We start from the raw sequence: 144,179 nt of genomic DNA on the forward strand, positions 1-144,179 counted from the left end.
GACAACATCCTCTGCCTTGCCTTAGTCAATTTTCCTGGTAAGTTCCTTGGAAACCTCTATAAGATTAGTTAGACACAAATTATCACACACAAAACCATGTTGACTATCCCTAATAAGTCCCTGTCTATCCAAGTACTTGTATATCCGGTACTTTAGACTAGCTTCCAACAACTTTCCTATGACTGATGTCAGGCTCACCAGCCTATAATTTCCAAACTTATTCTTAGAGCCTTGCTTAAACAACAAAACAACATTAGCAGTTTCTGCGCAAGCCTCCCACAGGGTCCGAGGGAACACATTGTCAGACCCTGGGGATTTATACACCCTAACTTAACTCAAGACAGCAAGCACCTCCTCCTCTGTAATTTGTATAGGGTTCTTGTCCTTTCTGCTTCTGAGTCTCATATCTATAGTCTGTGCCTGTTTTCCGAGTAAAAATCAGATGCATCAGATCTATTAAGACCTTCCCCATCTCTTTCAGCTCCACATATAGATTACCACTCCACTCTTCCGGAGGACCAATTTTTTTCCCTTGGTATACTTTTGCTTTTAATATATCTATAGAGATCCTTAGAGCTCTCCTTCACTTTGCCTGTTAGAACAACTTCATGTCTTCTTTTAGCCCTCCTGATTTCTGTTAAGCATTCTCTGAATTTCTTGTACTCCCTAAGTACATCATTTGTTCCTGCCTGCCTATACCTGCTGTGCAACTCAGTTTTTCTTCACAAACAAGATAAAATCTGCAGATGCTGGAAATCTGGGAAACGCACAGTAAATCCTAGAGCAACTCAGCAGGCCAGGCAGCATCTTTGGAAAAAAGCGGAATCGACATTTTGGGCCGAAACCATACAGCAGGACTGAAGAGAAAAAAGCTGAGAAGTAGATTTGAAAAGTGGGTGAGGGAGAGTGAAATGCCGGGCAATCGGTGAAACTTGGAGGGGGAGGGATGAAGCAAAGAGCTAGGAAGTTGATTGGTGAAAGAGACAGAATGCCATGGAAGAAAGAGAAAAGGAGGGGTGTGGGGGAAGGAGCACCAGAAGGAGGCGATGGGCAGGCAAGGAGATAACATGAGAGAGGGACAAGGGGATGGGAAATGGTGAAAGTTGGGGGGGTGGGGGAGGCATTACTGGAAGTTAGAGAAATCAATGTTTATGCCATCAGGTTGGAAGCATTTTTTTTCTTAACCACAGCTTCAATATCCCTTGAAAACCAAGGTTCCTAAACCTGTTATCCTTGTCTTTTATTCTAGCTGGAACATACAAACCCTATGCGTTCAAAATTTCACTCTTGAAGGCCTCCCAATTTTGCCAAAAAATAACCTGCCCCAATTCACACCTGGCAGATCCTTTCTGACACCATCAAAATCAGCCTTTCTCCAATTTAGGATCTCAACCCGAGGACCAGACCTACCTTTTTCCATAATTAGCTTGAAACTAATGGCTTTACGATCTCTAGATGCAAAATGTTCCCTTACACAATCTTCTGTCACCTGTCCTGTCACATTCCTTAATAGGAGATCTGGTATTTGACTCTCTCTAGTCGGGATTTTTATATCCTATTTAAGGAGACTTTCCTGAACACATTCGACTTACTTGTTCCTTCCTTCAATTGGCAGATCAGGAGGTGGGGGACAATGTGGTGTTGGCTGACTTTTAACATGTTTAACATTTATATTAAAGAACCTGATTCTGATTCTGTTTCTCGTCACTGAAAACTTACACAGATAATTAACAATAGCACTTAAGATCATTGTATATTTTTAAATTGGTCAGTCACAATAACAACATAATCACTTGAATCACTTTGCAATACTTCCCTAAGTGAATCACCCGATCCTCTGTTGCATTCTCAATAAGCTCAAACCTTTCTCATTCCTCAGTTCTGCTCATGAAGCCTCACTAGTCAAGCTCTCTAGTCTGTCCTCACTGAGCACTGTTGTGAAAAATTCCATAATGACTAATGCCACCATTCTCTTTAATTCTTCCTCGTCTACCTCATCTTAAGAGCGTCATAATGATCCATGCTCTAAGCTTGTCTGCCTTTCCTACAATACTCCTTGTATTGAAATATGCAGAACTCAGAACAGTACTCCCATTAAGCTCAATCTTTCAATTTCTGACCTTGTATATAGGTACCACCTTCCCTGGAAGAGAACCGAATGATCCAAAAATCTGAAGCTCTCACGCCCGCCTTTGCCATGTCTTAAACTGTATGATCTTCCTATTAGTGGCCTCACTACCACATGGCATGTATAGCAATCCTGAGATCACAACTCTGGAGGTCCTGTCCTTTAATTTAGCACCTAACTCCCTTAACTCACTTTCATACATGGATGAGAGTGGTTTATAAGGCTATAGACCAGGTGCGGGTTGATGGAACTAGGCAGAGCATCATTTTGGGATGGACTTGATGGGCTGCAGACCCTGTTTCTGTGCCATAGTGTTCTATGATAAAATTATACCAAATAAAATGATAACACATGAGATTAGAAGTGAAGTTTTGGCAGAAGACTTAGAGAGAAAATAATCTTCTTCTGGTTGAAAAGTTTTTGTCCAGTGGGTGCTGTAGGGATTAGTGGCAGGGCTCTAATTGCTCAAAATCTAATCATGATTTGATGGAATGGGCCCAGTGTAATACACAACACGTTTGCTGACAACGTAGAGTTGAATGGCACTGTACATTTTGAGGAGGTTGTAGAAAGTCTATAGGAAAAGGTGGACAAGGTAAATGAACAAGTGAAGACAAGGCAGGTGGAATGCAATACAGAAAACCTTGAAATCATTCATTTTTGGTAAAATGGTAAGAGAATTTCTAAATATTGAGAGAATTAAGTATCTGAGGTCAATGTAAACAAATAACTGTTGGTAAAAATGCATGTATATCAACCAATCAGAAAGGAAATCAGTGTGTTGACTCACTCTTATTTTACAAAATAATTAGGTATAATATGTTATGTGTGACGCCAAGCAGAGCTACCGGACGGATGATGCTAATGAGAAAGATAGTGGAAGACAATGGAGAAGCATTCAAAATGCTAATAAGAGAGAAGAGAGAGATTAATGAGAAAGAAACACAATTCAGATATTGACAGACTGGTTACTTTGAACCTGAACTGTTTGAAGTTTGATGGACAGATGATACCCCAGCAGGAGGATAAAAAGAGCAGGTTTGCTAAGGCACGAGACGCCACGAGACCCTGGAAAGAGCAGTGTGCCCCCACAAGTTGGTGAAGGTTTGGAGGACCGGTTCGCGGGAACTGATCAGAGGCTCACAGGGTGTAAAGGTACGATCGGTGGGAACCTGGGGTGTGTGTCCGCCCTTGCCTGGGTGCCGGGTTCACCGCAGAAGAACGATCGTATCCGGAACGGAGGGGTCACAGTTGGTGACCACAGCGGGATTAGAAGACATCAAAAGGTCTGCCCGAAACCAACTGCGAAGATATCAAAAGGTCTGCCTGAAACCAACTGCATCTCTCTCTCCCTCTCTCTTTCTCCCCCAAACGGTACAACAACAGCGACTACTTCGAACTGCACTAAACTGAACTGAACTCTGCTTCACTTAAGACTGATCATTTTACTCCTAGACTGCGATAGAGCTTGGTTGATTCCTATTACCCTAGTTCTGTGTATATGTGTGCATTATCATTGCTAGCCTGTTACATTTATATCCTTACGATTAGAATACTGTATTACTTATTTCTTTAATAAAACTTTATTAGTTACTAATAATCACAGACTCCAATGAACGTTCCACTTCTGCTGGTTTGGCAACCCAGTTATGGGGTACGTAACAAATAATAAAGACATCTTACTGAGATTATATAATGTGCTAGGAAGACTACATCCTGGAATATTGTCCATGTGCCTGGCCTTTATACCGAAAGAAGAATTTATTTGCAATGAAGGAATTGATCAGATTGATTCCTGGGATAAATGGGTTTCTCCTAGCTGAGGAATTTAAACAGATGGTAACTATCAGGATAATATTTGCTTCTGCTACTGTGTCTAGCACTGAAGGTTTCATTCTCCAATTAAGGCATCAACCAGTGAGCCCTGAGATGAGGAGAAATTTCTTCAGCAGAAAATAGTGAATTTTTGAAATTCTTGACCTAACAGGAGTGCGGAGGCTGAGTCCATTGATAGGTTTTAGGATATCAGAGGAATCAAGACATCAGGAAAGATATAAGAGCACAATGATTTTATTGAATAGGAGAATAGACACGGGGGTTGAATAGCCTCCTCCTACTTTTATGAATATATTGCAAGTTGATTCTGTGACAACAGGAGAGACTAGTAATGACTGAATAGACACTAGCGATCAGATTTAGGCTGTTAAAGGCTCAGAAGCTTTGTTACTATTTAATAGAAACTTGAGATAAATAAAGACTTATTTCATTTTAGTTTCTTACTATAGCAGTAAAGCGCATACTCTGTCAATGACTAAGTGAAATATCCAACATACTTTAACACAGTCAGAAAAACCTTTATTACAGCTGCATAATAGATGTGAGTTTATCTGTTCTAATAGATTTTGTTGATTTGTAGGGGAATTTGGCAGCAAAATCACATAGGCCATCATCTTGATTTACATCTGCTATTTCCTGCAGTGCAAAAATATAAGGAACTAACTAAACAATGTCATTTACATTCTTATAATGTTGCAAAGCACTTTACAGTTATTGAAATACTTTTGAAGTGCACTTACCATTTGGAACAAAGGCAGAACGAGGTTGAATAAGCTTTGCAAAAAATTACCAGGAGTCAAAGTGTCACTGTACTGACCGTTAATTCCTCTTATTCGCCTAATTCCCTTTTCTCCGTGTCCGCCTGGGCTCCTTGATTGCGACACCGGATTCTCGTCTACACCTGCAGCATAAAAACCCCAGCTTTGCATCCACTCATTACCAGATCATTGCTTCAGCCAGTGTGGTAATTCACACTCCCAGCCGCTTCGAATGGTGTATTCTAAGTTTTACTTCAGTACCGAGGTTTACCTGTGTAACCTTTGTCTCTCCGTGTCAAGATATGTATTGCCTGCCGTTTGCCTTTCCATTTGCCGTTCCGTGTCAAGATAAGGATTGCCTGCCGTTTGCCCTTCCATTTAATGCTCCGTGTCAAGATAAGTATTGCCTGCTGCCTGTCTCCTGTTTCCTGTTCAGCTCCAGCAACGCCCTGTGTCAAGAAAAGGATTGTCTGCCATTTGCCTTTCCACTTAACGCTCCGTATCAAGATAAGTGTTACCTGCCGACTGTCTTCTGTTTGCAGTTCAGCTCCAGCAATGCCCTATGTCAAGAAAAGTTTTGCCTGCCTCCTGTTCTTCCGTTCATCCACGCTGTTTGCTTGTGTTAACTCTGTCTCTCGGCCACTTAGTTCTGTTTCCATGCTGTTGTTTCCCTGTGTTAACTCTGTCTCTCTGTGTTAACAGGAGCATGGCATGCCACCCACCCTTCTCCCCCAGCCACGCTCATCCCCTTGTCTGCATCCCTGCTCTGCCTCATCCCGCCATCTGTCTACACTCTCCGCTGCCTCAGTGGGTAAACCCAGCGTTCTCACCGTAGTGACCAGGGTTCGATCCCCAGTCCAGCCTCACTCACTCCTCGGCTTTCCTCTGCCTAATCCTTGCTCCCTGGCCTTCCCTGCAACCATTAATAAACACTCTTCTGATTACGCTACCTCTGTGTCAGTGTCCTGCGTTTGGGTTCACCTGTTCTTCTTTCTGCAACACAAAATGGGTTTGATGGGGTTAAAGAGATGTTTCCACATGAGAGGAGTCCGAAATTAGTGGCCACAGATGTAAAATAGTCACTTGCTGTATGAAGCCTGCGATAATTCACGGGAAGCTCTTTTTCATGGGAATGGTTAGAAAACAGGACTCACTATCATGGTGAGTTGTTAGTGAATTTAAGGGGAAGTTAGGTGAACTCATGGCAGAGAGAGTATGCTGATGGTGATAAAGGTAAATCAGCAAAATGAAACTTAAGAATTGGGATGTCTATTGGCCCATTTCTTTGATGTAAATGTGATGTTAAGGAATTCATTTTAGTGAAATTGACTTGCAAGGACACTTGAGAGAGCAGTAATAATCAATGACATTCTTGTGTGTGATTGATTCATTTACAACCACTTGTGCAGTTAAAGATAGTTAACTTTCTTCTCAGCAGAAAAGAAAGGTAATAAATACAATCTCAGAATTTAAGGGAAGCCATTTGGTTTCTCTGTAACATACAAAACGCTGGAGCAGGTCAGGCTGTAGCTATGAAAATGAATAAACGGTCAACGTTTTGGGCCGAGATCCTTCATCAGGAGCGAAAAAGAAAGGGGAAGACACAAGAATGAAAAGGTTGTGGGGAGTGAAAGGATGACTAGCTGGAAAGTGATAGGTAAGGCCACATGGGTGGGAAAAGGGGAGAAGAAGGAATCTGATTGGAAAGGAGAGTGGACCCTGGGTTAAATGGAAGAAGAAGGGGCACCAGGGGGAGGTGATAGGCAGGTGAGGAGAAGAGGCAAGACCCAGGAAGGTAAGGAGAGAAGAGGGAAGGGGGAGGGGAACAAAAAAAAAGTGAAAAAAAATTCCCGGAAGAAGAAATCAATATTCATGCCATCAGAATGGAATGTGAGGTGTTACTCCCCCACCTTGAGAGTGGCTTCATTATGACAGAAGAGGGGGCCATGAACTGACTTGTCATAAGGGGAATGGGGATAGGAATTAAAATGGTTGACCATCAGGAATTTCTGCTTTTGACAGAAGCAGTCCCCCAATTTTCATCAGCTCTCACCAATGTAGAGGATGCCAGATCACAAGCATCGGATACAATAGATGACCCCAAAAGGTTCTCAGCTGAAGTGTTGCCTCACCTGGAAGGACTGTTTGGAGGTGAGGAAGGACATGAATGGGCAGATATAGCATTTCCTTCGCTTGCAGGGATATGTGCCAGGAGGGAGATTAGTGGGGAGGGACAAATAGACAAGGGAATCATGGAGGGAGTTCCTGTGGAAAATAGAGAGTGGGGGGGGGGAATAGTAAGGATGTGTTTGGTGGTAGGATCCTGTTGAAGATGACAGAATTTACGGAGGAAGATGTGTGGATGCAAAAGCTCATGTGATGGTAGGTGAAGACAAGCGGAGTTGTGTCCCTGTCAAGGCAGTGGGAAAATGGAATGAGCATGGATATCCAGGAAATGGAAGAGATGGGGGCGAGGACAGCATCAATAGTGGAGGAAGGGAAACCCTTAGAAGTATGTTTTAATAATGTCTGTTGGACTCTTCAGAGAGACAACAGAGACATGCAAATTTGTTGCAATTAACTGGATTTATTTTGGGAAATCTAACTGCTGAACCTGTGCTTTGTTAGACCAGGAAAAGAAACAGTGTTTGTTCACTTGAATTAACCAGAATGGTTGTTTTGAAAAAAAGGACATGTCAGTTTCTTTATATTGTGTTGAATTTTTGATTGCTTACATGTTGTTGTTGTTGTTTGTCCTTCGTAGTCGAAGATGACCATGGCTTCAAAGTCAAATGGGAGATTGGTGCCTGTGGGTCCGGAGGTGACTGATGAGGCCAATCCGGGCCCTGAAGGTTCGCCCACATGTGGGACACAAATGGGTGGGTGCTGTCGTGGCAGTGGATGCTGCTGGGGCCTTGCACACAGCACGCTTTCATTGCGCCTCGATGATGCGCCTGACTTCAGCTGCATGGGCTCCTGTGGTGGTCTTGCTGCGCCAAGCTGGACAGTCGCGGGCAAGCGTCTCCCGCGTGTTGATGTCGACACTCAGGCCTTTGAGGGACGCTTTAAGGCAGTCTTTGTAACGTTTCTTCTGCCCCCCGACTGAGCCCTTGCCCTGACACAGTTCTCCGTACAGCAGCTGCTTAGGCAATCGACTGTCTGGCATTCTGACCACATGTCCAGCCCACCTGGCTTGGGCTTTCAGCAGGAGGGTGTAGATGCTGCAGAGCCCAGCTCGTTCCAGGATTTCCGTGTCGGGGACTTTGTCCTGCCACCTGATGTGGAGGAGTCTGTGGAGACAGCTCAGGTGAAAGTGGTTGAGCTGTTTGGCGTGTCTGCTGTAGACAGTCCAGGTCTCGCTGGCGTAAAGGAGGGTGGTAAGGAACACTGCACAGTAGACCTTCAGCTTGGTGGTAAGGCTGAGTCCTATCCGCTCCCAGACGTTCTCACGGAGTCTCCCAAAGGCGGCGCTGGCTTTGGCAATCCTGTTGTTGACCTCAGCGTCTATGTTCACTGTGCGAGAGAGTATGCTGCCCAGGTAGGTGAAGTTGTCGGCTGCCTGGAGGTTCTGGCCCTTCACCGTGATGCGCGGCTCCTGGTATGGCTTTCCTGGGGCAGGCTGGTACATATCTTTGGTCTTTTTGGTGCTGATAGTGAGACCAAAGTTGTCGCAGGCTTGTGAGAAGCAGTCGATTTCACGCTGCATCTCCTGCTCTGTGCTGGCGTTGAGTGCGCAGTCATCAGCAAACAACAAGTCTCTGATGACAGTCTCTCGCACCTTTGTAACTGCCTGCAGGTGCCTAAGGTTGAACAACCTGCCGTCAGTCCTGTACCTGACGTGGATTCCTTCTTCGTAGTTACGGAAGGCATTTGTCAGCATGGCAGAGAAAACCATACTGAACAGAGTCGGGGCAAGAACGCAGCCTTGTTTGACGCCATTTGTCACTGGGAAGGCCTCCGACTCGTCGCCGTCATCCAGAACTTTCACCATCATACTGTCGTGGAACTGCCGGACGATTGTGATGAAATTGCTGGGGCAGCCAAACTTCTCCATGATCTTCCACAAGCCTTCTCTGCTGACCGTATCGAAAGCCTTGGTTAGATCGACAAGGGTCATGAAGAGGTCGCTGTGTTGCTCCTGGCATTTTTCCTGGAGTTGTGGTTTTAACTATTTGCATTATTGTCTAAATTTAATAGTTTTCTCACATTCTTGAATGTATTTGAATATAGAAGACATTCAGAAACATTCAGTTGCAGATAATTTGACAGCTGGCTAAACCAGGCTGCAGAACTTCACAGATGTCAGTGTTTCAATGTTTCATTGGCTAGTGTTTAATATGAGTCATCCACACATGCAAGGTCCAGCTGCTGTACAGGGCCATGCCATATATAATGTTATTTCGCAAGAGCAGCAGGTCCAGAAAAGACAAATCCATAGTTATCAGGCAGGAGAGCAGCGGACACTGGTGGATTACCATCATCAACAAGTTTTGCTCCAGTGCTTTACTAAACTAATTTAGCTGAACAGATTAGATATGGCAAAGTTATTTCTCATGGTAGGGGAGTCTAGAACAAGAGGGCATGACTTTAGGATTGAAGGATGTTCATTTAGAGTAGAGATGCAGAGAAATCCCTTTAGTCAGAGGGTGGTAAATCTGTGGAATTTTTTGCCACAAGAGGCTGTGGAGGCCAAGTCATTGGGTGCATTTAAGGTAGAGATAGATAGGTTCTTTATTAGCCAGAGCATCAAAGGGTATGGGGAGAAGGCAGGGGAGTTGGGATGACTGGAAGAATTGGATCAGCCATGATGGAATGGGGGAGCAGACTTGATGGGCTGAATGGTCTACTTCTGCTCCTATATCTTATGGTCTTATGGCTGGTTGGCATCTGTCTGTTTCAAAGGACAATGGGTGAAGATCATCATCATCACAAGGCTGAGCAAAAGGTATAGAGATCCTGAGACGTCCAGTCATCAAGATCCCCCTCTCGGCCTCACCAGTGTAGTTCAAAGGAAAACTTATGAAGCAATATGTCTGGCACCAGCTTGGCTGCAGGAACTGCCAGAAGGATATTCAATAATGCCCAGCTGCCTTAGGGGCTCCACTGTGAATTTGCTGTCTGGGTTTAGTCCCATAGCCTTTCTCTCCTGACGCTGCCCACAAGGTAGTGGGTCTTATTTACCCATAGCTGGTGATCTGGTTCATGAGCACCAGAGCATGTCCACACACTGGTGGGCCTGCGTGCTGTGTGCGCAGGGGCCAGACCTCATCACCATCCTCTGTAGTTCAGCCTGAGTCCGAAAGGAGTTCAGTTTCCACGTGTCGCCAGTGAGAGGTACTATATGAGGCTTGCTGTTGGAAAGCCTATGTACTGGCAGGGAGAAACCTACAAATACAGCTCTCCTTTTTGTAAGACTGCTAGCCAGCAGTGGAAGCTGAAAGCGAGAGCGACTAGCACTACCCACCACACTATCAAACTGGAAGAATCACAACAACCATTTTGACACCACTAAATTATAAATAAATGTGTACGCAAGTCCCTGCTTTCTTTCATTGCATTAAAACTGCAGGTGATGGATTTAGCAAATGTGATTGGTGTGAAAATTTGTCAAATAAATCATATTGAAAAGATTTATTTGAAAAAGAAAAGACCCCAGAGGCCCAAAATGTCCTTGGCTGCTCAAAGGATATACATTTTAATAACAGGCACATTATAAAAATATTAGTATTGTTAAGCTCATTCACTTCAGGCTAATTATATCCAGAGCAGACGTCCAAAAGAATGATACATGGCACTGTGAATCTTCAACATTCAATTATTTATTCAGAGCTGAATGTAGTTGCTGATCATGATGTGCAGGTTAGGTGAAAGAGCTAAAAACTCAACAATGTATAAAACTTTCACCTAAGAAGGCTTTGTAGCATGCTTTTTAAATGGCCAAATCAAATCAACTTCTCTCACCTTCCACTCCCACATCTCTCGTTCCCAACTTCAAAAGGGTTATTTATAAACGTAGGCATTGATGGTGATACAAATATATTAATTATATCAGCTTTTCAATGCTAATGAAATTTTGGAACCATTTAGAGTTAATAGTTCAATTTATCCCTTACATGTTCAGCTCAAATAAATCATTTCACAGTTAATTGTTATGAAAAATACATTAGCAATTAGCCCGTCATTCATATTTTTGGTGGTAAGATTTTTAGATATGCAGCTATGACTTCCAGAGAATAAAAATTTCCCAGGTTATATCCACAGTAAGTTCTCAATTAAAGTAATCTTTTGGACAACCATGACCAGACTGAAAATCTATGCCATGGAACAGAGGACAATCAGTCTTTCTGCTCATGACTTCAGTACATGGATGATCCTGGAACACAGAGCTGAAAACTTCACCCTCAGCAAGTAATGCTAAGAAAAATTTAGGGCAGTCTTAGTCCTATTATGGTCTAATTCCAAAATTAATTCTAATGACTTTAATGTGATGAATTTTGTAAAGAGAGTACGATACATGGATGCACTTATATTTAGTGGCAAAAACAGGATTGATTTTCTCGGCATGTGTCTGTAAAATAGGATTTTTTTAAATCTCACGATTACATTGACCACATATTATCCACCAGGCAAAAGAAATAAAAGCAAAGAAAAGCATCAACAATAATTCAAGAATTACTATTAGTGCCTAAAAAAATTCATCTCCTTTGATTAATACTACAGATAGAGAGCCAGGAAGTTACAAGCGGGTGAGCCTGACATCAGTAATGGGTAAGCTATTGGAAGGTATTCTAAGGGACCAAATATATAAGTCTTTGGACTGACAGGGATTGATTTGGGATAGTCAACTTGGCTTTGTGCGTGGTAGGTCATTTTATAGCATTTTTTGAGGAAGTTACCAGGGAAAGTGATGAAGTTAGGGCAGTGGTTGTTGTCTATATGGACTTTAGCAAGGCCTTTGACAAGGTCCCTTAAGGGATACTGGTCAAAAAGTTTGCATCAGGAATAGGTAGTAAATTGGATTAGATGATGGCTTTGTGGGAGAAGCCAGAGAGTGGATGGTAGATGGTTGCCTCACTGACTAGAGGCCTGATTCTAGTGGTATGCCTTAGGGATGTGTGCTAGATCCATTGTTTATTGTCGTCTATATCAGCAATCTGGATGATAATGTGGTAAACTGCATCAGCAAATCTGTGGATGAGATCAAGATGGGTGTGTAGTCGACAGCAAAGAAGACAATCAAAGCTTGCAATGTGATCTGGACCAGCTGGAAAAATAAGCTGATAAATAGCAGATGAAATTTAATATAGATGTAACTCTTGCTTAGGCTCAAACAACAGGAATTCTGCAGATGCTGGAAATTCAAGCAACACACATCAAAGTTGCTGGTGAACGCAGCAGGCCAGGCAACATCTCTAGGAAGAGGTGCAGTCGACATTTCAGGCCAAGACCCTTTGTCAGGACTAACTGAAGGAAGAGTGAGTAAGGGATTTGTAAGTTGGAGGGGGAGGGGGAGATCCAAAATGATAGGAGAAGACAGGAGGGGGAGGGATGGAGCCAAGAGCTGGACAGGTGATTGGCAAAAGGGGATACGAGAGGATCATGGGACAGGAGGTCCGGGAAGAAAGACAAGGAGGGGGGGTTCCCAGAGGATGGGTAAGAGGTATATTCAGAGGGACAGAGGGAGAAAAAGGAGAGTGAGAGAAAGAATGTGTGCATAAAAATAAGTAACAGATGGGGTACGAGGGGGAGGTGGGGCCTAGCGGAAGTTAGAGAAGTCGATGTTCATGCCATCAGGTTGGAGGCTACCCAGACGGAATATAAGGTGTTGTTCCTCCAACCTGAGTATGGCTTCATCTTTACAGTAGAGGAGGCCGTGGATAGACATGACAGAATGGGAATGGGATGCGGAATTAAAATGTGTGTTTCTCTTGCTTAGGCTAGCGGCTTAATATAGGAGGTGATAGCCATCGGCCTGGCCAAACTTAAGAAATTTCGTTTGGGTGGATGCTGCGTGATGTGTCGCCTGTTACAAACCAGTACCCCGAAATAACAAACAGCACACAATATACAATTAAATGATTGAGCTTTATAATTCTTAATTTGACTATATGGTTAATAAAGAAAACAAAAAAAAAAGAAAAAGGGCCCATTCTCATGAAACAGTCTAATGCGCAAACATTGGAGCTCACTGATCAGTCAGTCGTCCACCATCGACCTCCTCCGATCGTTGCTGACCTTCGAACCCTCACTCCAAGTCCACTCCGTCCAGCGGTCTACAAACTCCCGCCTTTCGCGTCTTCTCTCCTCATCTCTCCCCAGCAAAAGACCGTGAAAAACTCTCTTCCAGACTCACAAGAAAGAATATTTCTCTCATTGGATAGCTCCTGCATTCCAAAGCCCCATTATCTCTAGTAATAACCCAAACATTGCTGCTACAGAGAAACCATTACATTAGCAGTGAAACCTTACAGCATGTTACATAGACAATGCAAGGTGTTGTATATTGGGTGGACAAACTAGAGTAGGACTTACACAGTTAGCATGAGGAGTATGACAGAGCAGAGGAATCTGTGAAGACAGATCTGTAATTCATTGAAAGTGGCATCACTGATAGACAGGGCCATAAAGAAAGCTTTTGGCACTTTGGCCCCCTTAAATCAAAGTACTGAGTACAAGAATTGGGATACTACATTGAAGTTGTATAAGATACTGGTGAGGCCTAATTTAGAGAATTGTGTGCCGTTTGATCACCTACCTACAGACAAGATGTTTCAATAGGTTTCAATAAATGCATTTAATGTCAGAGAAATGTATACAATACACACCCTGAAATTCTTTTTCTTCGCAAACATCTACAAAGACAGAGGAGTGCCCTAAAGAATAAAAGACAGTTAAACATTAGAACCCCAAAGACACCCCCAGCTTCCCCCTTCCACACACAAGCAGTAGCAAGGCAATGACTCCCCCCCACCAGCAAAAAAGCATCAGCCCCCTCCACCATGCACTCGTGTGCAACAAAGCACCAATAAAGACACAGATTTGCTGTACCCGAAAGACTACTCATTCAGCCCGTAATTCGACATACTACAGGCTCTCCCTCTCCCCCTAATAAGGGAAAAAGAGGTGTTCCCATTTCACAGCGAGAGGGGAGATAGAGCAAACAATCTGTTGATTTATGATGTTAAAGGTCTGTTGTGTCGCCGGATGTGAGGCCCTGAGTGCAGGTCCCATTCCCACAAAGAACCGAAGTCAGTGTGTAACCAGGCCAACCTCAGAAAGGCGCTGCCAAAGTTATACCAACATGTCTCCTGCCCCACTAGAGGCCCAAATATACTTGACCACTGCTACACAGCAGTCAAGGATGCCTACCAATCCATCCCACAACCTCACTTTGGAAAATCGCACCATCAGGCCGTACTCCTCCTCCCGGCTTACAAACAGAAACTGAAGCGGGAGGTCACGGTGTCAAAGGTAGTGTCGCGTTGGACGGAGGAAACGGATGAGGTCCTCTATGACTGCTTTGAATCGGTGGACTGGTTACTATTCAAGGACTCGGCAGATAACCTCGAGGAACATGCCTCAGCTGTCACGGACTTTATTTGGAAATGCACGGAGGACTGTGTGTCTCGCAAGACGATCCGGGTATTCCCTAACTGGAAACCTTGGATGAATTATAAGGTCAAGTCCCTTTTAAAGGCTGGAGCTGCGGCTTTTAGGTCCGAGGATATCAGTCGCTACACGGAATCCAGGCGTGAACTCCGGAAAGCCATTAAGGGTGCCAAGAGGCAATATTGAGCCAAGTTGGAAGCCCAGGCTAACCAAAGGGATGCCAGTAGACTATGGCAGGGTCTAAATGAGATCATTGGGTGCAAAGAAAAGGCTGGGAATATCAATAACTGTGGCGCTTCTCCACTGACGAATTTAACGTATTCTATGCAAGATTTGAACAGAAGAGGAGCATCCCGCTCCCTCCGGATGAACCGGACCTGGTGGCATCGAGATTCATCATCACCGAGGAGGACGTTAGAAGGACCTTCCTGAAGATAAATCCAAGGAAGGCGATGGGCCCAGTTGGCGTCCCAGGACAGGTTCTCCGGGCCTGTGCAAGCGAGCTAGCTGGAGTGTTTGCTGACATCTTCAGCTGCTTCTTGCTTCAGTCTAAAATCCCCTCATGTTTTGAGAAGGCAATGATAATCCCAGTGCCGAAGAAGAGCAAGATGGCATGCCTGAATGACTATCGACCTGTGGCCCTGACATCAATTGCTATGAAATGCTTCGAGAGATTGGTTATGGCACACATCAACCACAGCCTACCGGTCAACCTCGACGTTTTACAATTCGCCTACCGGAGCAACAGGTCAACGGCAGATGCCATCTCTCTGGCCCTACATTCCTCCTTAGGACACCGGGAGAATAAAGATGCATACGTAAGGCTCCTTTTCATTGGCTACAGCTCTGCCTTTAATGCCATCATTCCAAATAAACTGATTCCTAAGCTCCAGAACCTGGGCCTTAGCACTCAGATCTGCAGCTGGATGTTCAACTTCCTCACAGACAGGACCCAGACTGTAAAAATAGGGGACAAGTTCACCTGTACAATTACTCTTGCACCGGTGCCCCACAAAGCTGTGTACTCAGCCCCCTGCTGTACTCACTGTACACTCATGATTGTGTAGCCAAGTTTCCATCAAACTCAATATATAAGTTTGCTGATGACACAACAATTGTAGGCCGTATCTCAGGTAATGATGAGTTTGAGTACAGAGAAGAAATTAAGAACCTGGTGGCATGGTGCAAAGACAATAACCTATCTCTCAATGTCAGCAAGACGAAGGAATTGATTGTTGACTTCAGAAGGAGTAGCGGACCGCACGACCCAATTTACATTGGTGGTGCACAAGTGGAACAGGTCAAAAGCTTTAAGTTCCTTGGGGTCAATATCACAAATGACCTGACTTGGTCCAACCAAGCAGAGTTCACTACCAAGAAGGCCCACCAGCGCCTTTACTTCCTGAGAAAACTAAAGAAATTTGGCCTGTCCCCTAAAACCCTCACTAATTTTTATAGATGCACTGTAGAAAACATTCTTCTATGGTGCATCACAACCTGGTATGGAAGTTGTCCTGTCCAAGACCAAAAGAAGCTGCAGAAGATCGTGAACACGGCGCAGCACATCACACAAACCAATCTACCGTCCGTGGACTCACTTTACATCGCACGCTGTCGGAGCAGTGCTGCCAGGATAATCAAGGACATGACTCACCCAACCAACACACTTTTCGTCCCTCTTCCCTCCAGGAGAAGTCTCAGGAGCTTGAAGACTCGTACGGCCAGATTTGGAAACAGCTTCTTTCCAACTGTGATAATACTACTGAACGGATCCTGACCTGGATCTGGGCCGTACTCTCCAAGTATACGGACCTGCCTCTCGGTTTTTTTGCACTACTTTATTTCCATTTTTCTATTTTCTGTTTATGATTTATAATTTAAATTTTTAATATTTACTAATTTAAACTATTTTAAATATTTTTAATATTTAATATTTGTAATCCAGAGAGTGGGAAGTGCAGAATCAAATATCACTGTGATGATTGTACGTTCTAGTACCAATTGTTTGGCGACAATAAAGTATAAAGTATGAAGGAACTTCAGGTCAGGTTCTTCAAAAGATCCTTGAAAAGGAAAAAAATACATATCAAAGATAGAAATAGAGCTGTTTCCAAAGATGCAAGCAAAGTAGTCGCCATTTAGCGCCATCTTAACTTTGCTCCACCCCTCCAATATTGGGAAAGATCAAATAGTTTAGGACTTTACTCCCTAGAATGTAGGAGAATGAGGGGAGATTTGATAGAGATATACAAAATTATGAGGGATATAGATAGGTTAAATGCAAGCAGGCTTCTTCCACTGAGGTTGGGTGAGATTACAACTGGAAGTCAGGGATTAAAGTGCAACGTGAAATGTTTAAGGGGAATATGAGAGGGCCTTCTTCATTTAAAAGATGGTGAGAGTGGGGAATGAACTGCCGGCACAGGTGCTGGATATGGGTTTGATTTCAACATTTAAGAGAAATTTGGATAGGTACACGGACGGGTGGGATATGGAGAGTGCAGGTCGATGAGACTAGTCAGATTAATAGTTTGGCACAGGCTAGATAGGATGAAGGGTCTTTTTCTGTGCTGTAGTGTTCCATTACTCTATAACTTCATTCTACCAGGTTATGGCTACATTTGCAAATTCCAAACCGTTTGTTAATAGTAAAAATCTGCACTTCCAACTTATAAACAGATCGTAGGCTGGAAATGCAGCTACCGACTGAGTTCCCAGGTGGCAGAAGGAGCCTGCAGCCCCACAGCAGCCAACAAATCTATTCTGCTGATCTCCCAAATGCTCATTCATACGTACAGGCTGCACATAAGCTGGACATTCGTGAACTGGAGAGGACATATAAATGCACCCATAATGGATGATTGTATTCTGCATTGTACTTTGTTACAGAAACTTATTCCTTTAAATTGTTCATGAATTTTGCACATAAGGCAATATGCACTGATGGTTATAAAACACATTTAGTGATAGCAGTCATGGAAATAGGTTTATTAGTTTGTGCAGTGATTTCCAGACCCATTTTCTATATTCCTTTATATTCTGCTTCTGATCTCATTACTCTCCACTCTAATTATCAACATCGAATAAAAACTATTGTTCATCTCTACCCTAGTTTAAAACCTATTCAATATCTTAATTTTCAGAAGACTTTTAAATGCTATTCTATTTCATTTTATTTGAATATTTGTCATTAGTTGCAGGAAGAAATGAATGATAAGAAATTCATCCAGATTTGTAAACGTGTTAGCAAAAAGGTAAATGTATTTCAGCATTATCCAGGCAACGTCCTAGTAATATACATTGTGGTGTCACTTTATACCAACTTGTTAATACACTAATATAATCAGCCAATCATTTAGCAGCAACTCAATGCATAAAGGCTTACAGACATTGTCAAAAGGTTCAGTTGTCGTTCAGTCCAAACATCAGAAGAAATGCAAAATGGCACTGGTGAGACATGTTGACCATTTGCAGGCAGCAATCAAAACTATCAGCTATTCTATTAATTATACTTTTTCTGGACCATGGTCACTGTTATCCACAGCTTGTTATTTCCATTTGGGAGTTGTGCAGTTGAAACATAGAAACATAGAAAAACCTACAGCACAATACAGGCCCTTTAGCCCACAATGCTGTGCCGAACATGTACTTACTTTAGAAATTACCTACCGGTACCCATAGCCCTCTATTTTTCTAAGCTCCATATAACTATCCAGGAGTCTCTTAAATGACCCTATCGTATCTGCGTCCACCACCATCACTGGCAGCCCATTCCACGCACTCACCACTTTCTGTGTAAAAATTTACCCCTGACATCTTCTCTGTACCTGCTTCCAAGCACTTTAAAGCTGTGCCCTCTCATCTCAGCCATTTCAGCCCTGGAAAAAGCCTCTAACTATCCACACCATCAATGCCTCTCATCATTTTATACACCTCTATCAGGTCACCTCTCATCCTCTGCTGCTCCAAGGACAAAAGACTGAGTTCACTCAACCTATTCTCATAAGGCATGCCTCCCAATCCAAGCAACATCCTTGTAAATCTCCTCTGCACCCTTTCTATAGTTCTCACATCCTTCCTGTAGTGAGGTGACCAGAACTGAGCACAGTACTCCAACTAGGGTCTGACCAGGGTCCTATATAGCTGTAACATTACGTCTCGGCTCTTAAACTCAATCCCACACCTATACGACCTGGCGTTTTGCAGTATCCTGAAAGATTCAGCCAACTAGACTCTTGAGAATGCAGGTACAGCTGCTATGACAATTGTTGGAGTGGACTTGGGGTCAGATTGAAACTTTGGGCTCGATCAAAGCAGTGGGGCTCAGGCCCACGGGCAGAAAACTAACTGACGTTTAGCCAATGTAAGCACTGAGCCAGCTTAAAAAGATCAAGATGTTGAGGCTGAGGGTGAAGGACGAACCAGTGTTCAGCTCACTACTTCAAGAGGCTTTACTTGCCTCTGTGCTAAACTGGTTCCATGGCTATGGCCTGTAACCATTGGGCTACTGGACCAACTGCAGAGCTGAACCAGTTTCATGGCTGTGTCCTACAGCCGTTGGGCTCCTGGAATGAGTGTAGTGCTGAACTGACTCCGTGGCTGTGGCCTGCAGCCATTGGGCTCTTGAACCAACTGCAGAGCTGAACTGGCTCCATGGTTGTGGTCTGTAACCATCGGGCTACTGGACCAACTGCAGAGCTGAACTGGTTTCATGGGTATGGATTCACTTTCAGGGAGACTGCAGTTCATGATCTGTGTGTTATTTGTTTACTTTTTATTGTTTGCATGACTTGTTCTTTTTTTTCATAGTGTCTTTGTGGTGTGGGTTTTTTTAGTGTGTTCTATTGTGCTTCTTCGTTTTGTGGCTGCTACAAGAAGACAAATCTCACAGTTGAATATGATAAACATATTTCGATAATAAATGTACTTTGAATTTTCAAATATAGTCTCAGTGACTTCGACTGTGGAATGATTGTTGGTGCCAGACAGGGTGGTTTGAGTATATCAGAAACTGCTGATCTGCTGGGATTTTCAAACTCAACATTCTCTAGAGTTTACAGAAAATGGTGCAAGAAACAAAAAAAAAGTCGTGTGAGAGGTGGTTCTGTGGGTGAAAATGCCTTGTTAATGATAGAGCTCGGTGAAGGACAGCCAGACTGGGTCAAGCTGACAGGAAGGCAACAGTAACTCAAATAAACGTGTGTTAAAACTGTGGTGTATAGAAGAGCATACAGGCGGTGCCTAATAGTGTCTATTAGGGCCATTGAGTGTCTATCTCTATACCTCAGTATTCCTTCATAGCTGGACAAGATCTTGGAATACTTTACCCAATAGTACTCTAAGTACAGCACTATATCTCCAGCAGAAAGAAAGCTGGACTTCACAAAGGCATGTCCACAGTACTTTGCAAGAGCAGTTAGGAATGGAAAATTGTAAAATCTGTGTACCTTAATGAATAAGTGAATCTGACTGATCTTTAAAAACAAATTTAACATAACATTATACTTAACAGCCTTCCAGATTATAGAATTCAATAAGACATTTGGAAACAAGATCTGAGTCATCTCCAAGTATAACTTAAAGCTTTTTACAGGTCTATTTAATGGGAATGCAAGATCAGTTTAAATATTACAGATAATCACTGATAAGCATGCGATTGATCAATCAATCAATCAATAAATAAATAAATAAATGTGCAATAAAATAAGACAGACTGTAGGATTCTGGTGTTTTGATCCAAAATCCTTTTACAAGTTGAGCAAAAGGTGAGTAAAAGTCAACCCATAAAACAGGTGAAAAAAAAACTTCTACCTCCGGTTTAGTCCCCAAGCTGAGCTCTCAAACCAATTGATGAATTTGATTGGTTCTGAACTTTCAGATACATACAATAATACTTGAAATAATCAAGGCAACAGTTAGAGAAAGAAAAAACAAGATCTGAGAAGGGGTCTCATATCCCTGTGGGAAGGTTTGTTGGTGCTCCATGGTGGGCTTTAAACTAGAGTTGCAGGGGGATGGGAACCAGAGTGCCAGAACAGTTAGTGGGGAAGTTATAGAAACAGATGTTGACAAGACCTTAGACAAAGTCAGGAATCAAGAGGTTGAGCATGTGTCCTAAGCTGCATTTATTGCAATGCAAGAAGTATCGTAGGAAAGGCGGATGAGCTCAGGGCATGGATCAAAGCCTACGATTATGAATATTGTAGCCATTAGTGAGACTAAGTTGCAGGAGAGGCAGGACTGGCAGCTCAATATTCTGGGTTCTGTTGTTCCAGACGTGACACAGTAGGAAGGATTAAAGGAGGAAAGGTGTCATTACTAGTCAGGGAAAATGACACGGCAGTTCTCTCTCAGGACAGACTGGAGAACTCGTCTAGTGAGGAGTTTTGGATGGAAATGAGAAATAAGAAATGCATGACCACATTAGTGGGGCTATACTATATAGACCACCCAACCATCTAGGGATTTAGAGGAACAAATTTAAGAGACTCCTGAATAGGGAAATAGAGCCTAGAAAAATAGAGGGCTATGGGTAACCCGAGGTAATTTCTAAAGTAAATGCATGTTCAGCACAGCATTGTGGGCCGAAGGGTCTGTATTGTGTTGTAGGTTTTTCTATGTTTCTATGTTTCTGTGTTTCTTTTCTAGATTTATAGAGAGATTGTAGACTGTTGCAAGAAATATAAGGTTGTTATAGTACAGGAGGTGAGATGTTATGTTGAAATTGTATAAGACATTGGTGAAGCCCAACTTGGAGTATTGTGTGCAGTTTTGGTCACCTGCCCAAATGAAAAATGTAAGTAAGATTGAAACGGTACAGAGAAGGTTTACAAAGATGTTGCTGGGTCTGGAGGAGCTGAGTTATAAGGAAAGATTGAATAGATTCGGACCTTATTTCTTAGAACCTAGAATATTAAGAGGAAATTTGATAGGGGTGTACAAAATTATGAGGGGTATACATAGGGTAAATGCAAGCAGGCTTTTTCCACTGAGATTGGGTGGGACTACAACCAGAGTTCATGGGTTACAGGTGAAAGGTGAAAAGTTTAAGGATAACATGAGAGATAACTTCTTCACTCAAAGGATCATGGGATTGTGGAATGAGCTGCCAGTACAAGTGGTGAATGCAAGTTTGATTTCAATGTTTCAGTGAAGCTTGGATAGGTACATGGATGGTAGTGGTATGGAAAACTGTGGTACCAGTTCAGTTGGATGGGAGTAGGCAGTATAAACTAGAATGGTTGGGGGGGGGGAGTGGGAATCAAATTGAAGAGACTAGAAGAGAGGAGGTTAATTCACAAATAGAGAAAGCTAGTAGACAGTGTGTGAGGGAGAATAGGCAGGTGACAGAGAAGGGGAGCGCTCAGACCGAAGATGTAGGGGAGAAGGAAGAAAAAGATGATAAAGTTGTTTGCACCATAAGGGAAAAACAGAGAGTAAGAGGAGGAGAGTTTCTTAAATGCATCTATTTTAATGCTAGGAGCATTGTAAGAAAGGTGGATGAGCTTAGAGCATGGATTGATATCTTGAAATATGATGTTGTAGCTATTAGTGAAACATGGTTGCAGGAAGGGTGTGATTGGCAACTAAATATTCCTGGATTTCATTGCTTCAGGTGTGATAGAATCGGAGGGGCAAGAGGGGGAGGTGATACATTGCTTGTCAGAGAAAATATTACAGCGGTGCTTTGGCAGGATAGATTAGAGGGCTCATCTAGGGAGACTATTTGGGTGGAATTGAGGAATGGGAAAGGTGTAGTAACACTTATAGGGGTGTATTATTGACCACCTAATGGGGAGCAAAAATTGGAGGAGCAAATTTTTAAGGAGATAGCAGATATCTGTAGTAAGTACAAGGTTGTGATTGTGGGAGATTTTAATTTTCTACACATAGGCTGGGAAGCCCATTCTGTAAAAGAGCTGGATGGTTTAGAGTTTGTAAAATGGGTGCAGTATAGTTTTTTGCAGCAATGCATAGGGATACCAACTATAGAATGGGCATTGTTGGATCTCCTGTTAGGGAATAAGATAGGTCAGGTGACGGAGGTATGTGTTGGGGAGCAGTTCGGGTCCAGTGATCACAATGCCATTAGTTTCAATATAATTATGAAGAAGGATAGGACTGGACCCAGGGTTGAGATTTTTGGTTAGAGAAAGGATAACTTTGAGGAGATGTGAAAGAATTTGAAAGGAATGGATTGGGACAATTTGTTTTATGGGAAGGATGTAATAGAGAAATGGAGGTCATTTGAAGGTGAAATTTTGAGGGTACAGAATCTTTATGACCCTGTTAGGTTGAAAGGAAAGGTTAAAAGTTTGAGAGAGCCACGGTTTTCAAGGGATATTGGAAACTTGGTTCAGAAAAAGCGAGAGGTCTACAATAAATATAGGCAGCATGGAGTAAATGAGGTGCTCAAGGAATATAAAGAATGTAAAAAGAATCTTAAGAAAGAGATTAGAAAAGCTAAAAGAAGATATGAGGTTGCTTTGGCAAGTAAGGTGAAAATAAATCCAAAGGGTTTCTACAGTTATATAAATGGCAAAAGGATAGTGAGGGATAAAATTGGTCCCTTAGAGAATCAGAGTGGACGGCTATGTGTGGAGCCAAAAGAGATGGGGGAGATTTTGAACAATTTCTTTTCTTCGGTACAGGTTTCCCCTGCCATCCGAAGGTAGAGCGCTCCTATGAAACGGTTCGTAAGCTGAAATGTCGTAAAGCGAAGAAGCAATTACCATTTATTTATACGGGAAAATTTTGTGAGCGTTCACAGACCCAGAAATAACCTACCAAATTATGCCAAACAACACATAAAACCTAAAATAACAGTAACATATAGTAAAAGCAGGAACGATATGATAAATACACAGCCTATATAAAGTAGAAATACTTTTCCACAATCATTACTGCACTGTTCTCCGTAGCGAAAATCTCACGCAAGCGCCGTCGGCAGAAAATCTCACGCAAGCGCTGTCAGCAGAAACACGCACAAGCGCTCTCCAGTAACCTTTAAGCTATGAAGCTGCCAAATCATACCAAATAACACGTAAAAATACACAGCCCATATAAAGTAGAAATAATGTATGTACAGTGTAGTATCACTTACAGGAATTGGGAAGGCAGCTTGCCGAGCACACTGATGATGGTGTGTTAGACTTGTCGGAGTTTGGATGGTGCAGTGGCCCCCACCCTCCGGGCCGCTGAGTGATACATTGCCGCGAAGAACGCAGGGGTCCAGCGGTAGACGGGAGGTACACAGCACATCTTTAAGAAAAAAGCCAAAACAAACATGCTAGTTAATTAGGTGCTGCCCGTAATTGTCGGCCCAGATCAGTGCTGATTTCCGATTGCATCGTCTCTGATCTGGGCTGACAATTACTTGACGGCGGCACCTAATTAATTAGCATGTTTATTTAGGCTTTTTTTCTTAAAGATGTGCTGTGTGCCTCCCGGCTACCTTTGCATTCTCCGTGAATCGGTATCTGTCCATGCCCTAGGGGTTGGGGTGGTGGGACACTGGGGTGTCATCTTGTCGCCTGTTTCCATTAGAGCAGGCAGCTCATCTTCTTCTATCTCTGCCCCCCCTCGATGTCGAAGATTGAGGTTTGTCGTCTGCTGTGGCTGATGTGGAAGGCTTGCTTGACTGCTGAGCCTCGCGCATTTTTCTATCACACAGTTCTTTAATAAGGACTCAAACCATCCTGCAAATATCCCCTAAGCCGATGTACCCTTTCAAAATTAAAGTCGTACTTTATCATTACTCATTCGGTTTTGATTGTTATCCTTTTTTCTTCCAATTGCATCAGCTCTTCATCTGTCAGTTCTTGGTCATGGGATGCCAAAACCTCTTCAACATCATGTTTGTCAGCTTTCACAAGCCAAACTCACATTGTCCTTACTTCGTTCACCATGATCAAAATGCTTAATTATGTTTAGTTTTACCGTAAGTGTAACACCCTTACGAGCTCTTTCAGGCTTTTCTGATACCATAGAACTCACCTTGCAAACGGCTGCTCACAGGCACGTGTTAAAGCAGTTCCAAATCCAGGGGAGAGTGGCTGCTCAGGGCGCGTTGCCTTTTATCACGCACTGATGTTTTCGTGCGATGATTTTTTATCGCGCTCTGAGTTTTCTTTTCGTAACAGTGAAAACACCTTCTGAAAGCGAAAACAGGGTACTAATGTAGGTCTTTCGTAACAGTGAGGTTTCGTAAGGCGAACGTTCGAAAAGCGGGGGACGCCTGTATTCACTAAGGAGAAGGATATTAAGTTGTGTAAGATAAGGGAAACAAGTAGGGTAGTTATGGAAACTATGATGATAAAAGAAGAGGAAGTACTGGCGCTTTTAAGGAATATAAAAGTGGATACCTCTCCGGGTCCTTACAGGATATTCCCGAGGACCTTGAGGGAAGTTAGTGTGGAAATAGCAGGGGCTTTGACAGAAATATTTCAAATATCATTAGAAACGGGGATGGTGCCAGAAGATTCGCGTATTACTCATGTGGGTCCATTATTTAAAAAGAGTTCTAAGAGTAAACCTAGCAATTATCCGCCTGTGAGTTTGATGTCAGTGGTGGATAAATTGATGGAAAATATTCTTAGAGATGGTATATATAATTATCTGGATAGACAGGGTCTGATTAGGAACGGTCAACATGGATTTGTGCGTGGAAGGTCATGTTTGACATATCTTATTGAATTTTTTGAAGAGGTTACTAGGAAAATTGACGAGGGTAAAGCAGTGGATGTTGTCGATATGGACTTCAGTAAGGCCTTTGACAAGGTTCCACACGGAAGGTTCAATCGTTAGGTATTAATATTGAAGTAGTAAAATGGATTCAACAGTGGCTGGATGGGAGATGCCAGAGAGTAGTGGTGGATAACGGTTTGTCAGGTTGGAGGCCGGTGAATAGTGGTGTGCCTCAGGGATTTGTACTGTGTCCAATGTTGTTTGTCATATACATTAATGATCTGGGTGATGGGGTGGTAAATTGGATTAGCAAGTATGCAGATGATACTAAGATAGGTGCTGTTGTGGATAATGAAGTAGGTTTTCAAGGCTTGCAGAGAGATTTGGGCTAGTTAGAAGCGTGGGCTGAAAGATGACAGATGGAGTTTAATGCTGATAAGTGTGAGGTGCTACATTTCAGTAGGACTAATCAAAATAGGATATGCATGGTAAATGGTAGAGCATTGAGGAATGCAGTAGAACAGAGTGATCTAGGAATAATGGTGCATAGTTCCCTAAGGGTGGAATCTCATGTGGATAGGGTGGTGAAGAAAACTTTTGGTATGCTGGCCTTTATAAATCACAGCATTGAGTATAGGAGTTGGGATGTAATGTTGAAATTGTACAGGGCATTGGTGAGGCCAAATTTGGAGTATTGTGTACAGTTCTGGTCACCGGATTATAAGAAAGATGTCAACAAGATAGAGAGAGTACAGAGATGACTTACTAGAATTTTACCTGGCTTTCAGCACCTAAGTTACAGGGAAAGGTTGAACAAGTTAGGTCTTTATTCTTTGGAGCGTAGAAGGTTGAGGGGGGACTTGATAGAGGTATTTAAAATTATAAGGGGGTTAGACAGAGTTGACATGGATAGGCTTTTTCCATTGAGAGTAGGGCAGATTCAAACAAGAGGACATGCGTTGAGAGTTAAGGGGCAAAAGTTTAGGGGTAACACGAGGGGGAATTTCTTTACTCAGAGAGTGGTAGCTGTGTGGAATGAGCTTCCATTAGAAGTGGTAGAGGCAGGTTCAATTCTGTCGTTTAAAAAAAATTGGATAGGTATATGGACAGGAAAGGAATAGAGGGTTATGTATGAGTGCAGGTAGATGGGACTAGGTGAGAGTAAGCATTCAGCACGGACTAGAAGGGCCGAGATGGCCTGTTTCCGTGCTGTAATTGTTATATGTTATATGGTTAAATGGTTTCAGCATGGACTAGATAGGCCAAAGGGCCAGTTTCTGTGCTTTACTTCTCTATGACTCTTTTAAACAATCCTGAATATTTAAGGATTGTTATGCAGTACAGAAAAGGTGAATTAACAGTGGTTAACCTTATCACTTGCTGCCATGCCTCTCCATGGAAGAGCTTGGATGCACTTTACCTCCACCAAGGAAAGAAGGCAGATTCCAGATTAAAAGTGCTCGTGCCTTGCAGCAAATTTGTGCTTCATGTGAGGAGTTATCAAAACTCCAGCATAATGGAACCAGTGATTTTAGCATTCCCATATAACTGTGATCTCCTGAATTTCCTGATACTCCTGGAGAGAATCTGTTAGCACTTCAGGGAATTTTCTATCTCATCTATTTCTGCCACAATAATCACCTTTGTTACAGCACAGGATCTATTGGCTTAATGTATTCTTCTGAAGCTTTCACATTCGGGTCCATAGAGGATAATGTTAAAATAATTAAAAATTTTAACTTCAACTTTTCAATATTTTAGTATTGGATAATAGATATTCTTAATACTTCCTGTTATAGTGGTATCATTATTTCATTTATTTTAATGTGACAATACAAGCATGGATACATTTCTAAAAACTAAACAACTAATTCATTTTGTCATATGCAATTAACTGTAGTTCTTTAACACTGATGTTACTGATATTCATCTTGGCTTAATTCAGCTTTTTGGTTCCATGGATGAAATACTTTCATAAATCCACATTAAATCATATATTAACAGGCCAGTCAGCTTACTTTGTGGGATGTCTGTCTACCAAGTTAAAAAATAAATCTCTTAAAGCAAATAAAACAAGCTAGGAACTGTTTTCACATTAAAATAAAAACAAAGCAGGATGCCTTTCACTTTAAAATATTAAAGTAAAACTACTTTAAAGACTTATAGTACAGTAGTTATAGCTTCATGTTGTTACATCGTAGCCCTTCCGGCCTTAATGGACTAGTTGGTAATTAGTTTAGAAGAGTGATCAATAAAATCTCCAGCTGCTAATGATACCTTTGTTTCAACATGGCAGATCGATTCATTTTGTGTCTTCACAAATAGCTTATCCCTCATTTAAAGTATTGCCAAATTAACTTAAAGCACTTTGAAATATTACTAACTGAACAGCAAAGAATAGAAAATAAGGGGAAAAAGTCTGAGGGCCATAGGTCATAATATTTTCTCAGAAATAGCTTTAAAAACATCAAAGATTGATCTGTAGAAAGCTTTAACAAATCTTTTGAGCTCATACAATACTCGTTGAAACTATATTCATGTGACATATCTGCTTTTTAGAGAACATAATTGTGAAATTGGGCACTTGAATAGAAGCTCTTATACTTAGTTGTCTCACAACTAGCCATACAAAATATTGTTTATCAGATTAGTTCACCCCAAAATACATGGAGGTTACCAAACAGCCAAATAGGAAATACATGTTCTGAATTAGCTTCCTTCCTTTCGATAGTTTCCTAGCTTCTAGGATCATTTGAATAAAAAATGAAATAAAGAGAGATAAAAATTGAAAACAAAAAAAGTGGAGTTGTCGGTGGGGTCAGGTGGGTACCGTAATCTTCAAAGGACACTAGACATTGCATGTTTTTAATTACATGATCAATAAGAGAAACTCATTCTTTCGCATAAATGTCATCTGTGCTGTGTATCGGTCAAATGACGGTCCAACTGAACAGTCTTGACGAAGGGTCTCAGCCTGAAACGTTGATTGTACCTCTTCCTATAGATGCTGCCTGGCCTGCTGCATTCACCAGCATTTTGTGTGTGTTGCTTCAATTTCCAGCATTTGCAGATTTCCCCGTGCTTGCGTCCAACTGTTAAATTCTGTTTCAGTAAGACAACTGTTTTTAGCTTACAAAACCAGCATTGCAAATTCAATCCTCATAAAGATTTACAGAATGATTACATATATCCATCAAATTTTGCAAGAAGGTGCTGCTGGTTGATGTCATTAAAATCCTCCAGCTTGAGTCCTTTGTCTTTGCTGTGGAAATATGTGAATGAGAAGGATGTGTAGCATATTGTCTGAATTATATTGAAGTGAAGATTTTAGTTTTCATACGGTGGCACAGAAACCCAACTGAATCTTGTCCATTTACTAAGGACCAAATGGGCTCATAAACTTCTCATGTGATTAAATGGGAATACAGTATGTTCTCAGTTTAAGCCAAAGGTACAATACCCATCATTTTTGACTGAGCTTCTTTGATATCAAGATTTTACTGCAGAACAATGGCAACTTATATAAACTCATTCTAATTAGAGTCCTTGGTGATTGATCTTTTTTCCGATCTTGCTCTGCCCCAACATCCAAGTTGCCAGGTGCAAAAGAACTCATGGAACTAACAGATTAGGTGCACAGTTTAAAGAGTTCATTCGTTACTTGTAGGGGCTAGTTACATGCTTTTCCTTTCTGGTTGCTTGTTAGCCTGTTTTTTCCCTCTATTTTTTAACTCCAAAGTGCAAGTTCTGTTGCAGAGTAGATATTGCTAGTGTTGAGTTGTCCTTGGGTACTTATCACCAGTATGATAGTTGTCATGAATGTTTTGATAATGCTGAATGTCAAACCGGAAAATGACAGGTTGGTAGCGGACAAGTGCCATAGACTGAATACAAGTTATTTCTTACTCATATGACATGTTTCTCAGTAGAAAAGGATTCAATTCCCTCAACAAATAGCTTGTTTGTGACTTCTGTAGGTCTGGTCTCAGCATCTTATCACTGGTCATAATTGTTATCTTGCACAAGCTTCCTTTCACTCCTCCATACCAACTGGGGCAAAAGCATTTCAGAAGTGAATGTAGAGCTGCAGATTTGGCCCACAATTAAAGCCAGGTCACCAAAAAAAGTCATGATTGAAACAGCAAAATGCTTAAATGACTCTTCTACTATATGGAATATTCAAAGGTGCCTTGCATCCATTTAAATTTGTGGTTGTTTGTTGCATGTATAACTGTCCAATTATGACAGAGTATTGTTTATCTTCAGCTGAATGTCAACATGTACAGGAGGAACAGCTGAATGAAGTGGAAGAGGTGAAATCTTAAGCAAAAGAGAGGTATTAATCAGCATTGTTTCCAGTTGCCAGAGATATTAAAATTGAACTGATTGAAGAGCACTTTCTCAGAGCCATCCCTCCCTCTTCTGAAGCACTTAAATCTTCAGAGTCCCTATTATCAGCATGCTTAGTGCCACCTATCATTTGTCAGCCTTAGTGATCTTACTTGCACTTCACATCAGATCACCAATTTCAAATCCAGATCAAAATCCAAATTTATTGTACAATGTAATTCCATCTTAATGTAACAATGGTGTATTCCTAATGAAATGCCCCAGTGTATCTTGATGTCTGCTTGATCTGACTAACAGCTTTAACATGAAGTACCAACCCCGTTTCTCTTTAATGGATAGTTCCTAATTTGTTGAGTATTTCTAGCATTTTCTGTTTTCTTTGTTTTCAATTTATGTTCTTAATAATCCCAGATCTCCATGAATTTCTTTTCTGGTGGCTATAATTTAGCAGGTGGAAGACTGTTGAACTTCCATGAAGAGATTTAAAGGTGATCTTGCAGAAAACCTTCAAGCAACTCAGGGTTCAAATCAATTGGCAAGAGACCTGGCTATGAAAATAGTCATTTGGGTGTTCATGGGTGCTGAAGGTGGATGTCCTGACAGACAACAAAAGTTTCCAGCTGCAGATTGTAGCATAAATATATCAGTGCTTCTTCTGGGTACACAAATATTTCGGTGCTATCCCAATTCTGCTCACCAGACCGGGAATATCTAGCAATTAAGACCTTTTAACCTACCACGGGAGATCTCCAGGGTCATTTTGGTAGCTGTATACATTCCACCTCAGGCCAATGTCAGTCAGCCTTTAGATGATCTGAGCAATGAGATCAACATGCATGAAACAGTGCATCCTAATGCCTTCACCATCGTTTTGAGAGATATTAACCAGGCCAGTCTGAAAAAAAATCGCTAAGCAATTATTATCAACAGATCACTTGCAATACTAGAGGAAACAGCACACTGGACAATTGCTACACCACCATCAAGAAGGCCTACCGTGCTGTTCCACGCCGTCACTTTGGGAAGTCTGATCACCTGGCTGTACTTCTACTCCCAGAGTATAGGCAGAGACTGAAGACTGTAGCACCAGCAGTGAGGACCGATACATTCCCAAACCAAAAGCCGTGGATGAACCAGGAGGTATGTCGTCTACTGAAGGCTAGATCTGTGGCATTCAAGCCTAGTGACCCAGGACTGTACCAGAAAACCAGGTATGATTTGCAGAGGGCTATTTCAAGGATAAAGAGACAATTTTGAACGGGGTTGGAGGCGACATCGGATGTACGACAACTCTGGCAGAGTTTGCAAGACATTACTTCCTACAAAGCAAAACCCAACAGCATGAATGGCAACGATGCTTCACTACCAGATGAACTCAACACCTTCTATGCCCACTTTGAAAGGGAGAATACAACTACATCTGTGAAGATCCCTGCTGCACCTGATGACCCTGTGATCTCTGTCTCAGAGGTCGATGTTAGGCTGAATTTAAAGAGAGTGAAACCTCACAAGGCGGAAGATCCTGATGGCAGAAGTTCCCACTTTCTTCAAAAAGACAACAATTATACCAGTGCCTAAGAAGAATAATATGTACTACCTTAATGACTATCACCTGGTAGCACTCACATCTACAGTGATGAAATGCTTTGAGAGGTTCGTCATGACTAGACTGAACTCCTGCCTCAGCAAGGACCTGCACCCATTCCATTTTGCCTATCACCTCAATAGGTCAATGGCAGAAACAATCTCAATGGCTCTTCACACAGCTTTAGACCACTTGGACAACACCAACACCTATGTCAGGATGTTGTTCATCGACTATAGCTCAGCATTTAGTACCATCATTCCCACAATCCTGATTGAAAAGTTGCAGAACCTGGGCCTCTGTACCTCCCTCTGTAATTGGATAACTTGACTTCCTAAGTAGAAGACCACAATCTGTGCAGATTGGTGATAGCATCTCCTCCTCACTGACGATCAACACTGGCGCACCTCAGGGTTGTGTGCATAACCCACTGCTCGACTCTCTATATACCCATGACTGTGTGGCTAGGCATAGTTCAAATACCATCTATAAATTTGCTGACAATACAACCATTGCTGGTAGAATCTCAGGTGGTGACGAGAGGGCATACAGGAGCAAGAAATTCCAACTAGCAGAGTGGTGTCGCAGCAATAACATGGCACTCAATGTCAGTAAGACGAAAGAGCTGATTGTGGACTTCAGGAAGAGTAGACAAAGGAACACATACTAATCCTTACAGAGGGATCAGAAATAGAGAAAGTGAGCAGTTTCATGTTTCTGGGTGTCAAAATCTCTGTTGTGCTAACCTGGTCTCAAAATGTCAATGCAGTTATAAAGAAGGCAAGACAATGGTTATAGTTCATTAGGAGTTTTAAGAGATTTGGTTTGTCAACAAATACACTCAAAAATATCTATAGATGTACCATGAAGGGCATTCTGACAGGCTGCATCACTGTCTGGTATGGTGAGGCTACTGCACGGGACCGAAAGAAGCTGCAGAGGGTTGTAAATTTAGTCGGCTCCATCTTGAGTACTAGCCCACAAAGTACTCAGGACATCTTGAAAGAGCGGTGCCTCAGAAAGACAGCGTCCATTATTAAGGACCTCCAGCACCCAGGGCATGCCTTTTTCTCACTGTTACCATCAGGTAGGAGGTACAGAAACCTGAAGGCACACACTCAGCGATTCAGGACCAGATTTTTCCCCTCTGCCATCCGCTTCCTAAATGGATGTTGAAACCTTGGACACTACCTCACGTCTTTAATATATATTACTTCGGTTTTTTGCATGATTTTTAATCTATTCACTATATGTATACTGTAATTTATTTATTTATTTTTAAAATCTTCTATATTATATCTTGCATTGAGCTGCTGCTGTTATGTTAACAGATTTCACAACACATGCCGGTGATAATAAACCTGATTCTAATTCTGGTTCTAAAGGCAGCCATCCAGCCATGTGTCAACATTAAGGGTAGTGGGAATGGGTGTTTCAATATATTAGGTTCTCTTTATTATACGTGGCAAAAACTTTGGGGCAGTTTGAGATTGTACCTCAGTACATTAGTCGTTCTGCATTGGAATAATTACTAAAATCTCTTTATGGGAGAGTCCTGAGTTTTCCCACAAAGCGATGGATGTTGTGTCCCATTTCAGTTGTCCCCGTTCCTGCATGCCTGTGACTGATCTTCATAATGCAGTAATCCTTCCTTTTACCACCAGGTACAGTGCAAGTAGGGCAGGTAGTCTCAGGGTCGAAGATCGCAACTGTGAGATTGAGCATGCCTCTCCTCCACAAGTGGAAGGGCAAAAGTCACCAATTAGCATAAAAGAATAGCTCAGAGAAATGCTTTCTGGTAAAAAGTATCTGCAGATTGATGCACAGGAGGTATCTAATGGAGATAAAAATTTAAAAAAATAAAGGAAGATACAGTTTCAGGAAACTTGGTGTAAAGCCTTCTGCCACATAACTGAATGTCGTACCATGACTTTGGCTCTGAAAGCAATACCAAGGGAGAGGTTGAACATAGAACAGTACAGAATAGGAACTGGCCCTTTTACCCACAGTGTTGAGCTGAACCAATCAAATTGCTGTAAACTACAAACAAAAGAAAATCTACAGATGCTGGAAATCCAAGCAACACACACAAAATGCTAGAGGAACTCAGCAGGCCAGGCAACATCTATGGAAAAAAAGTACAGTTGATGTTTCCGGCCGAAACCTTTTAGCAGGACTGGAGAAAAAAAGCTGAGGAGTAGATTTGAAAGGTGGGAGGAGGGCAGAGAGAAATGCCAGGCGATAGCTGAAACTTGGAAGGGGAGAAGTGAAGCAAAGAGCTAGGAAGTTGATTGGTGAAAGAGAGAAGGCCATGGAAGAAATTAAAAATGGGGGGGAGCACTAGAGGGAGGTGATAGGTGGGCAAGGAGAAAAGAGATAACATGAGAGAGAGACAAGGGCAAGGGAAATGGTGATAGGGGGTGGTGTGGAGGCATTACTGGAAGTCTGAGATATCGATGTTCATGCCACTAGATTGGAGGCTACCCAAACAGAATGTAAGGTGTTGTTCCTCCAACCTAAGTGTGGCCTTATCCCGACAGTGGAGGAGGCTATGGATGAACATATCGGAATGGGAATGGGAAGTGGATTTAAAATAGGTGGCCACTGGGAGATCCCACTTGTTCTGGTGGATGGAGTGTAGATGCTCGGCGAAGCGTTCTCCCAATTTACACCGATATACAGGAGTCCACACCGGGAGTACAGTACACGACCCCCAATAGCCTCACAGGTGAACTGTTGCCTCACCTGGAAGGACTGTTTGGGGCCCTGAATAGTAGTGAGGGAGGAGGTGTAGGGGCAGGTGTAGCACTTGTTCCGCTTGTAAAGATGTGTCAGGAGGGAGATCAATAGGGTGGGGTGAATGGACAAGGAAGTCATGTAGGGAGCGATCCCTGGGGAAAGCAGAAAGTGGGGGAGAGGGAAAGTTGTGTTTGCTGGTGGGATCCAGTTGGAGGTAGTGGTAGTTTCGGAGAATTATGTGCTGGACGCGAAGGCTGGTGGTGTGGTAGGTGAGTACAAGAGGATCCCTATCCCTGGCAGCTTGGTGGGAGGTTGGGATAAGAGCAGGCATGTGTGAAATGGAAGAGATGTAGTTGACGGCAACATTGATGGTGGAGGAAGGGAAGCCCCTTCCTTTGAAAACAGAAGACATCTCCTTCGTTCTAGAATGAAAAGCCTCATCCTAAGAGGAGGTGTGGCGGAGATGAAGGAATTGAGAGAAGGGGATGGCGGTTTTACAGGTGGCAGAGTGGGATGAGGTATAGTCCACGTGCTGTGAGAGTCCGTGGGTTTATAATAGACATCGGTGAACAAGCTGTCTCCAGAGACAGAGACAGTGATATTGAGAGAGGGAAGGGAAGAGGCAGATATGGAGCAGGTGAATTACAGAATCAGAATCAGAATCAAGTTTATTTTCACCGGCATGTGACGTGAAATTTGTTAACTTAGCAGCAGCAGTTCAATGCAATACATAATCTTGCAGAGAGATGAAAATAATAAATAAAATAAAACATAATGCTAAATAAATAAGTAAATCAATTACGCATATTGAATAGATTTTTTAAAATGTGCAAAAACAGAAATACTGTATATTAAAAAAGTGAGGTAGTGTCCAAAGCTTCAATGTCCATTTAGGAATCGGATGGCAGAGGGGAAGAAGTTGGTCCTGAATCGCTGAGTGTATGCCTTCAGGCTTCTGTATCTCCTACCTGATGGTAACAATGAAAAAAGTGCATGTCCTGGGTGCTGGAGGTCCTTAATAATGGATGCTGCCTTTCTGAGACACCACTCCCTGAAGATGTCCCTGGGTACTTTGTAGGCTAGTACCCAGGATGGAGCTGACTAGATTTACAACCTTCTGCAGCTTCTAACAGTCATGTGCAGTAGCCCCTCCATACCAGACAGTGATGCAGCCTGTCAGAATGCTCTCCACGGTACAACTATAGAAGTTTTTGAGTGTATTTGTTGACAGGCCAAATCCCTTCAAGCTCCGAATAAAGTATAGCCACTGTCTTGCCTTCTTTATAACTACTTCAATATGTTGAGACCAGGTTAGATCCTCAGAGATCTTGACACTCAGGAACTTGAAGCTGCTCACTCTCTCCACTTCTGATCCCACTATGAGGATTAGTATGTGTTCCTTTGTCTTACTGTTCCTAAAGTCACAATCAGCTCTTTCATCTTACTGACATTGAGCGCCAGGTTGTTGCTGTGGCACCATTCCATTAGTTGGCATATCTCACTCCCGTACGCCCTCTCGTTACCACCTGAAATTCTACCAACAATGGTGGTATTGTTTGCAAATTTGTAGGTGGTATTTGAGCTATGTCTAGTCACACAGTCATGTGTATACAGAGACTAGAGCAGTGGGCTAAGCACACACTTCTGAGGTGCGCCAGTGTTGATCGTCAGCGAGGAGGAGATGTTATCACCAATCCGCACAGACTGTGGTCTTCAAGTTAGGAAGTTGAGGATCCAATTGCAGAGGGAGGTACAGAGGTCCAGGTTCTGCAACTTCTCAATCAGGATTATGGGAATAAAGGTATTAAATGCTGAGCAATCGTCGATGAACAGCATCCTGACGTGGGTGTTTGTGTTGTCTAGGTAGTCTAAAGCTGTGTGGAGAGCCGTTGAGATTGCCTCTGCCGTTGACTTATTGAGGTGATAGGCAAAATGGAATGGGTGCAGGTCCTTGGTGAGGCAGGAGTTCAGTCTAGTCATAACCAACATCTCAAAGCATCTCATCACTGTCGAATTTGAGGGCAGGGTGGAAGTTGGAGGCAAAGTTGATGAAATCAACAAGTTCAGCATGAGTGCAGGAAGCAGCACCAATGCAGTCATCGACGTAGTGTAGGAAAAGTGCGGGATGGTCACCAAAGCAGGCTTTGAACATAGACTGTTTCATGTATCCAACAAACAGGCAGACATAGCTGGGACCCATATGAGTTCTCATGGCTACCCCTTTTGTTTGAAGAAAGTGGGAGGACCCAACGGAGAAATTATTTAAAGTGGAGGCAAATTCTGTGAGGCAGAGGAGAGTGGTGGTGGAGGGGAACTGGTTGGGTCTGGGTTACAGAAAGAAACGGAGAGCTTTGAGGCCTGCCTGGGGGTGAGGGGATGGAGGTGTATTGGGACATGACATCCATAGTAAAAATAAGGTGATGGGCGCCAGGGAACCTGAAACCCTTGAACAGATCAAGAGCGTGTGAGATGTCACGGATGTAGCTGGGAAGGGACTGAACCAGGGGGGATAAAACACAGTCCAGGTGTGCAGATATGAGTTCAGTGGGGCAGGACAGTAGAGATCCCTGCGGATCACCATTAATGACAGACCTCCAGCTAGAATAAGTCTCTTCAACAACTACGCTCTGCCTTATATGGGCAAGCCAGTTCTGAATCCATGGATCCCATGTATCTTAATGTTCTGAACGAGACTCCTATGAGGGATCTTGTAAAACACCTTAGTAAAATCCATGAAGACAACATTTACACTTCCACCTTCATCAACCACCCTTGCCACTTTGTCAAAAAAATTCAATCAAGTTAGTAAGACACGACTTGCCCTGCATAAAGCCATGCTGGGACTCCCTAATTAGGCCAAAGTTTTCCTTATACTCACAGACCCTAAGGATTCTCTCCAGTAACTTTCCTACCACTGACATAAGACTCAGCAGTCTTTCATTTCCATAATTATTCCTTGAATAATGTAACTCCATTAGCTACTCGTCAATTCTCTGGGACCTTGCCTTTGGCTAGAGAGGACATGAAGATATTGGTCAAGGTCCCAGGTATCTCTTCTCTTGCTTTTCTCAATAACCTGGGGTCCACATTAATGCTCTTTAAGAGATTCAACACTACTTCCTGCTTTGTCTTGAAATGCCCTGGCATTTCAATTCACTCAGCACTGACATCCCTATCCTCCACAAACATGAGAAAATCGTCATTCTCTTTGGTAAATGCTGATGTAAAGTACTCATTAAGTACTCGTAAACACATCCTCCACATCCAAGCAAATATTCCTCCCTTTATACTTAATTGCTCATGCATCTCCCTAGTTATCTTCTTGCTCTTGATGTATGTATAGAATGCCATGGGATTCTCTTTATTCCTACTTGCCTAGGACTTTTCATGGTCCTCTTGGCTTTCCTAATTTCCCTCTTGAATGTTCTTCTGCTTTCCTTATAATCCTCAAGGGCTCTTTTTAATTTTAGCTTCCTAAGGTTTACGTGCTTACCTTTTTTTATTCTTGACTATATTCATCACCTCTGTCAACACCCAAGGTTCTCATACTTTGCCATCCTTGTACTTCCTTCTTGCTGGAATATACCTGTCTAGTACACTGTGTGGTTAGTTTTTAACCACCCTCCACATGTCAGATGTAGACTTGCCCAAAAATATCTTTCCCAATTCTTGGGCTACAGTCCAGCATTCAACACCATAATTCCCTTCAGGCTCAACAAGAATCTCAGAGACATTGGCCTTCCCCCTGCCTTGTGTAGCTGGATCCTGGACTTCCTGTCAGATCACCAGCAGGTGGTAAGAGTGGGCTCCCTCATCTCTGCTCTTCTGACCCTCAACACAGGAGCCCCTCAGGGCTACGTACTAAGCCCCCTCCTTTACTCTCTGTATACTCATGACTGTGTTGCCAACCATAGCTCCAATCTGATAATTAAATTTGTTGATGACACTACACTTGTGGCCTAATCTCAAATAATAATGAGGCAACCAACAGAGAAGTCACATCACCCTGACATAGTAGTGTCAAGAAAACAACCTCTTCCTCAATGTTACAGAAACAAAGGAGTTGGTTGTGGACTACAGGAGAAATGGAGACAGGCTAACCCCTATTGACATCAATGGATCTGGGGTTGAGAGGGTGAACAGTTTTAAGTTCCTCGGCATAAACATCACCAAGGATCTCACATGGTCTGTACATGCAGGCTGTGTGGTGAAAAAGGCACAACAGCACCTCTTTCACCTCAGATGATTGAAGAAGTTTGGTATTTGCCCCCAGATCTTAAGAACTTTCTACAGGGGCACAATTGAGAGCATCCTGACTGGCTGCATCACTGCCTAGTATGGGAACTGTACCTCCCTCAATTGCAGAACTTCTCAGAGAGTGATGTGGAAAGGCCAATGCATCTGTAGATGTGAACTTTCCACTATTCAGGACATTTACAAGGGCAGGTGTGTAAAAAGGGCCCAAAGGATCATTGGAGACCTGAGTCATCCTAACCACAAAACTGTTCCAGCTGCTACCATCCGCGAAATGGTACTATAGCATAAAAGCCAGGACCAACAGGCTTCAGGACAGCTTCTTCCACCAGGCCATCAGACTGATTAATTCATACTGATATGACCGTATTTCTATGTTGTATTCTGTTGTATATACTATTTATTATAAATTACTATAAGTTGTACATTGCACATTTAGACGGAGACGTAACGTGAAGATTTTTACTCCTCATGTGTATGAAGGATGTAAGTAATAAAGTCAATTCAATTAAATTCTCCCTAATTCCTGCCTAATATTCTCACAATTTACCCTGTTCCAATTTACTGCTCTCCCATAAGGTCATACTTAGCTTATCTATAGCTATCTTAAAACTTAAGGAGCTGTGGTTACTATTCCCTAGATGCTCACCCACTGAAAGGTTGTCACCCAGCTATTTACCCAACACCAGGTCCAGTACAGCCCCGTTTCTGATAGAACTATCTACAAATTGATTTCAGAAACCCTCCTGTGCAAACCTAACAAATTCTGCCCCAGCTTGCAATCAGAAGGTCCTAGTTTTTTATGACGCAAGTTGAAGTCCCCCATGACAACAATCCTATTGTTTTTACATCTTTTCTGAAATAACCTGCATATCTGTACCTCAGTGTCCCAGTGGCTATTCGGGGTAGGGTTGGAGGTCTTTAGTACAATCTCATCAGAGTGATTCCTGTTTTGAGGTCTACCCATATAGACTCAGTGGATGAGCCCTCCATTATGTCCCCTCTCAGTATAGCTGTGATATTGTCCTTGATTAGTGGTGGAACTCCCCCACCTCTTTTACCTCCCTCTATATTTTTAAAATATTGAAACCCTCGGATATTAAGCACCAATTTCTGTCCCCCTCTGAGCCAAGACTCTGTAATGGCTGCAGCATCATAGTTCCATGTTTTGAGTTCATCACCTTTACCCATAATACTCATACTTCTAACTATCCGCCTCATCATATTTATTACTTTGCTCCTGTCTGTTTTTACTGGCCCTGACATCTATCAAGCTCTCCATCTCTCCACTTTCTGACTTGGTGTTCTGGTTACCATCCCTCTCGCAAACTAGTTTAAATCTTCCCATGCAGCACTAATGAACTTTCCAGCCAGAATATTGGTTCCCCTCCAGTTAATATGCAATCCATCCCTCTCACCTCTGCCCCAAAAAAAGGTTCCAATTATCCAAAAATCCAAAGCCCTTCTCCTGTACCAGCTCCACAGGTACTCATTCATCTGTATTATCATTCTATTCTTGCCCTGAATAGCACATGGCATTGGGATTAATCCCAATGAGATGTATTCTACCATTCTGCCTCTGCAGTCATGGGCATATTCCTATGTTCTTTATTATCGGTAGTGGTAGCTAACAGTATTATTCCCGTGTCACTCAGTTAGCCACTTTCGCATGGGAGGAATTCACATACTGTAGAAGCTAGGCTATCAATGAAGTTCAGTTAAATATATTGCATACTGGTGTCCTGGTGTGGTCTGCTCTATTTCTCAATATCAAACACAACATGGTGTCAGAAATGGTCGATCATCTGGTTGTTACAGACCAAATAAGATCTCTAACGTGAAAGAATTTACAGTAAATTTTTCTTGTTTGCATACATGTATAAAAAATATCCAGAGACTAATCAACCTAAACTGCCTATGCTAGTTTCCTAAGTTGATTGCACCATGAAGCTTGAGCTGAGAACTGGCCAGGGTTGCCAGGCAATGCCTTCAAGCTACACCCAAATCTGGATACATTGTAATAATCTGTGGGCCACTAGCTTGGGGAAGTTCATAGAGACACAGACACAGTGGAGAAGTCAGTCAAAATCTTATGGAGAGAAAAGAAGATTGTTGTAATACAAATAAATAAAATAATAAATAAACAAACAGACAGGCTCATTAAGCCAATGACTGCAGTACCTACAATTACTTACCTAATAAAATCCCCCAAGACATTTGATTTCTGTAAACTTGGGGACTTTGAGAGATGGCTCAGACACTTTGACAGATTTAAGGTTGCAAGCAATCTCACTCGGGCTTCAGAAGAGCATCAATAAGCTCATTGATATGTTGTATGGGTGACAAAGCAGATGAAATCATAGGTGGATTAGGACTGACAGACAGTCAGAGTAAGGAGTACAAACAAGGTGCAGTCAGAAAGACAACAGATAGATGTGACAGTAGAGCTCAGCTCAAACAAAATTGTCAAGGTATCCCAACAGCAGGTAAAATGTCCAACTGCAGGAGATATGGCAAGTTGCTATTCCATGTTAAAGAGCTCTCTCCAGCAAAAGAAGTGAAATGCCACTGATGTAATAGAGCTGACCATTATATAAGTCAGCCTCACTCAAAAACAGCTCTTCAAGAGGTCAAAGCAGACCATGATTAAACAAAAAGAGAGCTTTATTGGGGTTCTAGATTCAAATAGGCAAGGCTGGTATACTATGGTTCAATTGCAGATTGAGGTAACGATGTTCAAAATGGTCACTGGGGCAGACTTCACAGCCATTCCCAAATGTCTGTTCACCAAATTGGTGAAGAAAACGGGCATTATGTTAACCCAACAAAGGAAGTGCTCATGGGGCCAGGGAAACATAAGCTCAGTGTGAAAGGAATGTTTACTACTTCCATCTATAAAAATGATTAACATTTTAAAGAGGATGTCCATGTTGTTCAGAATCTCTTCCCACTTCTACTGGGGCAACATGTCATCGAGAAGCTGAACTGCAATGCAAGTCTGGATTCACTAAACAATGTTCAGTGGCAGGAGAAATACCCGGAGTTGTTCACAGGCCTGGAGGTATTGAAAGAAGAGTACCTTATCAAATTGAGGTCAGGAGTGATGCCTACTCTCTGACCCCAGGGAGGCATATACCAGTCCCTTTGATGAACAAAGTCAAAGCTGAAGTTGAGAGAATGGAAGCACTTGACATCATAACTAAAGTGAATGGACCTTCTGAGTGGTGTGCGGGCAATTAGATTAGATTAGATTATGAGGACACTCAGTCCTCGTTTATTGTCATTTAGAAATGCATGCATTAAAAACGGATACATTGATCCTCCGGTATGATATCACAGAAACACAAGACAAACTAAGACTAAAACTGACAAAAACCACATAATTATAACTTATAGTTACAACAGTGCAAAGCAATACTGTAATTTGATAAAAGCAGACCATGGGCACAGTAAAAAAAAAAGTCTCAAAGTCCCGATAGCCCGAACATCTCACACAGATGTTAGAAGGAAGAAACTCTTCCTGCCATGAGCTTCCAGCGCTGCAAACTTGCCGATGCAGCATCCTGGAAGCACCCGACCACAGTCCGACTCTGAGTCCGTCCGAAAACTTCAAGCCTCCGACCAGCCCTCCGACACCGAGCACCGAGCACCATCTCCGCCGAGCACTTCAACCCCAGCCCCTGCTGCCAAGCAACAGGCAAAGCCGAAGATTTGGGGCCTTCCTCTCCGGAGATTTCGGATCACACAGTAGGAGCGGCAGCGAAACAGGCATTTCAGAAGTTTCACTAGATGTTCCTCCATGCTCTCACACCTGCCTCCATCAGATCAAAATTGTGCATGGCCTCCTACTTGACAGATTACAGATATTCATCACCGGAGAGGCCGCGTGTGCTGCGCCACGCCACCATCTTCTCTTCCTCCCGACGGCAATGTTCCTGTTCCTAAGTCAGATGGCACAGTGAAGACTTGTGTTGATCTAACAAAACTGAATAATGCTGTGAGGTGGGAAACGTTTATTCTGCCCTCTGTTGAGCACACATTGGGTGTGCTGGGTAAAGCAAAGTTCTTCACCAAACTAGATGCAAACTCAGGGTTCTGGTAGATCTATTTAGCTCCTAGGTCACAGAAGCTCACAACCTTTATCACACCATATGGATGCTATGCCTTCAAGGGACTCCCATTTGGCATCTCTTCAGCCCTAGAACTCTTTCAAATGAGGATGAACTAAATTTTGGAAGGACGCCAAGGTGTAGTCTGCCACATTGTGTGATATACTTGCCTTTGGTGGCTCAAGTGAGGAGCATGACAAAAGAGTGGAAGCTGCCTTGGAGAAACTGAAACAGGCTGGCATCACCCCGAACAAAAAGAAATGAAAATTTGCAAAGTTGGAGATGAAGTTCTTAGGCCACCAACTGTCCTCAGAGGGAGTGCAAACAAATTCAGACAAATAGACAGGAGTTTGGAGCATGGAACAACCTCCTAATGTATCAGAGATCCAATTTCCTTAACATGGTAAATCAGCTAGGAAATTCATTCCAGATTTGGCAGAGAAAACAAATCTGGAATGAATCATGTCCTCCTCCCTCAGAGAAACTATTTGGACTTGGGATGCACCGCAGGAGAAGTCATTCTCATCACTTAAAGTAGAGTTTATCCGTTCAAAGCAACCAAGGTTTCAGTAGATGCCTCTTCCTTTGGCCAAGGGGAGTGCTCAAGCAAAACTGCAGTGGTGTGCTCTTGGCATCAAAAGCAATCTGATTCCAACTGACATTGGTGCATCCAAATCAAAATGAAGATATCTGTGTGGGATGTAGTTGTGACTAGTGTGTCCCATTTAAATTAGTGCAGGTGATGCCCAGTGACTGTTCATCTGTGATAAAACACGAAACATATTATTGTTAACATTTTATTAACAATGATCACAACTAACAATGGAGAAGCATGCAGAGATGAGGCTAGGCAGGAGGAGGCAAAGTCGAGACAAGTAGAGGTGGGAGTGAGGAGAATCCCTATGTCTGATCTATTTAAGCGCCAGGCCGAATTGGAAGGTTTGGGTATCGTGACTGTGGGGTCCAGGACCCAGAGACATCCAAGAGTGAGGAATGACCCAATCTTTGGATGATTTATGCACCAAGTCAGATTGCTAAAGTCACAGTGTTGGGACCAGTGGTGAGGGATGGGCCTGTTCTGCCTGCTTCTTCTCAGCTCTGCTTGCTGTTCCACAACGTTTACTCAGTTCTGTGTTGAACTGCAGCTGTGGCCTGCTCTGGTTGCAGTGATGCCCAGCTTTGTGTCTGTTTTCCCACAACATTTACCCAGCTCTGCCATGAACCAAGGCAGGCTTTGCTCCAGCTGAACTAATGCCTGGCTTCATGTCTTTCATAAATTTCAGTTCTGAATGTTATTTGCTTACTTTTTTGTTTGCAATATTTTTCTTTCTCTCTATGCACTGGGTGTTTGACTGTCTTTTTTTAATGGGTTCTTTTAGGGTTCCTTTGTTTTGTGGCTGCCTGTAAGGGGACAGATCTCAAGGTTATACAAAGTATAAATACTTTGAAATTGAACTTGAATATGAGGAGGTGCATTAGAGATTGAGGGCAAAAGATAGATTAAGATGAGGGGAAGGGCATTGAGTAATAAGGCTTGGGATGTTAGAAATTTGAGCAAAAATATAAGAGAGCAGTAGTTTTATTTTGTAAAGTTTGGCAAATTAATTTAATATTTTGCCACTAAACTCTGGCAATTGACTGCTTCCGATATGTAGCCCCACCTGCCCACTTTCAACATGAGTACATATGGGTTAACTTTGGGGAATATTGGTGGTCTCTCATTCTCTGTAGATGTTATTTTATCCTGCATTCAGTCGTTGTTTTATTTTGGTTTTAATTCAGTACACGTGACAATAATAAGCCAATTTCAATTCCAATTTCATTTCCAATTTCAATTCACAGTCATGCTTAAAAACATTTCTTTTCTTCTTCAGAGTGAACTTTCCTTTAAGATGTGGAGGCTGCCTTTAAATGTTGTCATAGATACTAAATTTCAGATCTTGCATGCAGGTATGTTGCTAATGAATATACTTCATTTTAGTATCATTTTCTGCATATTTGAGACATTACGATGAACAAACAAGCACTTGTAACAGCCAGTTTTGAGTGTTGCCAAACTTTGAGTCCATTTTTACAATCATTTTCGATATGAATTATTTAGTCAAGGCTTTTTATCTCCAGCTTTTTATACATTTATTACTTTTAACCATACTATTTCTATTTCTTTTATTGCATTTTTTTTAAACAAATTCTCCCTTATGTACAGCTATTGGACTCATTTCTTCCTACTAAATTATTTGAATGATTAGTTTGATTGCATACAATATTTTTATTGTTGATTTGATTAATCCTTCACCAAAATAGTTTTAACCCTTTGGCCACTACATACCTTTTGCATTATACCAGAGCACATATGCATTTATCTACTGTCTATAAAGCTGTCATGTAATATATATTCTTAATACATAGTGCATGCTATAGGACGTGGAGCAAGGTTATTGGAAGATGTCAAATTTTCAGCTGGAATAACCTGTGAATGATGAAATTGCCAGCGGGTTGTACCATGTGTTAAATATTTATGTGTTGTGGATGCCTTGCTGATACACTTATTTTGTAAAAGTGATGGAAAATATGAGAGCTCTTTTGGATTTTTCAACACAAAATATATACCACGCGGCGGTTCCTTATTTCTAACCTGGACAAAGATATAAACAACTGGGAGAAAACTGATTGTCTTTAAAAAATTGGAACCTCAAAGTCATTACAGTCTTAGAGATTGCTTTACTAAATCCAATGTGAATTTATCTTCAAAATTAGCAGAAAATATCGAAACACATTTTCATGGTTCCAGATCGACTTACAATTCAAAAGACAGTTCCCAGAGTTATCCTCATGCTTGACAAATCCTCCCAGACTGCTTTATTTCGCAATGGTAATACCGTCATATTAGAGGTCACTGCCATTCGCTCAAATGGTGTTCTGGATAGACAATGCCAATCTGATGTCATGTTGAAAACTGACAGTTGTTATGTTTGGATGTGTCATTGTTTTGGGACTGTATGGTGGTTAATATAACACCATTAAGTGTGTAAATATTGTTTTCCAATTCACATTTCTCTGCCATATGTTCTGCTAAGACATCATTGATAAAACAGTTACATATAAATAAGCTTGTAATGGAGAAGAAAGTTGGAAATAGATTTGAGAGCAAAGATCATTGAAAAACAACAGAACAAGTTCATTTCTAATGAAGTCTTTTCTGAATTGATCCTAAAGTGTCATTTTCCTCACTTGATGGAATTTATTATTGACTTGGAAACTTGTTTACTTAAGCAGACCTTCTGCTTTTGAGTGAATAATTTAGATTAATATAACATAGCTATGCAGAGAAACTGCATGATTTTTTGCATGGAAGTGAAAACCAACCTTTTATTGTCTAGTCTTGTTTAAGTGCATGATGAAGATCTTTATTTTAAGTGCAGATTTTCCTGAAGTTCCAGAAAGAATACTCATTTACAGAATAATTCAAGAAAGAGCTGCTGTGGTCATTTATTTCAAATTTATGTGGGATTTTGCTGTCAGGAATTGTAGAGGAGGCTTGGCCCAAATGCAGAGCAGCAAAGACCATTCGGCAGTGAGCAATAACTTCAATAATAAACTGCAAAGTAACACACTAGAAGGAGCCACAGAACAAGAGAGAACAGATACTGAAAGAAAACAAGCTTCAGAGTAACTGAAGGCTAGGAGCAAGTTGTTGAGGATGGCTGGTTTGAGAAGTGAACAAAGACTGCATGAGAGCTGGGTTTAAGTAGGTTGCAGGCAATGAGTTGGAAACGAGTGACAAGTGACTCCTGTTAGCTGAGTGGGGACTGGAAGATGCCTGCCTGTGCAGGCCCGTCCCCACTCCTCCAATGGCTAGCACCTGACAGACCAGAGTGAACTTCATGGGTCCGGTGCAACACCTCGATCAGATATAGATCCAAGATGAAACTGGAGAGCAACCAAGACCTCTCTTCCTGGCCTTCCCCTTCTCACTCAGCCAAGTACTGCATACCCTGTCCAGGATGATGTGAATTCATCAACCAGTAGATCTTGTATACTGCTCTTCCTCCCATCAGCCTAGGTTCTGGAGGTTCAGGCTCAAGTGGGTTGAGTTGTCCATGGACAAAGGGTGTAAGGCAGCACCTGAGGAAGGTAGATGTGATCCTGATGGCAGCTGGAGATGGTAAATGACTGGATTGGAGTGATGGGTTATCTTGAAGTGACCAATGAACTGAGACGAGAGGTTGCAGGAGTCAGTGTGGAGGGGCATACCACACTTTGGGTGGACAGACAGGCTGGAGTAGTCTGGCTGGGTGCCACCGGTGGATGGCCTGGCGGCAGTATGTGTAATTGGCAGCTGGGCAGCTCTGTGTTCTCTTCCAAGCATTCTGGGTGCAGCAAACCAGAACCCTAGTAGGGGGATACGCCAACGCTGGCTCTTAGCAGAGAATGACAGGGGTTCATAGCCATGAAAGGGTGACATACCCTTGGCAGAGAGAAAGTGTAGATTGTGGATCAGCTTGGGCCAGAATACATACCTTTTCCATGTGGAAGGGTTTAAGGAGCACCACAGAAACTTCTCCACTTGCTGATTAGGTGTTTCTGACTGACTGCTGGCCTGCTGATGATATCTACAGGACAGACTCATTGAGGTGTGGAGGAAGAAGCAGAAGGCTCATCAGGAGACAAAAATTGTGAGCCGCAGTTTGACATAATGTCCTGTGGGAAGCTGTGGAGGCAAACTGTAGGTTGGAAAATCAGGGTCGCTTTCTCAGCGGCTGGTGGAAGTTTGGAAGGGCAAAGAAGTGGGCCACCTTGAAGAACTGGTATATAACTGCCATCGGTAGATGGTAAACCCATGATGAATTCCATGAGATGTGGGACCACAGGCTTCGAGGGACCGGCAGGGGCTACAGGAGCTGAGAAGGTCACTGGTTGGAGGAATTGGACTGGTCACATTGAGGGCAGGCAGCGATGATGGTGGACCACTAGAATCAGGGTCATGGAAAATCCAGAGTTCATCGTGCACCTGGATGTCTGAAGAGGGGTGAGGACTGAACTCCCTGGAGTACCTCAGAGTGCCTGGCTGCCAGCAAGTACATGCAGTTGTTAGGTGTGTCGACCATGGAGGCTTGTGCTGCAGGGCTTGGAGCATCTGGTTCTCAAGGTCCCAGAGAACTGGAACAAGTATCTGGGAGGACAAAATTATGGGCTGAGGGTCGAATTCCATCTCAGCTGGATCAAACTGTTGTGACAGGGCTTCCTCCTTAGTGTTTTCAGTGCTGGGCCTCTAGGAGATGGTGTATTTTTGGAAGAAGAAGGTCCAGCGAGCCTGATGTAGGCCAAATTGGCAAGTTTGTTAAAAAGATATGAGGTTCTTGTGGTCAGGAAAGGTTTGGTGTTTCCCATCAGCCAATGCCTCCACATCTCTAAGTCCCATTTGATGGTGAGAAGTTCCTTGTTTCTTACTACATAATAGTGCTGTGTAGAGTTGAAACTGCACAATAAGAAGGCACAAGTTAGTTTCTTCCTACCTGGTCCTCACATGGAGAGGATGGCCACAGCATCCACATCGGATGTGTCCACCTCTACCACAAAAGGTCTGGAGGGTTTTCGATGGTGGAGAATTGGAGTGGCAGTGAAGCATCTCTTGAGCTCCTCAACTGCATGCTTTGCAGTAGTAGACCAGATTATCCATGGGATAATTGCCTTGGTGAGGGAGGTGAGTGCAGTGGTGGTTTGGCTGTAGGTTCTGATGACATGGTGATAGAAGTTAGAGAAACCCAAGAAGATCTACAGCTCTTTGAGGGTGCATGTTCACTTACTCTAGGTCCATAGTTATACCTTGGGGTGAAAGGATGTAACCCAGAAAGGTACTGGGGTGTAGAACTGACATTTCTCTTGCCGTAGAGTTTGTTTTGGAGGAGACACTGAAGGACTAAACAGATATTACAGATGTGGTCTTGGGAGTCCTTGAAGAAGATGTGGATGTTGCCTAGGTAGCCGAACACATACCTGTGTAGCATCCCTCAGAGGATCTTGTTGATGAAGACTGGACTGTTGGAATGTCTGAAAGACATGTTCAAGTATTCATAGTGGCCAGTGAGTGTTATGAATGCTGTCTTCCACTCAGCCAGCACACATCAAAGTTGCTGGTGAACGCAGCAGGCCAGGCAGCATCTCTAGGAAGAGGTACAGTCAATCAATGTTTCGGGCCGAGACCCTTCGTCAGGACTAACTGAAAGAAGAGCTAGTAAGAGATTTGAAAGTGGGAGGGGGAGGGGGAGATCCAAAATGATAGGAGAAGACAGGAGGGGGAGGGATGGAGCCAAGAGCCGGACAGTTGATTGTCACTTCCATTCAGCCCCCTTGCAGATACAGATCAGGTTCTATAGACTCCATAGATCCAGTCTAGTGAACATCTGGGTGCAGGGTGTATTTGAAATGCATTATCCATCATGGGGAGAGGGTGATTGTTTTCAATGGTGAATTTTTTGAGCCCATGGTAGTCAATGCAGGAACAGAGACCCCTATCTTTCTTTTTGACAGAGCAGAATCCTGCACTATCTGGGGACTGTGATGTTCAAATGATGTCCTTTTCTCCTGCTTTGGTGATGTAGGCATTCATGGCTTGGGTTTCAGGAGTTGAGAAAGAAAGCAGACAACCTTGGGGAATGCTGGTGCCCAGGAGGAGATCGGCCATGCAGTTGTGTGCTTTGTGAAGGCGACAGGGGGCTGATCTCTCCTTTACTGAAGGCGATGGCTTAGTTGTGGTATTCCTGTGGGAGTTTGATGAAGTTCAGTGTTTCCTCCATCTCCGCAGATTTACAAGGTGAAGTCAGCTGAGCTTGCAGGAAAGTTGTCTGACAAGTGGGGCCTCAACTCAGCATTGAACTGGATGACCAAACAAACTGACGGTTGTGACTGGAGAGCCAGGGGTAACTTAAGACTTTTTTCCATAGATGGCCTGCCAAGTTCCTCTAGTATTTTGGATGAGTTGCTGACAGACTGTAGGTGTTAGTATTGTCCAGGTGAGCCATTGAGAATACATCTGCCGTGGACCAATGTGCTGATAGGCAAATTACAGTGGGCCCAGGCGCCTTGCTAAGCCTGGAGTTGATTCTAGCCATGACTAACCTCCCAAAGCAGTTCATCACTGTAGATGTGAGTGCACTGGACAATACTCATTAAGGCAGCTCACACTACTTGTCTTGGGCACTGGCATAATTGTTGTGCTTTTGTAGCAGATGGGAACTTCCGACTGTGGTGGTGAGAGGTTGAAAATGTTGAATAAACCCACCAGTTGGTTGGCACAACTTTTCAGAGCCTTATTAGGTACTCCATTGGGGACTGTTGCCTTGCAAGGGTTCACCCTCCCGAAAAACAGCCTGACTTTGACCTCCAAGACAGAAATCTCCAGGCTTATCGGGTGCAACGGCGATCTTCATAGCTAAAGCTAAATTTTCTCTTTCAAAGCTGGTATAAAAGATGCTGAGCTCATCTGGTGGTGAAACATTGCTACCATTCATGCTACTGGGTTTTGCTTCTAGGAAGTAATATCCTGCAAAGCCTGCCAGAGTTGATGCACATCCAATGTTGCCTCCATTTGCGCTCAGAATTGTTCCTTCGCTCTTGAAATAGCCCTCCGCAAGTCATACCTGGTTTTCTTGTACAGACCTGGGTCACGAGACTTAAGTGCCACAGATCCTGCCGTCAGCAGACAACGAACCTTTTGGTTCATCCATGGCTTTTGGTTTGGGAATGTACAACAAATTTTTGAAGGCACACATTCATCTACACAATAACAACTGCAGCATACTTATCCAGATTCAAAGATGAATCCCTGAATACAGTCCAGTCCACCGATTCCTGTGCTTCACTTGTCCATACCTTCTTGGTCCTCACTACTGGTGCTGCAGTCTTCAGTCTCTGCCTATACTCAGGGATTAGAAGTACAGCCAGATGATCAGGGTGATCAGACTTTCAGAAGATTGGGCATCAAATAGCATGGTAGGCACTCTTGATGGTGATGTAATAGTGGTCTAGTATGCTGTTTCCTTCGGTAGAACAAGTGATTTGTTGATGATTATTATTTAGTGCCTCTTTCAAGCTAACCTGGTTAAAATCCCCCATTGCTTAGATCATCCAGAGCCTGTTTGATATTGCCGCTACCAAAATGATCACTGAAGTCTCCTGTGGCAGGTAAAATAGCCAAGACTTCATTGTGAGATAGTGCAGGTCTGGTGAGCAGAACTGGGTCATCACTGACACATTTGTGCATAAAGAGGAGTTGGTCATGAGGCACACACCTCCACCTCTGCTTTTGAGAGACTCAACAGTCCTACCTTGATGGTGAATAGTGAACCTGTCAATCTGAATCACTGCATCCGGTACGGAAGGGTTAACCAGGATTCTGAGAAACAAAGGACTATGTGGTCCGAACATCCGTCTGATACAGAACCCTAGCTCTGAGATCATTAATTTTATTTACCAGAGACAGTACTTTGCCAGCAAGATAGTTGATGTTGGTAGTCAAAAACCTCTTTTTTTTAAAAGCACCAGTAGCTTGGAGCGGCAGTGGCATTTTTGACGACGAGTTCTTCCATTGAGGATAGAATGGCCACAGTCAACATTATTTCCATCAGTCTTAAGCAGCGATAGATTGTTCAATCACATTAACTGTACAAACCTTGGATGCAGTTGTAATTCTCAGCTGTAGCAGGCTGAAATGGGAATATTTAATCATATCCATCGAGGTGCTCTGCTTTGAATTCACCCTTGTGAAGGCACCCAGGAAGATCATCTTGGGAAGCTGCTACCAAAATGGAGGTGCATCCTTACATTTGCAATCACAAAACACAGTACTAGACCCACTTATCACAGGAAAAAAATGATTTTTCTATTATGCTTTTGATATTTTGAAACTGTTTACTTCTTATTTCACTTCTAGCCAAAACCTGTGAAAAAGTACTTTTCCAAATTGCCGTTAACCACATAGGAATCACATAATAGTGATGTTAACAGACTTCTATTGAAAAGCAGGAGTCCTGCTGTGAAAAGTAATGAACTGTCCTTGGTCTGGACAAGAAAATTTTAATTATTATGTCAAAGGTGCAATAGAGAATAAAGTAGTTGGATTTTTATTGTAAAAGCTTTCCAGTTGCTTCTGAGTTATAGAGAAAAAAAAACTTGATGTGTGACAATGTTACAATAGGCTATGTAAAATTCTTGTTGAAGTTTCATGTCCTGAAAACTGACCATCTGACAAACATCCTGCAGCATTTAAATGAAGTTGATTTCTGTCTCCCTAGTTTTTGAGGGAAAAAAGCCATTGTACAAAACAAGGTATTGCACATGCCAGAATTTTGAAATGAAAAATGTTCTGATAGAAAATCATTAGCACATATTATGAACATTTGGGCCACATCACACCAGATCCAGTCTGTGTATTGTGGTCACTTCATGCTTTAGCTCCATACTAACCTCTGTGCCGATGTAGCTACTAATAACCTTGACAATTTGTGGCTGTGACTTTTCTGTCAAATGCTGTCAAATGGCCTTTTCCATTGCTTGTTAAATGTGTCATGATATTTGGAAACTCAAGTAACTTAAAGGAATTATTTTTTAATGTTTTTAAAGCCACATTAACTTACTGAAAATATTTCCCCCCTCTCATGAGCAAGGCATTTTTTTTGCCAACAGAACTGCTGCTTACTGAATAATGTTTGATTCTGCACCATTCTCTGTAAACTTTAGTGGCTGTTGTGCATGAAAATCCCAGGAGATCAGCAGTTTCTGAGGTACTCAAACCCTATCTGGCACCAAAATTATTCTAAGGTTAAAGTCATTTAGATCAATTTTCTTTCCCATTCTAATATTTGGTTTGAACAACAAATTAACCTCTTGACCATGTCTGCATTATTTAAGTAGTGAGTTGCTGCAACATTTGCTAATTAGGTATTTGCGTTAATGTGCAAGTGCACAGGTGTACTTAATAAAGTGGCTACTGAGTGTACGTTGCATTAATTGTCTGGAAGTAAAAGTGCAATGCTGCACAAATTCCACTTCATTTGTGATTTTGCAAAAAGTGTTGGTTCCAAGGCTCAGATGCTTTACCCAGAAGAGAAGAAACAAATGTAAAAAGGTCAAAACTGTGAAAATAAAAGTATGCACTTGATAAATTCAAGAATTAATGAAATGAATTAATATTATTCAATATTTTAAAAGTAAACAGTAGCAGGGTAGTTTTCAGTTTTTGGATCTTGTCCCTTTTCATTTATAAAGCCTAAACCACAGATGTCAGTGAATAAAAACACTGACAGATTCTACCTAGGGAGTATCCAAATAACCAAAATGACATGCGACACTGACAGGAGAAATTATGCTTGTTACATTTGGAGGTGTAGAAATGACAAGCAAAACCAAAGGAAGCAATGAGAATGCTGAAAGAAAGGCAGGAGGAGAGAGAGCAGCGTGCCGCGCTGTGTGCAGCCCTTCGGTGAAAAGTGATATTGTATCCGTTAAATAGGGGCCGTGGACAATTCTGATTTGATGGAGATAGACATGAAAGCAGAGGAACAACTGGAGAAATTTCTGAAACGCCGGTTCGCTGCTGTTGTTACTGCGTGGTCGGGAATCTTCAGGAGGGAAGGCCTCAAGATCCCCGGCTTTGCCTGCTGTTGGTAACCGAGATTGAGGTCGAATCGTTCGGACAGAGATGGCGCTCAGTACTCGGTGTCGGAGAGCTGATCGGAGGCTCGAAGTATTCGGATGCCTCAGAATCGGACTGTGGTCGGGCATGGCAAGGAGAGTTTTTCTTCCTTCTCCTGTCTGCGTGAGATGTGAGACATTTGAGAGACTTTGAACTCTTTACTGTGCTCAAGGACTTCTTCATCAAGTTATGGTATTGTTGCACTGTTGTAACTATATGTTATAATTATGTGGTTTTGTTAGTTTTTTCAGTCTTGGTCTGTCCTGTATTTTGTGAAATCACACCGGAGGAAACATTGTATCATTTCTTAATGCATGCATTACTAAATGACAATAAAAGAGGACCGCATATCTTCATAATCTAATCTAATTGGTGAAGTGGATTTTGTTTAAAAAACTATGAGGGTTATATCGGCATGCAAAAATCTGTAAGGTGGGTGGACAGGCTCAGACTTGGGATCTTCTATCTGTTATGGTGAAATATCCCTTCACTGCCTGCTTGTTTTGAATATGGGCAAGGAAAATTTGTAGAAAGGGAATCAAAGGAATAGTTTCATCCTTATTTTCCAACAATTATTGAAAAATGAATAAGAATAGGAAGGAAAACAAGATGGAGAGTGTGCAAAATCTGAAAGCACTTGAAATCAGCTCGGATTCATAATGTAGTTAACCAAGGCCAGAAATTATCATTTTACTTCCAGCAATCAGTCAGGGAAAACCATGCTTTTGATTGCTTCACCACATTACCATGGGCCCAATTTTCTGAGCAGTTGATATCATCTGGATTATGCTGACTAAGACTAACCAGCACTTTGAAAACCAGAGGTGCACAGTTTGAGCAACAGATGGTGGGAGTTATTGGAGAAGTTATTGCAGCTTATTGAAGAACTGGCAAAATCCAGCAAGAGTGGGCTCATTGCTGTTTTTTTTTGACACATCACTTATGTGTATGGTAGACAAGAGGCGGAGGGGCAGTGTGCAGGTGAATGTAAGTAAGCACTGGATACTATGCTGAATAAAAATCAGTGACAAGATTGGTAGAGTCGTTTGCATAGATGGTGATCTCAGCTTCTAAAACATATCTTGTACTTTTCACCTCCATCTGAAGACTCAGCTCAATGTATCACATGCCCAGCAAACATCGATCAACAACCACCATATATGTTCCAACACATACTCACATGCCAATCATTGCCAACAATCTTATACCAAGAACTTAGAGCATGATCATAATGCCTATCAATTTAACCATGAAAAATATAACGAATGACACTTACCAAACACATCCATTTAGCCTGCAGTTTAGTATTGGCCGAGAAGACAAATGGGCTACAAAGCATTGTCATCTCTCAGGCTAGCAATTTGATCATGTATACTGAGTTGTTACTGATTTAATTGTCATCCAATAGTTCAATTGTTCCATTTAATATCAGAAAAGGTATACAATACGCAACCTGAAATTCTTACTCTCCGCAGACAACCTCAAAACAAAAGAAAAACCCTCAAAGAATGAATGACAGAAAAAAGATGCAAGCTCTCTGCTCCCATTTCATGCACAAGCAACAGCAACTAGCATCAACTCTACCTTCTTCCCCAAATCATTCTAGCATTAAGCATCAGCATTCTCATCACACACTATGCAAGTAACAGCAAAGCTCCCAAGGAGAAACTATGGTCTATTGTCCATCAAAAGTAACTATTCCCTCCAATATTTTGACATCTCGTAGGCTCTCTCTGTCACTAACAAGAGGGAGACAGATATCGCTCCTTCCACGGTGACAAGGGAAACAACAGTTACCATGTCACAGTCATTCTGAAGCATTGCGTTTTTAAGTTCTCCAACTCGAGAATTGGCAAATTGATTACCAAGTGCAGAGGCTCCCAACAGCTATTCCCGCTGTCTTCGATGTTCCATCTCCCACCACGCTTCAGTACATGACATCGGTGAGAATGTGTGTCCACAGGGCCATGCAGGCCCTGAAGTTGCCTGACTTCAGGCCGAACCTGGACGTACTGAAACATGGCCAATTGGTGAGCTCCAAGAATGGGAATGTGCCGTCGTGCAGAACCAGTTTTTCAGTATCTCTGTAGATCAAAGATCCTGATGGGACACCTGTCACCCTTAAAAGGAATGATAAAGACATGCGAATAGGAAGAATTTAATTGTTTTGCTGATGAGTTGGGAGAGCTCTCCGGTGTCATCTTTAGCTTTGCCCAGTACCCAGTGGTGTTATTAGGTAGAGTTACAAAGTCTTAATTTAATGATGATTCAAAGAAGTAAGTCTCCAATGTCTTATTGGCTGAAGCAAAGATGCTGACAAATCTGTACATAAGAAGGAGATTGAAAATCCGGTTGAGTGGTGCCACAACTACAACCTCTCAAATAATGACAGCAAAACCAAAGAGCTAATATTGAATATAGGTAGGAAAAATAAGGGGTCCATGAGCCAGTGCTCATTAGGATATTTGGGGTGGAAAGTGTCATTAACTTTAAATTCCTGGGACAAGTACGTGAGTGCCATTTCAAAGAAGGCATGGCAGTGCCTCTACTTTCTTAGAAGTTGGCTCAGATTTGGCATGTCGTATAAAACCTTGACAAACTTCTGTAGATCCTGACTGGTTGCATCATCACCTAGTATGGGAACAGCAAAGTTCAAGAATGGAAAATCCTACAAAAAATAATTTATACACCCCAGTCTATCACAAAAAAGCCCTCTCCTCCATTGAATATTTCTGCCATGAGTGCTGGCACAGGAAAGTCCCATCCATCATCAAGAACAACCACCATCCAGGCCACACCCTGTTCTCACTGTTACCATCAGGACAGAGGTACAGGAGCTTTAGGTCTCATAACGCCAGGTTCAGGAACTGTTATTAGCTTTCAACCATCAAGCTCCTGAACCAGCATGGATAACCTCACTCACCACAATAATGAACTCATCTCTGAACACAATCTCTGGACTCAAAAATTCATGTCCTTAGTTTTATTTTTTTTTTATTTATTGTATTTGAAAAGCTTATCTCCTTTTGCACATTGGTTCCATATCAGTCTTTATTTGTTTGTATTTTTCATTGATTCTATTGTATTTCTTTGTTTGACTTTGAGTTCCTGGAAGACAATCAATCTCAGGGTAGTATATGGTGACATATGCAGTACATACTTTGATAACTTTTCAAATTGTGACTTATCAAGAATCTACAGAATTGCCAATCATGGCAATAAATTCCACAGATTCACCACTTTCTAGGTAAAGAAATTCCTCTTCATCTCCGTTCTAAATGGATGTGCCTCTATTCTGAGGTTGTGTCTCGGGTCCTAGACTGTCCCACTATAGGAAACACCTTCTCCACATCCACTCTGTCTAGACTTTTTAACATTTGATAGGTTTCAATGAGATCTCCCTCGTTCTTCTAAATTCTAGTGACTATTGGCCGAGAGCCATGAAACACTTCTCATGTGATAATCCTTTCATTCCCTGAATAATCTTCATGAAACTTCTTTGAACCCTCTCCAATGTCAACACATCCTTTCTTGGATAAGGGACTCAAAACTGCTCACAATACTCCAAGTGAGGCCTTGCAAGTGCTTTATAAAGCCTCAGCATTACGTCCTTGCTTTGATATTCTAATGATCTCAAAATGAATGCTAATATTTCATTTGCCTTCCTCACCAGTGTCTCAGCCTGCAAGTTAACATTTAGGGAATCCTGGACAAGGAATTTCAAGTCCTTTTGCACCTCAGATATTTTAAATGTTCTCCCTGTTTAGAGAATATTCTATGCTTTTATTCCTTCTACCAAAGTGAATGACCCTACACTTCCTGACTCTGTATTCCATTAGTCATTTTGTTGCCTATTTTCCAATCTGTCTAAGTCCTGCTACAGCCTCTCTGCTTACTCAACTACCTGCTCCTCCATCTCTCTTCATATCATTGGCAAACTGGCCACAAAGCCATCAATTCTATCATCCAAATCGTTGATACATAATGTTAAAAGAAGTGGTCCCAAAATCAATTCCTGTTGAACACCACTAGGTACTGGCAGCCAATTGGAATATGCTCCTTTTATTCCCACTCTTTGCCTCTTGCCAATCAACTAATGCTCTATCCATGCTATTATCTTTCCTATAATAACATGCATCTTAAATTGCTAAGCAGCCTCATGTGTGACACCTTGTCAAAGTCCTTCTGAAAATCCAAGTACACAATACCCACCAATTCTCCTTTTTCTATCCTACTTGTTATTTCCTCAAAAAAATTCCAACAGATTTGTCAGGCAGGATTTTCCCTTAAGGAAACCATGCTGACTTTGGCCCATTTTATCATGTGCCTCCAGGTATCCCAAAACTTCATCCTTAACAATCAACTCCATCATCTTCCCAACTACTGTGGTCAGACCAACTGGCCTATAATTTTCTTTCTTATGTCTCTCTCCCCTCTTGAAGAGTGGAGTGGAATTTACTATTTTAAAGTCCTCTGGAACCATGCCAGAATCTAGTGATTCTTGAAAGATCATTACTAATCCCCCACAATCCCTTCAGCTACCTCTTTCAACTTTGGCATGTATCTATCTTGCACTTTCTGAACAGCTCAGAGAATCTTCAGCTATTGCTGCTCTGCCGTCATCCCAATACTGCCCCCTTCCAATCAACTTTGGCCAGGTCCTCTATCCTGCCTCTGTAATTCCCTTTACTCCACTGTAATGCTGAAACATCTGACTTTAGCTTCTCCCTCTCTAAACGTAGGATGAAGTTATCATATTATCACCAACTCCTAAGTGTTCCTTTACCTTAAGCTCTGTAATCAGATCCAATACATCATTTTATGTAATGATGCAGCTCTATAAAACTCTGGTTAGACCACACTTGGAGTACTGTGTCCAGTTCTGGTTACCTCACTATAGGAAGGATGTGGAAGCATTGAAAAGGGTACAGAGGAGATTTACCAGGATGCTGCCTGGTTTAGAAAGTATGCATTGTGATCAGAGATTAAGGGAGCTAGGGCTTTACTCTTTGGAGAGAAGGAGGATGAGAGGAGACATGATAGAGGTGTACAAGATAATAAGAGGAATAGATAGAGTGGATAGCCAGCACCTCTTCCCCAGGGCACCACTGCTCAATACAAGAGGACATGGCTTTAAGGTAAGGGGTGGGAAGTTCAAGGGGGATATTAGAGGAAGGTTTTTTACTCAGAGAGTGGTTGGTGCGTGGAATGCACTGCCTGAGTCAGTGGTGGAGGCAGATACACTAGTGAAGTTTAAGAGACTACTAGACAGGTATATGGAGGAATCTAAGGTGGGGGCTTATATGGGAGGCAGGGTTTGAGGGTCGGCACAACATTGTGGGCCGAAGGGCCTGTACTGTGCTGTACTATTCTATGTTCTATTCCCAAGTGGGCTAAACTACAATCTGCTCTAAAAAGCTATCTTGTAGTCAGTCTACAAACTCTCTCTCTTGGGATCCAGCACCAAACTATTTTTCTCAATTTATCTGCATATTGAAATCCCCTGAGAATATTGTAACGTTATCCTTTTGACATGCATTTTCTTTCTCCCATTGTAATTTGTAGCCCACATCCTGTCTACTGTTCAGAGGCTTGTATATAACATCCCTCAGGGTTTTTTCACCCTTGCAGTTCCTTAACTCTACCCACAATGACTCTGCATCTACTGATCCTATGTCTTCTCTTTCTAAAGATTTGATTTCATCTTTCACCAATAGAGCCATGCCACCCCTCTACCAAATTGCCTGTCCTTTTAATACAATGTTTATCCCTGAATGTTAAACTCACATCTGTAATCTTGCAGCCATGATTCAGTGACATCCACAATGTCATGCCTACCTATCTCGAACTCTACAACAAGATCAACTACCTTACTTGTATACTGTATGCATTAAAATATAGCACCTTCAGTCCTGTACTCGTCACTATTTTCAATTGTGTCTTCCTGTTACACTGCAACTCAATCCACTAACTGCAATTTCGCCCTATCATCTGCCTGTCCTTCCTTGCATTCTCACTGCCTCATCATCAACCTCATCACTCAGTTTTCCATCCTCCTGCCAAATTAGTTTAAACCCTCCCCAACAGTTCCAGCAAACTTGCCCACTAGGTTATTGGTCCCCTTCAGATTCAGTTGTAACTTGTCCCTTTTTTACTGGTAATACCTTGCTCAGAAGTGTTTCCAGTGATCCAGAAATCTGAAACCCTTCACCTGCACTTGTTCCTCAGCCATGCATTCATCTGCCAAATCATCCTATTGTTACACCGACAGCAGTTACTAGCCAGAAGGTCCTGCTTTCAACCCAGCACCCCAAATTCTCTCTTCAGGACCTCCTCCCTTTTCCTACCCATGTCATTGTTGCCATAATGTACCAAGACTTCTGGCTGCTCATCCTCCCCCTTTAGAATGCCGTGGACCTGATTCAAGATGTCTCTGACTCTGATACCTGGAAGGCAGCATACCATCTGGATATCTCTATTGGATCCACAGAATCTTATGTCTAATCTTCTAACTATGGAAACCCCTATATCTTCTGCAGTCCTCTTCTCCCCTCTTCCCTTCTGAGCCACACAGCCAGACTCAGTGCCAGAAAGCGGATTACTGCTGCTTCTCCCTGGCAGGTTGTGCCCCCAACAGTATCTATTATTGAAGGTATTGGCCACGGGGTACTCTGCACTGACCCTCATTTCCTTTTCCTCCACTGACAGTCACCCAGGTACCTGTCTCCTGCAACTTAGGAGTGACCACTTCCCTGTAGCTCCTATCTCTCACCTCCTCTGTCTCTCAAATGAGCAGAAGGTCACTGAGCTGCAGCTCCAGTTCTTCAACATGTTCTCTGAGGAGCTACAGCTCGGTGCAACTGGTGCAGATGTGTTTATTCAGGAGGCTGGAGGTCTCCTAGAATTCCCACATTTTACACAAAGAACACAACACAGCCCCTGGAGCCTTCATCCCTGCACTAACTACATATGTACTAATAAAGAAGAAGAATCTTACCAGATACTTATCTTGCCCACAGCCTGTTCTTGCCAAAGCCTGGTGAGCCAAAGCCTCCGCACTCCAGCAATTGTCATGATACAGTGGGAATGATTGCATACCAGCTTTATGTTCAAGAAGAGAACAACCTTGCAATTGTAGAATATTTTAGAGTTGCATGTGAAACTCACAATGATATAAGTGCAGTGATGTAAGTATATCCTTTATCACTGTGAATCTGTTGGTGTTGCTTGTTCAGTCACTGCCATGAAAATTGAGATGAATTTTGTGCTGCTGGAATATAGAGCGTCTCTGATCACCCTAATACAGCAGTGCTCTGTAAGTGGAGAAATATTGCAGCTATAGTCTATTCGAGGTGCCAGTGAGTCAGAAACATAAGCTATGAATAGAGAAAAAGTTCTCATCTTTTGACTGGACATGTTGCAGCCCTCTGCCCCCAGATTCATTACTAAATTCATACATCTATATTTTCTTCCTTATGTCAGAAATAATCTGTTCTGATGTAAGGGCATCCGCCTTAACCGATATTTCTCTCTCCACAGAATTTGCTCATTTACTAGATATGCTTTGCTGTATTCTCATTGGTTTCAAATTTCCAGCAGCTGCTCAGTTATCACATTTTCAGTATATTCTTCTCTTTCTCTCACCAATTGCCTCATTTGTCTATTCCAACATGTCCTGAAGGAGGACTGTCTGCTAAGTAGATTCCCATTGTTCTCATCCTTATTTTCTCAATTCTCTCATTCTGGTATTGGGTCACTGACCTAAAACAGTTTTTTTCCTGTTGACGTTACTTGACCTGTTGAGTATTAGAGCATAGAACATAGAAAGTTACAGCACATCACAGGCCCTTCAGCCCACAATGTTGTGCCGACCATGTAACCTATTCTTGAGACTGCCTAGAATTACCCTAGTGCACAGCCCTCTATTTTTCTAAGCTCCGTGTACCTATCTAAGGGGCTCTTAAAAGACTCTATTGTATCTATGTCCACCACCACTGCCGGCAATGCATTCCATGCACCCAACACTTTCTGTGTGAAAAACTTACCCCGACATCCCCCCCCTTGTGTTAGCCATTTCAGCCCTGGGAAAAAGCCTCTAGCTATCCACACGAACAATGTCCCTCATCATCCTATACACCTCTATCAGGTCACGTCCCATACTCTGTCACCCCAAGGAGAAAAGGCATAAGGTATGTATATTGTACACACATAAGGTATGCCCTCCAATCCAGGCAACATCCTTGTAGATCTCCTCTGCACTCTCTCTATAGTATCCACATCCTTCCTGTTGTGGGGTGACCAGAACTGAACACAGTACTCCAAGTGGAGTCTGACCAAGATCTTATATAGCTGTAACTAAATAACTTATTTTCAGCATTTTCTGTTTTTATTTGTCAATTAAGTTCCCATTGATAACAAGGTTCAGTACCTGTTGTGCAGCTGCAGCATGTAACTTTCTCCTCAATAAAATAGAATTCCCACTTGCATTGCTCCTTGATGAGAAGTGCAGAAAACATTTTCCCGAACATCCTCAAGGCAAGTGACCTAGTCCTGAGAGCCCCTTCCGCTCCTTCCTCTTCTCTCAGATTTCTCTGTTTTGGGTGCTCTCTCATCGTTCTCCCTGAGTTACTGAAATCCCAAGAGAATATTAATTAAACATCTGTTTGAGAATAAAAGGGCTTTGTTGAAGTCTTGACTGCAGATGCATAATCCTTGACTCTACCTCACCAGAGACTTTACAAACCGTAACAAGGCCTGGAGGCATGAAATGGTAGCCAAAATGAGACAATAATTGATTTGCAGTGATTGATGACGCTTCAGAAGAGTGCATCTTTTCTTGATGCTAAAATTGGGTCCTCCATGCAAGTAGAGCATATGGCGGTAACTACATTACTGTTGTTGCAACACTGTATTACAATTGATGATGACCATTGATTAATGCATTAATGCACATGATCTGCATGCTTCTAGGCTTTGAGAACACCATATGCACTAGCACCCATCTCAAGATGCTGGTCTTTGTGACCTGCACACCAATTTGAAATAACATTTATTCCTTTACCATCCAAGCACTTTATTAGGTACACCTGTATACCTGCTTATTAATGCAAATATCTAATCAGCTAATTATATGGCAGCAACTCAGTGCATAAAAGCATACAAATGTGGCCAAGAGGCTCAGTTGCTGTACAGATGAAGCATCAGAATGGGGAAAAATGTGATCTAAGTGACTTTGACCATGAAATGACTGCTGGTGCCAGATGGGGTGGTTTGAATATCTCAGAAACAGCTGATCTCCTGGGATTTTCACACACAACAGTTTCCAGAGTTTCCAGAGAATGGTGGGAAAAACAAAAAAAAACAAACGTCCAGTGAGGGTAGTTGTGTAAGTGAAACCACTCTAGGTAGAATGCTTCAAGGCAAAAGTAACTCAGATAACACATTACAACAGTTGTACAGAAGAGCATCTCTGAATGCACAACATGTTGAATCTTAAAGTGTGCGGGCTACAACAGAAGAGGGCCATAACCATACACTCGGTGACCATGTAATATTTATCCATGACTCTTTACACTCCCAATCCAGGACAAGTAAACTGCTGGCAGAGAAGAAAGATGCTTTTATGACACCTAAGCTGGTCAGGAAAGATAAATTTCCTTAGTGCAGAATATAAGATTATTATAAACAATATCTTTCTTCTACAGAAAATGTTGCAGGTTTTTAACATGATTACTGAGAAGAAAGAGACACCAGCTCAAGCCCAGCATAAAATCATCAGGAATTCTTACAGTTTTAGAATTAGATATTGAAGGTGGCATTATGCTGGGTACCAGTGGAAGGCATTGTGCTGTTAAACAACATGAAGGTCAGATTGGATTTCAAAAATAAAAGCACTGACTGAGGATTGGATTGCTGAACACTTGTTGCCTGCCAGTGAATTTAAAACTTACCTACATGAGGTTCAATAATCCTGCACAATTTATCTTCGGTTGCATCATTCACTTACGTATAATTTATATCAGCTCCGGTGGGATCATGTCAGCCATTATGAAAATGAAGTGACTCATTGCATTCTTTGTACTAAAAGGACACACATTTCAGGGGAGAGAAGGAAAGTTTATGGGAGGCAAGTTTTTTTTTAACACTGAGAAAGATAGGTAGAGTGTGTAGGAAGGCTTTTAATAGACACCTCAATATTCAGGGAGTGAAGGTATATGAATTACACACAGGCAGAAAAGACTTATTTGGAATTGGCATTAAATTCAGCACAGATATTGTGAGCCACAGGACCTGTCCTGGAACTATATTGTTCCATGTTTTATGTTGTAAGTAATAGCTATTCAAAGTTACTAGGAGTCGGATTTTGGTGTGTGCACTGTCATAGGTTGTTCTATTAAGGAATTAAGATATACCTTTGTCACATATGATCTGCTTGAATAATTGTGTCAGATATTGGACACAATTAGGTTCCCATTTAATTGAACAACTCAAGAATTGAAATGGAATGCTTAACTTCTCCTTACCACCTGGCTCCCTTTGGGGAAGCAACAAAATCATTTCACAGAATAAAGGAGGCACCAAGAAAATGGATTATGGCAGGTTCATGAAAAATGAACATAAAATATCAGCAAAATTTTCCTCCAAATCTTTAGAATCACACAACTAGAAATATTCCTGCCTAAATATTAATGAATGAGACACCCAGAAATAGGTACAGTCTCATCCAAGCCAATTCATAGAGGTGAGGAAATAAAATCTGCATAAGCATTGTGGTTCAAGCTTTGGTTTTGGTCTGCACAAAGTTTTGGTCTGCACAATAGAGTTCACAGATTGGAATTTCCAGCAACTCATGGAAGAGCAGATGGGATATGAGGGAGATAGTGGACCTGCATGGGAATGTGATTTATCGAGTGGAAGTTGGTGACATATTCAACAAAGTTCATTAAACATATATACCCAGGACACGTCATGCTGAGGACGATGGCAGAAAAGCTGTTGAGGTTGTAGATGTTTGCCTCACAATTGGTCAAAAGAAGTCAGTTTGTGATTTTGCTGATGAGACAACATCATTGATTCCAAGGTGGATGAAACAACAACATTAGAGGAACATAAGCTGAATATTAGACATCTCTCTTGTATTAGTTCTAGTTATATCACAGACTTTTCAAATGGTTACAGATTTCTGATTTGATTTGAATGATCTAGAGTGCTCTTGCATAGATAACTGTTAACTGTGAAACAAGAAGAGAGACCCATGAAAGGAATACCTAGAAAGTAAGAGAAAATGTCAGCGCTAATTCTCTACCAGAAATTTGGGATGGAGCTAGGGATGATGGGAAGAAAAAAAAACTCCTCAGCCATCTATACACCAATCCCTTTTCTCAATGGATTCTATTGAATATGAAGCTAACTGGTTGGCAACTAGATCCCAGATTACACTGAAACAGAAAATAATGGAAATATTAGGTGAGTCAGGAATCACCTGTGGAACGAGAAACCAATTTCCACTGATTTGTCTATTTTCTGCAATGTTAACTCTGTATCACTTTCCACAGATGCTGTCTGACCTATTGGTGAAGATTCCAGCATTTTCTGCTTTTATTTTGGATTTTGAGCATATGCAGTTTTTCATTATAACTTCAGTCAATGTCCTGTAGGTCTAAAGACAACAGATTCTGCAGATGCTGGAAATCTTGAGCAACACAAACAAAGTGCTGGAGGAACTCAGCAGGTCCGGCAGCATCTATGGAAAAAGAGTGAACAGTTGACGATTTGGGCTGAGACCTTTCCTCAGGACTGAAAAACAGATGAGAAGTTACAGCAAGAAGATCTTGAGAGCAGATGTAGTAGAGGTGGAGAAAATGAGGGAAGGGGATGGCAATTTGACAAGTGACAGGGTGGGAAGGAGTCTAGTCCAGGTAACTGTGAGAGTCTGTGGGCTTATAATAGACATCAGTAGATAAGCTGTCTCCAGAGATGGAGATAAAGAGATCAAGAAAGGAGCAGGAGGTGTTGAAAATGGACCAGGTAAATATCAGGGCAGGGTGGAATTTAGAGGCAAAGTTGATGAAGTCGATGAGCTCAACATAGGTGCAGGAAGCAGCCCCAATGCGGTCGTTGATGTAGCATAGGAAAAGCTGGGGAGTGATATTGGTGTGGGTTTGGAACATACACTGTTCCACATAGCTGGGATCCACACCCACACCCGTAGCCACACCTTTGGTTTGGAAGAAGTGGGAAGAGCAGAAGGAAAAATTATTGAGAGTGAGGACTAGTTCTGCCAAGTGGAGGAGAGTGGTGGTGGAGGGGAACAAGTTGGGTCTGTTGTCTAGAAAGAAGTGGAGAGTTTTAAGGTCCTCCTGGTGGGGGATGGAGATACATAGTGACTGAACATCCATGGTGAAAATTAGATGATCGGGGCCTGGGAATTTTAAGTCATTGAAAAGATCCAGAGCATGTGAAATATCACGGATGTAGGGTAGGAAGGGACTGAACCAGGGTGGATAAAACAGAGTTGAGTTATGCTGAGTGGGGCAGGAACAACTAGAAACAATGGATCTACCTGGACAGGCAGGTTTGTGGATCTTGGGTATGAGATAAGAATGGGAGGAGTGGGGTAATGGGACTGTGAGCTGGAGGCAGTGGATGAGAGACTTCCAGAGTTAATAAGGTCATTGAGGGTGCAGGTGACAATGGCTTGGTGCTCCTTTGTGGGGTCCTGTTCAAGGGGTAAGTAATAGGAGGTGTCTGAGAGTTTTCGTCTGGCCTCAGCAAGGTAGAGGTCAGTCTGCTAGACTACTACAGCACCCCCCCTATCTGCTGGAAGAACTCAGCAGGTCAGGCAGCATCTATGGAGGGGAATACAAAAATCAATATTTCAGACTGTACTAGGCTGCATTGCAATATTAACTATGCCTTAAGTTAAGAAATCATTAGGACTTCTATCTGGGTAAACACCACTATGAAGTGTGTTATAAAGCATTACTCTACCAATACTCAGTGTTGGCTTGAGAAATAGCACCACACTTTAAATCTGAGCACATTCAAATCTCTGGATTTATTAGAGAATTTCAGATAACTACCCTTTATCTCCTCCACAAATGCAGCCGTACCTCTCTTGTACAATTTAGTTTATTTTGTTTCTGTACTGCTTCTAAATATCATATTGAAAATTTGATGCATTAATAATTTTGGTCTGCTCCCTATTACTGTCATCCCATCTGTTGTATCCACCTCTTCACTCTCTGCAAACTAAGTCTTAGTTTTGTACTTTTCCAGTTCTGATGAAGATTTCTTGATCCAAACCATTAACACTACCTTTCTCCTATGGAAGTTGCTTAAACTCAAACTAATGGTTTCATAATAGTCTTAATGCTCCCATGCTTTAATTTGAATTGTGTTTTTTGGCTCCTTCTTCAGGCATGCTGCCTGGTCACATTTAGTCAACAAAGCCTGGCATCAAGTTAAGATGAAAGATAATTTCCATTTTGAAACTTAATTCTAATTCCTTACTTAGTCCAACTAATTAAATAAGTCAATGACAAGGTAAAACTAGATAAAAGTATAATCAGTTTTTGTCACACTCCTGTGGCGATTGTAATTGAATTGCCACAATGACCAGGATTAAAGTTCATCGTATTTAGTTTCTGTAATGGAAATTTCAATAATGAAATTCCAGTGGATAAAACACGTAGAATCTTTCATGGCTAAGTATGGTTTTCTATTTGTAAATAGACAAGAAGCTGTTTATGTATTCCTGAAACTTATAAGAGGTACTCTTGCACTTGTGCATGTGTGTTGAGAACAGCTGTTACACAACTCGACATGATAATCATAATAATGAATATTGAGCCTAATTTCCCTCATTGTTTAATAAGTGTAACTTTCACAACAGGATTTTAAAGTCTCCATTGTTTACATGCCAAGAACAAAATAACATCTTTCACTACATGTAAAAATGAAGTAAATCTACCTGAGGGCTGTATTAAATATTGAAAGCTTTCAAATGACTGCTTTGGTTTTCATGACAAGTTCTTGGTTGAATACATTAGAATGTCCCAGTACAACCTTTTGCAAATAATTAAAAAATCCAGTGACCTGGTGTAATGGACCAAAATAAACAAAAGTTTAATGCCAATTAAAAGTGTCTACCTGCCCCATTGTTAACTTCCTGGAACGTCTACCTGGAAAATTTTATCTTCCGAAGTGCATGCCTTAACTAGTCAAATTATTAATGAGTGTCTGTATTTACTTTTTTCCAATTAATTAAATTGGAGAGTGCAAGAGTAGCCCTTAGTTACAGTAACATTTAGTGTGAGTGGAAGCTGGCGTAGTACAGGTATGGAGGTACAGCCCTTTACTCATTGAAAATATTGGTACATAATGATCCCTTCCTTCTATTTGCACATCTTCCTTCTCTTCATCCTCTTTTCCTCATTCTGGTGACCTTGATGTCTCTGATTACCCTTACACAGTATCTTCTTTGTATTTCATTAGGCTTCCTGCTAACTGATCTAATGCATGAAACTTTCCCTTTTGACCAATTTTCTTTAAACCCTCCTCTGTAGACGTAAAGTCTGTCCGACGACTCCCTTATTCAAATTCTTATGACATTTCTATGCTATTTTTAGTCTTTCACTGACCATCTGACATGTATCTCAATATAATTAATGTGTGTTTTTCAAAAGAAATCAACAGTAGAGGAAATCCAGTACACGCTATGAAATCTCCAACCCGCAATATTCAGATTACCCATCAACTGCCAAACACTGCAAAATTTAATCAAAAAAAAAGGACTTTGGAGAGGTTTCTTCTAAAATTCTATCAAATTCATGCCTCTTTTATTCCCCCAGTGTTATCATGTCCAGAGAGCTTTTCCTGGCTTCTGAAAACAAATCATTTTTTTTTCCCAAAGCTGCTTTAAAAAGAAATCTTTTTAAAAATACTGTGAAAACAAAAACTTCCTGAGGTCCAAAACAGCAGCACATCTTATGAAAATGTCTACCAAGCACCAGAGCCCATGGTAATATATTAAAATCACAGACTGATAACCATTGAATATTCTAACATTCTTGTTCTTTATACAGCTAAATCCTGTTTTGTTAGATTTTAGGACCCATCTTTGTGATACTGCCTTCCTTCACCTTTTGACATTACTGCCAATTTTTCTTCAGGAGCTTCCATGCGTATTTTTCCACATTTGTGTTAAATATTTGTCATTCCTGACGATAGCTGAGTGTGCATGGACTTAGATCCAAAAGACTGCCAGAATCTTAATGAACATTATGTGTGTTCATTTGGAAGGACTATGACAAAGGAAATATCAGAAATTGTGCAGATTTTTCCTCCAGAACATAGCCGGAAAAGTCAGTTGGAATGTAAAGACATAGACAGAGGTAATGCAGGTTGGGTTCAAAGCTTCCTTAAAATTACTCTCCAAGGGTGAGCAGCCCAAGATATGTTTCTGGGAGTTATTCAGATTTTCAATATTGTCTGCTGTAGGAGGTGGTCTGAGATGGACTTGGGAGATGTATGTTATAGGAAGCTATATCCAATAGTATACTTTGTATTTTTCAAAGGAAGTAATGCTGTGTGAAGAGTGGTTGGACAATATATTGCTGAGAACAGTCACATTGAGTGGAACGAGATACATGAAACGGCTAACAGAAAAATCTGACTTGACCTTGAGAGTCATTGTATGGCCAATGCAAAAATGCCTTTCTTGTTAGATGATTGGGCAATTAACAATCAGGATCTTTTCAGGACCTTGTCGTCAGTTGTACAAGGACCTTCAGGATAGGTGTTTCTGCATCATAGTGAGAGAATTGGCCAAAATATTGAAGGCTTACCTCCATTACCAGGGTAGAGGATATAAATGAATGTAGTATTTGTCACTGTGCCAAGCCAGAAGGTGGTGAGAGGTCTTATTCTATGAAAACCAGTTCAAGTGGGATTCTCAGTGATGTCAAATGTTATAGCCAACATTCTATCAAGAAAAGTTTTTTTGTCTAATCTTACAGAGGTGCAAGAACAACTGTACTGGATGGTGAGTGGGCAATATATGTAAGACAGTGGAGGATTTAATCATAATGTTTTCTTTCCCAAGTCCTAAGAAAGTCTGGCTGTTCATGCCAATATATAGTTAGAAAGACCAGGGATGTATATAATAATTTTGCAATATTATTCTGCCTAGATACTTAAATTCTGTCTTTCTCCATAGAAAGGGTCATTTTCTTATAAATAAAAATATATCATGGGAAAATTTCAGTAAAAGAACCTCCCATTTAATTGACCTAGAAACGTTTAAAAAAAGATTGAAGTACCCCAGAACAAAGTGGCGAAAGGGTCTGAGAGCAGCAATTGGATTTGGATTAAAAGGAAAGACAACAACTGGGCTGCAAGATGAAGACAGGAGGGTATGGAACTGAGTGGGGTGTATCTGGGACGCGAGGCAGCACTGTTGAGCCCTCTGGAGACATCGTGGGCTTATCAACGAAACGTCAAAGAAGGAGGGTTCCCACCTGATGACCTCAATGATGTACCTACCCTCCCTCCTTGTCACCACTCCAAGCCCATTGCCAACATTGAGAGTGCCAACTTACCATAGGAATTGAAACATCAAGTCCTAGTAGCTCTACTGATCTTCTGGGAGAAAACCAGTGACTGCTGTGAAAGTGCAGCTGACAACAAGGGAAAGACCGTGTGACAGCTGGAGAGACAGCTGACAGGAGGAAATAGACCCCAACGGGGCTGTTATGGGCTAGCTACCCATAACAGCAGGCTCCGTCACCTTATCAGGGCACAAGAGCCACCCTCACTTGGCTATGGAAAGTTTAAAAAGAAGTATACCCCCTGAGTCTGCGAGAGCAGGGGCGCAAGAAGACTCTCTGACTGATCTCCTGGTAATGAACCTTGGCATGGACACGACAATGAATCAAGAAAGTGGCAATACTCTTGAGAAACCAGCAGCTGGACATGTTCTTCAGACCTGTAGATGTGGCTGGACTAAAGTAACATCAACTTGTGGTCTAAAAATTCATCAAGGACGGAAGAAATGCTTGAAAATCTCCAAACCAGGGCACCGCATTGACCAGATTCTGTTAAGAGGAAGGCCAAATCAGTCAGATGAAACTCAACGGCAGGAACAAACCCACAGTCCACAGAGTATCAGCACCCTACGGGATGTGGAGGAAGTTTCAGGCACAAGCAGCAGTCAAAGACACGGCCAGGCACATCGTAAAGCAGAGAATGTGCAAGGACGTAAGCCGTTGGTGAAATGACCAAAGTCTAACAGCAAGGAGTGAGAAACCATCAATACAGATGTGAGCCTGATTGTAAGTGGCATCAAGGGACCAGCAGAAAAGAAGCTGGAGAGGATGAGTGACCTGATCTACAGCTACGGAAAGCAGAAATTTGGAGTGAAGGAACAAGTCAGCAGGAAAGATATGCCTCCTCCCCGCAAATCCCGTCGTCTCCAGGAAATCCAACGACTTGTTAAAAAAAAGACGCCTGAGGAAGGTGTGGAAAAAAGTAACAGTAGAAGAAAGGGAGGGCATCAACCTCCTTCAAGAGGACCTAAAACAAAGGCTCTCGAAGCTGCGCAGAGCAGAGAATTTAAGGAAACGATGTTTAGTGCGCATGCGCCGGTCGTGCATGCAGCCTGTTACAGCTGTTCCAGACCAGTATTCTTACCTTTTCCTTCTTACCTTTTAACTTACGTTATGCTTTGTTTTTTTTTTGCATGGTAACACGTCGAAGCTGCACCCTCTCTAACATGTTGGTAGAGAGAGTTTTATTTGGGTTTTTAGCACTGGAAATAGTTACATTCGGACACGTCTCATCAGTGGGACAGAAGCATGGTAGCATTGTGTATTCCAGGGACCAGCTGATTGAGCTTATGCCAGCCGGTTTAGCGAGCAGAGCGGCGGACACCCCCGTTGAAAATTGGAGGAAAACACACAGAGGATGCAGAGGGGGATCACAAAGTCGAGGAAAGAGGACTGGGTCGAGACAACAGAGACTTATGGAGAAGAGGAGTTCAGTGGGTAATAAAATGGACGAGTTCACAGCGCTAGCCAGGCGTCAGAGAACATTTTGGGAGTGCAGAGTTATGTGTTTCATTGGAACGGGGCTGCACGAGGACATACCGATCAAAACTTCTCCATGGACGGCTTCCAGACCGTTCGGGCTGACCGGAAGAGCACTGAGAGCGGGAAGCGTAATGGAGTTGGGTGCTTACTGTTCTGGTTAACAACAGATGGTGCAATCCGGGTCATATTACGATCGAGGAATATGTTTGTAGACCGGATATTGAACTTTTTGCTGTTGGACTTTGGCCATATTCCACCGAGATATAACACTGGGCAGCACAGGAGGTCGTTCCTGCCTGTGGCCATCAAACTTGAAGCTCCTCCCGTGGAGGGTCAGGCACCCTGAGCCAATAGGCTGGTCCTGGACTTATTTTCCATTTGGCATAGTTTGCATTTTGTTGTTTGATTGTTTGTGGTTTTTGTATTGCTATATTTATGCTTTATTCTTGGTTGGTGTGGCTGTAACGAAACCCAATTTCCCTCTGGATCAATAAAGTATATCTATCTATCTAAAAGAAGGAAAAAGCAAGAACAGACTTCTACAAAGATCCCTTTAAATATGTGAAAGGCATTTTCACAAAAGAGAAAAGCGGATACTTGAAAGTATCAAAAGAGGAGGTTGAAAGACATCTCAGAATCATCCACACTGATAGCCGAAAAAATGAACCGATACTTGTCCCAGCTGACATCCCACCAATCTCACCCCCACAACATCAATTTAACATCAGCCCTCCCAAGCTGAGTGAGGTGAAAGGGGCAGTGAAGAAGGCAAGATTGGCATCAGCGCCAGGCCCTAACGGTGTTCCGTATTGTGTCTACAAGAACGCTCCAGATGTTCTGAAATTCCTTTGGAAAAACATGGTGGTTGCATGGGAAAAGCAAGTTATCCCCAAAGCCTGGAGAAGAACAGTGGGAGTTCTGATCCCAAAAGAAAAGAATTCGTCCACCATTGAACAGTTTCGCCAAATAAACCTTCTGAACATAGGGGGCAAGATCTTTTTCAGTGTGTTGGCGCAAAGACTTACAAAGTATCTGAAACAAAACCATTTCATTGATACATCAATCCAAAAGGCTGGCATAGCAGGCTTCTCGGGATGCCTTGAGCATACCAGCGTCATATGGCATCAAATTCAGATGGCTAAGAAAGAAAGAAAGGATCTACATTTCTTGTTCCTCGACCTGGCCAATGCCTATGGATCAGTTCCTCATTCCCTACTGTGGACTGCTTTTGAATTCTTTCAGGTGCCTGCAACAACAACAAATCTGGTAAAACACTACTTCCAGGATCTGCAACATCAGACTTCACCACAGCGTGGCAACCACTGGAAGTAGGCATCATGGCAGGGTGCACCATCTCCCCATTGGTCTTTACTATGGCAATGGAGCTCATTATGTGAGCCTCAAAATGGGTTGCGAGAGGAAAAGGGCTCCAGTTTGGTCAATGGTTACCATCGATACGAGCCTATATGGACGATATAACAATACTGACAACAACTGTCCCCTGCACCAAGAGACTTCTGGAAAAGCTTCATTAAAACATCACATGGGCGAGGATGAAGATCAAGCCCAGCAAGTGCAGAAGCATCTCCATTGTCAAAGGTCAAGTCACGGATAAATGATTTCGTATCGATGGAACACCTGTCCCAGCTGTTTCAGAAATGCCAGTGAAGAACTTGATGGTATGATGGTATGATGCGAAGCTCAAGAGCACTGAACAGTTTAAACAACTCAAAAAGGATACCATCATGTACATAGCTCGCATGAACAAGACCTGGCTGCCAGAAAAACTCAAGCTGTGGTGCCTCCAGTTCGGCACACTCCCAAGACTCATATGAAACAGTGGCTTGGACTTCCGCAATGCTCAAGTCCTGTTGGACTGTACGGGAACGGCAAATTGGAATTACCAATTGCAAGTCTTGTGGAAGAATTCAAATGAATCAAAGCAAGGTTGGTCATGACCCTCACTGAATCTGAAGATACTGTTATTCGAACAGCGCGCCCTCCCCCCCCCCGAGAAAGTGGACTCCATCTGAAGCCGTTGAGAGTGCTAAGTCTGCTCTTCACTTCAGGGATGTGGTTGGCCAAGTCCAACATGGGAGAGCCGGGCTCGGGCTCGTCCCAAGAGCTCCTCAGAGGCACAGGGCAAAGTCAGTGCAGAAGAGACGGCTCATGGTGGAGGAGTTGAGAAGACAGGAGGAGGTAGAGCGACACACCAGAGCCATCTCAATGGCCAAGCGGGCCAATGGACTAATTGGGAGAGCCAGGAAAAGAGGAAACTTAGCTGGCGTGACATCTGGGAGATGGAGGGATCTAGGCTAAGTTTTGTCATCAGAGCCACTTATGACCTCCTATCCACACCCAGAACCTGAACCAGTGGTGGGGAGAAGACCCCACTTGCTTTCTGTGTCAAGCACCTGCATCACTAAGGCACATTTTAACAGGATGTACCACGAGCCTCACCCAGGGGTGGTACACTTGGCGGCATAACCAAGTTCTCAGACAGCTGGCATCAATCTTGGAACAGAGGTGAATCACCACAAATGTTCTCCCACAAACATTGGCAGGAAATGTCCACATCACACGATTTGTTCCAGCAGGCCAACCTCCAGAGCACCACATAACATCAAAAGATGTTAGCATTCTGCAGGTTGATCGGGATTGAAAAATGTACATGGACTTGGAAAAAAAGCTTATGTTTCCCCCAGACAGTGCGGCTACAACACTCCAGCCAGACATGGTCCTGTGGTCCACAACAGCCAAGCTGGCATATGTTGTGGAATTGACAGTACCATGGGAAGATGGTGTCAAAGAAGCTTATGAGAGGGAAAAGACCAAGTACTCTGAAATGGCAACTGAAGCTGCCCAGAATGTCTGGAAGTCCAAGATTTTCCCTGTAGAAGTGGGATGCAGGGGATTGGTTGCTACATCTATGACCAGTCTATTGAAGAAGATGGGGCTGAGGGGTCACTCCCTCCAACAAGCAATCAAATCCTTGTCAAATGCAGCAGAAAAAGTAGCAATTGGATTTGGATTAAAAGGAAGGATAACAATTGGGCTGCAAGATGAAGACAGGAGGGTGTGGAACTGAGAAGGGTGTATCTGGGACGCCAGATAGCACTGTTGAGCCCTCTGGAGACGTCGTGGGCTTATCAACGAAACGTCAAAGAAGGAGGGTGCCCACCTGATGACCCCGATGACGATCCTACCCTCCCTCCTTGTCACCACTCCAAACCCACTGCCAACATCGAGAGTGCTGACATACCACAGGGATTGAAACATCAAGTCCTAGTAGCTCTGCTCTACCAAATTAGCAATAATCTTCTAAAATCAATTCTCTTGTATGTCATGATAATTTTCAGTAGAGATTATTATTGGTTAATGAATTAGTAACAATAATTATGGACATTTTTAAGGAAAAAGGATGAGCCTTGTTGCTTATTTACATGTATTCATTGTTTTACTATTAAAGTTCAAAGTAAATTTAATATCACCATATATCTGTCACCATATACAACCCTGAGATTCATTTTCTTGTGAGCATATACGGTAAATCCAAGAAAACATAATAGTATCAATGAAAGATTACACCCAACAACATGGACAAACACTCAATGTGCAAAAGACAACAAAGGAAAAAAAGCTAATAATAATAATAATAAATAAATAAGCAATAAGCATCGAGAACATGAGATGAAGAGTCCTTGACTGTGAGTCCATATATTGTTGAGTGAAGCTGAGTGAAGTTATCCCTTCTGGTATGAAAGTATAACAGATGCAGATTGCAATAAATGAAGATTATAGAAAACCTCTTTTAAAATGATTGATATTAATCTTTTCAAAAGACATCTAAAAATAATATCATTCCTAAATAGTATTATTATTGTATCTCCTACAGTATGTTACATAAAAAATGTGAACATGAAAAAATAAGGCAACACACACAAAATGCTGGAGGAACTCAGCAGGTCAGGCAGCATTTATGGAAACAGTTAATGCTTCGGACTGAGGCCTTTCTTCAGTCCTGAATAAATATTGACTGTTTATTTTTTAGATAGATGTTGCCTGACCTGCTGCATTCCTCCAGCAATTTGTGTGTGTTGCTCTGGATTTCCAGCATCTGCAGAACCTCTTGTATTTGTGAAAATATAAGCTTTGGTGTATATTCATAAAAGATCATGGAAAGGAAAATAAACACACATCACTCTCCCTGAGGCTTTTCATGCTGCACTAATGATGACAAATATTTTATGCCTGCTTGTGTTTGGTTGTTTTGAGAGCTATGAACTTAGCATTAGTTTCATCAGTAAGTCTGCTCCTATAACTAGACTTGACCAAGTTCATCACAGAAAATAATGACTCAAATGAATATTCATGGAGGAACTAAACTTCATACAGTATTTACCATTATTAGCACAGAATATCTGATGTTCACTCACAAATGACAGAAGTAAAATATAAACAGAACAAAGCCAATGCCAACAGTTCACTGTCCAAATACTGATGTGTATAGAGTCTGCAAGGATTTCAACATGCAATGTCACATGTTCTCACAACTGTAAAGCTGGTGTGAGATGTTTCGTGTGAAATTATCTTACTGCTCTCGGGGTAGTACAAAATTATTCACTGCTTCACTTGGCAGAAAAGAAAATCATTATTTATCTTCAAGCAACACACATCAAAGTTGCTGGTGAACTCAGCAGGCCAGGAAGCATCTCTAGGAAGAGGTGCAGTCGATGTTTCAGGCCGAGACCCTTCGTCAGGACACTATTTATCTTTTTTTGTTTTTGGCGGAGTATTCAGAATTTGGTGGCACTGCATACTGGGCACCGGTAAACTTTTTGTACATGCCAGCTTCACCACCACTGCTTGGACTAATGCAGAAGAAAAGATACCGTAGGAAATTTCTATCTGATCTCAGAGAAGAGGCAATCAAATGCTGGTGAATAAAAAGGGTGGCTAAGAGCATATCTCCTATAAGCTTGCATTTTTTACGTACAGTGCAGCTAGCCTAAAGCAAATGTTTAGCTATCAGCATACAAGCCATTTTATGATGGAACAATCAGATGGACCATGATGTCAGTTACTACCGTGAATGGAAAACCTCTTTATCATTAATCTCTTTCAATGCTTGAACTTATATGCTTCTGTTTGAGCTAGCAATTTCAGCAATCCTATCCTAATTATAAACCCTTCATTGTTTTAAATTATTATTATCATCATAATCATTATTATTATTATTAATAATAATATTACTGCCTGTTACACTGCTGGTATTTAGGTCAGTAATGAAGGTCCTCCATCTCTGGCAGTGTTCTTTGTGTCAGTAGCTTCCTCTCAGTTTTCACTGCTGTCAGTCATACATCCCAGATGGAAACTCAAGAATACTGTCACACGCAAGATTCTTTGTTGCTGTTTCTGTAACAATTTTGTTTTACTAGTCAGCTAAGCCCTAAGCTGAGCCCCCAAACCTGGAGGACTGGTGGACCACTCTTAGTCTGGCCTCTACCCTTTGACCTGTTTGGCATGGGTGACCCAACCAAGAGCCTAAGCATAAAGCCCTGACTCCAGCCAGCATTGCTCTCTGGGTCATTGAAGCATGCAAGCCTCAAAACCATGATAAGATTGTTGTCCTCTTGGAGAATTGTTTTAAATATTTCTAACAACTTTCACCAAAGGTTACATTACTGGTAGGTTTGAAAGGGACCCAATTCTCTCAGCCTATTGTGATAATTGGATAGGTCAGTCAGAAATGCATCAAAATTTAATGAGCAGGCTCAGGCATTCGCTTTTTGAAAAGTCAGTACTCAACTGATGTTTGGCCACTATTTATAGGTGATCAGAAATCTATTGCTGAATGTTTGTGAAAGGATTAGTGATTTATTTGTACATAGTTATACTGGCCTACATTTCTAGACTAAAGTGGCTTAGCCTGATGGTTGGGGTTTATGGGGAAAAAAAGCAAAAGATTTTCCTGGCCACTCACTAGACAAGGGATGACTTTTTTCTTATAGGCTTTAATTTTCAAAAAGGTATGAGACATGTGAGTATTCAATTTTGATTTAATTCTGTCAGGCATTTGCAAGGTTTGTTTAGAAAAATGTGGGAAGTAGAAAGGTCTAATCAGTTTGTTTGAGTCCTTTTCAGTGTCCAGGTATGATATGCGGCTTATTCTCTTTGAGAAGGCCCTGTGAGCTTTCACTTTTGGGACAACAAGGCATTAGTTCTTGCTGTAGGGAGCATCCTCTTCTTGCTATATGGATTCTGATTTCTTGCTAAACAATGCATTTGAATACTCAGCTGATGAATAATGCAATGCTTTGAGCAGTGATGGTTGGCTGCTTATAAATTTTACTGTTCTCCTGCTTGGGGATACTGAGCAGGAGTTTAAAATGGAGTCTTCACTGAGGAGCATACTTGCCTTATTGGCATTTTTTTTGAGTGTGGGAGTACATTTCTGTTGCATGCTTAATTTGGCTGATGCATTAACCAAAAATTTCCAATGATGCTGCATAGTATCAGACTTAGGTTGTTCAAAAACCCTGATTTAATTTCACCTCACTTCTTATGATGTTGAAATTTAATTGTTATAAACTCTGTATTCTCCAGCTGCATATGAGCAGAGTTAAGGAAAATCCTCTGGTGTATGTGAGCTTATATATCATATGATAGACTTGCTTTTGGACATTCAATGAATAGACCCTTCAATTTATCATAACTTACATTACTTGTATCATAACACACACAAGCTGTCTTCACTACCTGATTAAACTATTGATAGAAATATCCATCGTATGTGTTAGCCTGTGGACTGAGTTGGCTCCCTCGTGTATTTTATGTTAGAAATAATAACAATGGGAAAAAAAAAACATGCTGACAACAACATTATGGAAATTGCATATACTATTGCAGGCATTTAGAAAATTACTTAAAATTAATTTTAAAAGTGCTTTGGCAGCCCTTTAAATTACAGAGACATACAGCACTTGTCCGGTTGTGGTCCCTGTCAATTTAATTTATAGTAAGTTCTAAAGATTATAAGTACAATTAGTTCATAGATGCTCTTCAATTTATTTTAGGTCCTGTTTGACCTTTGCCTTAAGCCCAGGGTTGGATTGCCCAGCCAAACTGATAGATTACATACAATCTTCCCAAAAAAACAGAGAAATAAAACACAAGAATTAGATCCTTGTATTCACTGCAAAACTGGTTGAAACTGAGAGCATATATTATTGTAGTGACACAGTACTATTGGAATTTCAGAGGACTTCAGAAGAGTCAGTATAGATGTACATAGTTTACAACAAAATTACTTTTGGTTTACTGGATAAAAATTGAAGCTAAATATAATAGCAAAGAGACCTTGTAGCTAATCAAGATCTGTAATTACAGCAGCAGTGCCCTTCCAAAGATCATTAGAACATACTTTTGTTGTTTGAAACCATTCGGCCACATTAGATTTTCTTCTGTAAATGCTGAATGAAATAGGTAGCACATATGCCTGCAGATAATTCAACTTAGATTGAGAATGGAATTAAGTTTGGATGTGTAAAATTAAAAGTTAAGTGTTTAGAATGGGAAGTGTTTTTTTCCATTGTGTGGAAGGAAATATGCTGAAAGCTCCTGGCTAGTTCTGTGGTTTCTTCATCTCCATCAAATCTTCTCTGCCCATCCATTCATGACTGTTTCCAATATGTGGTCCTTTTATCTTAACCAATGATTTCCTTCAGCGTTGATCTTCATTCTGTGTATTTCTGCTTCCCCCTCATTCCCTTAGAGGTACCTTTCACACAACTCTCATTACATCAACCAACACCTCTAACAGATTCCATCACCAAACACCTTTTATCTTCCTTCCACTTTAGGATTTTTAAGGAGCCATTCAGTCTGCATAATCAAAGGAAAAGATTCAGCTACCTCCTCTCCCCTTCATACAGCACCCTCCTCACAGACAATTCAAACAATAGCCTGACATAGTTGTGCTCACAGAATCACACTTGACAGGCAATGTGTCAGACTCTTTCACCACAATCGTTTTTACATCCTGTCCCAGAAGCAGGATGGAAACACCAAAACAGGTATCATAGTGGTATCTAGGCAGGGAGGGAGTAACCCATTGTGCCCATGATGTCTCACAGCTTCAGGTCAAACATGGGCAGGGAAAACCTCTCCCAGTGAAGACTTACCATTACTACCCTTATTACCAAGTCAGGCAACTAACTCCAGTCAAACCAGGAATTCAGAAGGACAACCGTAAGACCCTAAGATCATAAATGATGTGGTGATATAACATGCAATGATGTGCCAGTACATGACTGGACAAAGCACTGAGCATGCGCAGGATTGCCAGAATGTTCCAGCATGTACATGGGTGGGTTAAGACGTGTTTGTTTATTACTGTAAATAAAAGTTCTCTAATTCTTCCAGAATATGATCCTTTACTGTTAACCCATGGTACGTTTAAACAGAAGTAACATAACATCGTGTCAAAAGTGTCTGGAAGAATAATGCAGGAGGATCGAGAATCGAAAATCAAAGATAATCAAAAAAAAAAGAGAAGAAAAAAGTTTGAACTGTAAATGGTAAAATGGAAGGTTTACAACCCCCACCAAAACTGCAGCTGACTGGCAACGTAGCTGAGAATTGCAGGATATTCAAGCAACAGTTTGAACTGTACTTATCAGCGATCGATTATGAAGAAAAATCAGGAAAAACCAAAGCTGCATTTTTGCTCCATGTAATCGGGAATGACGCAGTAGAGGTATGTAATAATTTTGTCTTTGAAGATGGAGATAATTTCAATTTGAAGTCGATATTGGACAGATTTTGTATACCTAAGCATAATTTAACGTATGAGCAATAGAAATTCTTCACATGTGTGCAGAGAGCCGCTGAAACAATTGATCAGTATGTTACTGAGTTAAGAAAGCGTAGTAGTACATGTGAGTTTGGATTGCTCACAGACTCTCTCATTAAAGATAGACTTGTCTGTGGTATTCGAGATAATGCTCTGAGAGAAAGGCTGTTGAGGGAGCAAGGTTTAAATTTTGAAAAAGCTTTGGCGCTTTGCAAAGCTTCTGAGACGGTGATGTTGCAGGCTGAAGAGCTTTTTGTCAAAAACTTCAATGTAAATGCTGTAAAAAGCGCGAGTACATCAATAAATATAATAATACGTCGACAAAATCGACAGAGAGCAAGACGGCATTGGAAAGAAAAAAGTCATGTGATCGCTGTGCGCAGGAACATCATCTAAATCAGCGTCCTGCATATGGAAAAATTTGCAATGGCTGCGGTAAGATTAATCATTTTTCACACTGTTGTAAAAGTAGAAAGAAGGAAAATAAAATGAAACAAGTAAATGCTGTGCTTGAAGATGAACGCGAAGAATTTTATATAGATGTGCTTTGTGAAAATAAGCAAAGTAAGAATGACTGGACTATTCCGTTGCAAGTGAATCAAAACAATATTCTGTTTAAACTTGATACTGGAGCGGAAGTAAATGTTCTTGTAGAATATGAGTTTGATGCTTTAAAGCCAAGACTGAAGTTACATCAGACAAATATAAAAGTAACTGGGTTTTCAGATGCAGACATTCCAGTTAAAGGAACATGTGTGGCAAAGGTATCACGCAAAAATATTGTGCATACGCTTTCATTCGTGGTTGTGCCAAAAAATGTACAGTCAATTCTGGGGTTGTCTGCCTGTGAAAGACTTAATTTGGTGAAAAGAATTTTAGTCCTGGATAGCGACACAGTCAGAATACAGTGACTTGATGAAAGAGTATGAAGACTTGTTTAAAGGGCTTGATTGTCTTCCAGGAGAGCACTCGATTAAAATTGACAATACAGTGCAACCTGTAATAAATCCTTGCAAAAAAGTACATTTTGCATTACGTCATCAACTGAAAACGGAGCTAGACAGAACGGAACAGCTGGGAGTCATAAAAAATATTGATGAACCAACCGAATGGGTCAATTCGCTTGTCACTGTTGATAAGAAAAATAGAAAACTGATGATTTGTTTAGCTCCAAGAGACTTGAATTGTGTCATTAAAAGAGAGCATTTCAAATTGCCTACTTGTGAAGAAATTATGTCACAATTTGCTAATGCAAAGTATTTTAGTAAATTAGATGCTTCCTCCGGATTCTGGCAACTTAAATTAGATGAACCGAGTTCAAAATTGCGTACCTTTAACACTCCTTTTGCCAGATAATGTTTTCTTAGGCTTCATTTTGCAATTGCATCAGCTCCTGAAGTGTACTGAAGTGTAGATACATCCATGGATGATATTATTATTTGGGGATCATCTAAACAAGAGCATGATGCCAGGCTCGGACAAGTCTTTGAGGCAACCCGCAAGGCTAACCTGAAATTGAATGAAGACAAATGTCAGCTAGGAGTGACTGAACTTACCTTTGTGGGTAATATCATCAGCAAAGAGGGTACACGTCCTGATCCATTGAAGGTTTCTGCTATTGAGAACATGCCAAGACCGCAATGTAAAAAGGGTGTTCGGAGGTTTATGGGAATGGTCAACTACATGGGAAAATTTATACCCAATCTCTCGGAACAGCTTGCTTCATTGAGGCAGCTAACAGAAAAGAGTAATGAATGGAGCTGGAACCATGAACAGGAGAAGGCATGGCTAAATCTCAAGAAAGTACACACAAAATAACCTGTGTTGAAATTCTGTGAGGCTGAGAGACCCACCAAAATCTCATGTGATGCATCTCAAGCAGGCTTAGGGGCAGTATTACTCCAAAAACATGATCAGGAATGGCTACCAGTGGCGTATGCATTTCGTTCATTATCTGATCCAGAAACAAGGTATACCCAAATGGAAAAACAATTGCTCAGCATTATGTTTGCTTGTGAAAGATTTCATCAGTTTGTGTCAGGGCAATCTATTGATGTTGAAACTAATCATAAGCTGTTGATTGCATTGTTTAACAAACCTTTAAGTGACCGTCCTTTGCGAATTCAGTGAATGATGATCAAATTGCAAAGATATGCATTGAATGTGTCATACACACCTGGAAAATTCATGTACATGGCTGACACACTTTCCAGAGCTGTGGATCCAACAACAAAAGACAGTCACAGGAACGTTATTAATGTTCAGGTATTCATTGATATGGTCATAGAAACTGTACTTATTGCTCCCAAAAAGTTGTAACTGCTGCATCTGGAGACAGAGAAGGACAAAATTCTCAATCAGGTAATACGAGTGGTGATGGATGGATAGCCAGATAATAGGCATGGCTGTACCTCAGCAGTACAAGATTATTGGAATCACAGATCAGAACTGTCTGTTGTGGATGGGATATTGTACAAAGGTAGTAGAATTGTTATACCTAAATGTCCCTGTAAAGAAATGCTTGATAAAATTCATGAAGGCCACCTAGGCATTGAAAAAGGTAAGAGAAGAGCATGAGAAGTGATGTATTGGCCCAGGATGAATCAAGAAATTGCAGGATTGGTGTCTTCTTGTCAAAAATGCCTTAAATACCAACCTAACAACCATAGGGAGCTATTGCATCCACACCCGAATCCTCAGAGACCTTATTAGAAGGTAGGCGTTGATCTTTTTATTAATAACAACTACTACCACTACGTCGACTCAGGCCTAGGGGGCCGCTGTCGGGCACGATGACGGACTCTCCACTTCTCCCTCTCCCTCATCAGTGTGTTCAGTTCATCTACATTAGCCGCGCCGCTGTCTTCTAAGAGTGTGTTGACCATAGCCTTGGGAGGGCGCCCAGGGTTCATTCTCCCGTGCTTGGGCTCCCATATGATGACTAGGCTGGCAGGTAGCTCCAGGTGGCGTAGACAGCACCCTGCTAATTGCAGTCTTCTCGCCTTGATTTTAGTGGTGAGCATTGGTAGATTGTTATAGAACTCGATATTCGTCATGCGCTGTTGCCAACTCACGTCAAGAGCCATCCAGAGCATTCGTGTATAGCAACCATCTAGAGACTTTCGCATCGTCTTGGTGAGTGTCCATGTCTCACATCTGTAAGTGAAAATGGACTGTATGACTGCTATGAAAATCCTCTTTTTAAGCCCTCTGGTCAGGTTCGACTTCCAGATTTCCTTCATGTCGTTCATTGCCCTCCATGCCAGCGCCTTCCGTATCTTTATGTCCTTCTCCGAACTCATCATTCTTGACCCGAGGTACTTGTAGTCAAAGACTTTCTTAATGGTATCATTCTCTACGGTCTTGAGAGTACTTTTGTCGCAGTTAGACGCCATGTACTCTGTCCTTTTAGCGTTTAGGTGAAGTCCAACTTTATTGCACTCAATTTCCAACAACAAAGACTATCTGTTAATAACAGATTACTACTCATTGTATCCTGAGATGTGTTGTCTGGGCAGAAAGACTGCAGAAAGTGTAATTACGTGCATAAAATCAGTTTTTTCAAGACATGGTGTACCTGATGAAGTTTTCACAGGCAATGGTCCACAATTCAGTTGTGAATGCATGAAACATTTTGCTCGTGAATGGGACTTTGTTCATACAACATCTAGTCCATTTTTTCCTCAGTCTAATGGATTAGTTGAGAAATTGGTAGGAATGATCAAGAAACTGATGCACAAAGCAAAAGATAGTGAAAGTGATTTTTTATAAAGCCTTGTTAGCCTACCGAAGTACTCCACTTGAATGTGGATTTTCACTTGCTCAGCTCTTGATGGGACGACATTTGAGATCTAATCTGCCAATGGATGAGAGCCTTCAGATGAGAGAGGAAGGTGAACAAGTGAAAAGATGGAAAGATGAACACAAAGCAAAGCAGAAAATATACTTTGACAGATGTTCTCATCCATTAACTGAACTGCATTGGGGAGATGAAGTGAGGATACAAGACAAAGTGAACACATGGACACAGAAAGCTACAGTACTTGAAGAAGTATAACCCAGATCATACGTGGTCCAAACAGAGGAGGGAGCAGTGGTAAGAAGAAATCGCAAACACATCAAGAAAGAGCCAACTTCAGAGATTCAGTTAACAGATGCAGTCGAGACAAAACATGTAAATAATAACAAGGAAACACAAGATCTGTGTGTACCACTTAGGAGGTCTACTCGTGTTCGTAAACCCCCAGAGAGAATGATAGAGACTTGTTGAATTATGCATTTGCTTCGATTAGTGTTGTTAATTGTTTTTCTTTTTAAGGAAAGGAAGATGTGGTGATATCACGTGCAATTATGTGCCAGTACATGATAGGACAGAGCTCTGAGCATGTGCGGGATTGCCAGAATGTTCCAGCACGTGCTGGGTTAAGACATGTTTGTTTATTACTGTAAATAAAAGTTCTCTAATTCTTTCAGAATATGGTTCTTTACTGTTAACCCACGGTACGTTTAAACAGAAGTAACATAACAAGTGATAGGAGCCGAATTAAACCATTTGGCTTGTTCCGCCTTTTGGACGATTGGTTTTTTTTTTAGACAATAGACAATAGACAATAGGTGTAGGAGTAGGCCATTCAGCCCTTCAAGCCAGCACCACCATTCACTGTGATCATGGCTGATCATCCACAATCAGTATCAAGTTCCTGCCTTATCCCCATAACCTTTGATTCCGCTATCTTTAAGAGCTCTATCCATCTCTTTTTTGAAAGCATCCAGAGACTTGGCCTCCACTGCCTTCTGGGGCAGAGTATTCCATATATCCACCACTTTCTGGGTGAAATTTTTCCTCAACTCCGTTCTAAATGACCTACCCCTAATACCTACACCTTTTTACTATGTGATTAAGCACCTTCAGCTTTTATTTTTAAATTAGCAGTTTCAGATATGTATTAGGTCACTTCCTGTGCATTCAGGAAGTAGTAAGTAGGAAAGCACATTGGCTGGCAGAAGGCCAGAGGTTTATGTTAGGAGTAAAATAAGTTTCTATCTAAAGCCACCTTGTTGTTTCCCCAGCAGAAGCACTGCTTTTAAGTTGATATTATATTTTTAGAAGTTAATCTAAAGTTATCAACAAGATTTTGCTGAAATAAAACGTGATTTTGAGTTTATTGGACACAAACCTAGATGCTAATGGTTTACGCATACTATTTACCTATAATATTTACTTGTCAGAATCTTATAATATTTACTTTCAGGAAACTTAACACAGTTCTTACTTATCTGTGAATGGACCAATGTGGTAATTGCCCTATAACTCATGTTTTTCAGTTTCACTCCTTGCTCCCCACAGCTTGGCACTGAGTCTGCAATAAAAACAATGAGCTAGGAGGCTATACACTGACTCTAATTTTTGAATGGAGTTTCTCTGACTGCCTAGTTGATGTTATAATACCTCAGCAAAGGCAGTACAAGTTTGAATTGTCTTACTGCTTATTTCTCACTAACTATTAGTGACAAATAGTTGTCACTAATTGTGCTTTTTGAACACAAACAGATGCAAATGGCACTGTTTAAAAACTAGTACATGGCCCATTAAGTCTGCTCCACCATTTCATTATGGCTGATCCATTTTCCCTCTCAAACCCCATTTCCCTGCCTTTTCTCAGTCACCTTTCAGGCCCTGACTGATTAAAAACCTAAAAACCTTCCCTTAGAGATCCCCAATGACCAGGGCTCTACAGCTGCCTGTGGCAACAAATTCCACAGATTCGCTACCCTCCAGCTAAATAAATTCCTTCTCATCCCCATTCAAAATGGATGTCCCTCTATTCTGAGGCTCTGCCCTCTGGCCCTAGAATTCCCTGTTACAGAAAACATCCTTTCCATATCCACTCTATCAAGGCCTTTCAACTTTCAAAAGGAATCTTTGAAATCCCCCCTCATTCTTCTAAATTCCAGTGATTACAGGCCCAGACCATCAAATGCTCCTCAAATTATCACCCTTTCATTCCCAGAAATAGTCTTGTGAACTTCCTCTCTATCCTCCCCAATCTTAGCACATCCTTTCTTAGATATGGGACCCAAAACTCCTTACAATACTCCAGACAGTACTCCCTACCAGGCATACATAGAAGCGATGAAGCGCCAAGTTTGTGAAGGTGTGTTACTGAGCTATTTGCATGCCAAGCAGCAACACAGCAAAATTCAAGGAGTGCTACTTGGGAGTGTTTAAAGTAGAGTGGTAGGGTAACGGGCAACAGGTGTCAGGACTGAGGGCAAATATATGGTACAGCAAGTATGATAGAAAGAAAGGAAGGTAAGATGGTGGCACTGGTGGGCTGAAATGTGCTTGTTCAGCAGTAGGTGTACTGTAGGTAAAGAAGGCGATCATAGAGTCTGGATCAGTGCAGAAGATCACCATGTTGTTGCCATAAAAGACAGATGGTTAGGTGAGGAACTGTTACAAACACAGACTCTGCTGCTGGGTCTATGTGCCCATGCAGGTTGGCTGCATAACAGGTTTGACAATCATGCTAGACGCACAAAATGCTGGTGAACGCAGCAAGCCAGGCAGCATCTATAGGAAGAGGTACAGTCAACGTCTCAGGCCGAGACCCTTCATCAGGACTAACTGAAAGAAGAGATAGTAAGAGGTTTGAGAGGGGGAGGGGGAGATCCGAAATGATAGGAGAAGACAGGAGGGGGAGGGATGGAGTCAAGAGCTGGAAAGTTGATTGGCAAAAGGGATACCAGGCTGGAGAAGGGAGAGGATCACGGGGTGGGAGGCCTAGGGAGAAAGAAAGGGGGAGGGGAGCATCAGAGGACGATTACAAGGCTGGAGAAGGGAGAGGATATCTCTTCTTTCAGTTGGTCCTGACGAAGGGTCTCAGCCTGAAACGTTGACTGTACCTCTTCCTATAGATGCTGCCTGACCTGTTGCATTCCACCAACATTTTGAGTGTGTTGCTTGAATTTCCAGCATCTGCAGATTTCCTCGTGTTTGCGTTGACAATCATGCTCGTGAGCATGCATGTTTCAACTAATTAGTGTTCATTATGGTGGTACTTAACTGCCTTCTTTTCATTCTAGTCTTGTTGAGGCTTGACCAAAAGCACAGCAATGTTAACACTTTCTGCTTACCCTCATCTTTATCCGAGAAAGAAGACTACTGTATTGACTGACACTGCCAAGGAGCGATATTAATTTAGCAATAGTTATTGTTTCCATCTGCAGTGTTGGCATCAACTTTCAGTTTGAGAGCTTCAGTTAACAGCCCTGTTGGCCTAGCATTTATTGTTTTTCTTTTCCTTTAAATTCTGCAACAGTTCTCATTAAAGTCAGTGAACTGTTAACCCACTTGATTGTCTCTCTCTATGCACTTGAGTCATATCCAAATGTTCTGGCAGGGACAGAACTGACAGCTCAGTTTGTGTGTTTCATTGTTCGAGATGTGATAGAGAGGAAGGTAAAAAAAAAGTGGATCCTGCTGATAAGGAAGAATACCTCAAAGGACATACTGGAGGGCTCATCCTCAGAGGAAATTTGGATGGAGCTCAGAAATAGGAAAGGTAAAATTATACTGATAGAATTATACTATAGGCCACCCTGTAGCCACCAAGAGGAAAAGGAACAGATATACCGTATAGGCAGATTATGAAAAGGTGCAGAAACTTTGTCACAGTGGGGGACTTCAACTTCTCCAGTATTGATTGAATCTTCCTAAATACAAGAAGATGAGTTGAGGCAGACTTTCTTAGGTGCATCCAAAAGAAGTTCCTTAAACAGTAAGTTAAGTCAGGGAGAAAAAATATTGTTTAGCAGATGAGACTTGTGGCTGTGAAACAATCTCAGCTTTTGGGGCCTCCCCCGTGGCGGTTGTAGGAGCTGACTCTGGGACCGGTGGAAGTGGTTCTGACAGCTCTGGACATCTTTCTTCTCTAGCAATTCACTCTGTTCTTGTCAACTGATCATCTACAGATAATATCAGACCCAATCTCCACTGTGCAGGATAATGATCCAGTTCTGTCCTAAATCTTTCCAAGTACCCACTTTTGATCAGCTTTGAAGTCCCTCATCAGGACTGCTTGGCCAGAAGTGAAACATTGAACCTCTTTGTTTTGGTTGAGGAGATCTCAATTTGTCTCAGATGTTTGTCCTGCACACTCCTTCTGAGATGAGATTTGAGGAAATCCGTGCACAATGGATGACCCAGGAACAGCATAGCTGGTGAGTTGTTTGTTGTGGAGTGTGCTGCATTGTGAGATGCAAGGAGAAAATTGGCATGCTTCTGTTTCAACATCAGTGTAGTATGTTCTGCGAACATTGCTTACAGTGTGTTCTTTAGACTCTGGACAAACATTTCCACCAAGGCAATTGTAGCTGAGTGGTGTGTTGCAGATGTAATATGTCTTATTCTATCCATTATTAGGAATGACTGAAACTGTTCTGCAACAAACTGTGGTCCAATGTCACTTACTAAGTATTCTGGAATATCTGTCCTTGAAAAGAGGTTTCTCAACACATCAACAGTGTATGAGGCTGTCGTGGAGTCTACTTGGAACACTTCTGGTGACTTTGTAGTTGCATCCATTACTATCAAGTAATTTGTGCCCATGAATGGTCCAGCAAAATCCACATGAATCCACTGCCAGGGCAATGCGGCCATTCCCAGGGATAGAGAAGCACTGCTCTTGGCATATTCTGTATGTATTGACATCCTGAACAGTGCATAGTTGGCTCCTTAATTTCTTGATCTCTCCCAGGCCACTCGAGAAAGCTTTGAGCCAACACCTTCATTTTGACCATGCCTAGATGAACAGCATGTAGTGTAGCTCTAACACTTTAGGTCTCAGCTTGGATAGTACAACAACTCCTAATCCCCACATAAGGCAACCCCCGTCAATGGCAAGTTCCATCCCGGTGCTGGTAAAAATTTTTGGTGGCCATGTAGACCTGAAAAAGTGTGGAGTCTTTTCTGGTTTCCCTTTGGATCGCTCTACTGTAACGGAGACTTTTGATTGCATTAAGAAGAATACGTCAAGAGAAATGTCCTTTTCATAAATTTTCAGGTATTTTCTCTTCCAATGGTAAATGGGACAATCCATCAATATTTCCATGATAGCTCGCCAATTTGAATTGAATCTCTGCATTTGTGCTGCTGCTTTTATTATAACACCCTTCTATGGATTGAAAATGGACACTAGTGATTGATGATCAATAATTAGGTTAAACCCTCTTGTTACGTACACACAACTCTGGGGAAAGTACCGGCTACATGCATGCAACACTAACAGTATCCGCAGCATCAGAACACACCTGGAGTCTGGTTTTGCTGTTAACAAAACAACATTTTATTAGTAACTATGTCATATAGTAACTTACCCAGGTAATCCAAAAGTTAGCAGTGTTATTCATATATGGGTGTATAGATAAAGTTCCCAGACTTATTCAAGCTCAGGTGGCAAGGGTTACAGACTTATGATGATATGTAAGAAAGTTCAGTTCAGTTTAGTTCAAATGCACAGAGTTGTTATTGTTGTTATGAGGAAGATATTTGTAATCCAAAGGCAAATGTTGTGAGAAGGCAATTACGGCGATACTCCACAGATTCCACGACAGCAATACAAAATAACAATAGCAGTAGGTTTTATCTCCAAAGTTGTTACACCCCACACAAGAAGTATCACCGACATTAGCTTATCACAAAGGGGATGATCTTCAAAGGAAACACCACTCAGGCAAGGGTACACACACAGTTACCCCAAACACACAATGTGATAGCCACTTATCCAGTTCCATGACATATGAAACAACTCTAACAGTGATTTGCCACAGGGGTACCATCTTCCAGTGGAATACCACACCCAGATAAAGGGTAAACACACATTCACAAGGACTTTCCCCTCACCAGAGAACCCACTCCTGTGTATTAACTATGTGACAATCACACTTTCGTATTCGAATGGAATCAAACTCACCCTTATAGACTACTTGAAGAGAGTACAAACAGTGATCTCTTTATCACTAAGTTTCTTCTGTTTCAAACCTTTCTCTTCTCTCTTTCTCTGCAAACTTCTTCTAGTTGCAGCACTTGTGAGAGTCATTTATCAATATTCTGGATCAATCTCAACTCACCCCTTTTGGGCTACTGAAAGTATAAACCACTGACCCCCTGCATTGGAGTCTTCCCATGATCAAAACCATTTTGACTCTGAACTGTATGTGTCTGTGAGAGGATCATCTGACCTTGCTTATTCAAAACAAGCTGCGAGAAACCATAAACATTCATTGTCTATCAAACAACTCCACCTCTCTCACCATAGTAACCAAGCAATTTTGCAGTCAGCAGAAATCCAACAATGTCCCAAAAGTCAGTCTCATTCTCTCGGCATTTTAAAGTGACAGTCCACAGTAAAAAAATGAACCCTAGGGGTATATAACACACTCCTGTGTAAGTATTGGTTGAAATATTGTACATCCCAAGATAGACTGAAAGCCTCTCTATCAATCTGTACGTATTTTTTCTATGCAGCAATAAGGAAATGTGATGCAAAGTCTATGGGATGTTCACGCCCATAACTTATAACATGTTGCATGACTGCACCTATAATATAAGGTGAGGCAGCACAGGCAAGCTTCACTGGACAATGTGGGTCATCATGTGTGAGTACAGTGTCTGATGGCACTATTTCCTTTACCTTTTTGAAAGCCACCTCACACTACTTTGTCCATGACAATTTCTTCCTGCATAGTACCACAATTGGCAGGAACCTGTTATAGAGTTGACAAATCCTAAAAAAGTCAGCAATTATGACATGTCCTTCGCCCTTGGGGCCATCCAGCACTGCTTGAATTTTCTCAGTGTACTTGTGCATCAGTGGTTTGACCACCATAAATGATGTTGCTGCTGAGTAGCAAGCTGTGTTGGCTTGTCGTCGACTTGCAGATGCTTCGTTACCCAGCTAGGCAACACCATCAGTGGAACTTCTAATGACATGTTGGTAATTGTTCGTCTTTTATGTGTCCTGTTATTAGTCCGTGTGTGTCTTTGTGTGGGTATATGTGCCATTTCTACTGATTACTGATTATGTAAACAGCGATTGGTTCGATAAAATTTGATTAAGTCATAATTGTCGTCCAGGCTGAGTTAGTCCACCACTATGTATGATTAACATCGTCCTCATTGATTGCCAACATGTCATTCAAAGTTGCACTGATGATGTTGCCTAGCCGGGTAAAGAAATGTCTGCAAGCCAGCAAGCCAAATCAGTGAACTACACAACAACAACATCCTCAACCTGAGCTACAAATCTTTTCCAACATCTTGTAAACCATAAGTGGACTCACATGGGGACCACACAAGATGGTTGCACGTTAGCGCAGCTCCAACAACCCACCATGAAATTCTATTAATTAGAGCATATTTATCCTGCCTTGTCTAGATACAGCTGTCTGTCCTGTAGTTAAAAACTGTTCTTTTTTTCACCAAAAGTGCTAATAACAACATTGAGAGATAATTTTGTATGATGCCAAGACCTTCTAAGAGTGCTACAGCGAGCCACGTGGCTACAAGACAGAGCCCACAATCCGAAGTTCAAGCCATGCTAACGACACAGATGGACCAAGGCTCCAACATGGAGAATTTACCGGCTGAAGTTAGTCGTATGAGTTCCACCCTACTCGTGGTGGCTGCTGATGTATCTACGATTAAGGAAACGACAACGGAGCTGAAGAACTTCGTCAATGCCATTCAAAAGAGGCTGACGGAAGCCGAGGGTCACCTCTCCAGAGTGGAGGACACCACTGTGCAACTGGTGGGTGCCAGCGAGCAGAACAATAAACGCTTGGACCTGCTGTGGAACCGTGTCAAGGAGCTTGAGAACAGGAGCAGACGCAACAACGTCTGGCGCTGATTGGTCTAAAGGAGGGTGCGGAAACGGGCGGTCTCATTAAGTGTGTGCAAAGAACCATGTCCGAAGGATTTGGCATCGAACTGAATGCAGAGTTTGAGATTGAGAGGGCGCATTGGGCCCCGGCTCCTAGGCCGGGCGAGGATTGCCCCCTGCCCCCAGGTTGGTCTTAACACGATTCTTGCGCTCTTCGGTCGGAGAGAAAGTGCTGCAAGTGGCCAAAGCAAAGAGAGAAGTTGAGTGGGAGGGATGCAAAGTTTTCTTTTTTCCGGATATGTCCAGAGAATTGGCTGAAAAACGGAGGGCATTTACTACAGCTCGGAAAATGCTGCAAAATGTCAATGTGAGGTACACACTCGCTTATCCAGCAGTTCTACACTTCATGTGGAAAGGAAAGAACAAGTTCTTTACCACTGCTGCAGAAGCAGAGAAATTCATTCAGAAAAACTGCGGCGCTGGCATTGACTGAGAGACAGGATTTAATCACAGTAATAGGTGGAGATAACTTTTTAGGTATAACAGGGTGGATGGGGAGCTGGATAAAGCAGTCAGATTAAGGTAAGTCTTGCTAGCTGGCACGGTACTTTGCTGACCATATCATGTACCTTTATTCTTTTCTGTTTCTTTGTGTAGTTTATTCTGCCTGTTTGTTTTTATTTGTTAGTTAATCTGGCAGGAATATATTATTTCTATGTTTTTGGGTTATGTTGGTTGTTTACTTATTGTTTACTTGCATTTGCAGTGTTTGTTGGGAATAATTGAGCACTGGGATAGAGTACAGCAGTTCTTTTTCGGAGTTACTGCGTTTCAGACTCAGCCGTCCGGGAAAATGTATATTTTTGCACATGTGTGCATGAAGTTTAGGACATGAAGATGGTTAATTTCATATCATAGAACATTAATGGGTGTGGAAACCCAATCAAGAGGAAAAAGATTTTATCATACCTTAAAGGTAAACAAATTGATGTTGCATTTGTGCAGGAAACACATTTTAAAGATGTTGAAGCACTGAAATTTAGAAGAGATTGGGTGGGCCAGGTATTCTATTCATCACTTAATAACAAACAAAATGGGACAATGATTTTAATTAACAAAAAACTTAATTTTGTATTGCTTGGAGAATTTAAAGACAAGGAAGGCAGGATATTTGTATGGATGCACATTAATAGGGTGAAAGTAGTACTTTGTAACATATATGCAACTAATAAGGAAGACCCAGACTTTCTTAACAAGGTGAACGAAATTTTAGGTACCAAGGAAGGAAAAATAATTTTAGCAGGAGACTTTAACCAATTAATGGACCCTGTTATTGAAAAAAGCAAATTTCAGACAATACCAGTACCCAGGGACAGGGCTGCCTTACATCAACTTATTGAGGATATCGGTCCGGTGGATATATGGCGATTGGTGAATCCATCCGGAAAAGAATATACATTTTTCTCTCATCAACATAAATCCTACTCTAGAATAGACTTTTTTCTAATATCTAATATATTGAACTGAACGTAGGGACCACAGTAAAGCTGTCCTTGGTGTGGGAGGCATCCAAGGCGTATGTAAGAGGAAAATTAATAACACAAACATCTAAAAGGAAGAAAGAAAGTATGGAGCAAATAAAAATTGGAAAAGGTTTTATCAAGACAATATACTGATGACTTATACAAAGATCTGTGCAATTTGAAATTCCAGCTAAACAACATATATAACAAAGAAGCAGAATATGCATTATTTAGATTAAAAACAAGTTTCTACAAAGGTGGTGACAAAGCTGGTAAGCTGCTGGCGTGATATTTAAAGCAGCAGAATATGAATAGTGTTATACCTGTAATTAAAAAAGGGGATACATTTAGTGTCATCATCTAAAGAAATAAACAAAGACTTTTGACAGTTCTATGAACATCTATATGCATCACTGTTTAGCTATGACCAGGAAGAGCTGAATCAGCTTTTTGCTCACATAAAATTGCCTACATTATCCCCACAACAAGCTGAGTCCTTGGATGCCCCAATTACTGAGGATGAGGTCAGGCAAGTATTGCGGCTACGAAAATGGGGAAATCTCCAGGTACGGATGGCTTCCCAGTTGAATATTATAAAAAAATTCTGGACATATTGGCTCCTATTCTAACAAAAACCTATTCAGAAGCCTTTAATTTGGAATCTTTACCTTTAATACATTTAATGAAGCATTAATATTGTTGATCCCAAAAAAAGATAGGGATGCAATAGATCCCTCCAATTATAGGCCTATAAGCTTAATTAATGTGGACTGTAAGATAGTGACTAAAATATGGGCTTTGCGATTACAGAAAGTATTGCCACCTATAATTAATACTGACCAGGTTGGCTTCATTAAAGGCAGATCCTCAACTGACAATTTAAGGAGATTACTGCACTTAATATGGCTGAACTCCCCAAGTAGTATCCTAGTTACTACCATCTCCCTGGACACCAAAAGGGCCTTTGACAGGGTTGAGCGGAGATTTTTAACCACAGCCTTGTCATTCTTTGCGTTTGGCTCTATCTTTAAATCATGGATTAGAATTTTGTATAAAAACCCTAAGGCTGCAGTTATTACAAATGATACCATATCCCCATTTTTCAACATTTCACGGGGTACATGCCAAGGCTGCCTCCTCTCCCCACTGGTATTTATGATTTTTTTGCAACTGTTGGCAATTATGATTAGAGCAGATCCAAATTTTAGAGGAGTGAAGGGAGGTGGAAAGGAGCATAAGGTGATGTTATAAGCTGACAATATTTTATTACTGATTAGTGACACTTCAAATTCCTTACCCCCACGAATGAAAACAATTCAATTATATTCTGAAGTATCTGGTTATAAAATCAACTGCAATAAATCTGAGACTATGCCAATGTCAAAATTGTGTTATTCAAATTCAGTATCTCAGTTTAATTTCAGATGGGTGCCAGTTGGAATGAAGTATCTAGGGGTCAAACCTGGTCAGAATTTGGATCAAATAATCACTTTAAATTATGATCCATTATTGAGTAGGATAAGAAATAATCTGGATTAGTGGGGGGCACTGAGACTGTCACTCTGGGGTAAAGTCGATGTAGTTAAAATGGTCATAGCACCTCAGTTTAACTATCTTTCTATAATGCTTCCTTTAAATATATCAGATTTGATCTACAAGCAATACAACAAAATTATCAGGGATTTTCTATGGGATAAGAATAAGCCCAGAATTAAAATGAGTAAGATGTGTATGACCAGGGACATGGGTGTGCTCAGTCTGCCAGACGTCAGAGCATATAAATTATCCTTTGAAATGACCAAGTTAGCTAAACATTGGGACAGGGCTGATGTTGATTTAGATTGGGTAATTACAGAACGGAGCCTGGCTGCACCACATTCTCCCCTTAATATCCTCTCACAACATGTGGAAAACAAGACTAATCTAAATCCTATACTATCTCACTCAAGGAGTGTGTGGAGTACAATTCCATAAAGCTTGTAGAATGTCACATTTAAACCAGTTATACTCCTCGCTCTGGAATAACCCTGAGATACGCATTGGGAAAGGAATGGTGTACTGGAAAGAATGGAAGATTAAAGGTGTAAATATAGTAGATGATCTCTATGAGAATGGGATTTTTATGTCATATGTGGATTTGCAGAGGAAATATAACTTTGTAGATAAAGGGAATTTTTGGAAGTATTTGCAAATAAGACATTGCGTTAGTAGCATATTCAAGAACGATGACCCACAAAGTAACCCTTTAACTGAATACTTCACATTACCACAGGGAGTTCATAAAGCATCAGTGTTTTATAAAATCTTCAAGCACTCTGTGGTGAATTGTGTAACAATCTCAAAGCAGCATGACAGAAGGATCTTGGAAACGATATTGAAGATTATGGTTAGTCAAGTATTTTATCAAATGTGGGTAGACATATTAGGGAAGCAAGAGGGAAGTTTATTCAATGTACACAGATATTATTGGACACCAACTAGACTCTACAAAATGGGGATTGTTGATAATAATTTATGCTGAAAATGTAAAAATGAGGTGGGCACATATTTCCACATGATTTGAGAGTGTTCCATGGTTCATCCATTTTGGTGTAAAGTTCTTGATTTGTTGGGAAATTGGTCTGGTTCCACACTGCCCTTGTGCCCACTGCTTTGTCTCCTGGGTGATAGGACAATGATACCTAACGTAAACAATGACAGATTTACTATTTTAAAGGTGGGTCTCATTACAGCTACAAGAATTATATTGCAAAACTGGAAAAAACCCAGATGTCTCACCATGAAAGAATGGACTGAGGAAATGATTAAGATTTCATCATATGAACACATGTTGGGAAGAATTAACAGTGAGGGAAAAGTGCAAGATGGGTGGGATCAATATTGGTTGTATGTTAATTTAAACTTAAAGTAGAACTTCTTTCTGCTTCTAAGTTTTTATTTGTTTTCCTGTCATGGGATGGCTGTGTAAATGTGCTGTACTGTATCTGCTCTATAATATGCGGTGCTGCTTTGTAAAATAAGAATAAATAATAATAATAATTTGAAATACAAAAAATAACCATAAGTGATTCCTGGTTTAAAGAATTCACCTTTGTCGCATTGTGCTCTGAGCCCATAATATTCTACTCTAATTAACACTGTCTTGAGATTTTGCAGATGTTCTTTGTTATCCTTACCAGTAACAGTGATGGCACCCGGGTAACACAGAGTACCTGGGCATCCATGAAGCACCTGGCCATGGCTTTCTGCCAGACTGCAGATGCAGATGCTACTCCAAAAATAGCCCGTTATAGTGATAAAGCCCTTTTTCAGTGCTTTGGTGAGAAGCAATTTGGACTCTGCTTCTACCTCCATCGATAATTGGGCCTCAGCTAAATCTTCTTTGCTGAAGTGTTTTCCTCTGGAGAGGTTTGCAAGGACAGCCCCTATTCAGGGCAGAGGGTATTGATCTGCTTTTAGTACTGGGTTGATCCTGACCTTAAGATCATCACAGATCCTGACAGACCTAATCTTCTTAGTTGCTGAGACTGCTGGCATTGTCCATGGGCTCCAATCAACCTTGAAAAGAATTCATTTAGCCTCCGTGCAATCTAGATCACTTTATCATAGATAGTCTAATAACTAGGTGGGTTTTGTAAAACTTCGGTGTGGCATTTTCACTTAACACTATTTTAGCCTTGATATGTTTGAGGTTTCCAATGTTACCCTTAAACGCTGCTGTGGCATCATCCAGTACCTTTCTTAATTTGTATTCAGTTGGCTCTGTTGCAGGGGATGTAGCACGCAAATAGTGGATGGATCTCCAACCAATTTATACTTGTCTCAGCCAATCACATCCCCACAACGCTGGCACTCCTGATTTTGTCCCATGCAAGTTCAACTTGGCTGTTTGTTGTTGTATTTCAATGTTACAAATGTCATTCCCATAGGAGTTATCTTATCCCCAGTACAAGTTCTTTGTTGGATATTTGCAGGCCTGAGTTCAATATCAATGTTGTTCAAAATAATTTTCTGGAATGACTGAAACAGCTAGTGTCTAATTCCCTTTCAATTAATTTGTTGTTCTGGTGTAAGCCATATTTCTTGTCTCATGCTTGTTTCACATTGTAAATCTCAAGGCTACTCAATCCTGTGTAACTCCCATGATTATCAGATTTTTCATCAACAGCATACAGATTAGTGCTCTTTTTGAAACTGCATCTTGACTTTTTGTCTTTTTATCTTCCCCGAGCAGACCATTTATTTTTATCTGCCCAACATGCTCTTTGTATGTGCCATAGCTTGTTGCATTTTCTGTAAGTTTCACTTTTAAACCTGTAACAGCCTGGTGTATGTGAACCCTTGCCAAAATGGTAACACAGTTTGTTTGGCCAAACCTGCTTCTATTTAGATGTTGCAATTATGTTCACGCTCACTTTCATTCCTGATTGAAACATAATTATCTCTTTGCTGTTCCATTGATACGTCAATTTTAACTGCTCTTTTAAAAGTGAGTTTTGGTTCTGTTAGGAGCTGTTTTTGAATGTTGTCTTGTAAGATTCCACAAACTAAATGATCTCTCAGTGCATAATTCTCATTACTGAATTGGTAATGCTCAGACAATCTCTTCAATTCAGTCATGTACCCTAAAATGGACTCCCCTTCCTTTGGATTCCCCTAATGAAGTTGTGCAATCATCAACGGTTTTGCTTCTAAATATTCCTGGATTACTTTCATGCTATCAGCAAAACTCATTATGGCTGGTTTGGTTGGAGCAGTCAAATATCTAAGTGCATTGCAAACAAGAGAAAATCTGCAGATGATGGAAATCCGAGCAATGCACACAAAATGCTGGAGGAACTCAGCAGGCTAGGAAAATACTACAGTCAATGTTTCGGGCTGAAACCCTTGCTAAGGAGTAGATGCTGAGGAGTAGAGTTAAAAGGTGGGGGGAGGGGAGAGAGGATCACCAGGTGATCGGTGAAACCTGGAGGAAGAGGGATGAAGTAAAGAGCTGGGAAGCTGATGGGTGAGATGAGGTGAGATAAGGAAAAGGGGATGGGAAATGGAGAGGAGGGTTCAGTTGGGGGGCATTACTGGAAGTTTGAGAAATTGAGATCATGCCATCAGGTTGGAGGCTACCTAAACGGAATATAAGGTGCTGTTCCTCCATCCTAGGTGTGGCCTCATCTTGACAATGGAGGAGGCCATGGGATGGACATATTGGAATGGGAATGAGAGGTGGAATTAAAATGGGTAGCCACTGGGAGATCTTGCTTGTTCTGGCGGACGGAGCATAGATGCTTGGTGAAACGGTGTCCCAATCTATGTTGGGTTTCACCAGGGCCCTAGAACAGTCCTTTCAGGTGAGGCAACACTTCACCCTGTGAGTCTGTTAGGGTCATTTACTGTGTTCCGTGCTCCCGGTGTAGTCTCCTGTACATTGGTGAGACCCGACGTTTCATGTATTATCCGGTGGTTCTCTCTTCCTTCCCCCCACCTTTTAAATCTACCCCTCAGCTTTTCCTCTCCAGTCCTGCTGAAGGGTTTCAACCCAAAATGTCAACTGTACTTTTTTCTATAGAAGCTGCTTGGCCTGCTGAGTTCCTCCTGCATCTTGTGTGTGTTGATCTAAGTAAACTGTATGCCTTTCCACCTAATACACTCAGCAAAACTGGCACGTGCTTTTTATTGGCTATTTTATTTGCTTCTAAATACTGCTTAATTTGCTCAGTATACAAAATCCAGTTATCTCTTGTGCAGTAAAAAGCATCTATATTTCTGATGTAGCCAGCCATTTCTGCTTTTATAATAAAAAATGTTATTATCTTCTTCTTCTCTCATTATTTATGAACCTGTGAATTTCATCTATTTTTTGTCTTTTTTTAAACTCTAGTCTCTGTCATCTTCGGGGGAGCATGTAATGTCTCACTGCCTTTCAATAGGTAAACAGTAATCTCGAGTACTTTTAAAACTTTCTCATTGCCATTGTTATCTTTTGTAACTGAAGAGCATAAAACGAATTGAAAAAAAGACACAAATCATGTATATTTAGTTTTAAAAATGCAAACACGAGGAAATCTGCAGATGCTGGAAATTCAAGCAACACACACAAAATGCTGGTGGAATGCAACAGGCCAGACAGCATCCATAGGAAAAAGCAGAGGTGATGTTTCGGGCCGAGAACCTTTGTCAGGACCTGCTTACATTTAGTTTTATTTTACTTTAGCGAAGAGCACACTTATGATATTGGTGGCATAATGACATATGCCATTCACATAGCTTTACATATAATCCATAATGAATCACCTTAACAGACAAAGAATGCTTAAACAAATATATTTACAATATTATTCAAATATTACTGATATTTTAAAGACACAGCAGACCCAAGAGGTCCTAAATTTAGTCAAGAATGAAAAGAAAGCACACATAAGCTTTAGGAAACTGAGATCAAACTGGGCTCTTATGGAAGATCAGATAGCACAAAAGTAATCAAGCAAGTGATGAGGAAGGCAAATGAGGGAAAGTGGCAAACATGGTTAAAAATATCCCAAGGAGTTTTTATGCTTAGGTTAAGAAAAAGAAGGCAGCTTTGGAGAAGTTATGTCCACTCAAAGATAAAGGAGGGAAATTGTACTTTAGAACAAGTGACTGCAGTACAAATCAGTACTCTCTCTTGGTATTTACCGAAGAAAAGGATTTAGAGAATATCAAAGGCAGATTGGGCTTGGTACTGCGCTGGGACATTAGAGGATTGAAGGCAACGTAGTGCGGATCTACTGAAAAGGATTAAGTTGGAAAGGTCCCCAGGCATATATCCCAGAATGAAGCAAGTGTGAAGATTACTGAAGCTTTGACAAAGATCTTTGTGTGCTCACTCGCAACAAGCAAGGTTCCAGAGCACTGGAGAGTTGTAAATGTTGTGCTTTGTTCAAGAAAGAAAATAGGCATAAACTTGGTAACTATAAGCCAGTGGGGATCACGGCAGTGCTAGAGAAACAACTGGAGAGGATATTGTGGGATAGGATTTATGCACATTTGGAAAGGCATGGCCTATGAGGGACAGCCTGTATTCAGGGCAGGTCATGCCAGACAAGTATGATGAAATTCTATCTTTGTGCACTTTAGTAAGGCAGTTGACAAGGTTGATTCAGAAAATAATGATGCATGGGATCCATGGGAGAATTGCAAGTTGGGATTCAGAACTGGCTTACCTAGAGAAGGCATTCAACATGGTGAAGGCTGGTGTTCTGACTCGTGTTCCACATGGAATGATCCTGTGACTTGTGCTGTTTTTGATATCATTCATTAACTTTATGAAAATGTAGAATGGTAAAATAGCAGGTTTGCAAATGACATCATGATTGGTGGAGTTGTACACAGTGTAAAGAACTATCAAAGAATAAAGCAGTGTTTAGATTATTTATGGATATAGGCAGGGAATTGGCAGACAGAGTTTACTTTAGGCAGATGAAAGGTGTTACATTTTGGGAGATCAAATGAAAGAAGAAAATATACAATTAATGCTAGACCCCTTATGAGCACCGAGGTACAGAGATATCTTGGGCTCCAGGTCCATAGTATGAAGTGGCCATACAAGAGCATAAAGTGGTAAAGCAAATGCTGGAAATATTGAGGAATACACAAGTAGGTATATGGCATGCTTGCCTTCATTTATATGGGTGTTGACATACAAGTAAGGAAGTCATGCTCCATCTATATAAAACTTTATTCAGACCACACTTGGAGTATTGCATTTCTGCTCACCCTGTTATAGGCAGGATTTGGAGACTGTGTAAAGTTGACAGAACACAAGTTAGGAGTGTGATGGAATGCTTCCAACTTGGTTGGACGAACGTAACACCCACAACTCTCAACAAGCACCACGTTATTCAGGACACACCCTGTTTGCTTGGCACCCCATTTATCATTCCAAATGTTAATTCCCTCCAAAACCAGTGCACAGTGGCTACAGTGTGTACCATCTGCAAAACCCATTGCACTTATTTACCCAGGCTAGTCTGACATTATCTCACTATCACTGGGTTTAAATCCTGAAATTTCTGACACAGCAGCACTGTATGAGAACCTTCACCAGATGGACGACAGCAGTTCACAAATGTGAATCACCACCACCTAAACAAAGACTGTGTAGGATAGGTAATAAACGCTGGCTTCTCCAATAATACATAAATTCCAAAAGTAAAGCTCTTGGAAATTCTAACAACAGTTCTTTTAGAATCAGAATTAGGTTTAATATTACATGTGGTGAAATTTGTTTTGCAACAGCAGGGTGTTGAAATACATAATAATAATAATAATGAACTGTAAGTTATAATAAGTATATATAAAAGTTAAATTAAATAAGTGGTGCAAAAAGAAGGCAAAAAAAAGGTGAGATCTCCCAATCTATCATTCAGTGCCTAGTCATTTTTTCCAGTAAGTCAGCGATTTGGTTCTACTTAATTAAATCTAATTAGCTATATTTACAGCACACTTTGCATTCTCCTTTACATTGGGGAAATCATTGTATGCTTTGTGCCTTGTGGAATGCCTTGATTCACTGTAAATCCCTCCATTTCACCCTGAATTTATTTCTCCAGCCCACTTCAGTTTTTACATTACTGTTTTTAAGCCCCTATATTATTTCAATGAAGTTCACTTAATTTTAAATTAGGTATATTACAATCTATGGATTATTATTCCAGATAATCTGCCATCTCTTGTTTGCACCTCTTAGAAGATAAAATCCATAAGATATAATAGCAGAATTTGGCCATTTGGCCCTTCAAGTCTGCTCCACCATTCATCATAGCTGATCTAATTTCCCTGTCAGGCCCAATCTCCTGCATTCTCTCTGTATCTCTTCATGTCCTGACTAATCAAGAATCTATCAACCTCTACCTTAAACATACATAAAGACTTGGCCTGTAGCAAAGAATTCCACAGGTTCACCACTCTCCAGCTGAAGAAATTCCTCCTCATCTCCATTCTCAAGGGATACCCCACCTCCCCCATTCTGAGGCTGTGGCCTCTGATCTTTGACTTTCTAGACCAATTTTTTATCTTTTCACTTGTCCCTTTGCTATTTCTTTTCATTTGACCTGTACTGGATATCCACATTTTTTTTTTACTTATTCACTCCGTCTTTTTCTGTTCATCTTATTTTTAATTAATTTTTTGGACCAACTTTGTACAGGTTTGACTATAGGTATGCATAAATGTGGATATTCAACATTCATAGCTATTACCGAAACTTGATATGAAAACAGACAAAATGGGGAAATTATAAAAAGAACCAGGGTTAGCAATCACAAACATGAAGGGTCTTGGCCTGAAACATGGACTGTACTCTTTTCCATTGATGCTATCTGGCCTGTTGAGTTCCTCCAGCATCTTGTGTGTGTTGCTAGGGATACCAAAATTGTTTACAGAATATTGTCCACTGGAAAATACAAAAGGTCATATGGAGTGAGCTGAAGAACAAACAAATGGATAGTTTTTCAGAGATAGAAACCAAATAAATGAAAAATGCAAAACCATAGGCCAATAAAAATAGTTTTCAACAACCTACCTTTAATTCAGAAAATAGTGTAAAATCAGAAAAGCATCAGCATTTTTAATATCTACTTTGAGCAATTTATTTATCAAGGGCCTGGGCAGATAGAAAGAATAGCAGAGTTTTAATGGTAATGTTATTATTTTCATTCAAATTGGGTGAGGTTACAGAGCAGGACAAAAGTAAATCAGGAGTTTTTATTCTGAAGTGAGATGAGTTTTTTTCTGGTTAAGATAAAATTTTGACTCAACTACTTGAATGTATATCCATGTTAGTGCACTGAGTATTTTAAAATGAACAGTCAATTCAAAAATACATCTAAGAGAAATAGTTGGATCTCCCTGGGTATCAAGGTACATTCTGGATTGGATAATGTAGAAGTGGAAAGCATGCTTCAGAGGACAAGTTGTCAACATTATAACAGGACAAGATTAAGCTGTTATCTCATTGCAATATTGAAAGTGCAGAGTTCAAATTAAAGAAGGAAGCTGCCAAGATCAAGAAACGCATGAACAATGTAAAGACAAGTGATTTTAAGCAATTCCTATGGATGGTTTGTAAATTCATTTAGAGAATAATAAGAATGAGGGAGAGAACAGGGCCTATCTGAAGCCATAAGATAAAACTTAGATTTAAAATATTTGGAACAAACGATTAAAGGAATTTATTTTCCACACAGAAGGTGGATGGAGTCTGGAACTCACTGTGGTGCTGTGGGCAGAAACCCTCACATTTAAGAAGCATGTCAATTTGGCTCAATACCCTATAATCTTCAAAGCTACAATTTGAAAGCTGGAATATGGTATTGTTTCAAGTAGTTCCTTGTCTATCCTCATAATTACACATTCCAGATATCAATTCACTTCACCTCTGCTATTTAACTTCCTGAGATTTTTATTCATGTTGTTTTCATTGAAGTTTCTGTATTTAGTCATCTAATTGCATACACAAAACATTACATGAAGCCTTTCCCTGTCCCAAATTGCCAGTCAGACCACTATATACCTTCCACTCAGACCACTCCAGTTAATAGTTTCACCAGATGCAGAGCCCGACCTCCTCCACAGTCTACAGACCAAGCAGTAGGAGATTATCTTGTAATTAATTAGCAGCATTAGCAGCTGACCAATTGATTTGCAGAGAGAGAGAGAGACAGCTTCGCACAGGTCGGGGAGAAGAATTTAAAAAAGGAGTGTTCCGTGGGGCTTGGCGCATTAACAGTGGACCAATCGCTTCGCGATTCATTAGCAGGAGCAAATAAAAGTAAAGCAGGATCAAGTGGAGCAACCATTGTGTGAGTGGACCAGTGTAGGAGTAGGAACTTGAGGCTTTAACTTAAGAGGCTTCAGCAAGGAGGCACAGGTGAGTAGCAGGTAAGGATTTTATAGTGGTTGAATAAAAAGTATCTGGGGATGTAGATTTTCAGTAGATAAAACTCAAACTGTATTTTTTACCAGGAAAAGGGTTGAGGTAGGGAAGAAGTTAAGGATGTATGGGGTTGAATTAGAAAGGGTTGCATCATTTAAATTTCTGGGAGTTATATTTGATTCACGATTAACATGGGCAGACCATATCAGGAAAGTTGAGGAGAAATGTAAAAAAGTAATAAATGTGATGAGATGTTTGACTGGTAGGGAATGGGGAGCAAGTTGTTCAGCTTTGAAGAGAATGTATGTAGCTTTAGTAAGATCTGTATTGGGTTATGGAAATATAGTATATGGATCAGCAGCTAGGTCTCTTATAAGGAAACTGGATGTGATTCAGGCTCAGGCCTTGAGAGTGTGCAGTGGGGCTTTTAAAATGTCACCAGTGTCAGCCCTACAGGTAGAAATGGGAATAATGCCTTTGGAACTAAGAAGGATGCAACTGATGGCAAATTACTGGGCTAACTTGCAGGGGCACAATGATTCTCGCCCTACTAAAGGAGTGTTGCAGGAGTGCTGGGAAAATGGGAGGTTTCAGAGGGATACCTTTAGTCAGGTAGGGAATGATATCACGAAAGAATGTGGAGTATTTAATCTGAGGATAAGTCCTTCAGTAGTCTATCCGGTTGTAGCTCCATGGAAGCTTGTATGGCCTGACATGGACTGGCATTTGTTAGAGGTAAAAAGGAAAGAAAGATATAAAACAGATTTGGTAAATGCATTTAACTGTGATGGAAAAGTATAGTGATTATACTCACCTTTATACGGATGGTGCGAAGGAACCTGCAACAGGAGTGACAGGGTTTGGGGTGGTAATACCAGCAAAAGAAATTGGAATCAGTAGAAGAACATCTAATAAGTTAGGGGTGTTTACAGTGGAGATGCTGGCAGTGTTGGTTGCGTTGCAATGGGTGCAGAAAGCCAGACAAGCCAAAGCATTGATATGTTCAGATTCATCCTCAGTTCTAGCAAGTTTAAGGTCTTTTCACACGAACAGTCGGCAAGATGTACTTTATGAAGTCCTTCAGTTAGTTACAAGAATTGCAAATCAGGGAGGTCAGGTAAAATTTCTATGGGTTCCAGCACATGTAGGGGTGAAGGGGAACGAGAGGGTGGATGAGTTGGCAAAGAGGGCGTTAAAGAAAGAAAATATGGAAATGCACATTAGTATCAGTAAAGCAGAGGTTAAGTGTGTAATCTGGGAAAAAGTCAACCAAATGTGGCAAGAAAGATGGGACAGGGAGGGGAAAGGGAGGCATTTATATCAAATACAAAAGAGTGTTGCAGTTACTAGGGTAGGTAATGGAAACAGAAGAGAGGAAATTGTGTGGACTAGGTTAAGGCTGGGGCATTGTGCATTAAACAAAACATTAAAAATGATAGGGAAACAACAGACAGGATTGTGTGAGGAATGTCAGGAAGAGGAGTCAGTAGAACATGTAGTTCTGAGTTGCAGGAAGTATGGGATACAGAGAGAGATGATGAGAAATAAATTAAGGGAGTTGGGGATGCAGGAATTCACATTAAAAGGGTTGCTGGGCATGGGTGAGAGAGCACAAGTCCGGGTATTTTTAACGTTTTTAAGGGGTACAGGGGTTTCTTATAGAATATGACGAATAAACAGGAATAGGATACCAGGATGGTCAAAGATGGGAGGGTGAAGTGTAGGTTTGTGTGTGTGTGTGTGTGTGTGTGTGTGTGTGTGTGATTGGGTGAAGGGATTTAGAATGTATGTATAGTGCACGTTCTGGAGCAGAGGGTGGTGGTAATGCACCATTAAGCTGGATGCCAACCCCCGTAAAACAAGATACAGACAGACAGACAGATCAGGTGATGTGCTGTAGTTGCAAGACGTGGAAGCTGGTGGACCCCATTGTGGTTCCTGGTGACTACTTCAAATTTGGTTTATGGTCAGGGACAAGAGGATGTGACTGCGGGTGAGGTGGGTAGTGGGATCCAAGAGACAGTGCTGGAGGAGCCTCAGCCTTGAACTTGTCCAACAGGTCTGAGATTCTTGCTCCCTGTGTGGATGAGAATTGGGGCTGTAGGCAGGATGAGCAACAGTGGCACTGTAGTTCAGAGAGCCATTTCAGTGCGGGGAGAGAAGAGAGATGTAGTCGCAATTGGGGATAGTATTGTCAGGGGAATAGAAAGAGATCTCTATCGTGAGGATAGAGCATCCCAAAGGCTGTGTTGCCTGCCTGGTGCCTGGGTTCAGGACATCTGACCTGAAGAGGAATTTACAGTAGGAGGGGAAAGATCCAGTTGACGTGGTCCATGTGGGTTGCAACAACATAGGGAGAATGAAGAAAGAGGTTCTGCTGAGGGAATTTGAGCAGCTAGGGACTAAATTAAAAAGCAGAACCAAAACAAGGTGATAATCTCTGGATTACTGCCTGAGACATATGCAAATTCACCACACTGCCGGTATGTACAGAGCATGTGAGATCCTTGGTGATGTATATGCCGAGGTACTTAAAGCTGTTCACCCTCTCAGCCCCAGATGAATTGATGTCAATAGGGGATAGCCTGTCTCCATTCCTCCTGTAGTCCACAACCAGCTCCTTTGTTTTTGCGACATTGAAGGAGAGGTTGTTTTTTTGACACCACCGTGTCAGGGTGATGACTTCTTCTCTGTAGGCTGCCTCGTTATTATTTCAGATTAGGCCAAGCAATGTAATATCGTCAGCAAATTTTATTAGCAGATTGGAGCTATGGGTGGTGACGCAATCATGGGTATACAGAGAGTAAAGGAGGGCGCTTAGGACACAGACCTGAGGGACACCTGCGTTGAGGTGAGGGAGCCCACTCGTACCTGCCGGCGATCTGACAGGAAGTCCAGGATCCAGCTACACAAGGCAGGGTGAAGGCCAAGGTCTCTGAGCTTCTTGTCGAACCTGGAAGGAATTATGGTGTTGAATGCTGAACTATAGTCCAGGAACAGCATTCTCACATAAGCATCCTTCTTCTCCAGATGTGTAAGGATGGAGTGTAGAGCTGTGGCTATTGCGTCATCTGTTAATCAGTTGTGTTGGTAGGTGAATTGAAGGGGTCCAGTTTGGGTGGTAGCATGCTGCAGATGTGGTCCTTGACCAGATTCTCAAAGCATTTGCTTATTATTGAGGTGAGTGCAACAGAACACCAGTCGTTCATACATGTTACCTTGGTCTTTTTAGCTACAGGGACAATGGTGGATGTTTTGAAGTAGGAGAGCACTCTACAGTGGGAAAGGGAGAGATTAAAAATGTCTGTAAACACACCTGCCAGTTGTGCTGCGCACATCCTGAGTATCCGCCTTGGGTCGCCATCTGGTCCCGCAAACTTGCGACTGTCCACTCTTTGGAAACACCTGTGTACTTCAGCCTCAGGGGTGACTAAGGTGCAGGTGTTACTCTGGTTAGCAATCAGTGCTGAGCGGTGTGCTGCAGGGATTGGTTCCGGGCCCACAACTGTTTACGATATACATTAACAATCTGGAAGAGGGGACAGAGTGTAGTGTATGTAAGTTTGGTGATGATACTAAATTGAGTGGAAAAGCAAATTGTGCAGGAGATATAGAGAGTCTGCAGAGAGATATAGATAGGTTAAGTGAGTGGGCAAGGGCCTGGCAGACGGAGTAAATGCAAGGTCATCAACTTTGGAAGGAAAAATGGGAAATCAGATTAAATGATAAAATATTTCAGCATGCTGCTGTGCAAAGGGACTTGGGAATGCTTGTGCATGAATCACAAAAGATTAGTTTGCAGGTGCAGCAGGTTATCAAGAATGCAAATGGAATTCATTTGCTTCATTGCATGAGAAATTGAACTTAAGAGCTGCAATTGTACAGGGTACTGGTGAGACTGCACCTGGAATACTATATGCAGTTCTGGTCTCCTTACTTGAGGAAGGATATACTGGCTTTGGAGGCCGTGCAGAGGAGGTTCATCAAGTTGATTCCAGAGATGAGGGGGTTAGATAATAAGGAGAGATTGAGTCCCCTGGGACTGTACTAGCTAGAATTCAGAAGAATAAGAGGAGATCTTACAGAAATATATAAAATTATGAAAGAGATGGATAAGATAGAGGCAGGAAAGTTGTTTCCACTGGTAGGTGAGACTAGAGCTAAAGGACATCTCCTCAGGATTTTGGGGAGTAGATTTAGGATGGAGATGAAGAGGAACTGCTTTTCCCAGGGAGTGATGAATATGTGGAATTTTCTGCCCATTGAAGCAGTGGAGGCTCCCTCAGTAAATATATTTAAGAGAAGTGTGGATAGAGTTTTGCATAATAGGGGAATTAAGGGTTATGGGGAAAAGGCAGGCAGGTGGAGTTGAGTGCCTAGATCAGCCATAATCTTATTGAATGGTGGCCTACTCCTGCTCCTATTTCTTATGTTATTATGTACATTATTCAACTGTGTTAACATTACATCTTAGCACAAGTTAAGCTGAAGAATATCTTTTAGCCTCTTTAATCTCAATTTCCAGACTTATACAGATATCGCTTAATGTGCATCCTTTCTAGTTACAATTTTTTTTATCACCCCTTTCACTCTTCAGGGGACATACCCTCAGTATACAAGTCAACTTCTTATTGTATTGAGTACTGTGCCACTCCTAACCCACTGTACCAGAATATTCACTGTGTATTTCACCGAGTCTTAATAATGTATAGAATTTTGCTAAACAAAATGTATTCCAGGAGCATATTCTTCATAAATCAAGAAATAATTTAACAATTTCTCACATCAAACAATTGCATGGAGTAGTGACTGCTAACATGATGACAGCTCTAAGTAGGATAAGTATCTGGTCAAAATATACTTTGAGGGGTACATGAATAAGAACAGAGAGAAACTCAAGTGCTAGTTTTGAACCTAATAGAATCGGAAATGTATTAGAATAAGAAATGTAAGCTTTACTTTTGAAATACTCAGTGTGAATAACATCAAGTGTCATGAATTTCGATGGCATGACTTTTGGAGAAATTTTCAGACCTTTTGTATAAACATTGTGTTTTTCTCTTGTTGATCCTCTTGAATATGGTGGAGAGATTGAGAGAGAGAGATGCTCACAACACAATTCCCAGGCTACCTCACAATCTTAAACTGGCAACCACAAACAGATTACAAAATGATAATCTGGCTGTGAAAACTTAATGCATAGACAAATAGACAGTTAGAGGTCCCCAAATGAAGGGAATAATACATATACAGTACTGTGCTCAAGTCTTAAGCATATTTATATGCCTAAGGTGCCTAAGACTTCTGTACAGTACTGTATTTGTCAACATGGAATAGAGAGTATGTTTGTAAATCTGGCAGGAGCAAAGATCGTTGGGAATGGTGAGGGTGGAGTGCCGCAGGAGGGGTGTGAGTCAGGTGGCAGAAAAAGGGTGCCAAGTTTGGGGTTGGTGTGTGTGCAGACACACCCTGCCCTGAGACACCAGATAAGGTAATTTGATTCCAAACAATTGATCATTGCAGAATGTATCTCTGGTGCTTCCCACTCACTCCCCTCCTCCTTCTCCTTTTCCCAACCATGGTTCCCCTCTCCCTAACCACTTCCCACTCTCAGTCCACAATAGAGACCCATATCACATCACTCATATATGTCAAGGAAATTTGATTTTTTTTTGTGGCAGCAGTACAGTGCAATACACAACATTGTTACAGTATTGTGCAAATGTCTTCGGCTCCCTAGCTATAGATATATACCTAAGACTTTGCACAGTACAATATGTCTTCCTCATTGCCCATGCAGCAATTCCACCATCCTTAATCCAGAATCCATTATTAGTTTCACTCTTATATCTAGCAAACTGAATGGCAGGGAACTTCTCTAATACTGCACCCATTGGTCTACATGATATACGCAATGATTCAAAACACCAGTCATTCAAATTTTGCAGCTCCCTGCAATAATGTTAAGAATGCAATGCTATAGCTTGAAACACTCACAAATTTGTAAGTATTGATTTCAAATTGTCAGGTCCTTTTTTTCTTCAAATTGGAAATATCAAGTATATTAATTAGCAGATCAACAATTGTTTGAACCAACAAAGTGTCTATTAATAATATTGAAAAGAAATTGGAAGCGATCCTTTGTCTTTATCTAAGGCTAATAGAAATAAATTGGAACAATTGAGAAACTAACATAAAAGCAATATATTTTGTCAGTGATGAAGATGTTTGCAAATCACCAGCTCACAGCAGAGGACTAAAGTGAGCTATTTTAAGCAGAAAAGATGAATACCACACTGTTGGTAAATTAACTTGATTGGTGAAATATGTTAATAAGTGTTGTGAACATGGACAGAGATTAATTCCAATGAGCTGCTGAGTTTTTCATTCCATTCTCAGTATTATTTTATTCAGATTCAATTTTTTACCAAAACATTTTTTTTCATTTCGGGTAAACATTATTATAAACACTTTAAGAAAGAGCAATACTACTTTTCATGTAAATCTTTCTTTAATGACCCTCTGGTTCCGTTGACTGCGTAAGTCTAGGGAAGACACCCTCCGGCCCTGCCAGATGTGGGAGATTGAAGTGCAAGCCTCCCAAATCCCCCTGTTCGTGTGGATGCTGTGTAATTTGTTACCCTGTTACAAATTAGTACCACAAAATAACAGACAGTACACAATATGCAATTAAACGATTTAGCTTTATAATTCTTAAATTGACTAAAGGGTTAGTAAAGAAAAAGCAAAGAAAGAAAAGGGCCCATTTAAAATGAAACAGTCTAATGTGCACAAGTTGGAGCTCATGGTTTCCCCTTCGCCGATCCTCCTTTGATCTCCCTGGGCTTCATTGAATCATGGCCCCACTCTGGGTCGACGACTCCAACTTCTTCTCTCCGGCGTCTTCTCCCTTCTCCCCCCTCAAAAGCTCCAACCACAACCTTAGTGTCTCTCACCAGAGAGACCTCCCCTGAACTCGTACAGCGTTCCAGGATTCTGTTGTTTTAGGTGTGATAGAGTGGGATGGATTAAAGGGGAGGGATGGCGTTGCTGGTCAGGGAAAATATCAAAGCAGTGCTCAATCAGGACAGACTGGAGAACATCTAATGAGCTTTTATCAGTAGAACAGAGGATTTAGAAAGGTGTGACCATGCTAATCAGATTCTATTATTGACCCCCTAACAGTACACAGGACTTAGAGGAGCAACTTTGTAGAGAGATCACTTATCGTTGAAAGAAACATAAGGTTGTGAGAATAGGCAATTTTAACTTTCAACATATTGACTAGGACTCCAATACTGTAAAAGGGCTGGATGGAAAAGAGTTTGTTAAATGTGTTCAGGAAAGGTTCCTTAATAAGGACATAGAATTCCCAACTAGAGAAAGTGCGATGCTAGATCTTCAATTAGAGAATGTGACAGGACAAGGTGACAGAGGTTTGTGTTGGGGAACACTTTGCATCTGATGATCATAATGCCATTAGTTTCAAGATAATTATGGAAAAGGATAAGTCTAGTCCTCAGGTCAGGATTCCAAATTGGTGTGTAAGCCTCAGGTTCGGCGAGTGGGTTAACCTAGAGGAAGGCAGCCTCTGGCTCAGCCAAACTTGAGAAATCTTGTTTGGGTGGATGCTGCATGTTGAGTTCCTGTTACAAACCAGTACCACGAAGTAACAAACAGTACACAATATGCAATTAAATGATTGAGCTTTATAATTCTTAATTTGACTATAGGTTAGTAAAGAAAAAAAAAAGTAAAAGGGCCCATTCTCATGAAACAGTCCAATGCGCAATGTTGGAGCTCATGGTTTTCCCGTCTGTTCATTCTCCGTCGATTCTCCCCTTGGATATCGACTCCCGAACCCATTCCAACTCCACTCCGTCCTGCAGACTACGACTTCCTTGTTCTGGCAACTTCTCTCTCCATCTTCCGCTGAACAAAAGTCCGCGAAACCTTTGCTGGAGCACACAGGAAAGAAAAACATTTTCCCTCATTGGCCAGCACACATTCCAAAGCCCTGTTATCTCTAGTCATAACCCAAACTCTGCACTACAGAGAAACCGTTACATTATCAGGAAACATTATAGTGTGTTACACTTACCCCCCACCAAATTTAGTCATGTCGTTGAGATAATACATCAACCTTTCCTGCAGAGCACAAAGTCCAATCCAGGTGTCAAAGGCAGTGACATGGTTCCCCAAAACAGTAGAGGCCACACTCTGTTCCTCCAGTGCTATGTAGGCCAGCCTATCCAGTGGTCTCCTGATTCTGTGAGACCTCCATGCCCCCTCATCTACGTCTTCATGTTCCGACATTACTAGGGATACCTCTGGTCTACCTGGCGAGGCCTTCTCCAGCTTTTCACTCGTGCCCATCGACAACTCGGACCTCTCTACCCCTTGATAAGCCAGGTTTCATCCCTTGCAGGGCCCTGCTGCAACCCAGGCTGTCCACAGATAGTCTCCCCAGTTTCACCTGACTCAGCAGGAGACGGGCTGGGAGTCTCTTCCTCAATCAATGGGGAGGTAGCAGTATATACCACACATCCAGGTCCTCACCCTCCGAATCAGTATCCCTCTCAGGGGTGGGCGCTGGCTTAAACTCTCCTGCTGTTGGCCCTGCTGTCACCCTGCGTTTCCGTAGAGTCCTCTTACTAGGTGTAGACTCCAGGTCGAGCTCTGGGTCTACCTGCACCTCTTAGTCCAGGGGCAGCAGGTGGTTCTGATGGAAAATCTTGACAGGCCCATTCCCAGCCTCTAGTTTCACCCGGAAAACTGGTAGGTTTGGCATCTGACTCTCCACCACATGGGGCGTAACCGCCCAGCAGTACCCCATCTGTTATTTATTTATATACACACATTCTTTCTCTCTCTCTCCTTTTTCTCCCTCTGTCCCTCTGACTATATCCCTTGCCTAATCCTCTGGGTTTTCCCCCCCTCCCCCTTTTCCTTCTCCCTGGGCCTCCTGTCCCATGATCCTCTCATATCCCTTTTGCCAATCACCTGTCTAGCTCTTGGCTCCATCCCTCCCCCTCCTGTCTTCTCCTATCATTTTGGATCTCCCCCTCCCCCTCCCGCTTTCAAATCTCTTACTAGCTCTTCCTTCAGTTAGTCCTGATGAAGGGTCTCGGCCTGAAATGTCGACTGTACCTCTTCCTAGAGATGCTGCCTGGCCTGCTGCGTTCACCAGCAACTTTGATGTGTGTTGCTTGAATTTCCAGCAACTGCAGAATTCCTCGTGTTTACTCTGAACAATCCATCGGTCTTTTCAACCCCCAAAAGCCCAGAATCATCATGAAGTGACTTCAATGCAATCCTCTGATACTTCTCCGGCAAGACCAACTGGCAATGCCGAGGCTGGTCTGGGGTTGACGTAACCCAGTATATGATGTTGTTCCGCAACTCCAACTGAGGCCATTCCCTCAGTAATGGAGGCACCGCCACGTGTTTTGTCTTCTCTGCCTGAGCCATATCTCCCTTTTCGACCGCTGACCAAATGGTACCAATGCCCATGTCATCCCGCTACGCAGTGCCACTTCTCCAGAACTCAATTCCAGCAGCTGATTTGTCTTCAGAGCAGTCAGGTTACAGTAAACTTGGGGACTGCCGTCATCAGAAGCCCACAATTGATCCACTGCTTGATCTTACCCCTCCTTTCTCTCTCCCTTCACGGTGATGGAAAACTGACACATGGCCTTCACCACCAGAGCAAGAATGCTCTCCCTCTCCTCATCCCTGTCCAGTCTCTCAAGCGCCCATCAGGACAAAGCATCAGCATCAATGTTCCTGCTTCCCGGCCAGGCTGAAATCATAGACAGACAACGCCGCCCTTCTCAACTGGGTCTGGACAAACCGCTACTAATGTATCAAGGACCTCAGACACTCCCACATCGGCCTCCAAGGACTCCAGCTTCACTGACAAATAACTGTCAGATGGATAATCAACGGCGCTAAGCCCCTACAATTGTATCCCTCAGGTTCAGCTCGCGGCTTAATCTAGGGGAAGACAGACTCCGGCCCAGCCAAACTTGAGAAATCTTGTTTGGGTGGTTGCTGCGTGATGTGTTCCCCTGTTACAAATGTGTACCACGAAGTAACAAACAGTACACAGTATGCAACTAAACGACTGAGCTTTATAATTTTAATTTGACTATAGGTTAGTAAAGAAACAAAAAAGAAAAAGGGCCCATTGTCATGAAATAGTCTAATGCACAACGCTGGAGCTCACTGCCTTCCCATCTGTTAGTTCTCCATTGATTCTCCCCTTGGGTGTCGACTTGTGACCCCATTCCATGTCCACTCCGTCCTGCGGCCTATGACTTCCCTGTTGTGGCATCTTCTCTCTCCATCTTCTGCCGAACAAAAAACTGCAAAACCTTCACTCGGGTCCACAAGAAAGAAAAACATCTTCCCTTATTGGCCAGTGCACATTCCAAAGCCCCTGTTATATCTAGTCATAACCCCAAACACTGCTGCTACAGGAAAACCTTTACATTAGCATGAAACATTACAGCGCGTTACAGGTGTAAGGCCAAATTTGGTGGTATCAGAAAGGATCTGGCAAGTGTGGATTGGGGAAGGTTGTACTTGGGCAAAGGAATACTTCGTGAACTTGGTAAATGGCGGGGGAGGGGGCTTCAAAAGTGAAATTTTGAGGGTACATATTTTCCTTTTAGAATCAAAGGTAAGGAAAACAGTTTTAAGGAACCTTAGTTTTAAAGAGATGTTGTGGCTCTGTTAAGAAAAAAGATGTGGTGCATAGCAGGTACAGCTAGAGCGGAACAAATGAGGTTCTTGAAGAGTATAAGAAATGCAAGAGAACACTTAAAAAGGACATCAGGAGGGCTAAAATAAGGCATAAGGTTCTTCTAGTAGACAAGGTGAAGGAGAATCCTAGGTGCTTTTACAGATATATTAATAGCTAAAGGGAGAAAATTGATCCTCTGGAAGATCAGAGTGGTGATCTATGCTTGGAGCTGAAAGATATGGAGGAGAACTTAAATGGATCTTTTCCATCTGTAGTTACTTGTGAGACAGACACGGAGTCTATACTTCTGAGGTAATGAGGCAGCAAGTTGATGGACCATGTACAGTTTACAGAGGAGGTGTTTGCTGTCTTGAGTAAAATTAGGATGGAAAAATCCCCAAGGCCTGACGAGGTGTTCCCTTGGACACTGTGGGAGGCCCGTGCAGAAATGACAGAGCCCTAGCAGAGATACTTAAAATATCTTTAGCCACAGGTGAGGTACTGGAGGATTGAAGAATAGCTAATGTTATTCCGTTCTTCAAAAAAGGCTCAAAGAATAAGCTAGGAAATTATAGACCAGTGCATCTGTCATCAGTGGTGGGAAAATTTTTTGAAACTATTCTAATTAAACTCGAGATCAGTGAAGAACAGTGCGGCTTTGTTGAAGGCAAGGGAACATCAAACGTCACTTATATTCTCAGGAATATTATTGAAAGGTCAACAGAAGTATAACAAGGCCTATACTTCTGTTTCATTGACTACGCAAAAGCCTTTGACACAGTGAAACATCAAGTCATCATGAAAATGATTAAAGATATTAATATCGACTGAAAAGATCTAAGAATAATCAGGAATCTCTACTGGCAACAAAGTGCAGCCATACGATAGACAACGAGATTGGTGAATATCAGCCAATAAAGTGAGGAGTCAGACAGGGTTGTGTTCTATCACCAGAGCCGTTCTCCCTGTACAGTGAAAACATCATGAGACCATACAAGACCTACATGGAAAAGGTATAGGAGGATACAATATCAACAACCTCCACTATGCAGGTGATACAGTACTGATAGCAAACAGTGAAGTAAATTTACAGAAACTACTATCTACCATCAACACAGAGCGAAAGACGTGGCCTAACCTTAAACAAAAAGAAAACTGAAGTAGTGGTAACATCAAAGAAACCTGATATCCCAAACTGTAGGATCCTATTGGGAAATGAAATCCTGAAACAAGTTCACAACTTCAAGTACCTTAGATCACGGGTAACATCTGATGGCAAATGTGAAACAGAGATATAAGCAAGAATAACAATGCCAAGAACAGCATTTACAGAAATGAGAAACATCCTAACGAACAAACAAATAGCAACTGACATCCGCCTTAGAACTCTCAGCTGCTACATTCTTCCTATACAGTATTGATGTACAGCTGCGAGTCATGGACCATCACAAATGCAATAGAAAAAAGAATCAATGCAGCAGAGATGTGGTTCCTCAGAAGAATGCTATGCTCATCATATACAGACAGGACAACCAACGAAGAAGTTTTACAGAGAACAAAAACAAAACGCACGTTACTTTAAAAAAATCAGAAAAGAGCAATCAAAATTCTTTGGACACATCATGCGAAGAGAGACATTAGAACATTTAGTTACAACTGAAAAGCTGGAAGGAAAAAAGAAGCAGAGGCAGACAGAGAATAAAAATGATAGATGGAATAACATCATGGTTAGAAATAGAGGAGGCAACAACGACAATTCGGAGGGTCAGGGACCGTGATGGATGGAGAGACATGATCGCCCACGCCGAACGGCAAGGCATCTGAATGAAGGAATCCTAAGGGATTGGATGCATAAGTATTTGGATAGACAGTGACCGACTGGGGGAGTCAACATGGGTTAGTGTGTAATAAGATATACCTAACCATTTTTATAGTGTTTTCGAGGAAGTTACCAGAGAAGTTGATAGAGGCAATGCATGAATATTGTCTACGTTAACTTTAGCAAAGCTTTTGACAAGGTCCTGCATGAGAGTTTGGTCAAGAAGGTTCAGTTCCTTGGCATTCAAAATGAGACAGTAAATTTGATTAGACATTGGCTTCACAGGAGAAGTCAGACAGCCATTGAAGATGGTTGCCTTCCTGATTGGAGGCCTGTGACTTGTGAATTGCTGTAGGGATCAGTGCTGGGTCCTTTGTTGTTTGTTATCTATATCAACGATCTGGATGATAATGTGGTTAACTGGAACAGCAACTTTGCAGATGACAGCAAGATTGGGGATGTACCTGACAGCAAGGAAGACTATCAAAACTTGCAGTGGTATCTGAACCAGCTGGAAAAATGGGTTGAAAAATATCAGATGGAATTTAATGGAGGAAAGTGTGAGGTGTTACTCTTTGGCATGTTCAACCAGGATAGGTCTTGCATAGTGAAAGGTAGGAGACTGAGGAATGCGATAGAAAGAGGGATCTGGGAATACAGATACATAATTCCTTGGAAGTGATGTCACAGATTGATAGGATCATATGAAAGCTTTTGGCACATCGGCCTTCATAAATCAAAGTATTGAGTACAGGTGTTGAGATGTTATGTTGAATTTGTATAGGATGTTGGTGAGGCCTAATTTGAAGTATTGTGTGCAGTTTTGTTCACCGACCTACAGGAAAGATGCAAATAAGATTGAAAGAGTGCAGACAAAATTTACAAGGAAGCTGCCAGGACTTGAGGACCTGAGGTAGAGAGAAGTGTTGAATAGGTTAGGATTTTATTCCCTAAAATGTAGAAAATTGAGGGTAAATTTGATAGAGGTATACAAAATTATGAATGGTATACGTAGAGTAAATACAAACAGGCTTTTCCCACTGAGATTGGGAGAGGTTACAATTATAGGACATAGGTTAAGGGTGAAAGGTGAAATGTTTACAGTGAACATGAGGTGGTGTGAGTGTGGAACAGTGCAAGTTGTAGATGCAGGATTGATTTCAACTTTTAAGAGAGATTTGGATAGGTATGTGGATGAGTAGGTTCTGGACAGTTATGGTCCAAGTGCAAGTGATGGGACTAGGCAGATTCATGGTTTTACATGGACTAGATGGGCCAAAGGACACAGTTCTAAGCTGTGGTATTCTATGACTCTATGACTAGCTATAGGATTGTGTGTTTGCATGTATTGCCTGTGGCACTGTAAACAACCAGTTTTTATTGGTGAATAAATGGGTCTGGAACACAGGGTAGAATAACATTCAGAAGGTAAAGATTATAGTGGTGTTTAGTATTTAATTTTCAGGCAGCAGAGGAAATGCAGAGCAATAGCTGAAACAAAGATCCAAGGTTTACATTGAGAAACGTGAATTACAGTGGAGACTTCAACCATGCTAGTTTACAGAAGTCTGTGGCAAAATATCGCCAGCATGTCACCTCTGGACCCAGAGGAGCCAAATCCCTCAAACACAGTTACATCACCATCAAGAATACTCACTGTGCCTAAACTTTGAAATGTCCAATCACCTGACTCTATTCATACTCCCAGCATATAGGCAGAGACTGAAGACCAGAGCACCAGTTTTGAGTACAGCAAAGGTATGGTTGCTGAGGCAGAGGAGAATTTAAGGGACTGCTTTGAATCAGTGGACTAGATCATATACCGGGATTCATATTTGGATTTAAATTAATATTCCGTAGATATCAGTTGCTTCAAAACCTAGTAGATGAATGTGTGACTTCGAGAACATACTGAGTCTTCCCAAATCACTAGCCCTGGACAAAAGAAGAGATTTGCAGTCTGTTGAAGCTAGACCTTTGAGGTTCAAGACTGGCAATTCCGAATCCTACAAGAAGTCTAGGTATGACCTATAGAAGGCAATCATGAGATTGAAAGGGCAATTCTGTGTTAAATTTGAGGCACAGTTGCATAAACAACAGCTGTGGAAGAGGCCCTTTATCAGTGCTGGAAAGAAAGAAATTGGAAGCTAAAATAAAAGGGTGGGTGGGGAGCGGAAGGAGCATAAGCAGGTGAGTGATAGGTGAAACCTGGTAAGAGGCAGAGGTAATAAGTGGGGGAGGAGGGAAATGGAATCATGCGAGAAACTGAGAAGAGATAGATAGAAGAGGCAAAAGGCAGAAGAAGAAGTAATCTGATTGGAGAGGACAATAGACTATGGAATAAAGGGAAGGAAGTAGAGAAGCAGAAGGAGGAAGGGGTAGGTGATGGGCAGGTCAAGAGTATGGGGGAGGGGAAAGTGAAACGTAAAGGGGCCAGAGGTATATAGGTAAGTAAAGGGGGTGGAGAGAAGCTTTATTATGCAGAAGAGATGGAGAAACTGAGAGAAGGGTATAGAATCCTTCTAACAGACAAGGTGGGAAGGTGTGTAATCAAGGTAACTGTGGAAGTCAGTGAATTTGTGAAAGATGTCATTAGGTTGTCTGTCTCCAATAATGGAGACAAAGAGATCAAGAAAGGGGAGCAAGGTGTCAAAGATAGGCCAAGTGAATTTGAGAATGGGGTGGAAATTCGTAGCAAATTTGATGAAATGGATGAACTCAGTGTAGGTGCAGAAAGATGTCCAAATGCAATCATGAATGTAGTGTAGAAAGAGTCCTAAAGAGGGGTTTGAGGAAATTCCATTTCCCTCCTCCCCCACTTACTACCTCTGCCTCTTACCAGGTTTCATTCCAAAATATCAAAAATTAATTTCTCTTGATAGATGTTGCATTCCTTCAGCATTTTGTGTGTGTTGCTCCAGATTTCCAGCAACTGATGTCTCTCTCATTTCTCCAGAATAACCTGTGTGAACCCCCACAGATCTGCCTCGAGGCCGATGGCAGAACATCCTTCAAGAGGGTAAAGCCTCACAACGCATCAGGCCTCAAGGATGTACCTAACCGGGTACTGAAAACCTGTGCTGACCAACTGACTGGAGAGTTCAGAGACATCCTTATCTTCTGACTGCTGTGTTCTGAGGTTCTCACCTGCTTCAAAATGGCAGCAATCATACCAGTGCGCAAGAGTAGGGTGAACTGCATCAACAACTATCATCTGGTACTGCTTTCAGCTACTGCAATGAAGTACTTCGAGAGGTTGGTTATGGCTGGAATTAAGTCCTGCTTGAGCAGCGATCCAGATCTGCACAATTAACTTACTGCTACAGCACAGTGGACACAATATCACTGGTTCTCCACTCTGCTTTGGAGCATCTAGACAGCAACAAAACATATGTCAGGCACTATTTAGTGATTATAACTTGGCATTCAATACTATTGTAGGGCTATGTAATTGGTGGAAACATAGAAAATTCACAGCCATTGACATTGAGTTGAGTTTCACTTTAAGAGCCTGGTCTGATGTGATGATGTAATTACATAAAGTACTTTTACATCACTTGGTGTTCAGGTTTTGGAGTACCATAAATGAGTTGCTATGGTTTTTCTTAAACATAAAACACCGCCACCGTTTTTAATTTGTGAAAATCGACACTGGTGACCCCGATGCTCTAGGACAATTCCGGAGTTTTTGAACACGTTGGCCAATGCAGTTGCTTTGAAAATGCTGGGGTCTTGGTAGCAAAATGCCGTCACTTGGTTCGTACAAGCTGAGGCGCAGTTCGCCCTGTGAGAAATCTCTTCTGACAACGACAAATTCTACTCCCATGGCAGTGAGGGTAATGGGTCTGAACATGATAAATACCAATCGCTGAAAATTCACCTTTTACAGACTTTTAGACAACCGGATTCTGAGCACGGCAAACAGATTCTCTCCTTACCCGGTCTCGCCGATGATAAGCCTTCAGGCTAATGGACCACAAGCTGTCTCTCCTGGGAAATCACCATCCTTGTTTTATTTTTAAAGAACTCTTCATGCAGCAAATGCCTTAGCAAGTTCATGTAGTTCTTCCTAATGCACCCATGATGGACTATAGGGAGCTTACTAAAATGACTGATAAGTCTCTACTCAGCCAGGCAGCGATGTATCATTCCTCCTCCTCTCTCTACTCAATAAGCCCAGTCAGCAAGGCCCCAGCATAAGGACTGCCGCAGCTGCAAAGCAGATGACGCCAGGCCTGTACTTTTACCACGCTCACTTTGATACGAACACTAGGAAGTGCTGACTGCCTTGCAGCTTCGATGGTGCTAGTACATTGGGACTTCAGAGGACTCTAAACACCATGGGTTCCAGCTGTCAGTGTCGTCTACAATTTATTACCAACACCTTTCAAAGCAACGCTTCCTGTGTGACATGGGTGCTCAAGTGAGTGCGCTGCCAGTCTCGCCTTTTTGATGAGAATGTAGAGTGACAAAACTTTGCTGGAGGCCCCCAACCGCAGCAAAATCCAGATTCACAGGACTTGATGTGTGGCAGCTTGCTTCAGTGGGCCACATTACACATGGGATTTCATCCTGGCTTAAGTGGCTAGATCTCCGCTCAGTGCAGATTTCCTGTGTACCCAAGGATTATCAGACGATCTTTAGGACTGCTGGCTTCTGGATGTCAAGGACTTTGAGTCATTACCCTGCTCCCCCAGTAAGTTGCCCACAATGTCTCTGTCAAGCTCACGTACCACTGCATGTGAGCTTACTTGAATGCTGGGCAAATTCCCAAACTTCACCAAGCCTACATTCCCCAACTACAGTCACAAAACATGGTGTCAAGCATCACATTTCTACAACTGGTCCACTGGTCCAAGCCTGTGTGTGTAGACAGAACCCCAAAAAGCTGGCAGCTGTGAAGGTTGAGTTTGCCAAGATGAAAAGACTTGGCATTGTACACTGGTCGAATAGCCCCTGAACTTCACATCTCCATATGGCCCAGAAGTATGATGGTGGTTGCCATCCAAGTGGCGATTACTGACGCCTTAACGAGCCACCAACCTGATCGTTACTCGGTCCCATACATCCAAGACTTTTCGGTATGTTTAGCCAGAAAGTAAATTTTTTGAAGTGTAGCAGAAACCGGAACATTGAAGACAGTGAGAGCAGCTGTGGGAGGCCTCTGCACTTGATGATCGAACTCTCCCTCTCCCTCTCTCAATGATGAGTAAAAGTTTGCTGCTGATTGTCAAGTTGGGGAACTCAAAATAAAAACAACACTTCAGACAGCCTGCAACATCAAAACAGCAACTCATTGTCTCCCCTCCACAGCTGCCTGTGGCAAAGAATTCCACAGATTCACCACTCTCTGGCTAAAGAAATTCCTCCTCATCTCTGCACTAAAAGGACGTCCCTCTATTCTGAGGTTGTGTCCTCTGGTCTGAGACTCTCTCACCATTGGAAACATCCTCTCCACATCCACTCTATCAAGGCCTTTCACCATTCGATTCAGGTTTCAATGAGGTCACCCTTTATTCTTCTGAATTCCAGTGAATACTGTTAAGAGCCATCAAATACTCTTCATATGATGAGCTATTGAAACTTGGAATCACTTTCGTGAACCTCCTTTGAACCCTCTCCAGTTTCAGCTCATCCTTTTTAAGATAAGGGGCCCAAACTGCTCACAATACTCCAAATTTAAATAGGCTTCAAATCTTCGATAAAAAGACTAACATAACACATGCTGCCTGTGACCTATTTCCCAGGCACTTTACCTCAGTCAAATTCTGAACATCATTGGGAGCAACAAAATCTTGTGGCTGCAGGAATGTTTTGGGGGGTGGGGGTGGGGAGAATGGTGTATGTAATGGGTGATGGTGAAGGAAGAGTGCAGATAGGTTGGAGAATCTAGACTGGTGCATAATGAAAAAAAAAATCACCAGAATTTACTGTGAACATAACAGCACAAATTAGCGCATCCTTTCAAAGATAAGGGGCCCAACTCTGCTCACAATACTCCAAGTGAGGCCTCACCAGTGCTTCACAAAGTTTCAACATTAAATCCTTGTTCTTATATTCCAGTCCTTTTCAAAAGAATGCTAACAGTGCATTTGCCTTCCTCACCACAGACTCAACCTGCAAATTAACCTTTAGGGAATCCTGCACAAGGACTCCCAAGTCCTTTTGCACCTCAGATTTTTGTATTTTCATTCCATTTAGAAAATAGTCAACCCTTTCATTTCATCTACAAAAGTGCATGACAATACACTTGCCACCATTAGTTACCAGCAGCCAGCCAGAAGAGGCTCCCTTTATTCCCACACTTTGCCTCCTGCCGATTAACCACTGCTTTATCCATGCTAGAATCTTCCCTATAATACAATGAGCTCATAACATGTTATGCATCCTCATGTATGGCACCTTGTCAAAGGCCTTCTGAAAATCCAAGTACACAACATCAACCAATTCTCCTTTGTCTATCCTGCTTGTTATTTCTTCAAAGAATTCTAACAGATTTGTTGAACAAGTTTTTTTCCCTTGAGGAAACCGAGCTGACCATAGCCTATTTTATCATGTGCCTCCAAGTACCCTGAGAACTCATCCTTAATAATCAACTCCATCAATTTCCAGCTGCAACCTTAGTCAAATTTTCACATTATCAACATCATCATCAATCTTTGCGTTATCTGGAAAATTACTAATTACTTTTTCTGTATTCTCATCCAGATCCTTAGCATATAACACAAACAACAAAGAACTCAGCACTAATGTATTTGGTATACCACAGCTCACAGACAACCAATCTAGAAAGGTAATCTTCCGCACCACTTACTGCATTCTATAATCACGCTAACCTTGTATCCAATTAGTAGGTTCATGCTGGATCCTATGTGCCTTAACCGTCTGAACCCATCTACTGCACAAGACTTAGTGAAATGTCATACTAAAGATTATTTGGACAGTGTCTACCAGTTTGAGGTCATCAATTTTCTTATGCCTCTTCAAAAACCTTAATCAAGTTGGTGAGATGGAATTTCCCCTGCACATAACCATACTGACAATCTGTCAATGGAACCATCGCTGACCTCAGTATCTTCCATGTCCTTCTCCATGGTGAATACAAATATGAAATATTCATTCAGGAAACTATCTATATCTCCTGTCTTCACATGTACAATCAGAATCAGAATCAGGTTTGATATTACTGGCATATGTCATGAAATTTGTTGCTTTGTATTACATTGCAATGCACAATAAACTCTATGAATGACAGTAAGAAGTACATACAAAAAAAATTAAATAGGTAGTGCAAAAAGAGAGGAAAAATACTGAGGTACTGTTCATGGGTTCATTGTCCATTCAAAAATCTGATGTGGAGGGGAAGAGGCTTTTCTTAAATAGTTGAGTTTGTGTCTTCAGATACTTGTATCTCTTCCTTGGTGGTAGCAATGAGAAGAAGCATACCTTGGGTGATGGGGGTCCTTAATGATGGATGCCAGTATTTTGAGGTCTTTTGAAGGTGTTCTGAATACTGGAGAGGCTAGTGCTCATGATGGAGCTGGCTGAGTTTACAACTTCCTGCAGTTTCATCTGATCCTGTGCAGTGCACACCTCCCCACCATACTGGATGGTGATGCTCTTCACGGTACATCTGTAGAACTTACGAGTATCTGGTGACATAACAATTCTCCTCTAACTCCCAACGAAATATAGCTGCCTTCCTTGTAATGGCATCAATACACTGAGCCTACGAAGGATTGTCAGAGATGTTGACATCCAAGAACTTGAAACTGCTCACCCTTTCCACTTCTGATCCCTCGATGAGGACTGGTATGTGTTCCCTCAACCTTCCCTTCCTGAAGTTCACAGTCAAATTCTTGGACTTACTAATGTTGAGTACAAGGTTGTTGTTGTGACACCACTCAACCAACTGATCTATCTTGTTCCTGTATGCCTCCTCATCATTATCTGTAATTCTGACGATAGTTGAGTTTGAGCTAGGCATAGCCACACAATTATGGGTGTAAAGAGAGTAGAGTAGTGGGCTAAGCGCACATCTTTGATTGTCAGTGGGAAGGAAATGTTATTTCCAATTCACACGGACTGATCTTCCAGTAAAGAAGTCAATGATACAGTTGCAAAGGGAGGTGCAGAGGCCCAGATTTTGGAGTTTGTTGATTAGAACTCTTGGTATGATCAATGAGCAGCGGCCTGATGAAAGTATTATAATTACTATTGTCCTGGCATTCCAGGGACGAGTAGAGAGCCAATGAGATTGCATCCGCTGCGCACCTATTATGGTGATGGACAAATTGTAGTTCGTCCATGTCCTTGCTTAGGCAAGAGTTGATTCTAGCCATAACCAACCTCTCAAGGTACTTCTTCACAGTAGATATGAGAGGCACTGGGTGATAGTTGTTGCGGCACCTCATCCTGCTCATCTTGGGCACTGGTATGATTGTCACCCTTTTGAAGCAGATGGGAACCTCAAGTTTCATCAAATTCAAATAAGTTTGAGTACAGACCAGTCTTTGCAACTAGACAAATCTTACAGGGATGGTCATCAGGGATATTGGAGATGGAAGACCAGGGACAATGGAGGAAGAGCATACCACTGCCCTAGCTTCCATATCTTTTGACTCCAGTCCCTTCTACTAAGCATAGGAAAGTCATTATTCACCCTCCTCGCCAAAGCCAGGCAATCATCAAAGCCCACCTTCTGACTTCAACAGCAGCACTTTGACCACAAATCTCCTTACAAAATAACTGATCCCAAAGTACTTGGTATTTTTTACTCATATGCCAACAATCTAGGAACAACTGCTGGTCTTGCTGCTAACTTTAATCCTTACCTCAAAGTTAAACTTGAGTTTATTGTCACATGCACAAGTACATGTATGCACAGGTGCAAGCACGTGATAACATCACAAGAAAATACACACTAAATATAAAACATACAAAATTTTTACAAGAAGTACAAAGTCAATTTTCATGCAAAGTGATTAGAATAGTCATAGTCCTCCCTCCCATTCTAACCATTTTTTACAGGAGCGCCATTAACGGTGACCTGACCAGCTGCATCACTGACTGGCATGGGAATTGCAAGGCATCTGGTTGCAAATCCCTACAAAGGATTGCAAGGATTGCTGAGGAGATAATCAGGGTCTCTCTTCCACCCATCTGAGATATTTAGATTAGATTAGATTCAACTTTATTGTCATTGTGCCGAATACAGATACAAAGCCAATGAAATGCATTTAGCATCTGACCAGAAATGCAAAGAATAGTGTTATTTACAAAATAACTGCGAATAAAAAAAGTGCTACAGCACACAAATATAAAAGTACTGAGACAGTACAATGTGGATGCAATACTGCTTAGCGCTGTGATGAGAGGTTCAGCAGTGTCACAGGTTCAGGGAAGAAACTCATCCTGTGCCTGCTGGTGCGGGAGCAGAGGCTCCTGTAGCGCCTACCAGATGGGAGGAGAGTAAAAAGCCCATGCTTAGGATGAGATGCATCCCTGATAATGCTTTTCGCCCTGCCCAGGCAGTGTTTATGGTAGATGTTCTCAAAGGTGGGCAATTGGGTGCCGATAATCCGCTGGGCAGTTTTCACCACACGCTGGAGTGCTTTGCGGTCCAATATGGGACAATTGCCATACCACACTGAGATGCAGTTGGTGAGTATGCTCTCAATGGTACATAGAACATAGAACATAGAATAGTACAGCACAGTACAGGCCCTTCGGACTACAATGTTGTGCCGACCATCAAACACTGCCTCCCATATAACCCCCCCACCTTAAATTCCTTCATATACCTGTCTAGTAGTCTCTTAAACTTCACTAGTGTATCTGCCTCCACCACTGACTCAGGCAGTGCATTCCATACAACAACCACTCTCTGAGTAAAAAACCTTCCGCTAATTTCCCCCTTTAACTTCCTACCCCTTACCTTAAAGCCATGTCCTCTTGTATTGAGCAGTGGTGCCCTGGGGAAGAGGCGCTGGATATCCACTCTATCTATTCCTCTTATCTTGTACACCTCTATCATGTCTCCTCTCATCCTCCTTCTCTCCAAAGAGTAAAGCCCTAGCTCCCTTAATCTCTGATCATAATGCATACTCTCTAAACCAGGCAGCATCCTGGTAAATCTCCTCTGTACCCTTTCCAATGCTTCCACATCTTTCCTATAGTGAGGTGACCAGAACTGGACACAGTACTCCAAGTGTGGACTAACCAGAGTTTTATAGAGCTGCATCATTACATCACGACTCTTAAACTCTATCCCTCGACTTATGAAAGCTAACACCCCATAAGCTTTCTTAACGACCCTATCCATCTGTGAGGCAACTTTCAGGGATCTGTGGACATGTACCCCCAAATCCCTCTGCTCCTCCACACTACCAAGTATCCTGCCATTTACTTTGTACTCTGCCTTGGAGTTTATCCTTCCAAAGTGTACCACCTCACACTTCTCTGGGTTGAACTCCATCTACCATCTGTACAATGGTAACACTAAGGGCCATGAAAATGCAACACTCCTGGAATCAGGGGTCTTGCATTTTCATGACCCTTAGTGTTGTCAATGATCCATCCTATCCATCCAACATTGTCTTTGAGCCTCTACCGTCAGGCTGGAGGCACCCTAGCATCAGGACGAGAGCTGTCAGGATGGGAAACAGCTTCTTTCCCCAGGCCATGAGATCTCCCTGCCACCACCCAGGTCTCATCAAGAATAAAGCACCAGTAGCATTTTACTTGGGCTGTAAATATGCTTTATTATTTGTTAGTTATTTGTGATAATACTACTTTATGTGTTGTGTGTGAGTTATATGAACTGTGTTACGTACCTTGGTCCGGAAGAATGTTGTTTCATTTGGTGGTATATATGTATATGGCTGAACTACAAAAAACTTGAACTTGAATTTGATAGTATGGCTAAACTGTAGTGATTATAATCTTGCTGGTTTCTTCAAGAACTGAATGGTTGAGGACATCCAGCTGCTCTTGAATCTGGTGGTTTGGAAGTTCAAGTGTGTGGAAGCTGTGATAAGTTGGCATGGCCTGGGTGGTGGAGCTCTCTCATGGTGGATGTTACTTTCTTGAGGCCAGATACAACCAACAGTGGGAAGGGGTCTGCTCTGATGTACTGGGCAGAGTCCACTACTCTCGGCACATTGGAATTGCATTCCAGACATGATGCAACCAGACAGGTGTCCTCTCTCGCTCCGGTTAGCTGACTCATCACTACTTGTGATTCGTCTTACAGTTGTGTCATCGCTAAATTGGAAGATGACATTGGAGCTGTGATGACTACACTGTCATGTGGGTATAGAGAGTGGAGAAAGGGACTAAGAATCCAGCCATGAGGTGCACTTGTGTGGATGATCTGCAAGGAATTACATCAAATTGTACCTGATGGTTAACTATCAAGCATTAAAGCAATCTTCCTAATTTAGTTTTATAATTGCTTTTGTATTGAGGAACTGCTAAGTGCTTTACTCCCCAAGTGACATGATTGGTCGCTGACTGGTCCCCCATATCAAGAGTGTGACGTCCTGGCAATGGATCCTTTCTTTGCTGGGCCTAAAATAGTTCTGCTTTTGTTTGTTCTCTTGGGAAAATAAAATGAATTAAAAAGCAACATTTTATACATCTTCTATCCCAGGTTCACTGTTTGAGGGTAGATTTAGTTCAAAGGTCAATGTTATTGCCTGCTCAAACCACTGTTTATTAAGGTTGCCGCCATATTTCATTGAAATCATCTGAACCTGAGTCAGAAGCATCCTGTCAGCTCTGTAGGTACATCTTTACTGGCTGTCCAGGACGGCAGGTAGGCAGCAGATCAATGAGCCAGTACCTCAGGCCATTTGAATGGTGGTGGTGCTTCTTTCATAAAAGGCTCTCACTTGATTTACACATTTGTAGCCTGCTGAGTATTGATAGATGGTAAGTGAAAAAATACACAATTCCAAACATAAAACTGCCATTATATAGCTAGTGGGAGTTTAAAAGCCTCTTGTTCTTAGTAAGCCTTCCCATATTACCCAGAGAAAGCTGTCACTTCAGTCTTCCTGCAAGTGAGAAGGTGAAACATTTGGAAAATGGTTTGATTCTGTGTCTGTGCCCCTTTTTGTTCTTATTTATTAATCTAGTTCATTCATTATTGTTTCCACCCAACCTCCAAAATGCCGGCCGGTGGTGTAGTGCCACCTGGACCAGACTTCGAGGCGAGTGACCCTGGGCGTGAACCTAACAGGTTTCTTGCATGCTTTCCTTCTGTGCCGGGTTCGAGCATCGAGATAGCAATTTGGCCTCGTAAAAAACAGACAAATGCTAAAGAAACAGCAAGCTTGCTGCCCGATGCACCACAAGGCACAGAATCTATTTCCAAATCTCCAAAATCTATTTCAAAACTGGGCCTCAATCTCCACCTGTATTCAGAAGCAGAATCAGAATCAGGCTTAATATCATTGAAAGAGAGAGGTCTAGAGGCCCACATTTAGAAGTTTGAAGATCAATACTGAGGCAATGATGGTGTAGGTTTTTGCAATTAAAAACGGCAGAGGTCTTTTATGTTAAAGAAAAAAATGAACATCTCATTAATTGTACTCCAAAATCTGAACACAAAGTACAGTAAAAGTACTTTACGTAATTATGTCATCATGTTAGACAAACCTCTTAAAGTGAACCCCAAGTCAGTGGCGGTAGCTGTGAATTATGTACATTTCCACCAATTACATTACCCTACACAACGACCGCCCCCCCCCACCTGCTCCCCCTCCCTCAGAATTCACTAAAACTGGTATTGTGAGCCTGTCCGGAGAACAGATGATCTGCCCGGCTCAGGTCCTACGTTTATAGGTGGAGGAACAGCAGAGGCCTTTGGTTTGTCCAGGGGTGTGTTGTCTCACTCATGGCCATCTCATGATGACAGGGGCATGGTAGTGGATTCCTCCAAATTTTGGTGGGCCAGCTTAAGGTGCTCTACCAAAAACATTTGGGTTTACCCCTCCTATCAATGATAAAAGTCTTTTCTGTGTATTAAACTGCAAACAGGTCATCGTAAGGGGGCCTAAGTGGATGTTGGTGTGCATCATGCAAACTAAAACAAGCGAGGTGGAATGTAGGTCAACAGGAACCCAGAATGCTGTACGCTATGATCTGTGGTAGGAATAGGTGCTGAGGAATTGAATTTACTAAGGAGGGTAGAATGCTGTTGAAAGGCCGACCAAGTGGTCCTGACATCAGGAATGAATTCACCTGGCACTCATAATGGCTGCCCATATACCAACTCTGCAGTTTCTCTTTTGGATCAGCAGGTCCCAAAGGAGATGATCATGCCAACCCTCATCCATCAGGGAACCCATCAGAGCTGCCTTTAAGGAGTGGTGAATCCACTTGCATAGACCATTGGACTGTGGCTGATACACCGTGCTGTGATGCGACATAACGCCATTGTTCTGGGCCATCTCAGCCCAAAGGTCTGATATGAATTGGGGGCCGCAATCAGAGAAAATATCAGATGTGGCCAAACGGAGCAATCCAGGTACTGATGAATACACGAACCACATCTGTGGCCACCGTCGACTGTAGAGGGACAACCTCTGGCTACCTGGTCGTATGGTCTACCATGATAAGGAGGTGTGTGAGACTGTGGAATGGGGAAACAGGACCAACAAGATCCACATTGACATCGCTCACGTACCTCAAAGGCTGCTGAAACATGACGATTAATTTTTGGCTGCTGGTTCTTTACACAGGCTGCAGTCCAATCACACGCATCCTTTCTAAGTCCATGCAACATAAACTTTAGTACAATCTGTTTTTGTGAGACTTTCCAGCCCAAATGCAAGTGACAACATATGGAGTTTGCCTCCAGTTTGCACTATAGGGCAAGGGCAACTGGTTGAGACATCGCACAGGAGAGAACGTTCTTTCCTGAACATACGGTCAGCCAACCGCAGGGCCATGACGGCTGTACTGTAAGTCTGGACCTCTGGGTAAGTGGCTTGGTTGGCTGTCATGCTGGCACAGTCAACTCCAGGCAATCAGCCACAGCATTATCTTTTCTCCTTGATATGTTGTATATCAGTTGTGAACTCAGATATGTAGGCTAGGTGGCATTGTTGTCAAGTAGACCAGGGTTCTGACATTTTGGCCATCATGTGCATAAGGGGTTTGTGGTCAATGAACACTGTGAAGTGGTGACCATCTAGAAGAAAACGAAAATGGCGGACTGCCAGATAGAGACTGAAAAGCTCACGGTCAAACATACTGTACTTCCTTTGGGGGAGGGGGTCATAACTGCTGACTGAAGAAGGCGAGAAGCTGCCACATTTCCTCTGACCAAGTACTCGTGCACAGCACCCACAGCATAACCTGAAGCATCAGTAGTAATGGCTATAGGTGCGTTGTTGAGTATGGGCACCAGAAGGGTGGCACATTCATAGAGATTCACCATGGCTAAAAACTCTTGTGGTTCTTTAGTAATATGGGGTGGTAGGAAATCCATAATAGCAGCTCCTTTTGATGGGAGGGGTTTTGCACTTTCTGCAGAGATGCAATGGCTGGGAAAGTCAATGGTTGACAACTCAAACTGGCACTTAGCAGAGTAATAATCAACCCATGTCGGCTTAAATGCTCGAAAAGTGTGCAGAGATGAGGTATATGTTCGGATTCGGATGCACTGGCAACAAGTATGTCATCCAGGTAAACAAAGAGAAAGTCTAGTCTAAGCAACATTAACCTTCCTCCCTCCGCCTCCCCCCAATTATTCTAGCATAAAGCATCAGCATTCCCACTACCCACTATGCCAGCAATAGCAACGCCTCCAAAGAGAGAGCATGGTCCATGTTACATCAAAACCCAACTGTTCACTCCAACATTTCAACATCCTATAGCTCTCTTTCTCTCTCTCACACACATTAACAAAGGAGAAGCAGGTATCACTCTGTTTATTTAAGGCAGAGGTTGATAGATTTTTGATTGGTCAGGGCATAAAGGGATATGGGGAGAAGGAGGGAGATTAGGACTGTGAGGAAAATTGGATCAGCCATGATGAAATGGTGGAGCAGACTCGATGGGCCAAATAACCTAATTCTGCTCCTATATCTCATCTTATAAGTTAGTCAATTCAAAAGTTAGGCAGTGTTGGCAGATGGAATTTAATCTTGAAAAGTGCAAGGTGTTCCCTTTTGGAAAGTCCAGTCGAGGGGAGGACGTATATAGTCCATAATAGGACTCTTAACAGTGTTGATCATCAGCAGGTTCAAGTTCATAATTCTCTGAAAGTGCTAGGGTGGTTGTAACATTGAAACAGTTTTATGGGTTTGGTGAGTGATGCAGAAAACACAAAGCACAAAGTAACAGATTAGAAATACAAGACACAAAACCTAGGCTGTACTCCTCTTTAAAACTTTGTACGGAACAGGTAACTTCCATTAAAAAAAACACTTATCAGAGAACAACAGAGAAGGAAAAAAAGCAATTGGGTGGGGACCACAGTCACACTGTCTCTCTCTCACACACACACACACACACACACACACACACACACACACACGCACGTACTGTACTCTTGTGTTTTATATGTTGCTTACTGGGAAGTTCGCAAGGGTCATATTAGTCTGAGACTCAGATTATCATGGCATCGCAACTTTCAAGGTGTGAGTGTCCTGCAGGGGGTATGACTTATTATGCTTGTCGAAAGCTGCTTTCATTGTGATTAGTTAGTTTTGAAACTGCAGCTGCTCTTCCCATTGGTTGACTACTTGGTGTCCAGTTTCAAATATCCTGGCTATTAAGAGAGCACGAGTGGAAGGTTTTTCTCTCTCTCCTCTTTGTCTAAAGCACACTGCATATAACTATTGGGAAGGCATGCTCTATGTGTGCTTTCAACTAAGTATGTTTGTTGAATATTCAACTTTGTACTTTCTGTAACTCAGGGATCATAGATGTTTGGTTGAATTTTTACTGTTTGTAAATAAATGATTAATATACTTATGCACAGCCAATGTTTTCTGTCTCACTCACCCTAACCTGTGAACCTGCTTCAACGTCACAGTGTTGAAGAAGGCATATTTCATGCCTATCTTCATAGTTGGGGCAAAGATAATAAGTGTCAAGATATTATGCTTCAGCTTCACAAAACATTAGTTAAACTTTACTTGGAATATTGTATATAATCCTGTTGTAAGGATATGGTTGACCTGGTGATGGCGCAGAGGAGATTCACTGGATAATTGTTTGGATTGGAGGACTTCCATTATAGGGAGAGACTGGATGAACTGGATTTGTTTCCGCTGGATCCAAGGAAACTGAAGAACAGCTTGGTAAAGATATATACAATAATAAGAAGCATAGACAGGGTAGATAGTCAGAATCTTTTCTCATGGCTGAATTATCAAAAATAAGAGGGCAAAGGTACAAGTGTGAGAAAAAAGTTTTAAAAGAGATTTGAGGGTAATATTTTTTTAACAGAGAAGCCCAATATATGGAATAAACTGCTAGAGGATGTGGTGGCATCAGTTACGATCACTACTTTTAAGATACATTTAGACAAGCACTTGCAGACAGGCAAACAAAATTAATGTAGATAGGCAAAGAGGTTCATATGGACTGGTTGAGCAAAAGTCTCATTTCTGTTGTGTACAACTCTAAGCCTCTATGACTATGAATTCTGCAGTCATGTAATATCTTCAAAGATTTCTCTTGATTATAACCTCAAGGAATCTGGAATTGTGTCCACTGTGATCGATGCTGTGAAGAAGGAATTTTCCTGTTCAATATTAGAGTGATGTTATATTGGGGATGTATGTCTTATTATGGATATAAAGGCATATAGAAGGGTATCCATATACAATAAATGTTGGTGACCTTCCTGCATTTTCTGCTAGTATCTATTAATATTGAGCAGAAGGATAAGGAAAGTGTTTCTCTATATGTTTGTTTTGTTGGAGCTTTATATTGTATGTTAAAACTACAAGCAGGAATTGCACAAATTAAGATAACATTTTATGATATTGTTGATAGGAAAAGGAAACAAATTGTTTGATCTTCAACCTGCATTTCAGTTATCACTTAAAATATTTATCACTTAAAATTCAAGAAAGCTCATCCCCATTACCTCTATCCTGCAGCTTTTATGCTGCTTTGAATTAAGATTCTATTTGTTTAACTGAATCTATTAAGAGCATCAGCCTACTTTTGAATGCATGCAATTTGATTGTTTTAATTAAGCCATTACACAAAAAGTAGATTTTTTTTAACTTGGCAAAATCCAGATGAGTTTTCATTAGGCTAAAATTTTAACCCAGTCTTCTGAGCATATGCAACCATTGGAAATTGGCAAGGCCATTGAGAATCAGGCACTGATGACATTATCTGAGCGGTTTCCACTTGAAGCACTCCTACCAAGTCAATGGTCGGGTAGCAGACCTGGCATGAGAAGAGACCTAAAGAGTTTAGTTGTTAATTGATCAATGTAGGAATCAATGGGTAGGATTCCTTCTTCAAGCCCATGAAGAATATTTGAATCTCCTCTGACCCAGGCTCTTACTGCTATCATCCTATCATAACTTGCCAAGTACCCTTCTCTATACAGTACACTACATGAGTGTCATTCAGTAAAGAGAGGTATAGTTTTGCTAGAGAGCCATTATCTGCTTCACAATCCAGCAGTGTCTAAGACTGGAGGGCATAGGTTTAACATAAGAGGGAGAATGTTTAAAGGGAATCTGTGGGGTGAATTCTTCATTTGAAGTGTGGCAGGTTTTCAAAGGCTCTGACAGTTTCCATGGTTGCATCTGGAATGAACTGCCAGAGGAGGTACTGGAAGCAAGAACAGTAAAAGGATTTAAGAGGCATCTTGACAGGTACCAGAATGTCTGGGGCACAGAGAGATATGGAATTAATGTGGACAAGTGCAATACCTGGATGAGCAGGGCATTGAGGGATAAGGAATTAATGAAGATGAGTACAATTTGTCTGCATAGGCATAATGTTCGGCATAGGCTGAAGGGCCTATTCCTGTGATGTATAATTCTTCATTTGTTTGGTCCATAATGGCCATTAAGTGACAGGCTGCATCACTGTCTGGTATGGGGGGGAGGCGCTACTGCACAGGACCAAAAGAAGCTGCAAACGTTTGTAAATTTTGTCGGCTCCATCTTGGGTACTAGCCTACAAAGTACCCAGGGCATTTTCAAGGAACTGTGTCTCAGAAAGGTAGCATCCATTATTAAGGACTTCCAGCACCCAGGATATGCCCTTTTCTCACTGTTACCATCAGGTAGGAGATACAGAAGCCTGAAGGCGCACACTCAGCAATTCAGGAACAGCTTCTTCCCCTCTGCTATCTGATTTCTAAGTGGACATTGAACCCTTGAACACTACTTCACTTTTTGAATATATATTATTTTTGGTTTTTGCATGTTTTTTAATCTACTCAATATACGTATACTGTAATTGATCTACTTATTTATTTCTTATTATCATTTATATTGTGTTTTTTCTTCTATTTTATGTATTGCATTGAACTGCTGCTGCTAAGTTAACAAATTTCACGACACAGGCTGGTGATAATAAACCTGATTCTGATTTTCAGTTAGAAACATAAAAACATAGAAAACCTACAGCAGAATACAGGCCATTCGGCCCACAATACTGTGCTGAACATGTCCTTTACATTAGAAATTACCTGGAGTTACCCATAACCCTCTATTTTACTAAGCTCCATGTACCTGTCCAGGAGTCTCTTAAAAGACCCTATCGTATCCACAATTTGAGTTATTTGAGATTGCTTACTTGTTGCATTAACCTATTGTAATAGGTGGAGGATTTGTTTATAGTCATACAGATATGGCCTAAGAGTGCTACTAGGATTAAACCACAAGCTGTCATTCTGTCTACTTCTCCTTTCCATCAGAGAAAATTAAGACTTTGTGAGGTTGAAATAAGCAAAGAGATACAGTAGCAAATTTAGCAATCAGGAATGCATCCATTGTGCCATTTTTTTTGCTGCTCATTGATTTCCAGTGGGAAATGGAAAGGCTTATTTAATTCCACTGGCTGACATCCTGCCCATTCTGGGCAGAAAGCTGGAGAAAATTGTGTAATTTTAAGAATGCCTGATAACATAAAATAGACAAAGAATGAGTTGCTCCTGTGAGGGAAATAAAGGCAAGGAAGGAACAGAAAGCTTGTTGCATCTTTACAGTGATGCCAACTATTTAATTGCTAAAGAAACACTGTGACCCTGGCAGTGTCCTCTCTTACAGCAAGAACTGAGTGCCTTCACACAGCTGCATGTTAGGTTTTTGGATCAAGGTTAATCTCTCTTTTTCCGTGCTTCCCACATAAATTTGATAAATTATGGAACTGTGGAAGAAACTATTCTTGTGCTGTACATTCTGTGATTAATATTTAACCCTGGCTGCAAAGGTAGGTGATCAAAGGATTGTCTTTCTATTACAAATCTCTTTTGATTTTTCCTCCAGTGTCTTACTTAGAAAGGTCAATTGGACAAAATATATAGCTGAATTGACCATCCCAGTTCAGTATTCCCACCAAGACTAGTCTAATGATTTCACGTTTTGTAAGACTATAAATTAGCTATTTGTAGATTTGTTAATAGGCTACCCCTTGTCACCAGAGTATTGAGCAGTAAGGTAGTATAAGATTAAACAAACACTAATTTCTTATTGATAGAATATCACAAATTCTTCGTCATTATGGATTTCAATATTTAAAGTTTCACAGTCTGATTTCTATTTGTACCTCATTATCATGCATGAGCACAGTAAAACCAAAAGATTTAGCTTCAATATCATGTTCATATGAATTCTGCCTCGGAAACTTTGGTCAAATTTCCTGGGGACAAGCACAACGAGCTTAGTGACTCCTTGTGGGAAGAAATCCCAGGAAATTGTGGAAGTGTTATGCCATCAAATACATTGTTCTACAAATTCCAGGAACTTTTACACAGCCCCATCAATAACCATGCTATATCTGTGAAACTTTGATCATTATAGTTCTATTCTTGTGATAGAATGCAGATTTGAGGAAACAGCTGTTGAAGATTCATTAACAAATTTACGAGAGAACTGCCTCTAAGGTCACATTTGTGATAGTAAGGTTCAGGCACTTGTGTGTTGAAAGGCAATGTGCATGCTGGAAATGGAAACCAAAAAGTTCAGCTGGACTATTTCAGGAAATGTTAAATGAGTATCTAATATTTAATGTTTCTGGGTACTTGGAAGTGGTGTCATAGGAAGTTTTTAGCATGCTCACTGACCCGACTAAGAATTAAATACAGGCATGTATTAGAATGAAAATTATTAAAATATTTTGCATAAATATTAAAATCTGAGAAAATTTTACATGTTCAAGGAATGTATAAATTCTGATTCCTGCCATATTCCCTACTTCATATCTTAATCGCAATTTCCATTTATCCTGAGCAACTTGGTGAGCAACTTCTAGCAAATGTCTATCATAATTTGTTTTTCCTTCTATTAAAATCAAATCTGCATTGGACATAAAATAGTCTGTTCTGCTCCAAGACTTCACCATAAGTGCCACAACAGTTAAGTGGTGGAGGAATGTTTTCCACTGTGCATATACATTATATCAGCCATTGTACTGATTCTAATGAAGTGTCTTCAACCTAACATACTGACTATTTTTTGCATTTGTACTATCTTCAATTACAAAATAAAGATCTTTTTCTCTTTGTTAGCATAAAGATAGCAATACTATATAACTTCACTTCTATTTAATTTGAGACAAAAGGAGCACATGTATGTACTTGAAGATTTAATATTATTTTGCTGTCTGATAAAGTAATCTATTTTTGGTTACTAATCTTAGAATGCAAATGTATACCACCTATTTATATATTTTTTTTTAATTCACTGTTCCTTGTTCTTGTATATGGCTTAAAGCAGCCTTTGTCCTTTATTTTAATCCTGTGTCCCCTTGTCTAATTGATGCCATTAATTAGAAGAGTTAAATTGTTGGCCATTAGGATTTGAAGATATCAAGGGATGCCATGTTCTCTCGCTATACAGTTAGCAGGCACATAAAAGGCTAGCTTGATTGTGTGCCAGATATTAATTCAGGGCAAACATTTCAGCAGTCAGCTGTGGCTGTTTGCATTCTTCCTTTTCTGTTATGCACCTGTGGGGCATGAGCAAATAAGACAGCCTGAGATCACCAAAAAGGGTCATGGAGGCTAAATGGGCTTTATTCCTTCACTGGTAAAACTGCTTTGCTTGCAGAATGAGTGATCCATGAAGCTGATCAGAAGATATTGGTTTAAGAGTTCTTTTCAGAGTAAAAGATGTCCAGAGATTTTTTTGGGACTATAAATCATCCTATTTAATGTATAGTATGATATAACTTTATAAAACAGGAAAATCATTTCACTTTGATTAATTCTAATATAATTAGCAATATCAGTAACAAATAATAAATGAGTGATTTAATATTTTACATAATTATTTGAGGCATTCTTATATTTGTTGCTGAGATGGTATCTCTGGATTTGAATTCTCTAAGTGTTTATATCGTAAGTTGTAATTATTTCTGCTTGCTTTTCAATTGTAACTCAAAAAACTGAATTTTGCTGAACAATGATGTCCATTGTAACTGGGTTGTTCTGTCACCTGATATGACTATATCCTTTAATTGTGTAGCACCTTGAATAAAAACAATAGGTGTACTTTGCAGAATTATTGTCAGAAAAACATGAACACCAAACCAAAGGTGACATTAGAAAAAAGTGACCAGATTTTTGGTTGAATAAGTAGGATATAGAGAAGATTCTTCAGAAAATTTGAAAAAGCTGGAACGTTTGTTTTTCAATCTTAGTATGCTAACATACTGGCAGCTTTACCTTGAAATCAAAAATCTGTCTTTTTGAGGAACCAAGAACCTAAATGTGTACCTTTTCTAAAGAAAAAACACTCTCATTGGTCTTGTTTAAGTTGGTGATAAAATCTTTGTGGTTGAAATAACCGCTCAGCCTCAGATTAATTTATTTATCACATGAATATCAAAACACACTATAATCAGGTGACAGTTGAATATTATATTCTTATTGTTAAAGGTGCACTTAGGTAATTCCCCGGTAATGCTAAAATAGGTGCCTGCATCTTTAAAAGAAAATGGAGATATTATTATGCAAGCAGGAAGTAGAAAGCAATACTTACAATATTCTAGAAATCCCAAACATGGGGTGCTGGAAACTGTTTCTCCCAGATGTGCAGTTCTGGTCACGAAATTACATTGTGTGCAGTTTTGGTCACCAAATTACAGGAAGGATATTAATAAGGTTGAAAGAGTGCAGAGAAGGTTTACAAGGATGTTGCCGGGACTTGAGAAACTGAGTTACAGGGAAAGGTTGAATAGGTTAGGATTTTATTCCCTGTAGTGTAGAAGAATGAGGGGAGATTTGGCAGAGGTATATAAAATTATGATGGGTATAGATAGAGTGAATGCAAGCAGGCTTTTTCTGCTGAGGCTAGGGGAGAAAAAAACAGAGGACATGGGTTAAGGGTGAAGGGGGAAAAGTTTAAAGAGAACATGGGGGGGAGCTTCTTCACACAGAGAGTGGTGGGAGTGTGGAATGAGCTGCCAGATGAAGTGGTAAATGCGGGCTCACTTTCAAACGTTTAAGAAAAACTTGGACAGGTACATGGATGAGAGGTGTATGGAGGGATATGGTCCAGGTGCAGGTCAGTGGAACTAGGCAGAAAAATAGTTCGGCACAGCAGAGAAGGGCCAAAAGGCCTTTTTTCTGTGCTGTAATGTTCTATGGTTCTATGGTGCTATGTGCCAGTTGTATTGGGAGGAAAGGTGAATAATATTCGATAATATCCATGTAAGTACGTTTATATGTGTTTGTAGACATAGAACATTGGAAATTTGAATGCTTTACATATGAATGCTTTAGATTTTCGTGAGTAAGGTATCAGTGCTGGGTTGCATGGTCGTGCGAATTGCTTATTGGCCTAGTAGATTAGTCTTTTCAGTAATTTAACTACAATATTGTAAATATCTTCATCAAAGTTGATTTTGGTCTTACTTTATTGTTTCATGACCTAATATGAACAGGAGAAATGCAAATGTGTTAATCTGTGGTCATGTAGCATATTCAAGGAGAACTTGATTCAGGGTCTAGCCTATATGTATTTGGAAGTTAATTACGTGTGTGCTAAAATGAGTATATCTTTTAGTTAAGGTGAGATGTATTTATTTAGATTTTTGATGTCGTGTCTAAGGTACAGGATTGATGGGATTCTAATGTTGTTTGTATTGTTTTTTTCAGAATTGCCATTACCGTATTAGTTTTGTTTTATTAATTTTCATACAGCATACAGAACTAGTTGATAAATAAGTGTGTGGACCAAAATTAAGCTGAGACCTGGACAGGAAGAACTGTTTATTTTCAAACTCATTTTCTTGTTTTTATTTTGATATCCTCTTTCTGCATTGAAACATCTAAAACAGATAAAGGAATTAAGGACCCAGAGAAGTATTGGTTGTCATGAGTGTACTTTCCCAGGCTACAAAAATTGGTATCAGGAGTGGGTTGGGAGGGTTTTTGATTTTTGTATGCAGTACAATACACAATACATAATACGGTAGTGGTGAAGAACAGGTCAGCTTTTCCTATTGGATGGAAGGGGAGCCTGGTGGTGTGTGGAGACTGTGGTAAAGCCTTGAGACCGGGCTGGGACCTCGGGGACTGACACCAAGACGTACAATGGTGACGGTGATTCAGAGGAACTGTGCCAGTGAATTGATGGGTTTTTCTGCAGGAGATGTCAGTAACCCCTTTTCCAGGCTTGTTGTAGAGACTTTAAGGATTGAGTTTTCACAATGTTATGTTCAGAGATTGAGCAAACTGAACCTGATTTGAATGAACAAATTAGAGAGTTGTGTAGTAAGCATGAGGAAGTGGTGGCAACTATAGATACATTAAGTAAATGGTCCCACGTATATGTTCTAAGGGAAAGGCACATTGCTCAATTTATGGGGGATGTTGAGAAAGATGGGAAGTCTTTTGATGACTTTGTTGAAGAAGTCGAATGTGTGCTTCGTGCTAGCGATCAGACTGACCAGGATCAGTATGATTTTGTTATGTCTCAGCTCAGGGGTACAGCCCTAGAAAAAGCACATATGCGCAGTGGTGCTGAAGAGTCCAGGCTGATGACTTGTTCACTGAACTCAGGGAAGCGTTTAGAGACAACCATAGTACACCCCAGCTGTTGCATAGCTTCTATAGTCGCAAACAGCGTGAGGCTGAAGACAGGAGAGAGTTTTCAGATGCCCTAGCCCAAGCTCTATCTGCTACTGAAGCATTCCCAGCTGCCGTGGCCAATGAGAGGGTGGCACTAAGAGATCGATTTAGAGAGGACATCAGTGACCCTTCCCTCGGAGGGAAGCTCCACAGAACAACCCTAAGTCCTCCATGATAGAAGTGTGAGAGAAGGTTCATGTGTGGTTTTTAGAAGAGTTCTCAGGAAATGCAAAGACTGTAACATTAAAATATAGCAGTAGCCAAGCATTGTGCTTAACTCTTAAAGCTCAGGAATCCAAGTCTATCATCTAGACCGTATCCTTAAAGTAGTTACAGAGCAGGGCAAAGCCATTAGTTAGTTGGTTCAAGCACTGAAATATCTTACTGTACAGACAGATGTTGCATATGACAGAAGTTACAGCTTAGGTTCGCAGAGGATGGGCAACCAATATGTTTCAAGTGTCACATGGGAGCCATGTGGTCAAGAATTGCCCACAGAAGTGAAGGGAAAGGGGACGTAGCACCCACATCCTTCAGCCCTCAGGGAAACGGGGACCTCCGGTTATTGTAAGTTGAGCAATTCGGGCTACCTCACAGTCTCAGATAATGTACAGACATCCTATGACCAGTTACTGCAACATACCATGGGAACATGTCCTGTCATTGAGCCTAAGGTATTGGGTGTTGCTGTCCGTTGTCTGTTAGACATGGGTAGTCATGTGAGCACCTAGTAATGTAACTACAAGGCAATATATTGTAGAAGTTGTTGTAAAGATTTATTTTGGTCTTACTTTATTGTTTCATGACCTAATATGAATATAAAGGAGTAATGTAAATGCATTAATCTCTGTTCTCGTAGTGTGAGTGAGGAGAGTTTGTCTCGGGGTTTAGCCGATACATCTTTGGAGGTTAAACACTCGTGTGCCAAAGTGAGTGTACATCTTAGTGAAGGTGAGATGTATTTATTTATGTTTTTTATGTTGTATACAAGGCACATGGTGGGATTCTAATGTTGTTTGTTTTGTCTTTTAGAATTGCCACTAACGTATTGGCTTTCTATATTTTGTTTTATTTATTTTCATACTGCATACGTAACTAGTTGTGAAACAAGTGTGCAGACCAAAGTTCAGCAGAGATTGTAACAACAGGAATTGTTTTTTTTCAAACTCATTTTGTTGTTTTTATTTTGATATCCTCTTTCTACATTAAAACATCTAAAGCAGATAAAGGAATTAAAGACCCAGAGAAGCATTTGTTGTGCTGAGTATATTTTTCTCAAGCTACAAAATACTGTGAAATGCGCTGTTTGCGTTAACAACCAACACAAACTAAGGACGTGCTGGGGGCAGCCAGCAGGAGTTGCCACTCATTTCAGTGCCAAAATAGCATACCCAGAATGCTCAGCAGAACATCATCAAAGACAACACAGCAGAATACAACAAACTCAACAGCAAAACAAGCCTCTTTCCTCTCTTCCTCCCACCCACACAAACATGATATTCCAACCTCAGAACAAGCCTCAAGTCCCCAGGCTTTGGCCAGCTAGAATGACTATTACATCATTGGACATTGATGTGACACAAAAATACAGTTGTTGACTATTATCAAGTGATCTAATTTAGGCAATTCTCTACACAATTATTAATTAACCGGAGCTCACACTTCATTGTCTCTGCACAAGCAATTTAACAACATCAACAACTTAAACATGAATTCTACTGTTCTCCCTTTACCAATACTCACTCAGATCAGTCATCCAATTTATAACCCCAAAATAGGGCATCTCCCATTGGCCAAATGATTGATTGTTTTCTACTCCCAATCCTTGGCATGGGGTTCTTCCTTGCAATAGTTAGTCGCCGGAGTTCTCGCCACTTTGCATTTGAAGCCCTTCATTTCCATGCTCTTTCCTTATCAGTTCAAATGTTGTGTTTCAATCTCTTTGGCTCTAGGTCATCTTACTGACCTGAATCAAATTCCCACTGAATGTAGCCAAGGGCCACACAACTTCTTCTGTCCTGTTCGACTCTGGTTCAAACCAGTCACACTAGGTTACCCAGACACTGGGCCGAGATAACAAGATTACTTCTGCAAATCTGCCACTGCACACAATAAACAGTTCATCAAAGAATTGTCTCAGGTTTACCAGATTATTAGCAGACACCCCTTGTGTCCATGTTCTATTGCTCTGATTAATAAACTCTTCTCAGGCTTCCAGCTAGGTACACTGTTGATTATAACCGAAGTTTCAAAGACAAGTTTTATCATCTTTATCAGGGTTGATGCCTGGGCATGTCTAGTTCCGTCGTATTTATACCTCTGTAGTTTGTCCCTCCTGATTGGTTAGTCCTCATCTAATCAGGTTTCCATTCTCCCACCTTGTTTACAATTGAATTCCAGTTCTTATTTAGAGCGACACTTTGGTCTTTTCCTTTAGTTTTACTTCAATGGCTTCCTTTACCAGGCGGTTCCAAAAGCCATTAGCATGGCACAATAGTTCTATGCTGCAAGGTCAATCCTATGGCCATTGTGAATGCAGTGTTTTACTACTGCCAATTTTTTCTGGGTGACCTAAATGGATACAACTCCTGTGCTCCTTGTCACGGGTTTCCACCAAGCGTCCTACCTGGCTGATATACGCCGCTCCGCATTCACAGGGAATCTTGTAAACACCAACCAACCTAAGTCCATGTCATTTTTGATCATTATAAGCTGTCATTTGAGCTTTCTTACAGGTTTGTGGATGGAACTAATCCAGTATTTCTTCAGGATCTTGGTGATCCTTCCAGAAGCCATATCGAAGTATAGGGAAGACTGGCGGCCGCAATAGCTTCCTCCTTGTTGTTAGGTTTCCTGGTTTCTCCATTCATTCTTTTAAGGGCCCAGTTGATTTCCTTTACCTTGTAGACATTCTGCTGGAATGTCGTGCATAGTTGTCTTATTTCTTCAGGAAAACTCTTTGGTCCAAAATAGATTTTGCACAGTTAATCAAAGTAGAAAGAACTGCTCTACGTTGAGAGTCGTGATACATCAGGAAAACACTAGATCTTTTTTGCTCTAATTACCCCAGAGCAAGAATCAGTACAGGAAATAGTTCACAAAATGGAGACTACAGAGTAGCTTCACAAAAGGCAGTTTTCATTCCTTCTGCACATGGTAAGAACAAAGACATCTAGTTTGTCTATTTTCACTGTCCTTAACCCATTTGAGTTTGATGTTTTATTCCATATTTTAATTCCTTCATGGCCAACACAACCGCCAAAGCCACTAATTCACAGCTCCAATGTCTTAATTTTAATCTTGACCTCTGGTGCAGT

This window comes from Mobula birostris, chromosome 6 (genome assembly GCF_030028105.1).
Source record: "Mobula birostris isolate sMobBir1 chromosome 6, sMobBir1.hap1, whole genome shotgun sequence".
NCBI classification, from domain to species: domain Eukaryota; kingdom Metazoa; phylum Chordata; class Chondrichthyes; order Myliobatiformes; family Myliobatidae; genus Mobula; species Mobula birostris.